Below are 144,179 nucleotides of genomic sequence, written 5' to 3' on the forward strand. Positions count from 1 at the left end.
TAATTGTAAAATTATTGCAGTCGATCCTTAATTATCTTGCGGTGCATGACAAAATAGGCCCAAGCCAGCATGGTTTCATGAAGGGAAGATACCGCCTCACCAACCTATTGGAACTTTTTGAGGTAATCTTGAATAAGATTGACAAGGGAGAGGCTGTGGATGTTGTGTATTTGGATTTTCAAAAAGCCTTTGATAAGGTGCCACATAAGAGGCTGCTTAATAAGATGAGAGCCCATGGAATCACAGGAAGGATATTGGAATGGGTGGAGCATTGGCTGATAGGTAGAAAGCAAAGAGTGGGAATACAGGGATCCTTTTCTGGTTGGCTGCTGTGGTGTTCCACAGGGGTTGGTGTTGGGGCCTCTTCTTTTCACACTGTATATCGATGATTTAGATTATGGATTAAATGGTTTTGTGGCTAAGTTTGCAGATGACACCAAGATAGGTGGAGGAGCAGGAAGTGTTGAAGAAATGGAAAGGTTGCAGAGAGACTTGGTCAGTTTAGGAGAGTGGGCAAAGAAATGGCAGATGAGATACAATGTTGAGAAATGTACAGTAGTATATATTGGAAGAAAAAACAATCGGGCAGATTATTATTTAGATGGGGAGAAAATTCAAAAATTGGAAGTGCAAAGCGACTTGGGGGTCCTAGTGCAGGATACACTAAAGGTTAACTACCAGATTGGATCGGCAGTAAGGAAAGCGAATGCTATGTTGGCATTCATTTCAAGAGGAACAATGTATAAGAGTAAGGAGGTGTTGATGAGGCTCTATGGGGCACGGGTGAGACCCCATTTGGAATACTGTGTGCACTTTTGGGCCCCCTATCATAGAAAGGATGTGCTGATGTTGGAGAGAGTTCAGAGAAGATTCACGAGGATGATTCCTGGAATGCAGGGACTAACATATGAGGAGCGTTTATCGGCTCTTGGATTGTATTCATTAGAGTATAGAAGAATGAGAGGGGATCTCATAGAAACATTTCGAATGTTGAAAGGGTTGGACAGAGTAGATGTGGAAAGGCTATTTCCCTTGGTGGGTGAGTCCAGGACAAGAGGTCACAGTCTTAGAATTAGTGGGTACCCATTTAAAACAGAGATGAGGAGAAATATTTTTAGCCAGAGGGTTATGGATTTATGGAATTCGTTGCCACATACAGCTGTGGAGGCCCAATCATTGAGGGTTTTTAAGGAGGAGATTGAAAGGTATCTACTTAGTCAGGGTATCAAGGGATATGGGAAAAAAGCCGGAAATTGGAACTAGACGGGAGAATGGTTTAGCTCATGGTGGAGTGGCAGAGCAGACTCGATGGGCCGAACAGCCTACTTCTGCTCCTTTGTCATCTTGTGATTGTTCCTGTCGCAGTGTGACTAAACCTGAGCATAGTATTCCAAATCTGGCCTCACCAACATCTTGTACAATGTCAGAACATAGAAATAGGAGCAAGAGAAGACTCACAGACACGAGACAATCTGCAGATGCTGGAAATCCAAAGCAACACACACAAAATGCTGGAGGAACTCAGCAGGTCAGGCAGCATCTGTGGAAAAGAGTGAACAGTCGACATTTCAGGCTGAGTCCCTTCATCAGGACTAAAAAAAAACGAGAAAACCGATTAAGAAGGTGGGGGGAGTGGAGGAGGAAGTACAAGGTGGTGGGTGATAGGTGAAACCGGGAGAGGGGGAGGAGGTGAAGTAAAGAACGGGGAAGTTTGATGAAAGAGTGAAAGGGCTAGAGAAGGGGGAATCTGATAGAGGGTAGAAGACCATTGAGAAAGGGAAGGGTAGGAGCACCTGAGGCAGGTGATGGGCAGGTAAGGAGATGAGGTGAAAGGGGGAAAAGGGAATAGGGAATGGTGAAGGGGGTGGGGGCAATTACCAGAAGCTCAAGAAATCGATGTTTATGCCAACTGGTTGGATGCTCCCCAGACAGAATATAAAGTGTTGCTCCCCCAACCTGAGTGTGGCCTCATCGTGACAGTGGAGACCATGGACAGACATGTTGGAATGGGAATGGGAAGCAGAATTGAAATAGGTGGCCACTGCAAAACCCTGATTTTTTCCGGCAGTTGGAGCGTAGGTGCTCAGCGAAGTGACCGGATACAGTAGATGGCCCCAACAGACTCACAGGTGAAGTGTCAGCTCACCTGGAAGGACTGTTTGGGGCTCTGAATGGTGGTGAGGGAGGAGGTGTAGGGACAGTTGTGACTCTTGTTCCGCTTGCAAGGATAAATACCAGTAGGAGATCAGTGGGGAGGGACGAGTGGACAGGGAGTTGTATTGGGAGCAATCCCTGTGGAAAGTCGGGGGGGGAGTACAGGGGATGGAATGATTTGCTTGGTGGTGGGGTCACGTTGGAGCTGGCGGAAGTTATGTAGAATTATGTGCTGTACGTGAAAGCAGGTGGGGTGGTAGTTGAGGAAAAAAGGAACTCTATCCCTGGTGTGGCAGCGGGAGGATGGGGTGAGGGCAGATGTGTGTGAAATGGAAGAGATGTGGGTGAGGGCAGTGTTGATGGAGGAGGAAGGGAATCCCTTTTCTTTGAAGGAGGAAGACATCTCAGTAGTTCTGGAATGAAGGGTGATGGCATTTTTACAAGTGACAGGGTGGGACGAGGTATAGTCCAGGTAGCTGTGAGAATCAATGGGTTTATAAAAGATATCAGTAGATAGACTGTCTCTGGAGATGGAAACAGAGATTGAGAAAGGGGAGGCAGGTGTGAGAAATGAACCGGGTAGATTTTAAGGGCAGGGTGGAAGTTGGAAGCAAAGTTGACGAGTTCAGCATGGGTGCAGGATTCAGCACCAATGCAGTCAGCGATGTAGCGTAGGAACAGTTGGGGAGCAATACTTGTGTACGCTTTGAACAGGAATGTTAAATGTAGCCAACGAAAAGAGAGGTACAGCTGGACCCATGTGAGTGCCCATGGCCACACTTTTGGTTTGAAGGTGGTGGGAGGAACCGAAGGAGAAATTATTGAGGATGAGGACCAGTTCCACCAGACGGAGGAGAGTGGTGGTAGACGGGAACTGGTTGACTCTGTTGTTCTGAAGGAAGCGGAGAGCTTTAATGCCCACCTGATGGGGAATGGAAGTGTATCGGGTCTGGACATCCACTGTGAAAATGAGATGATCGGGACCAGGGAGAAGGGGTCATCAGTGCAGGCTGGAGAGTCCATGCTGAAGAAGTAGGCCCGGAGATGGAGACGACGGAAGAAGAGCTTAACGCCACAGTGGGCACGAAACTCACTGAGATGTGGGTGCAGGGGACAAAAGTGAGGCCCTTACTGAGGACAGAATGTTCTGCCTCAGAGAGGGGAAGGTCAGAGGGAATTCTGAAGATCTCGCAAGGATGAGAGCTGTGATCAGAGTGGGGAAGAGGGTTGGTAGTGTCTGAGGAGTGAGGAGGGTCAGGGTATCCAGGGAAGGTGGTGTTGGAGGACGATGGAGGCTCCATGGACCCAAGAGCTGACGGTGGGGCCTGAGAGACCTGGGATTGCAGAGTGGTGGTGGGGGAAGGGGAGACTGGGTTTCCAGTGGCAGCGTGTAAAGTCTCGGCCTGGAGGTGACGTTGTCAGTGTCCAGACTGGAGTCGGAGTTCGAGGTTCTGCAATTAGCAGTTTGAAGGTGTCCAGCGTCATTGGAACCAGCATTGACAGCAGTGGAAACCGGGTTCTGAATCCACTCGGGATCTTTGGAACTGGAGTTGGCGATATTAGTGTCACCGGTACGGAGATGTCCAAAGCTTTCGGGGCTGGGGATGAATTTGGAGAGATTCGTAATCTAGGGGCATCCGATGATATTGAGGTCCAAGCGGGTGGCAGCAGGAACTGTGGTCTCGGGGTGTCCAGGGCCACCAATGTTAGAGACGGTGGGTCTGTGGTCTGCAGATAGGCCATCGTCTGATCCTTACTGGTTGTGAGGAAGGTGAAGAACCAGTGATTGAAAGTGAGGATCCAGCTGAGGATCAAGTATCGGAGAGGCCCATTGCATGCAGAGGAGAGAGAATCCTGGAGCTGTGGCAGAGACTCTGTCAGGGTCACCAGGTATCTCCGCATGGTGGAAAGGGTGGAGCATAGAATACGTAGGGAGAAGCAGCAAGAGAAGCAGTCAATTGAACGTGGGGCTGGGGAACGGCTTTAAATGCTCCTGGTATGTCAGTATAAACCAGGTCCAGTGTATTTTCACCTCTTGTTCCAAAACCAACATGCTGGTGAAATTTAGGCAGATGACAGGTCAAAATTGCAATCAGTGGGATAGGGTGAAGTTTGTCTTTAAACTAAATAATAGGTTCAACATTTCAACAGTTTGGAAAGTGAGGATGAAGTAAAAGGGAAGGAGAGTGCAGGAGAGGTTACAAAAGTCTCCAGAAAGGGATATAAATTTAACTTCTGGTAACATGGGGGTAAAATTGAAAAGGGTGATGGACACAGCACTGAAAGTGTTATCTTTTAATGCTCAGGTATGACATTGTGGGCATCACTGAGTCGTGGTTGGGAGTTTAACATACACATTGTATCGAATGGATAGGAGGGTAAGCAGAAGGGTTGGGGTGGAAATTGAATTCTGAGAGAGAGTTGGCATAGGATTGAGAATATGTAGAATCCTTGTGGGTAAAATTCAGAATCTACAATGGTAAAAAGACCCTGATGAGAGTTGTATCACACTGACACAGTGGTGTCAAGAAAACAACCTCTCCCTCAGTGTCACAAAAACAAAGGAGCTGGTTATGGACTACAGGAGGAATGGAGACAGGCTAGCCCCTATTGACATCAATAGATCTGGGGTTCAGAGGGTGAACAATTTTAAATTCCTTGGCATAAACATCACAGAGTATCTCACATGGTCTGTACATACCAGCTGTGTGTATGTACACAACAGCACCTCTTTCACCCCAGACGGTTGAAGAAGTTTGGTATGGACCCACAAATCCTACGAACTTTCTACAGGGGCACAATTGAGAGCATCCTGACTGGCTGCATCACTGCCTGGTATGGGAACTGTACTTCCCTCAATCGCAGGACTCTGCAGAGAGTGGTGCGGACAGCCCAGTGCATCTGTAAATGTGAACTTCCCAATATTCAGGACATTTACAGTGACAGGTGTGTAAAAAGGGCCCGAAGGATCATTGGGGACCCGAGTCACCACAACTACAAACTGTTCCAGCTACTACCATCCGGGAAATGGTACTACAGCATAAAAGCCAGGACCAACAGGCTCCGGGACAGCTTCTTCCACCAGGCCGTCAGACTGATTAATTCACACTGATACAACTGTATTTCTATGTTATATTGACTGTCCTGGTGTACATAATATTTATTATAAATTAGTATAAATTGCACATTTAGATTGAGACGTAACATAAGTGTAGCATCTGTGCCCCCAATTTACCCCCGTTCGCCTAGGGTGAACCGCCGTCGCCCCGCCAATAGTGCAATACTTCGGTGTAAATACGGTGTAATGCCCCCCCCCCCAGTACACACCCGCAACACAAATATCAGACAATACACCAAAGGCGAGTAAATAATTACAACTTTATAGTTATTTCCTAGTGATGGGTTAGTAGAAACAGATAACCTAAAAACACCAAATCAGTAAGTTCATCAGTTTGTGCACATAATATTTTAATACGTTGGAGCTCACACCTCCGGTTCCATCCACAACGACCTTCCGAGCCTTCGGGCACAGTCCGAACCTCCGACGTCCAGTATCCGCTGCCCTGGAACCGCTGTCCGCTCCTCACACGTCATCCTCCTCGCTCGCCTCCAGAGAAAAGACCGTGAACTCCTGCTCAGCTCACAGATACAAGATAGCATAACAATTCTCCATTGGCTAGTTCCCCCCTTAGCTACAGTTATAACCCAAACATTCCAGATACAGAAACCCATTACAGCATTAAGTAACATTACAGAGAAGCCATTTCATTATAACAATACAAAGAAGCCAGTTTGTTAGCCTGAACAGTTAACACCACAGTTACTGGTACTGAGAGCCCTACATAAGACTTTTACTCCTGTATATGAAGGTTGTAAGTTGTAAGGTCAATTCCAATTCAGTTTACACAGGCCTCAGAACAGTAACTAGGATGTAGACTACAAATTGCAACAGGAGATAGGAAGGGTATGTAAAAAGGACAATGTAATGATAACCATGGGGATTTCAATTTGCAGGTAGATTGGGAAAATCATGCTGGTGTTGGATCCCAAAAGAAGGAATTTGTAGAATGCCTACGAGATGGCTTTTTAAAGCAGCTCGTGGTTGAACCCACCAGGGAAAAGACGCCTGGATTTGGTGTTGTGTAATGACGCAGTGATCATGATATGATAGAATTCACCCTGCAGTTTCAGAGGGAGAAGCTAAAATCAAATGTATCAGTATTACAGTGGGGTAAAGGGAACTACAGAGGCATGAGAGAGGAGCTGGCCAAAGTTGATTGGAAGCGGACATTAGTAGGGATGATGGCAGAGCAGCAATGGCTGGAGTTTCTGGGAGTAATTTGGAAATGCAGGATAGATAAATACCAAAGAAGAAGAAATATTGCAAAGGGAAGATGAGGCAACTGTGGCTGTAAAGAGAAGTCAATGACAGCATAAGATCGAAAGCAAGGGCATTCAGTAAATCAATAATTAGTGGGAACCTGGAGGGTTTTAAAAACTAAATGAAGGCAATAAAAAAGCAATAATGAGAAAAGATGAAATGTGAAGGTTAATTAGCCAGTAATTTAAAAGAAGAAAACAAAAGGTTTTTCAGGTATGCAAAAAGTAAAATAGAGACAAGTGGAAAATGACACTGGAGAGGTCATAATGCAGTATTAAGAAAGGTGGACAAACTTAATAAGTATTTTGTATTTGCCTTCACTGTGAAAGACACCATCAGTCTGCCAGAAATTCGATTGTCAGGGTGCAGAAGTCAGTGTAGTTGCTATTACTAAGGAGAAGGTGCTTGGGTTGGTGAAAGGTCTGAAAGTCGATAAGTCACCTGGACCAGACGGACTACACCCCAGGGTTCTGAAAGAGGTGGCTGAAATGATTGTGGAGGCATTAGTAGTGATCTTTCAACAATCACTAGATTCTGGGATGGTTTGGGAGGAATGGGAAATTGTTAAAGTCACTCTACTCTTTAAGAAGGGTGGGAGGCAAACAACAGGAAATCAAAGGCATCAAAAAACACACAGATTGAGAACAATGGACTGTTCATTTCACACACGCAGGTGTCACGTGTTGAAAGCCACAGATGCAAATTCACCCACTAACAGAACTGAGAGGAGTTCCTAGCTGCTGAGCTGATTCGGAGAGTGAGACAGAAAGGTGGGGGTGGGGGGGGGGTGAGGTGAGAGAGGGTCAGAGAGATGCCATGTAGTTTGTGGGGCTGAATATTCAGTTTCTCTGCAAAATATTCCAAATTATTCACTCTGCTTCTGTGGCCATTACAGTTCCAACAGGAACATCCCTCTGGTTAATTCTGCACTGTTCGGTTCTCCTGTTTGCCACCGGATGTGAACAGACTGAGAACAGAGGGGTTTTCACATCATAGACACAGGTCACATTTGGTGAAAGGTCACAGGTTGAAGCAAGAGGCATTGGCACAATGTGAGGTGTTGGGGGTGGGGAAAGCGGAGAGGAAGAAAGTGAAAGACAGTTGAGGTGAGGGGGGGAGAGAGAGAGAGTGTGAGTCACAGAGTCAGACAACACAGAAACAGGCCTCCCCACCATTGAGCACATCTAGAAGGTCATTGACACAAGAAAGCTGCATCCATCATCAATGACCCCCATCCAGTCCGTGCTCTCTTCTCACTGCTTCCATTGGGCAGGAGGTACAGGAGCCTTGGGTCTCACTCCACCAGGTCAAGCACAGTTATTACCCTTCAATCATTAGGCTGCTGATCCAGTGAGGATAACTTCACTCACCTCAAACTAATCTGATCCCAACACCTTGTTCACCTTAATGTGTATTGCAACCAGGGATACTGATTAATTTAACTGAAAATTTTTATTTGTGAATCACGTGCTCCTTTTTTCACCATGGAGCCAAAAAAACAAAGGGAAATTTGAAGTATGGTGAAACTAAAAATTCAAAAACTGAAACATCATTAGTCTAAATGTTCATCACTTTTGCTCAGTACTTAACTGAACCACCTCTCACAGCTATTGCAACCAATAGTCTTTTTTAGATAAGTCTTTATTCGCTTTGCACAATGTAGTGGAACGAGATTTGCCCATTAACCCCTGCAAATTTGCTGAAACTGTGCCAGATTAGTTGGGGAGTGGCGGTAGACAGCTTTATTGTCGTCTTGCCAGAGATGTTCGATTGAGTGAAGGTCAGGACTCTAACTGGGCCACTCAAGGACACAGACGTAAAACAGAACAATAAAGCACAGGAACAGCTCCTTCAGCCCATAATGTTGTGCTGATCCGGCTAAAAGCAAATCAGACAGACTAATCCCTCCAACCTACAGAATGTCCATATCCCAACATCTTCCACACATCCATGTGTCTATCTAAACATCTCTTAAAAGCCTCTCGTGTACTTGACTCTACCACCTCACCAGGCATCCATCACTCTCTGAGTAAAAAAACTTACCCCTCACATCCCCTTTGAACCTAACCCCTCTCACCTTCAATGCATACCTGTATTAGACATTTAAACCCTGGGAAACAGATACTCTCTGCCACTCTATCTCTGCCTCTCATAATATTATAAACCTCTATCAGATGTCCCCTCAGCCTCCTCCGCTCCAGAGACGAAAACCGAAGTTTATCCAACCTCTCGTGCCCTCTGAACCGGGGAGCATCCTGGCAAACCTCTTCTGTACCCTCTCCAAAGCCTCAACATCTGTCCTGTAGTGATGTGACCAGAACGGTTTGCAACAGTCCAGATGTGGCCCAACCAGAGTTTTATAAAGTTGCAACATAACCTCTTGACTTTGGAACTCAATGCCTCGACTAATAAGAGCAAGCATTCCATAAGCCTTCTTAACCACCTCATTGAACTGTGTAGCCACTTTCAAGGAGCTGTGAACTTGAGTCCAAAGATCTCTCTACTCAGCAACACTGCTAATCATGTTGCCCTTAGCAATGAACTGTCTCCTTGCATTTTCCCTGTCAAGGTGCAACACCTCACATTTTCTTTCTTTCTTTTCAAATCTTTTTATTAATTTTTTAAGAAAAGCATAAGAAAATATTAGTACAAAACATTTGAGAGTACATAATAGATTAATTAACAATCAAATATGTATTAATCAATACACAGAGTCTCTCAAACTCATAGTATAATGTAAAGGAATTAAGAAAAAAAAAGAACCCCCCCCCAAAAAAAAAACAACTAAAAAAAAAACTAACCAACATGGGCAATCGCATAATGTTAGATACATACAGTAGTGCCAATGACTCCCAACCTCCATCCACACAATTCAGGATAGTAACAATAAGGTTCAGGATCAGACCATTTAATTCATATGAAAATGTTGAATAAATGGTCTCCAAGTTTCCTCAAATTTAACTGAAGAGTCAAAAACCACACTTCTAATTTTTTCTAAGCTCAAACAGGAAATAGTTTGAGAAAACCACTGAAATACAGTTGGAGGGTTAATTTCTTTCCAATTCAGTAAAATAGATCTTCTAGCCATTAGTGTAACAAATGCAATCATTCGTTGGGATGAAGCGGATAAACGCTTATTATCTATCATTGGTAGACCAAAAATTGCGGTAAAAGGATGTGGTTGGAGATTAATATTTAAGACTCTTGAAATAATATTAAAAATATCTTTCTAATAGTTTTGTAAACAAGGACAAGACCAAAACATATGGGTCAATGAAGCAACATCAGAATGACATCTATCACAGGTTGGATTAACATAAGAATAAAATCGAGCAAGTTTATCTTTAGACATGTGAGCTCTATGTACAACCTTAAATTGTATTAGAGCATGTTTAGCACAGATAGAGGATGAGTTTACCAATAATAAAATTTTTTCCCATTGCTCAATATATATAGGGCAATGCAATTCTTCCTGCCATTCCTTCTTAATTTTTTCTGATATATCTGGTTGTACATTCATAATCATATTATAAATGATAGCTACTAAGCCCTTTTGACAAGGATTAAGAGCTAAAATTCTTTCTGTAATGTCCAATGGACATTCTTTCGAAAAAGACTTTAGTTCATTATATAAAAAATTTCTAACTTGTAGATATCTAAAAAAATGGGTTTTAGATAAATTATATTTATTAGATAACTGTTCAAAGGACATAATGTTATCATCCAAAAACAGATCACGAAAACATGTTATACCTTTTGTTTTCCATAAAAGAAAAGCTTGATCTATAGATGATGGTTGGAAAAAGTAGTTAGATATTATAGGACTTGACAGCATAAACTTATTCAAACCAAAAAATTTACGAAATTGAAACCAGATTCGTAATGTATACTTGACCATAGGATTAGTTATCTGTTTATTCATTTTGAATAACGAAAAAGGAAGTGAAGATCCTAAGATTGAGATCAATGAGAAATCTTGCACAGATTTACATTCCAAATTTACCCATTGTGGGCCAGCAACTGTAGTCGATTCTTGTGTCCAAAATATCAAATACCATATATTAACTGCCCAATAGTAAAATCTTAAGTTTGGTAGAGCCAAACCGCCCTCCTTCTTAGGCTTCTGTAAATATTTTTTACCTAGCCTAGGATTTTTGTTCTGCCACAAATACGAAGATATTTTAGAATCAACTATATCAAAAAAAGATTTAGGAATAAAAATTGGTAATGCTTGAAATAGATATAGAAATTTAGGTCGTATCATCATCTTAATGGCATTAATTCTACCTACCAAAGACAAAGATAGTGGGGACCACCTATTAGCAAGTTGCTTAATTTGATCTATTAAAGGCAAAAAATTAGTTTTAAATAAATCTTTATGTTTTTTAGTAATTTTAATACCTAAATAAGTAAAATAGTCTGTAACAATTCTATATGGTACCTGATTATAAATTGAAGTATGCATATTTAATGGAAAAAGTTCACTCTTATTAAAATTCAATTTATATCCAGAAAAATTACTAAATTGAGCAAGCAAAGAAGAAATAGCAGGAATAGATCTTTCAGGGTCAGATATATATAATAACAAATCATCCGCATATAATGATACCTTATACATCGTCTCCCCACGGGTAATACCTGAAATATTGGGTGATTCACGAATAGCTATAGCCAAGGGTTCCAAAGCAATGTCAAATAATAAAGGGCTTAAAGGACAACCTTGCCTTGTGCCCCGAGATAACTGAAAAAAAGGGGATCTTTGATTATTAGTGAAGACCGAAGCTAAAGGTTTCTGATGTATTAATTTAATCCATGATATAAATTTTGAACTAAAATTAAAATGTTGCAAAGTATTAAATAAATATGACCATTCGACTCTATCAAATGCTTTTTCGGCATCTAAGGAAATGACACATTCTGGGATTTTAGATGAAGAGGTATAAACAATATTAATTAATTTTCTAATGTTAAAAGATGAATAGCGATTTTTAATAAATCCAGTCTGATCCTCAGAAATAATCCGAGGCAATATATTTTCTAATCTAATAGCCAAAATTTTACTAAAAATCTTAAAATCCGTATTCAGCAAAGATATAGGCCGATAGGATGCACATTCAGTGGGGTCTTTATCTTTTTTAAGAATTAAGGAAATAGAAGCTTTATAAAAAGATTGTGGTAGTTTACCTATACTTAATGCATCTTTAAAAATTTTACAAAGCCAAGGAGAAAGTATAGAAGAAAAGGATTTTAAAAATTCTGCAGAAAAACCATCTGGACCCGAAGCTTTACCCGAGTTCATTGAGAAAATAGCCTTTTCTATTTCAGACTCCGTAATAGGTGTGTCCAAAAATACACTATCCTCAACAGTTACTTTTGGAATATTCAATTTCCTTAAGAATTCACTCATTATAGAAGAGTTCTTAGTACATTCTGATTGATATAAAGAATTATAAAAATCTTGGAAGGCTTTATTTATCTCTTTATGATCAATCGTCAAAGTACCATCTTGTTTGCGAATCTTAGTAATTTGTCGCTTATCCGAAACAATTTTCAATTGGTTAGCTAGTAGTTTACCAGACTTATCTCCATATGTATAGAATTGAGCTTTCGATTTAATTAACTGACTTTCAATCGAGGAGGATAATAATAAACTATGCTCCATTTGAAGTTCCACCCTTTCTTTATAAAGTTCTTTACTAGGGGTCAATGAGTAGATCTTGTCAATTGCCTTAATTTTATCAACTAATGTTAATATTTTAGAATTAGTTCGTTTCCTAACTCCGGCAGAATATGAAATAATCTGTCCACGAATATATGCCTTAAAAGTATCCCACAAAATTCCACTAGAGATGTCTGCTGTAGAATTTATTGAAAAAAACAAATCAATTTGCTGTTTAATAAAGTTAACAAAGTCAGAGTCCTGCAGTAAAACAGGATTAAACCTCCAACCTTTAGTACTAATATATGAATCCGTCACCTTAATAGATAACTTCAAAGGTGCATGATCAGATATAGCAATAGAGTCATATTTGCAATCCATAACATCTATAAGTAAATGCTGATCAATGAAAAAGTAATCAATTCTTGAGTAATTATGATGCACATGGGAAAAGTATGAGAACTCTTTGTCATTAGGGTGTAGAAAATGCCAAATTTCACAAATAGCTGAATCAATCATAAAAGAATTAATAAGAGAAGCCGATTTGTTCGGAAAAGTTTGGGCTTGGATCTATCCATCAAAGGGTTTAGACAACAATTAAAATCCCCGCCCATTATCAATCTATATTGATTCAGATTAGGAAAGGATGTAAATAAGCATTTAAAAAATTCAGGACAGTCAGTATTTGGAGCATAAACATTAACTAAAACAACTTTTTGATTAAAAAGTAAACCAGTAATAAGCAAAAATCTACCTTGTGGATCTGAAATTGTTTCATGATGTATAAAAGCAGTTGATGAGTCTATAAAAATAGAAACACCTCTCACTTTGGCTTGCGAATTTGAGTGATACTGTTGGCCCTTCCAAAATCCAAACAACCGCTGACTATCCACCTTCCTTACATGAGTCTCTTGTACAAAAATAACATTAGCATTCATTCTATGGAATACTTTGAATACTTTTTTCCGTTTGATCGGATGATTTAAACCATTAGTATTCCAAGAAACAAAGTTAATAGTCTTATCCATATTGACAATATATATTACAGTTAACATATAGGTTTGAAAGAAAAGTGAACTCATGAACCCGGAAGAGGGAAGTAAGTTCAAAGGGAAACCGGAAGTCACAGCACTGCAGCCATTTTTGTAGTTTCATATAAGCCCATGAAATAAAACTAAGCAAAAAGCAAGCAAAAAAAAGAAAAAAAAGAAAAATCCCCCTCCCACCACCCTCAAAACCCCAGGAAAAAAGCCAAACAGAGGCAAGCGAGCGATCTAATACTAAAATTACCCCCTTGTCTCAAGACGGCAACTCAAACGTAACAAAGTTAAAAAAATACAAACAACCCACATTATAAAAAAGGGTTGATAAAGCAAAAGTTAAAATATAAAATTAATGTTATAAATGTATATAAACAAAAGGGTTAAAAAAAATTAAAACAATAAATGAAAGTTTAAAACTTTCAAACACATCAAAACAGTTATGATGCTGCAAACACTGGAGTCTGTCGGGAAGAAGAAACGCCATTTTATTTTTTCCCAATCTTAATATTCAAATGTTAAAAGTGTAAAAAAAGAGCGTATATCGATTTAAAAAAAAGAAAAACAAAAAAGAAAAAAATAACCCTAATAGGTCATTTTCAACGCTAATAGATTAATAATATAAAAAGATATAAAATCAGAGTAAGCCCAGTAAAAAAAAGAGAGCTTTAACCGTATGTAAGAAATACCTGTGAACCGTATATAAAAAAAACCCCAAACGTCAATCTCTAACAGATCCAAATCTATAGGCTAAATTACATTGGTCAGCCCGATCAAATGTCATTGTTCCAGGAAACCTTGAGCATCCGCTGGCGATTTAAACAGCCGAAAAGATCCATCTTGAAGGGTGACTCTCAGGTGTGCTGGAAACAGCAACGCTTGCTTGTAGCCTTTCTGGTGAAAATTCGACATAACCGATCTAAAAGCCAGCCTAGCCCGTAATACCTCCGGGCTATAGTCCTCCAGAATGCGAAAATTGAAGTTTTGATAGGTTATCATACCTTTTTTACGAGCCGCACGAATCAGACGTTCTTTGATATGAGGATAATGGATTCTAAGAATTACGTGTCGCGGTTTCAGACTTGAATCTGCCTGAAATCTGGACACCCGATGTGCCCGATCGATTATCGGAGGGTTATCCAGGACCTCTGCGCCCAGGACATCCACTAGAAATTTAGAGAAGAAAACGGTCAGATCACCGCTTTCAAATTTTTCCGGGATCCCAATTAACCAAAGATTTTGTCTTCGAGAACGATTTTCCAAATCAGTAATTTTAACTTTATAACGATCCATCTGTTGGATCGTCGAAGTTTGCTCTTCTTGTATTTTTTCGATTATACGATCCTTCTTACGAGCGGCTTCTTCAAGAACCAAAATGCTTGCTTGTTGTTCTTTTGATTCCCGTGAAAGGGTCAGGAACTTTTCTTCGAGTGATTTCAAACATTCGTCATACTGTGTAAATCTTCCAAGTAATTTTCTCTCCAGATTTTCAAATTTAGCTTCTATAAACTTCACAACTACTTCTAAAGTTAACGGTTCTTTCGTCTGTTTCGGTTCTTTTGCTTTAGACATTTCAGCAAGTTGAGAATAATTCAAATAGTTTACGAAGAAAAATTCTATATGTTTAGACCCCTTTAAAATAAGTTTAAGGGGTGTTTGTAGGTTAAAAAAAACGTAAAATGTTTGGAGCAAAGCCTAGATGCGGTTTACTCCATGAGCGTCATCTTGAGACCTCACCTCACATTTATCTGGGTTAAGCTCCATCTGCCACTTCTCAGCCCATATCTGTAACTGATCTATATCACACTGTATTCTCTGCACGTCTTCCACACTATCCACAATTTCACCAGTCTTGGTATCATCCACAAACCGGGCTGGTGCTGCCAAGCTCCAGTGGGTCATCCCCCCAGCAGTATCCAAAGAGGTGCACGTGTTACTGAGGGGAATGGGCACAGGGGAACCCTTCCTAATCCCCTTACCTCCCCTTCAGACTGGGGTTGTTGTTCTCACACCAGTCCACCACCCTCTCCACTTCCTCTCTGTACTCCAACTGGTCATCGTTGTTGATGAGCCACAACCGCTGTTGACAGGGTTTGAGCTGAATCCCGTGACACAGTCATGTGTCAGCAGCGGGCTGAGCATACAGACCTGGGGAGCACCAGTGCTCAGTGTAATGGGACTGGAGACTTTACTGTCCACACAGACTGACTGTGACCTCTCATTCAGAGACCAGGATCCAGTTACAGAGGGAGGTGTTGACACCCAGAGAGGGCAGTTTCTAGGGTACGATGGTGTTAAATGCCAAACTGGTGTATAAATGTGAGACCCCATTTTCCAGGTGGGACAGGACAGAGTGGATGGCAGAGACTAATGCATCATCATTGGATCAATTCAATCCGAACCAGAAAGTGAACCGGAAAGGGGGCAATGTAGGCGGGAGAGAGGCTTTAATGTGCTCCATGACCAGCCGGTCAAAGCATTTCATAATGGCTGATGTTAATGCCACCAGATGATAGTAATTTAGACAGGTTACTGTCACCTTCTTTGGCCCTGGAATGGTGGTTGCCATCTTGAAAACTGAGGGGCAATGGACTGCTCCAGAGAGATGTGGAATATATCCGTCAGCACCTCAGTTAGCTGGGATGCACAGTCATTCAGAACCCGGCCTGGTATATTATCAGCTTTGTGTGGGTTAACACTGGCCAGGGTCTTCCTCACCTCAGCTTCAGCCAGATGGAGGGTCTCCTTCCCTGGGTGTCTCTCTCACCAGCACTTTGTTCTGTGCATCAAACCGGGCGTAAAAGACATTCAGCCTGTCGGGGAGTGAGGCATCCTGGTCCCCCCGATCTAAAGACAGCATCACGATCCCTCAGCCGTGCATGGCCCTCTGCAGTGAGCCATGGATTCTGACTGGCCCCACACGGATGTGTTTTGTGATGGTAACAGTCTCAGTACACTTCTCTGTGTAGCTGGTCACAGAATCCACACATTCCTCGATGTTACGTGGTTGACATAGGTAGCAGCCTTTCTGAACATTCTCCAGTTTGTGTTTCAAAGCAGTCCTGCAATGCTGAGAGTGCTCCCTCAGAACTGGTTTGGCCAGTTTGATCAGTGGTTTGTATGCTGGAATTAGCATAACAGACAAGTGATCTGAGAGCCCAGTGTGGGGCGGGGGAACAGCTTTATATGCCCCTGGTATGTTAGTGTAAACCAGGTCTAGTGTACAGTCGGCTAATTCTGCCCTGTTCTGTTCTCCTGTTTGCCACCGGATGTGAACAGACTGAGAACAGAGGGGTTTTCACATCATAGACACAGGTCACATTTGGTGAAAGGTCACAGGTCAAAAACAGTTCATTGGGGGAGGGGATTGGGAGAGAGAGAAAGTGAAAGACAGCAGAGGTGAGGGAGGAAGGGAGAGAGAGAGTCACAGTCACACAACACAGAAACAGGCTCTTTGGCCCACTGGGTACGTGCTGACCATCAAACACCATTGACACTGATCCTACGCTAATCACACGTTATTGTCTCCACATTCCCCCAGTGGCAGTTTTCTGTGGCCATTTAATCTACTGATCAGTGCATGGAATCAAACCAGGACTCTGCTCCAGAGTTCCCTCCTGAGTCCCCTCATCTCATTATGCAAGAAGACAACACACCAGGAGCAGAAGATGTCCCGGCCCCTCAGGACTGATTTGTCCCAGTCCCACACCAGTACACAAGAAAGGAGAAGACTGTTAAAAGTGGTGGGGTCAGCATCTATGATCAAGGACTCCTACCACCCAGACTATCGTCTCTTCCCACTGCTTCTATTGGGCAGGAGATACAGGATTCTTGCATCTCACATCACTAGTTCAAGAACAGTTGTTACCCTTCAACCATCAGGCTGCTGAATCAGAGTGGATGACTTCACTAGCCTCCATTCCAGAATCCAGTGTTGTTGAAATATCCCTACTAACGCCTTCATCTCTTGCAAACCCCTGGGGTGTAGTCCATCTGGTCCAGGTGACTTAAGCACCTTCTCCTTAGTATTAGCAAGTACACTCACTTCTACCCTGAGGCACTCTCCAATTTCAGATGTACAGCTGGTTTCTTCCATCGTAAAGACTGACACAAGAACGATTAGGATGGGAAACAACTTCTTTCCCCAGGCTGTCAGACACTGAACTCCCAGCCTCCTGCCAGGTCACATCACACTTGAAGCATGATGCTGTCTACTTTTTAACTTGTGTCACAAATGCACCTTAATATTTATGAATTTACAAGTGGTGATATTAACTTGTGTGTGTGTTATGTGTATTTACAGCATCATTTTGCATTGGTCTGATATCCACTCTCTACCCTTGATTTGTCTAAAAAATCTTTTTGTGTGCTCTTTTTTATTATTGGCTAACTTACTTCCATATTGCATCTTTTTTCTTTTTTTTCAGTTACCTTCTATTGGCTTTTAAAAGCTTCTGAATCCTCGAACCTCCAACTAATTCTTGCTCTATTCTCTGCCCTTTCTTTTGCTTTTATGCTGACTTTGACTTCCCTTGTCATCATGGTTGCATCATCCTCCATTTAAGACTTTGTTTTCTTTGGGATTTATCTATCCTGCACCTTCCGAATTGCTCCAGAAATTCCAGCCTTTGCTGTTCTACTGTCATCACTGCAAGTATTCCCTTTCAATCAACTTTGGCGAGCTCCACTCTCATGCCTTCTCTTGGAATCCAGCCCCAATCTGATTTTCCTAATCTGCTGCATATTGAAATCCCCCATGACTATCGTAACTTTGCTCTTTTTTCCTGTCTTTTCTATCTCCCGTTGTAAGTTCTACCCCACATCCTGGCTACTGTTGAGAGTCCTGTATATAACCCCCAACAGGGTCTTGTTATCCTTGCATTTTCTTAACTCAACCCCCAAGGATTCAACATCTTCCAATATTATTCACCTGTTTCTAAGGATTTGATTTTATTTTTTACCAAGAGAGCCACCCCACTTCCTCTGCCTACGAGCATGTCCTTCTGAATGATGGAGGAGGTTGGGGATGAGCAAATGGGGGAATTGGGAAGGAGTCTGTGTGTGGAGTGTGTCAGAGTGATGGAACTGAGCCTGGTGGAGATACTGGAGGAGTGTGGTGGAAGAACAGAACTGGCTGGTGTGTGGACGTTGCAGGAAGAATCAGTCTCAGCCCTGGACCAATCCTCCAAACTCCATTTCTCACCTGGACCTTCTCTCGTCCCAGATCCAGGTAGGAGGACAAGCCCCCATGCCGGGCAGGAGAAGCTGACGGACGCCATATGCAGAGCCTCTGAGATGATCCCAGGTAACCACTGAGTTCTGATAGGGGACCGTCAGGTTCTCCTGATCACAGGGACCCTTTCTGATGCATCTGGCCTTCGGGTGGTTGGGGTCTGCATGGAGCATCTCCCCAAACAGCGACTGGCATTCCCTCTCCCCCAAACTCCACAACTTACAGCCCAGGGGGTGGGGGGAGGCCTTGCTCTGACTGGCCCGTGGAACTGGCATGCAGATGTTTCAGAGATGTGCAGGATGGGTGGAATTCTTCCGCAAGCAAGACATGGATATGGAGAAAAGGGTTTCTGATTATACAAAAATTTGTGCTGATGTAGGAGAAATTGCTCATAATTGATTTGGCGTTGAGAAGTTCTGACAATGTCAAGTTGCACTCAGGGGAGACATAATGCAAGGGTCAGACATTGGGTGGAACCCAGGGTAGGAAGGGTGCAATCACACTGATGGGATTGAACAACACACCCCCAGTAGTCACCGGGACATTGAATAGATATGTAATCAGGTTCAGGAAATGTGTAAAAATAATGGAGTTGTTGTCATGGTGGGTTTCAACTTCCCTCATGTAAACTGGGACCACCTTAGTGCAAGGGGTGTGGATGGGGCAGAAAACTTGGGTTATTTTCTTTGGAACAGTGGAGGCTGAGGGAAGATCTGATTGAGGTTTTTATGATTATGAAAGGCTGAGATAGAGCAGATAAGGAGGGTCTGTTTCCCAGGGTTGAAGTGTCCAACTCCAAAGGGCAGGTATTGAAGGTGAGAGAGGGGTAGGTTCAAGGGGGATGTGAGGGGTGTTTTTTACTCACAGAATGGTGGATGCCTGGAAATCGCTGCCTGGTATGATGGTAGAGGCAAATACATTAGGGGCTTTTAAAGGACGTTTAGATTAACAGATGGATGTGAGGAAGATGGAGGGATTTGGACATTGTGTGGGAAGAAGGGATTGGATTTTGGATGTTTTTGATTTACTTTTTAGCTGGTCCAGTACAACATTGTGGGCCGAATGGCCTGTTCCTGTGCTGTACTGATCTCTGTTCTGTATGAGACCAAGGTAAACTGACTCGGCCAGTGTGTGGAAGACACCAACACTGGGGCATAGTGGGCGTGAGGAAGGCTATCAATATCTGCAGCAGGATCTGGATGAGCTGGGGAAATGGCAGATGGAATTTAATGCAGACAAGCATGATCGCACTTTGGGAATGTAAAGCAGGTTCAGACTCACACAGGGAACGGTGCGGTAGAACAGAGGAATCTGGGAATACAGATCCATAACACTTTGAAAGTGGTGCCACAGGTAGATAGGGTTGTAAAGCGAGCTTTTGGCACATTGGCCTTCATAAATAAAAGTACTGACTGCAAGTGTTGAGATGCTATGCTGAAGTTGTACAAGACATTGGTGAGGATTAATTTGGAGATTGTATGCAGTTCTGGTCACCTACCTACAGGAAAGATATCAATGAGATTGAAAGAGAGCAGAGAAAATTTACAAGGATGTAGCCAGAACTTGAGGACTTGAGTTTTGGGAAAAGGTTGGATAGGTTAGGAGTTTATTCCCGGGGATGTAGGGGACAGAGGGGAGATTTGATAGAGGTACACAAAATTGTGAGGGGTACAGACAGGGTAAATGCAAGCGGTCTTTTCCCACTGAGGTTGGGGGGGTCTGCAACGAGAGTTCATGGGTTAAGGGTGAAAGGTGAAATATTTGAGGGAAGCCTGAGTGGGAACTTCTTCACTTGGAGGGTAGTGAGAGTGTACAACGAGCTGCCAGCAGAAGTGGTGGATCTGGGTTTGATTTCAACATGTAACACAAGTTTGGATAAGTACATGGATGGGAGGGATTTGGAGGGACACAGTCCCAGTGCGGGTAGATGGGACAATGCAAAATAATAGTTTGGCAAGGACTAGATGGGCTGAAGGGCCTGTTTCTGTACTGTAGTGCTGTATCACCCAAAGATCTCGATCCCTCTCTAGGTGTCATTACTCTCCCTCTGAGAGCCAAAGCCCCCCCACAATATCCAACTTTCAACAAGGACTTGGAGTCAAATTTCTCTTCAATCCACATTCCATTGGATAGGGTTAGATATTCCCCCTTCAGTTCTATACGTCCTGCGATGCTTTGAAAAACTTGTTCTTCTTTGTATTATTGACCATATCAATCTTTACTGGCTTCAGCTAACATACACACTTCCCTTACTGAAATAAAATCTAGCCAGGGAAAGCAAAGTGAATTTAAACGTTGCACAGAGAGGCTGGTGGTGGATGGGGGAGGGACTGGTTACTGGAACGATGGGCAGGAGGGGAACCTGGGGTCAGCCTGGGTCCCTGTGCTTACCATCACCAACGCTCCAGTCCAACCACCCATCACACCGTGTGAGTCTGCTGTCTCTGGATCTGCTCTGACTGAACACTTCTCTCAATCTTCCAGTGAACGGGCTCCTGTCAGATGAGGAGTGTGAGGAGATGATCAGCAGTGTCCAAGTGCTGTACCTTGGGCAGAACAACCTGGGAGACCCCCAGGAGTGAGAGGCCTACCTCAATCAAGTGAGAGAAGTTGTCCACATTCATTCCCAGTGGTGGAGATTCTGATTCATGTGCCTTTGGTCAATCCAGGTCAATAATCAGTGACTCTCCCTTCCCGATGAACGGTGAAACACCCAACCCTGAAATGATTACATCTGGGTCACCAGAGACTCCCCGTCCTCAGTCACCACCAAATGCAGGATATAAGAACAGAATTAGGCCATTGGGCCCATCAAGCCTGCTCCATGAATGTGTTTTACCATGGCACTTCCTCCCTGTAAGCCAAACCCTCTTTCCGATCAGTCTCTGCCCTAAATACACCCAGTGGGAATGGGGACTGCCCCACCACCTGATAAACACCATCTCCCCGTCTCCCCACCTCCAGCCCATTATACACGACTTCCAAAGACAAACTATTTACAGTGATCATTGTCTCCTCGTTGTCCCACCATTCCTCTAAATCCCTTATTCCTGTGTACATTGTGTGCACGTACGGGCACATACGTAGCCTTGGACAGTCAGCTCCCAGCCTGCCTTCCTCCTCCACTGGTAACGTAATCCCACCAACCGACCATCTCCACTCATATCCCTTCAGCTTTGCATCTCCCCCGTGGTCTCAGCGATCACTTTGTGACTTTCCTGCTCGGGGTTCCCCGTCGTTAGCAGAGCAGAGGTTCCTCTGGTTTGGGGAAACATTTTCCTCTGGTGCCCGTTTTATAGGAACGTTTATCTCCCATTCTGTGAATTGTCTGGTGTTTATGGGATATGCTGATTTACAGGTTTAGAGGACGTGATTCCATTCGTTAGGGAGTTAATGTTTCATCTCGGAGACCCTTGGTCAGAACTGTCTGGGAAAGGGGGAAATACGTGTTATCTCAGTTTGGGAGACAGCAATACACTGCACTGGGGAATCGGTTTCATAGGTCTGTGAGGAGGTGGGTTTCCGTGTGGTAGGGAAAGGAACTTGCCTGGTTTTGGGAGCTGGTGAGTGAAACTCCCAGTCTGAGGGGTTGAGGGGAATATCCTGGTCTGGAGAGGGGAAATCCCAGAATCCGAGTGGGGAAATCCCCTGGTCTGATGAAGGGGGGATCCCCCTTATCTTCAGGGTGAGGAAAATCTCCTGGTCTTCGGGGTTGACGAGAATCCCTTGGCCCAAGGTGGGGGTGTGGTAGAAATCCCCTGTCTCGGGGGATGAGAGGTGTTCTTTGGTCCAAGGGGAATGAGAGGCATTCTCTGCCCTCAGGGTAAGGAGATCCCCTAGTCCGAGGAGGGTGGAAATTTCCTGGACGGTGGGAGGAGAGGTGGGAATCCCTGGTCTCAGTTGGTGAGGAAAATTCCCTGGTATGAGGGTGAGAGGGAGTTGAATGCCATTCTCTGGCCTCAGCGGGTGAGAACAATCCCCTGATCCGAGAGGGGTGAGAGGCACTTCCTGGTCTCAGTAGGTGAGGACAATCCCCTGATCCGAGAGGGCTGAGAGATATTCTCTGGCCTCGGGTTGAGGAGTATTCCCTGATCCGGGGATGAGGACAATCCCCTGTTGGAGGGGGTAAGGGGCATTCTGTGAGAGGGGAGGGTTTTTCTCAGGTCTGAAGGAAAAGCTGATTCCATTTTCCGGGAAACTCTATCCCCAGTTTGGAGCACGGGAATTTCTCTGATCCCGAGAGAAGGTGGATCCTTGTTGTGGGATGTTTGGAGGAGCAGATTTTCCTGGTGAAGGGATGGGGTTTGGGGAGGGGTTGATGGTGATTTCTGAGGAATTGAATTTTCCTGCGTTACGTAACCCCGTAACCAGGTAACTTACCAGCAAAGATAGATGGATCAGCTGAGTCGGATGCTACTATTTTCAAACGTTTTATTCGAAAAGGGCACAAACGTATGGATAATACAAAACATTCAGATCATATACATCGTCAAACTCAATCTAAAACACCGGTGTAACCATAATCAATCAGAAATAAGCTCTACAGTTGTCTAGGGGTTAATACAGAGTCCAATTGAGATATAAAGAGTCACTCAGAAGTTTGCAGGCTTTTCCCTTTTGGGAACCGCTGGGGTTTTCACGTTGGAGAGAGAGAAAGATGATTTGGAAAAGATAAACACTTGCCCGTCGTCTTGGCAGAGCAAATCCTTGGAATCAGGGGAGCAGACTTCCCCGTTGTTAGCCAAAAGCAGTCTTTCATTGGTTCTAGCCACAAATTCAAAAGTTGGAATCTAACGCACGTGGCTTCCTTCAACAGGGCTTCCCGTTCCCACGGGAATCGATATCGTGCTTCCTTCGTCTCCTGGGTGCGTCTGAGGGTTCCCCCCCCCCCCCCCCCAGACCCTCCTTTATACTTCTTCACGGGATCGCAGGTGTCAATCAGGTTGCAGGTGATGCGATCTCTCTCTCAACCAGCCCACTTTGCCCGAGGGCTTTTCACGTGGTCTCCATGAGACAATAGTCAAGGTCACCTTTATTCTGCTTCTTGGGAGAACGTGGTCTCTCTCTCTCTCTCTCTCTCCCATTTCCCTGGGTCTATTCAGCACGTCCCTTCCTCTTTTGGGTCAGCTGACCCCCCTCTTGACTAGGGTTCTTGAGATTCTCACAAAGGAGGGGGCCGGCGGCATAACACCTCCCCCCATAACGGGTTTTTAACCACCGGTTAAAAGCAGGTTGGCACAGGAATTATTTATTTATTTATTTATTTATTTTGAACTCTACATACCACACAAGCTTTTCTCTTCACAGAGTACTACTGTTATACATTCAAGTCAGTATCTAAACAGGTAACAAGTACAGGGCCCCTTTTCTTTAATACCTTACCCTCACGTGCCATACTAACGCCTGGTAGCATCAGACTTCAGCTCAATGAGTCTTATAGGGTTTTTTTTCTAATACAACCCGCAAGCTTTTCGTTTGAACTACAGAGCCATACATCTTACATTTAATTCAGCACCTGGATAAACAATCCGCTAGCACATTATCACTCCCCTTTATGTGCTGGATCTTAATATCGAATTCCTGCAGCATCAGACTCCAGCTTAATAACCTTCTGTTTTTATTTTTCATATTGTCCAAGAATACCAGCGGGTTGTGATCGGTATAGACCACTAGGGGTCTTTGCGCCGGACAAATGTACACTTCGAAATGTTGTATCGCTAACACAAGCGCTAACAATTCCTTTTCCACGGTAGAGTAATTCCTCTGGTGTCTATTGAACTTCCGAGAGAAATATGCTACCGGGTGCTCCACTCCATCCCCCTGCTTGCTGCAATAGGACTGCTCCTGCCGCCTCATCGCTGGCGTCCGTGGCCAAGGAGAAGGGGGTTAACAGATCGGGCGCTTTTAACACAGGGTCATGGCACAATATGGCTTTTAACTTTTCAAAGGCATTCTGACAAGAATGACCCCACTCAAATTTTTCCTCCTAATTTCCGATAGTATCCCACCATGCCCAGAAACCTCCTCAGGGCCCTTTTATTGTAGGGTACAGGGACCTCGGAAATAGCCCGGACCTTCGCCTGCACAGGGGCCAACTGCCCGTCACCCACCACATACCCCAGATAGGTGATCGTGGCATGACCAAATTCACTCTTGGCGAGGTTTACTGTAAGGTGGGCTGCCGACATTCGGGTAAACAAACTTTCTACAGCCCCCAGATGCTCCTCCCAGGTGTCATTCCAAACTACCACATCGTCAAGATAAGCCTTGGTGTGGGTTAACCCCTTTATCACAGCGTCTATCATCCGCTGAAATGTCCCTGGGGCATTTCTCATCCCAAACGGCATAACGTTGTACTCGTACAACCCGGACGGGGTGACAAAGGCTGAAATCTCTCGAGCCCTGTCCGTTAACGGAACGCACCAGTACTCCTTTAACAAGTCAATTTTTGTAATGTACCTTGCCTTCCCCAGTTGATCAATGCAATCATCCACCCGGGGAAGAGGGTAAGCATCGGTCTGGGTAACCGCGTTGACCTCCCGATAATCGGTACAGAATCTTATGGTCCCGTCCGGCTTTGGGACAACCACGCAAGGAGAAGCCCACGCGGAAGAGGATTCGCGGATTATCCCAGCAGCTAGCATATGTTCAATCTCCTTCTCTACTAGCTGGCTCTTTTCAGAATTCATCCGATAAGGGCTTGTTTAATAGGTCGGGTTGAGGTAACTATCACATCATGTTTCGTCCCACTACACCTTCGGGGAACATCTGGGCATAAGTCTGCATGCCGGTTAATGAGCTGTATTACCTGCTCCCGCTGTTCAGGCTTTAAGTGGCCAACTTTACCCGCAAGGTTCGCCAATACGACAGAGTTCTCCAATCTGGTAGGGACTATATCTATCTTGTCAAACCGTTCTGGTCCCTCCTTACCATCCCCCTCTACCTCATCGGCTGTCATGGCCGCGCCAACAACCGTGGGGGTGGGTTCGTGATACCCTTTTATCATGTTCACGTGAACTAACTGGGTCGGCTTTCGCCGGTCGGGGGTTTCGATCACGTAATTCAGTGAGTCTATTTTTTTACGCACTGTATATGGTCCTTGAAACCTCGCCCCCAAGGGGTGAGTAGCCACTGGGAATAAGACCAAGACCCGGTCGTCCACATGAAACTCTCGTTCCCTCGCTCTCCGGTTATACCACTGACCCATTTTTTCCTGAGAGGCTTTAAGGTTTTCGTTTGCCAAGGCGCATACTTTACGCAGCCTTTCCCGGAATTTCAGCACATAGTCGATCACACTGATTTGGGCGGTCGGGTTAGACCACTTTTCTTTCAGTAGGGTTAGGGGTCCCCTAGGCCTGTGACCGAAAACCAGCTCGAATGGACTGAACCCCAGGGAGCACTGGACTGTATCTCGTACGGCAAATAACAAAAGGGGTAAAGCCTCATCCCAGTCTCGAACGTTCTCCTGACAATAAGCTTTAAGCATGGTCTTTAGGGTAGCGTGGAACCTTTCCAATGCTCCCTGTGACTCCGGGTGGTACGCAGAGGCCATAATCTGCTTTACCCCTAGCTGGGTCATCATCTGCCGAAATGTGCTCGACGTGAATGTACTTCCCTGGTCTGATTGGATCTCCTTGGGCAGCCCCACGGTGGTAAAGAATTTGATAAGGGCCTTCACCACCGCAGAGGTCCTAATACTACCCAGAGGCACGGCCTCGGGAAATCGTGTAGCGGCACACATCAGGGACATTATATACTGCCGCCCACTCGCAGTTTTAGGTAAGGGTCCCACAAAATCCACAATGACTCGGGAGAAAGGCTCCTCACGTGCGGGGATAGGTCGGAGGGGGGCCTTAGGGATAACTTGATTCGGCTTACCCACCACCTGGCATGTATGACATCTTTTACAATACTCAGTAACATCTTTTCTCAGGTTGGGCCAATAGAACTCTCTCTGAACCCGCTCCACGGTCTTCTTTATTCCTAAATGCCCACCTAAAGGTCCCTTATGGGCTAAGTCAAGAATTTCGTCCCGATATACTGCCGGGACTACTATCTGATGTAGCACCGCCCAGTCCTCATCGGCCTGCACCGCAGGGGGTCTCCACTTCCTCATCAACACCCCCTCCTGGAGATAATAACCCTCTGGCTCTGCCTCCAGTTCAGTCTCAGAGAGAACCGACTCTCTCAAGGCTACCAGCTCCTCGTCACCGTTCTGTTCCCGTACAAACTCTCTTCTGGCTAAGGACCGGTCTACCTCTTCCCGATTTCCCACTCATTCCTCCCTACTCTCCGGTTTCCCTTCCTCGGACTCTCGCTGGTACAGAGTCGGTAAAAAAGTTTCGGCCAAATCAAAACTGGCCAGATTCCACCCGCTTTCGGTCTCAGCTGCCCTTTTCGACCTGCTGCGAGTGACCGCACATGCGGGATAGATTTTTTTGTCTGAGGGAGGGTCTTCAACTCTCACGGGCTGGGTGGTCAGCTTCACGGCGGCACCCATCTTCCCACCCGCTAGGTCGTTACCCAGAAGGACGTCCACTCCTTCCCCCGGCAACTCCGGCAGGACCCCCAGATCTACTGGTCCCGACATCAACTCACAATCTAGAAGGACCCTATGCAAAGGCACGACCTCGGTTCGGTTCCCTATACCTCTCAGGGCTACCTCCCCCGTGCGAGGGCCGAATTTTAACACATTACGGCTAATTAACGATAGTTCCGCCCCCGTGTCTCTCCAAATTCGTACGGGAATTGGGGGGTCCCCTTCCTTCAAAGCCACGGTTCCTTCGGACCTAAATGTCTCCCGCCCCTCCTGTATTCCATCTGTCTGGGGCCTGCCTGTCGATTTTCGGATCGACACAACACAGCCTATGGGAATAGCTGCTTTCCCTCGTTCCGACTCCTTCCTCGGAGCAGGGCATTTTGATGCAATATGTCCCACCTTTCCACAATTAAAACAGGTTAAACCAGGAGATCTCCAGGTTTCCTGTCTGTTATCCTCACTTTTTGTGCTAGCTCCCGGCGGAGTTTCTCCCTTAGCCGGCGGACTTTCCCTACCATTCCGACGGTCTCTCGGGTGACATTTTGGCGAGGAAAACTTTGTCTTGTGGGTTAGGGCATATTCATCTGCGACCCTAGCCATCTCTGAGATGGACTGATTCGTCCTCTCATTTAAATACATTCAGATCTCTTCCGGAACGCAACTTTTAAATTCCTCAATCAAAACTAACACCCTGAGACGCCCATAGTTCTCGGCCACCTTTTCAGCGGTGCACCAACGGTCCAAGAGCACACCCTTCTCATGGGCTAGCTCGGTATATGTTTGATTCCACCCTCTTCTTAAATTTCGGAACCTTTGTCTATATGCCTCAGGTACTAACTCGTAACCTCGGAGAATGGCCTCCTTTACTTGATCATAATTCCCGTCCCTTTCTGGGGGCAGCGCGGCATATACCCGCTGTGCTTTTCCTCGTAACACACTTTGTAACAACGCCACCCACTGCTGTCTGGGCCACTGCTGATTCACTGCCACCTTTTCAAAAAGCAAGAAATAACTATCAACATCCGTCTCCTCGAACGGGGGGACCAACCTCAACGCCCGACTAACATCAAACCCCTCCTCTCTCTCTTCCCCTTGAGCTCTTCGCTCCTGCCTTCGCCTGTTCAGCTCCAATTCATGGCTCCTTTGTTTCTCTTTCTCTTCTGCTTCTACTTCTAGCTGCTTTAGTTTGAACACATGCTCTCTTTCCGCAGCCTTTTCAGCTCTCTCTGCATCCTTTTCCCTCGCAGCTCTCTCTGCATCCTTTTCCCTCGCAGCTCTCTCCGCAGCCTTCTCAGCTGCTTCTACTTCTAGCTGCTTTACTTTAAGCTCATGGGCCAGCCTTGCTTTCTCCAACTCTGCCTGATCTGTCCCACTCGCTAATCTCCTTTCGGGAATATTTTTCAAATCCTCAGCTGCAAACACCTTCTTCCCAACGTAATGCTGTTGTATGACCCTTTGCACTTCCTGCTTTTTCATTGCTGGCTTCACCGCTGTGAGGTCTAACGCCTGCGCCAAATTTACCAAGTCTGATTTTGTAGCCTTCTCTAGCGCCTCTACCGTCGGGTTTCTCATAAATTCACCCACATCCATCTTTGCTGGTTTCCCGTCTGGCTACCTGCGTAACCAGATTTAAGTTTGGACTTACAGCCCGATTCACTGACCCTCCCGTTTGGTTTCAAATCCGGGACGAGAACCCCACTTGTTACGTAACCCCGTAACCAGGTAACTTACCAGCAAAGATAGATGGATCAGCTGAGTCGGATGCTACTATTTTCAAACGTTTTATTCGAAAAGGGCACAAACGTATGGATAATACAAAACATTCAGATCATATACATCGTCAAACTCAATCTAAAACACCGGTGTAACCATAATCAATCAGAAATAAGCTCTACAGTTGTCTAGGGGTTAATACAGAGTCCAATTGAGATATAAAGAGTCACTCAGAAGTTTGCAGGCTTTTCCCTTTTGGGAACCGCTGGGGTTTTCACGTTGGAGAGAGAGAAAGATGATTTGGAAAAGATAAACACTTGCCCGTCGTCTTGGCAGAGCAAATCCTTGGAATCAGGGGAGCAGACTTCCCCGTTGTTAGCTAAAAGCAGTCTTTCGTTGGTTCTAGCCACAAATTCAAAAGTTGGAATCTAACGCACGTGGCTTCCTTCAACAGGGCTTCCCGTTCCCACGGGAATCGATATCGTGCTTCCTTTGTCTCCTGGGTGCGTCTGAGGGTTCCCCCCCCCCCCCAGACCCTCCTTCATACTTCTTCACGGGATCGCAGGTGTCAATCAGGTTGCAGGTGATGCGATCTCTCTCTCAACCAGCCCACTTTGCCCGAGGGCTTTTCACGTGGTCTCCATGAGACAATAGTCAAGGTCACCTTTATTCTGCTTCTTGGGAGAACGTGGTCTCTCTCTCTCTCTCCCATTTCCCTGGGTCTATTCAGCACGTCCCTTCCTCTTTTGGGTCAGCTGACCCCCCTCTTGACTAGGGTTCTTGAGATTCTCACAAAGGAGGGGGCCGGCGGCATAACACCTGGTGTATAGGGAATGTAGTTCTTGGTGTGAAGAAGGGAATCTCCTGTTGGTAAGTGATGGATTTTGTGGGTGATGAGAGGAGGGTCTCTCTGCTGTCCTGATCCCCCACACAGTGCGGTCTAACCGTGTTTCTTCACCTGTCACTCACCATCAACATCCCTGGTCCACAGATACGTGAGATACTGAGGGAACAGCTCCCCTGCAAGCACATCCTGTCCAAGAGCAAATATGACAAGGGAAATAACTGAGAGGGAAGATCTCCGATCGTGTTCGCCCAACGTATCACAGGGTGATGGACGATGTGTGAAGTGTTCATGGGTTGTGGTGGGGAGTGTGAGGTTTCAGTGGGTTGTGTGATGGTGGTGGGGAATCCAATATCAGTGAAATATTATTAGCATCAATTAGACTGTGTATCTGTCATTGAGAATCAGGTTTATTATCAGTAACATATTACTCTTTCACCTTTCATTATTTCTCAGCGATTGAATGTAATAATGGGTTTAATCCAAGCAATAAAAGACACATTCAGATTCCTGGGAAGTGTCTCTGTAATTGTTTCTGTATTTCCAATAATCCACGGTTACTTTAATTAAGAATGTATTTCTGTTTTCCTTCAGTTGTGATGTTACATTCATTTATGACTGTTATTAAAAGTAATATCATAAAGACACAAAATAAATGAACATTGCCAAACAGCTTGCGGAGAAGGGAGACCGTTTCTGCACAATGGATCTTCCTTTGCACGTCGGCTGTTTGTCGGTCTTTATTTAAGAGTAGATTTTCATAAATTGTATCATGCTTTATTTTCACGTGAATGCTTGTAAGAAAATTAGTCTCAGGGTAGTATATGGTGATGTATACATACTTTGTTACTAAATTTACTTTGAACTTTGATTGCAAAGCTATTCTTTTCAGTATCTGAATCAGGTTTAATAACACTGACATATGTCATGAAATTTGTTGTTTTGTGTCAGCAGTACAGTGTAAGACAGAAAATACTATAAATTACAATAAGAAATGTACAGAATATAAAAATAAGTCGTATAAAAATACAGCAAGAATATCTTCAAGCTGATTATCTTGCCTGCAATTTCCATTAAGCACTGAAGACTGGTTCTGGATTGAATTAATATCTGCTACACTCACGTAATTCCACAATTCCTGAATCATTCCGAATAGAACCTATCAAATACCTGGAAGAGGCCTGAACTGCTACAGCACAAGAGGCTATGGATCAACAGCAGGTAAGAGGGATGAGTGGAGATGGATACCTGCTGTGTTTAGTAACTACAAAACATTAAACTAATAAAAAGAATGACACGGGAGCGGGAATGTGAGTCTAACTTTGTTTTTTTTACTTTAAGCGAGGCACACACGTATCATGAGGTAGCTTCATGACGCATGCACTGCGTTAATTTTTACAGGTAATCCATAATGAATTATTTAAACAAACAATGTTTAATCAACAATATAATTACAATATTACTGAAATATTAAATACATACTATTCCCAGCTGCTTAGCTATAAACTCCAATTCTATGGAGAATGCATCTCAACTATATCTACACAGGACACTATACAATACAACTACTATAGACAGACATCATGCAGAGTCAATTTCAAATTGTCCCATTCGGGTGAAAGATTGAATCACTATGGATGGAGGTTTTCTTACTCTGATGGGATAATGTCTTTCCTGACTGAGGGATCACTACACTTGGCAAGTGTGACTTTTGAAACATTGAACCTCACCCACATTAGCACTGGTTAAAACATTTTACACCCCAAAGCAGACTCGAGGCCTTTCTGTCGATCTGTGCGTGTTGTTTGTCACTGCAGCATGAAGGCAACGTGATGCAGAGGCTGTGGGGTGTTCACGTCCATCACCCGGAACTTGTGACATGACTGCACCTGTACCATAAGGCGAGGTGTCACGGGCAAGCTTCACTAGACAGTGTGGATCACGATGTGTGAGTGCAGTGTGTGTTGTCACCATTTCCTTTACCTTTTGTCCATTTCCATCTCTTCCCCATCTGTGATAACGGGTGAAAGGAGTGGAGGACAGTAGCCAGGTTTGGCAGGAATTAACAAATCCTAAAAAGCACCACAACTCTGACATGTCCTGTGGGCTCGGGGCATCCACCACTGCTTGAATTTTCTCAGCACACTTGTGTAATTCTTGTGCGTCAATGATGTGACCACAGTAAGTGATGTTTGGTTTAAAGAAGTTACAGTTGTTGTGTCATGTTCTGGGCCATAATCTTTTAATCTTTTAAACTCTGTCTTGAGGTTTTAGAGATCATCCTTACCGGTCATCTCAGTAACACTGAGTGGCTGGACAGCAGGTGCAGATGCTCCTCCAAAAATAAGCAGAAAACCCCTTTGTGAGTGTTTATGGTGAGAAACACTATGGACTCTTCTTTCATCTCCCTCTGTAGGTGAGCCTCAGCTAAGTCCACTTTGCTCAAGTGTTTTCCTCCAGAAAAGTTTGCAGAGGTCCCCTCCATCCCAGGCAGAAGGTATTGATCTACTTTCGGTACTGGGTTGATGGTGATCTGAAAATCACCACAGATCTGGACAGACCCATTCTTCTCGGCTACTGGGACCACTGGCATTGCTCACGGGTTCCACTCGAGCTTGGACAGAATTTCCTGAGCCTCCATGTGATCCAGCTCACTGGCTACTTTATCATGGATAGTCTAAGGAACTGGTCGGGCTTTGCTAAACTTGGGTGTGGGATGTTCGTTCAACACAGTTTTACCCGTGATATGTTTGAGTTTTCCAATGGCATCCCTGAACACTGCTGTGGCATCATCCATGACCTTGCTTAATTCGCTTTCAGTTGACTCTTACAGGGGATGTGGCACGCAAATGGTGGCTGGATCTCCAGTCAGACTGTAGTTGTCTCAGCGAACCCATCCCCACAACACTGGCCCTCTTGCTTTTACCACATACACGTCCAAAGTGGCTGTTGCATTTCATTGTTACGTATGTTATTCCCACTGGAGTGATCTGTTCTCCAGTATAAGTTCTCAGTTGGATATCTACAGGCTTCAGTTTAATATCTTTGAAATGGCGTTCAATCTGATTTTGTGGAATGACTGAAACAGCTGAGCCGGTGTCCAATTCTATTTTAATTAATTTGCCGTTCACTTCTGGTGTAAGCCACATTGCTTGTCTATTATTGGTTTTCAAATTGTAACTCTTAAGAGTTCCCGGTCTTGTGTCAGTCTTCCCGAGAACATCTTCTAATGCTGGAAATCCAGAGCAACACACACAAAATGCTGGAAGAACAGTATCTATGGAAAAGAGTTAACACTCCACGTTTCAGGCCAAGACCCTGCATCAGGACTGAATCCTCGACTGATGGTGCTTTTCCACAGATGCTGCCTGACCTGCTGAGTTTCTCCGGCATTTTGTGTGTGTTCCTGTGTCACTCTTATGACGCAGATTTTCATCATGCAGATTAATGCTCTTTTTGTAACTACAACTGGATATTTATATTTTGTACTTCCCTGTGCAGTCCATTTCTTTTTTTCTGTCTAGCATTATGGGAGTTGATATCTGTTATTTGTTAAGCAGGGTGCTGTGCACAATCCTAATCTGATGAAAAATGGATGTGGGAGCACAGAGGAACATCTGAAAATCTCCAGGAAGGCTTTCTTTGTTGCTGCTGCTGTTGTGAGGTCCAGGTCTCTGCTGAGAAGACCAGGCCCCCAGTCCTCGGGGTCGCTTAGTGCCGATGGCCGTTGGCCGTGCGCTCGACAGAGGATGATGCTCAGAGAGGCTGTGCCGGAGGGGATGGTCGGAGGCTCGGAGGTTCGACGGACTCGGAGTCTGCTGCGGTCAGGGCGCTTTCACTGTGTGCTGCGTCTGTGAGGCTGGGTCCGATGGAGCTTTCATTCTGTGCTGCGTCTGCGAGGCTGAGTCCGGTGGCGCCTTGGAAGTCCATAGCGGGGGTATTCCCTTCTGCCGCCTGCGTGGGATGGTGAGTCTGTCGGGACCCTGAGGACTTGTGGAAACTGTGGTGGTTTCTTTCCAACTTATAGCCTTTTAACATCTTTGGACTATTTTTACTGTGCCCATGGTCTGTTTTTTTTTTTATCAATTACGGTATTGTCTGCACTGTTGTAACTATATGTTAACTATAACTATATGTAACTATGTGTTTTTGTGTAGGTCTTGTAGCTTTAGTTTTTGGTTTGTTGGGTGGTAGAGTTGGTCTCCTGACTTGGTGTGTCTGGATAGTTGTTTTATCTGGTGGGTTTGGAGCTCCTTTCCCGGGAACACACTAAAATGGTAGCACGATATTAATACGCAGCAGCCTCTCCGGACTCTGGATTTGGGGATTACCAAATGTTATGTGGATTTTCTGGTGTAGTCTGTTTTGTCATGTGCTTTTGTGATATCATTCTGGAGGAACATAGTCTCATTTTTTAACTGCATTGCATTCGTGGTTTCTAAATGACAATAAACTGAACTGATCTATGTATGGGCAGAATTTGTTAGGTATATTTGGAGGGATTCTTTAATCAATATGTGGACAATCCATCGAGAGGAGGGGCTGTACTGGACGTGGTGTTGGGTAATGAGCCCAACCAGGTGACCGACCTTTCAGTGAGTGAACAGTTAGGGAACAGTGACCACAACTCTTTAACTGTCAGGATAGCGATAGATAAGGTCCCATATAGGAGATTGGTGGGTAAAATCAGAGCTCATGGCATTGGGGGGAAGATATTGACAAGGATAGAAAACTGGTTGGCAGATAGAAAGCAAAGGGTAACTGTGAATGGGTGTTTCTCAGAATGGCAGGTGGTGACTAGTGGGGTGCCACAGGGCTCGGTATTGGGACCACAGCTGTTTACGATTTACATCAACGATTTAGATGAAGGCATTGAGAGTAACATCAGCAAGTTTGCTGATGATACTAAGCTGGGTGGCAGTGTGACATGTGAAGAGGATGTTAGTAGAATTCATGGTGACTTGGATAGGCTGAGTGAGTGGGCAGATACTTGGCAGATGACGTTTAATGTGAATAAGTGTGAGGTTATCCACTTTGGGAGTAAGAACAGGAAGGCAGATTATTATCTGAATGGTGTAAAGTTAGGTAAGGGAGAAATACAAAGAGATCTAGGAGTCCTTGTTCATCAGTCACTGAAGGTGAATGAGCAAGTGCAGCAGGCAGTGAAGAAGGCTAATGGAATGTTGGCCTTTATTACAAAGGGAATTGAGTACAAGAGCAAGGAAATCCTCTTGCATTTGTACAGGGCCCTGGTGAGACCACACCTGGAGTATTGTGTACAGTTTTGGTCTCCAGGGTTAAGGAAGGACATTCTGGCTGTAGAGGAAGTGCAGCGTAGATTCACACGGTTAATTCCTGTGATGTCCAGACTGTCTTACGCAGAGAGGTTAGAGAGACTGGGCTTGTACACACTGGAATTAAGGAGATTGAGAGGGGATCTGATTGCAACATATAAGATTATTAAGGGATTGGACAAGATAGAGGCAGGAAATATGTTCCAGCTGCTGGGAGAGTCCAGTACCCAGAGGGCATGGTTTGAGAATAAGGGGTAGGTCATTTAGGACAGAGTTAAGGAAAAACTTCTTCTCCCAGAGAGTTGTGGGGGTCTGGAATGCACTGCCTCGGAAGGTAGTGGAGGCCAATTCTCTGGATGCTTTCAAGAAGGAGCTAGATAGGTATCTTATGGATAGGGGAATTAAGGGATATGGGGACAAGGCATGATCTCAGAATGGCGGTGCAGGCTCGAAGGGCCGAATGGTCTACTTCTGCACCTATTGTCTATTGTCTATAAGGATTGGTATGGATCTTGTGGGAGAGTTTTAAATTGGAGTAGGGCAAATTACGAAGGGATGAGGCAGGAACACAGAAGGGTTAATTGGGAACACCTTTTTTCTGGCAAGTCCACATCAGACTAGTAGAGGGTGTTTAAAGGTCAATTACACAGAGTACAGGAAAGGTGTGTTCCTGTTCGAAAGGACAGGAATGGAAGGAGAAGAGAGCCTTGGATATGCAGAGAGGTGATGTATTCAGTCAAGGTGAAAAAGGAAAAGTATGTAAACCTTCGGAAGACAGGATGAAGTAAAGCACATGAGGAGGCCATGAAAAGTCATTAGAAAATAGCATTCCAAGGGATCCTACAGTATACATACATCGAGCAAGAGGATAACTAAGGAGAGGCGGACCACTACCGGATAAAGGGGGAACATTTGTTTGGGTGTGGACAATGTGAATGAGGTATTAGTGAGTACAGTACATTGCTCAAGTGATTACCAAGGAAAAGGACATGGAGGACCAGGAGATCAATGCCGTGTGTATAAAGTCTGGTTCGGCCTCACCTGGAGTACTGTGTAAGGTTCTAGTCAACCCAACAAAGGAAGGATGTTGAGGTTTTGGACAGGTCACACAAAAGGTTTACCAGGATGCTGTCTGGTTTAGAGAGAATGTGCTAACATGAGAGGCTGGATAAAGCTGAGTTGTTTTCTCCAGAGCGTCGGAGACTGAGGGGAGATCAGATAGAGGTTTATATGACTATGAGAGGCAGAGATAGAGGAGACAGGGAGTATCTGTTTCCCAGGGTTGAAATGTCTAATGCCAGAGGGCAGACATTGAAGGTGACGGGGGGTAGGTTCAGAGGAAATGTGAGGGGTAAGATGGAGGGATATAGACATTGTGTAAGTAGGATGGATTAGCTTTCGGGTGTTTTTGATTTAGTTTTCAACTGGTTCGACAGAACATTGAGGACAGAAGGGCATATTACCCTGCTGTACAGTCCTATGATCGATGCACTTCTTTGTATTTCTGCAACTTTCATCTTTAAACCTCCATTGGTCTGGTCTATGTGAGTCCTTGCCACACCAGTAATTCAATTTTGTTTAGACAGTCCAGTTCCGATTCGTCATTGCAATGTAGTTCACACTCATTTGCATTTCCGACTACAACACAATTGTGTCTACGTTGGACACTGGGCTGAATTCACAGAAATATAATGGACAGAGAGGGTGAGAGAGGGACAGTTCACAGGATAAATCCCCCCACACCAGCAATGTGTAAGTGCTGGACACTGGGCTGAGTTTACAGCAATATAATGGACAGAGAGGGTGAGAGGGGGACAGTTCACGGGATAAATCCCCCCCACACCAGCAATGTGTCAGTGTTGGACACTGGGCTGAATATACAGGAATATAATGGACAGAGAGGGTGAGAGAGGGACAGTTCGCAGGATAAATTCCCCCACACCAGCAATGTGTCAGTGTTGGATACTGAGCTGAGTTCACAGGTCAGTTAATCTACCTGTCGCGCGAGCCACACCTTCCGCCCTGTCATTGGTCAATTCACCCGCTTGCGCACTTCGCCTGATGTCACTGCTCAGGTAACTCCTCCCACCCCCGAGCTCTGTCTTTGTTCAGGTAAACCGTAGTCTCGCGAGCTCCTCCCTCCGTCCCTGGTCGATTCATTTGCCTGCAGCGCGAGCCCCACCTTCCTCGCTTCTTTATTGGTCGGTCAGTCCGCCAATCCTTCTAGCCCCACCTCCGTCCCTCAGTCATTGGTCAATTCATCTACCCGAGGCTCGAGCTCTGCCTGAGTCTGTGAGTGTGAGGTGGGTCTCGGTGAGGGAGGGTCTGACGTTGAGGGGGGTCTCGCTGACTGAGGCTGAGGAAGGTCTCAGTGAGGGAGGGTCTGACGGTAAGAGGTTCATTGAGGGAGGGTCTGAAGGTGAGGACAGTCTCGTTGAGGGATGGTCTGAGGTTGAGCAGTGTCTCGCTGGCTGAGGAGGGTCTCAGTGAGGGAGGGTCCAACGGTGATATGGGTTTCATTTAGGGTGGAATGAGAGTGAGGAACTTCTTGCTGAGAGAATGTCTGAGGATAAGCGAGGGTCTGAGAGTGTCAGTGAGGGGGGATGAGGAGGGTGAGGAGGATCTCAGTGAGGGAGGGTCTGATGATAAGGGTTTCAGTGAGGAAGGGAATGAAGATGAGCAGGGTCTGAGGGTGAGCGAGGGTCTCAGTGAGAGGGTCTGAGGTTGAGCAGTGTATTGATGAAGAAGGTGTTGGTGAGGGGTGTCTGAGGGTGAGGAGGGTTTTGGTGAGGGAGTGTTTGAGGCTGAGGGAGGAGCTGAAGTTGAGGTGGGTCTCGGTCCATGGGACCTCTTACATTGAGTGATGTTCTGAGTAGTTCCTGAGGTAGAGATGGGTCTGATGTGAGGGAACACTCTAGGGTGAGGGATGGACTGAGGGAACTCGTGCGGTTAGCGGACAGTGTCAGCTGAATCAGCTCCAGAGATGGGCTGAAGGATCTCCTCAGGTAGTGGGATGGATTGAGGTGAGGGGGCTCCCTAGGGTGAGGGATGAATCAGAGGGTTCCTGAGGTCAAGGGACCATCCAACGAGGGATATCCCTAGGGTGAGAGATGGCTGGGTTTGAGGGACACACTTGAGGGAGCTTCTGAGGTACTGGTACTGTCTGATGTGACGGAGCTCCCTGCGGTGAGCGACAGACCTGAGGGAGCTACTGAGGAAGAGGGGTAGGTGGTGTGAGGGGGCTCTTGGGGCTAAGGGACAGTGAGTTGAGTGGGACCTCCTCAGGGTGAGGAACAGACCGGAGGTAGCAGGATGGTCTGGTGCAAGGAGGCTCCCCTGGGTGAGGGATAGTGTGTTGAGAGGGAGCTCCTGAGAGTGAGGGACGGTGTGTTGAGAGGGAGCTCCTGAGAGTGAGGGACGGTGTGTTGAGAGGGAGCTCCCGAGGGTGAGGGACAGTGTGTTGAGAGGGAGCTCCCGAGGGTGAGGGACGAGTCTGAGGTGGGCAGAGTCCCAATGGTCAGAGTTCACTGATGACGGGTCTGTTACAGGAAGGTGTCAGACTGAGAGCGATGGACTCTCCGTGTCAGAGACAGAGGCAACGTCTGGTGAGGAGCCACAGGGGAACATTGAACAACAGATGGAAACCAGGCTGAGGTGAGAGATGGAGCTGAGACTGGGAGGGTGAACATTTCCTCTGGTCTCACTCCCCACTGAGATATCACCGCTGTCCCATCCCTGCCCCAGCAGCAGGAACTGTGGTCTCGGGGTGTCCAGGGCCACCAATGTTAGAGACAGTGGGTCTGTGGTCTGCAGATAGGCCATCGTCCGATCCTTACTGGGTGTGAGGAAGGCGAAGAACCAGAGATTGAAAGTGAGGATCCAGCTGAGGATCAAGTATCGGAGAGGCCCGTTGCATGCAGAGGAGAGAGAATCCTGGAGCTGTGGCAGAGACTCTGTCAGGGTCACCAGGTATCTCCTCATGGTGGAAAGGGTGGAGCATAGAATACGTAGGGAGAAGCAGCAAGAGAAGCAGTCAATTGAACTTGGGGCTGGGGAATGGCTTTATATGCTCCTGGTATGTTAGTATAAACCAGGTCCAGTGTATTTTCACCTCTGGTACCAAAACCAACATGGTGGTGGAATTTAGGAAGATGACAGGTCAAAATTGCAATCACTGGGATAGGGTGAAGTTTGTCTTTAAACTAAATAATAGGTTCAACATTTCAACAGTTTGGAAAGTGAGGATGAAGTAAAAGGGAAGGAGAGTGCAGGAGGGGTTACAAAAGTCTCCAGAAAGGGATATAAATTTAACTTCTGGTAACATGGGGGTAAAATTGAAAAGGGTGTTGAATACAGCACTTTTAATGCTCGGGTATGACATTGTGGGCATCACTGAGTCATGGTTGGGAGTTTAACATACACATTGTATCGAATGGATAGGAGGGTAAGCAGAACGTTGGGGTAGGAATTGAATTCTGAGAGGGAGTTGGCATAGGATTGAGAATATGTAGAATCCTTGTGAGTAAAATTCAGAATCTGCAAGGCTAAAAAACCCAGATGAGAGTTGTATCACACTGACACAGTGGTGTCAAGAAAACAACCTCTCCCTCAATGTCATTAAAAAACAAAGGAGCTGGTTATGGACTACAGGAGGAATGGAGACAGGCTCGCCCCTATTGACATCAATAGATATGGGGTTGAGAGGGTGAACAGCCTTAAGTTCCTCAGCATAAACATCACTGAGGATCTCACAATGTCTGTATATACCAGCTGTGTGGTGGAAAAGCACAATAGTGCCTCTTTCACCTCAGATGGTTGAAGAAGTTTGGTATGGGCCCCCAAATCCTAAGAACTTTTTACAGGGGCACAATTGAGAGCATCCTGTCTGGCTGCATCACTGCCTGGTATGGGAACTGTGCTTCCCTCAATCGCAGGACTCTGCAGAGTGGTGCGGACAGCCCAGTACATCTGTAGATGTGAACTTCCCACTATTCAGATATTTACAAAGACAGGTGTGTAAAAAGGCCTGAAGGATCATTGGGGACCCGAGTCACCCCAACTACAAACTGTTCCAGCTGCTGCCATCCGGGAAACGGTACCACAGCATAAAAGCCAGGACCAACAGGCTCCGGGACAGCTTCTTCCACCAGGCCATCAGACTGATTAATTCATGCTGATGCAACTGTATTTCTGTGTTATATTGACTGTCCTGGTGTACATAAAATTTATTATAAATTAGTATAAATTGCACATTTAGATAGAGACGTAACATAAGTGTAGCATCTGTGCCCCCAATTTACCCCCGTTCGCCTAGGATGAACCGCCATTGCCCTGCCAATAGTGCAGTACTTAAGTGTAAATACAGTGTAATGCCCCCCCCCCAGTACATGCCCGCAACACAAATATCAGAAAATACATCAAAGGCGAGTAAATAATTACAACTTTATAGTTTTTTCCTAGTGATGGGTTAGTAGAAACAGATAACCTAAAAATGCCAAATCAGTAAGTTTATCAGTTTGTGCACATAATATTTTAATACGTTGGAGCTCACGCCTCCAGTTCCATCCACAACGACCTTCCGAGCCTTCGGCCACCGTCCGAACCGCCGTCGTCCAGTATCCGCTGCCCTGGAACCGCTGTCCACTCCTCACACGTCATCCTCTTCGCTCGCCTCCCGAAAAAAGACTGTGAACTCCTGCTCAGCTCACAGATACAAGATAGCATAACAATTCTCCATTGGCTAGTTCCCCCCTTAGCTACAGTTATAACCCAATCATTCCAGATACAGAAACCCATTACAGCATTAAGTAACATTACAGAGAAGCCATTTCATTATAACAATACAAAGAAGCCATTTTGTTAGCCTGAACAGTTAACACCACAGTTACTGGTACTGAGAGCCCCACATAAGACTTTTACTCGTGTATATGAAGGTTGTAAGTTGTAAGGTCAATTCCAATTCAATTTACACAGGCCTCAGAACAGTAACAAGGATGTAGACTACAAATTGCAACAGGAGATAGGAAGGGCATGTAAAAAGGGACAATGTAATGGTAACCATGGGGAGTTCAATTTGCAGGTAGATTGGGAAAATCATGTTGGTGCTGGATCCCAAAAGAAGGAATTTGTAGAATGCCTTCGAGATGGCTTTTTAAAGCAGCTCGTGGTTGAGCCCACCAGGGAAAAGACGCCTGGATTTGGTGTTGTGTAATGACGCAGAGATCATGATATGATAGAATTCACCCTGCAGTTTGAGAGGCAGAAGCTAAAATCAAATGTATCAGTATTACAGTGGAGTAAAGGGAACTACAGAGGCATGAGAGAGGAGCTGGCCAAAGTTGATTGGAAGCGGACATTAGTAGGGATGATGGCAGAGCAGCAATGGCTGGAGTTTCTGGGAGTAATTTGGAAATGCAGGATAGATAAATACCAAAGAAGAAGAAATATTGCAAAGGGAAGATGAGGCAACTGTGGCTGGAAAGAGAAGTCAATGACAGCATAAGATCGAAAGCAAGGGCATTCAGTAAATCAATAATTAGTGGGAAGCTGGAGGGTTTTAAAAACTAAATGAAGGCAATAAAAAAGCAATAATGAGAAAAGATGAAATGTGAAGGTTAATTAGCCAGTAATTTAAAAGAAGAAAACAAAAGGTTTTTCAGGTATGCAAAAGTAAAATAGAGACAAGTGGAAAATGACACTGGAGAGGTCATAATGCAGTATTAAGAAAGGTGGACAAACTTAATAAGTATATTGTATTTGCCTTCACTGTGAAAGACACCATCAGTCTGCCAGAAATTCAAGTGTCAGGGTGCAGAAGTTAGTGTAGTTGCTATTATGAAGGAGAAGGTGTCTGGGTAGGTGAAAGGTCTGAAAGTCGATAAGTCACCTGGACCAGATGGACTACACCCCAGGGTTCTGAAAGAGGTGGCTGAAATGATTGTGGAGGCATCAGTAGTGATCTTTCAACCATCACTAGATTCTGGGATGGTTTGGGAGGAATTGGAAATTGTTAATGTCACTCTACTCTTTAAGAAGGGTGGGAGGCAAACAACAGGAAATCAAAGGCAACAAAAAACACACAGATTGAGAACAATGGACTGTTCATTTCACTCACGCAGGTATCACGTGTTGAAAGCCACAGATGCAAATTCACCCACTAACAGAACTGAGAGGAGTTCCTGGAATAGGGTGCTGAGCTGATACGGAGAGTGAGACAGAAAGGTGGGGGGTGCGGGGGCTGGTGAGAGAGGGTCAGAGAGATGCCCATGTAGTTTGTGGGGCAGAATATTCAGTTTCTCTGCAAAACATTCCAAATTATTCACTCTTGCTTCTTGGCCATTACAGTTCCAATAGGAACATCCCTCTGGCTAATTCTGCCCTGTTCTGTTCTCCTGTTTGCCACCGGATGCAAACAGTCTGAGAACAGAGGGGTTTTCACATCATAGACACAGGTTACATTTGGTGAAAGGTCACAGGTCAGAAACAATGCATTGAGGTGTTCGAGGGGAGGGGATTTGGAGAGTGAGAATGTGAAAGACAGCAGAGGTGAGAGAGGACGGAGAGATAGTCACAGTCACACAACACAGAAACAGGCTCTTTGGCCCACTGGGTACGTGCTGACTATCAAACACCATTGACACTGATCCTACCCTAATCACACGTTATTGTCTCCACATTCCCAGGGACTGTGGCCGTTTTATCTACTGGTCAGTGTGTGGAATGAAAACAGGACACTCTGCTCCAGAGTTACCTCCTGAGGCCCCTCCATCTCTTTATGCAAGAAGACAACACACTAGGAGCAGAAGATGTCACCAGCCCCTCAAGCCCGGGCCACCACTCACGGGTTGATATGTCCCAGTCTCACTCCAGTGCACAAGAACGGAGAAGCCTATTAAAAGTGGTGGATACAGCCCAGTGCCCAGGAAAAGCTCCCCCACCATTGAGCACATCGACAAGGAGCGTCGGCACAAAAAAAACCCAGCATCCATCACCAGTGACCCCCATCCAGACCGTGCTCTCTTCTCACTGCTTCCATTGGGCAGGAGGTACAGGAGCCTTGGGTCTCACATCACCAGGTCAAGAATAGTTATTACCCTTCAATCATCAGCCTGCTGGTCCAGTGAGGATAACTTCACTCACCTCAATACTAACCTAATTCCACAACCTATGGACTCACTTTCAATGACTCTACATCTCATGTTCTCAGTATTATTTATTTATCTATCTATCTGTCTTTTTACAGTGCCTTGAAAAAGTATTCAGGCCCTGACACCTTGTTCATAAAAATGAGTGTTGCAGCCAGGGATTTTGATCAATTTAACTGAGAATTTTTATTTGTGAATCATGTGCTCCTTGTTTTTGCAGTGGAGCCAGAAAAAAAACACAGGGGAAATTGTAAAGCATGGAAAACTAAGAATTCAAAAACTGAAATATCAGCAGTTCCAGAGTATTCATCCCCCCTCCCCTTTGTTCTGTACAGAAGAGGCCAGGTTGACTCGAGGGATTTGGAGTGAGGTCGAGGCAGTTTTGGGGCGTGCAGAGTGGAGAAAAGTTGGATCGGCAGGCCCAGCATAAATACATCCCAAAGAAGAAGTGTTCAAACTGGAGGCTGAGGCTGACAAGGGAAGTCGAAGATAGCATAAAAGCAAAAGAGAGGGCATGGATCGCAAAATCAGTGTGAGGCTGAAAGATTGGGAAGCCGATGAAAACCAACAGAAGGCAGCTTAAAAAGCAATAAGGAGAGAAATGTGAAATATGAAGGTAAGCTATCCAGTAAAAGTGGATACAAAAGTTTTATCAGATATATAAAGAGTAAAAGAGACGGGAGAGTGGATATTGGACCAGTGGAAAACCGCTGGACAGGTTCTAATGGGAGACAAAAATAGTGGATGAATTTACAAGTATTTGTGTCAGTCTTCACTGTGGAAGACAGGATGCCAGAAATTCAAGAGTGTCAGTGTGCAGAAGTGAGTGTGGGTGCCTCTAATGCCATTCATAAATTTGCCGATTCCACAACTATTGTTGGCAGCGGTTCAGATGGTGATGAGGAGGTGTACAGGAGTGGAATAGATCAGCTGGTTGTGTGGTGTCAAAACAACAACCTTGCACTTAACGTCAGTAACACCAGGGAATTGACTGCGGACTTCAGCAAGGGGAAGTCAAGGGAACACACACCAGTCTTCAATGAGGGATCAGCAGTGGAAAGGGTGAGCAGTTTCAAGTCCCTGTGTGTCAACATCTCTGAAGATCTCTCCTGGGCCCAACATTAATGGAATTACAAAGAATGCACGACAGTGGCTGTATTTAAGAGTTTGAGGAGACTTGATTTGTCACCAAAGACTCACAAATTTCTACAGAGGTACCGCAGAGAGCATTCTAACTGGTTCATCACTCTCTGGAATGGAGGGGATACTGTACAGGATCAGAAAAAGCTACAGAAAGTTGCAAACTCGGACAGTAATTCATAGGCCAGTTCATCTGACTTCAGTGGTTGGTAAGATGTTGGAGTCCATTACTAACCATGAGGTTTTGGGGAACTTGAAGGCACATGAAAAAATAGGCCGTAGTCTGCATGGTTTCCTTAGGGGAAATCTTGCCTGAGAAAGCTCTGAAATTCTTTGAGAAAATAACAGGCAGGAGAGAGAAAAGAGAGTCAGTGGATGTTGTTTACTTGGATTTTCAGTAGGCCTTTGACAAGGTGCTGCACATGAGGCTGTTGAACAAGATAAGAGCCCAGGGAAGATACTAGCATGATGGAGGATGGGCTGACTGGCAGGAGGCAATGAGTGGGAATAAACGGGGCCTTTTCTGGTTGGTTGCTGGTGAGTCGTGATGTTTGGTGTTGGGACTGCTTCTTTTCACATGAAACATCAGTGATTTTGATGACAGAATTGATAGCTTTGTGCAAAGTTTGAGGATGATATGAAGTTAAGTAGAGGGGCAGGTAGTGTTGAGGAAGCAGGGTCTGCAGAAAGACTCAGACAGATTAGGAGAATGGGTAAAGAAGTGGCAGATGGAATACAGTGTAGGGAAGTGTATGGTCATTGACTTTGTCAGAAAGAATAAAAATGTAGAGTAATTTCTAAACGGGGAGAAAACCCAGAAATCAGAGAAGAGTCTCAGAACACCACAACACAGAAACAGGACTTTCTGTCCATCTAGTCCATGCTGAACTATTAACCTGCCTCGTCCAATCGACCTCCACCCAGACCAGAACCCTCTGTACCCCTCCCACCCTCGTACAATCCACATTTCTCTTGAATGTTGAAATCGAACGTGCATCCACCTCTTCTGCTGGCAGCTTGTTCCACGCTCTCGCCTCTCTCAGTGAAGAAGATCCCTCTCGTGTTCCCCTGAAACAGTTCAGGCTCTGTTTACATTTACCCTCTCCATAATATTGTATTGTGAGGGGTATGGATAGGATAAATAAACCTCTGTCACATCTCCCCTCATTCTCCTGCACTCTGGGGAATAAAGTCATAACCTGTTCAACCTTTCACTGTAACTCAGGTCCTCAAGTCCTGGTAATATCCTTGTAAATTCTCTCTGCACTCTTTGAATCTTGTTGATATCGGACCTGTAGGTAGCTGAACAGAACTGTACACAATTCTCTAAATTGGGCCTCACCACATCTTCAACTTCAACAGGACATCCAACTCCTTTACTCAATACAGTGATTTATGAAGGCCAATGTGCCAAAAGCACATTATGACCCTATCTACCAGTGATGTTACTTTCGAGGAATTATGGATTTGTATTCCCGGTTCCCCCTGTTCTACCTCACTCTTCAGTGACCTACTGCTCACTGTGTAAGCCCTACCCTGGAATGTCCTACAAAAGAGCAACACCTCACACTTGTCTGCATTAAATTCCATTTGCCAATTTCAATCCCATTTTTCCAGCTGGTCTCGATCTTGCTGCAAGCTTTAATAGCTTTCCTTATTCTCCACTACAGCCCAAATCTTGGTGTCATTCGCAAATTTGTCGAAATAGGTGACAAACAAGTACAGTCCCAGCTCTGATCCCTGCGACACACACCACTAGTCACGGGCCTCCACTCAGACAGGCGGCCATTTACAAGTACAGACCCAGCTCTGATCCCTGCGGCACACACCACTAGTCACGGGCCCCCACTCAGAGAGGCGGCCATTTACAAGTACAGACCCAGCTCCGATCCCTGCGGCACACACCACTAGTCACAGGCCTCCAGTCAGAGAGGCAGCCGTTTACAAGTACAGACCCAGCTCCGATCCCTGCGGCACACACCACTAGTCACAGGCCTCCAGTCAGAGAGGCAGCCGTTTACAAGTACAGACCCAGCTCCGATCCCTGCGGCACACACCACTAGTCACAGGCCTCCAGTCAGAGAGGCGGCCATTTACAAGTACAGACCCAGCTCCGATCCCTGCGGCACACACCACTAGTCACGGGCCTCCACTCAGAGAGGCAGCCGTTTACAAGTACAGACCCAGCTCCGATCCCTGCGGCACACACCACTAGTCACGGGCCTCCACTCAGAGAGGCAGCCGTTTACAAGTACAGACCCAGCTCCGATCCCTGCGGCACACACCACTAGTCACGGGCCTCCAGTCAGAGAGGCAGCCGTTTACAAGTACAGACCCAGCTCCGATCCCTGCGGCACACACCACTAGTCACAGGCCTCCAGTCAGAGAGGCAGCCATTTACAAGTACAGACCCAGCTCCGATCCCTGCGGCACACACCACTAGTAACAGGCCTCCAGTCAGAGAGGCAGCCATTTACAAGTACAGACCCAGCTCCGATCCCTGCGGCACACACCACTAGTCACAGGCCTCCACTCAGAGAGGCAGCCATTTACAAGTACAGACCCAGCTTTGATCCCTGCGGCACACACCACTAGTCACAGGCCTCCACTCAGAGAGGCAGACATTTACAAGTACAGACCCAGCTCTGATCCCTGCGGCACACACCACTAGTCACAGGCCTCCAGTCAGAGAGGCAGCCACCTTTGGGATCTCCCGTGAAGCCAATGTCTAATCCAATTACCCACCTCATCGTGAAAGCCAAGAGACTGAAACTCCTTGACCAACCTGCGATGTGGGACCTATTTAAAGGCCGTGCTAAAGTCCATGTAGCCGTGCTAAAGTCCACTGGCTTGCCCTCATCAACGTTCCTGGTAACTTCCTTGAAAAACTCTGTGAGATTGGTTAACCACAACCAACCACACACAAAGTAATACTGACCATCCCTAATCAGTCTCAGTCCATCCAAATACCTTCCAATAACTTAACCCACTACTGGTGTCAGGCTCACCGGCTTATAATTTCCTGGTTTATTATTGGAGCCTTTCTTAACGAATGGAACAATATTCCCTATCGTCCAATCCTCCAGCCCTCACCTGTTGCTGAGTGTGTTTTAAATGTTTCTGCTAGGGCCCCGGCAATTACTGCTGCATCATCCCACAAAGTCTACAGGAACTCCTCGTCAGGCCCTGGAGATTTACCCAGACTAATTTGCATTAAGTCAGTAATGTGTGTACAGTCCATAACCTCCCTGCTTTTCCTCACTTCTACAGACTCTATGTCTGTCTCCTAAGTAATGCAAATGCAAAATATCCATCTAAGATCTCCCCCACCTTTTTCAGCTCCATGCACAGAAGATCTTCAACAGGACCAATTTTATCCTTTGCTTACCTATTGCTTTTAATTTCTCTGTAGAAGCCCTTGGGACTCTCCTTCACCCTGTCTGCCAGAGGAACCTCATGACTTCTTTTAGCCCTCCTGATTTCCCCCTTAAGTGTTTTCTTGCATTTCTTATACTCCGCAAGTACCTGATTTGTTCCTTCCTGCTACTCCTCACTTTGCACCCCCGTCTTCTTACTCAGGACCTGAAATATCTCTCGGAAACCAACACTCCCAAAACCTCTTACATTTGCCTATTATTCTGAGAGGAACATGCATCTCAAAATTCTACATATGAAGGCCTCCCACTTACCAAGCATACCTTTGCCGGAGAAAAAAACCCCTGTCCCAATCCACACTTGCCAGACCCTCTCTTGAACTTCGAATGTCAACATGAGGACCAGACCACTACTGCTCTGTAATTGTCTTGAAATTAATGGCATGATTAGCCAGCCGGCAGTGTAGTGACATCTTCACCAGACCTCAAGGCAAGTGGTACCGGGTTCAAATTGGGCCAGCTCCTTGCACGCTTTCCATGCATACTAGGTTAAAAGATAGTAATGAAGCTGATTTCAAAGTAATGTAGAAAGTTATCAATTATCTTGAAAGAATGCAGGGAAAATTTACAAGGATGTTGCCAGGAATTGAGGACGGGAGTTACAGGGAGAGTTTGAATCCATTAGGAATTTATTCATTAGTGTGTTTAGTGGGAACGATGAAATATTTTAGTGGAATCAGAGGGCAATCTTCACTCAGAGGGTGGTGTGAGTGGAACAAGCTGCCAATGGAAGTGGTAGATACAAATTCCATTGTAACATTTAGGAAAAGTTTGGACAGGTAGATGAGGTGAGAGAGGTATGGAAGATTATGGACTGGGTGCAGGGAGATAGGGCGAGGCAGAGGAGCAGGATGGCATTGGACTAGATGGGCCAAAATTCCTGTTTCTATGCTGTAGTACTCCATGACTCTGACCAACACCCCTCCATACAATAATCGTCGATGTGCCATTTGCCCTCCTAACTACTGTTGCCCCTTCCTGCAGTCTGAGATAAACACCCGATGGTGGACCAGTGTGACTACACACTTGCATCTGTGTATAAACATCTTTGCATCTTTCATAAAATTCCCTCTAAATTCCTTCTCCATTACCGACCCTGTATACGGTCCACTCCCCGTTACTGACACATTGCCAACCTGACCGGGGGTTTATCCTGTGTCCACTCCCCCTCTAATGTCTTCTGTCCATTACAGACGATCTACACCTTCCACTCCACAATACTGACCCATTATAAACCTGGCAACAGTAATCCTGTGACTATTTCCTCTCTAGCACCTGTGTCCATTCCTGTCCCTCTGCTCAATACTACCCATCACTGTGGTTGTTAGAGGAAGCTCTCTGACTGGGAACAATAGGCTCTTCATTTCAGAGCCTCAGGCTAGATGATGTTTGTTTGCTTTGCATACTTTTTCCAATCATACATCAACTGATCCACTGCCCTGCGCTGGCTTCATTGCTTCGAGAAGCCGGTGCGGAAAGTAGTCGTTGACCTGTCGCTGTGTCTGACGCCACTCACAGCAGAGAGTGAGGAGGTTGTAGGTGGTCCCATCTCCCTCCAGTTCACACAGCAACACCTCATCGGGAGTCACACGTGAGTAGACATCCCCAAGACTGATCGAACATGGAAATTTGTCTTGTGTTCTGTGTTTGTGTGTGGGTGTTGCAGAGAGAGAGAGAGAGAGAGAGAGAGAGAGGGAGTGTGTAAATAAATGAAGGTAGATGGAGCTCCTCTGTCTCATCCATCTGTGAGGTTTCAGAAAGGGATTTCTCAGCTCTGTCCGGGGTCTCAGTCACGGAGATCTCATGTGGGGACAGTGAGGGAGAGAGGGAGATCTCACCTCCTGTGGGGATTCTGGGGTATCTCACCTCTGTGGGTTCTCACTGAGGGAGGTTTCATCTCTGTCTTTGCTGTCTCAGTACGGGAGTGAGTGAAGTCTCACTGAGTGAGATCTCATCTGTGCCTGTGGGGTCTCAGTGAGGGAGTGATGAATCTATCCCACTGGAGGTGGATATCCCTTTCGATCCTCAGTTCCCATCCCCATTTACACCTTGTCCTCAGCCCCAGTGTGTCATTTCTCACTGAGTTAATTCCAGTCTTTCATTTCCAGAATGTCACCGGCTGAACTGAGGGTTGTGCTGCTGATCCTGGGTTTTCTGGGTGAGTAATGTCTTGTAGGGACAAACTGCATGCTGTGTACAGTAAGAGGAAGTAGATGTTATTTATTGTTTCTGTAGACGAGCAGAGACAGCCTGTATTTAATGGGGGAAAAGTACTGAAGGGACCTCGGGAACATTATGAATCCAATTTGACACCGGGACACACGGCATTAGAGCTGGTGATCAGAAACGTCCAGATACCCGGTTTGGTAAAACAACAGTAGGGAGTGGAGGGAGATGGGGAGGCAGAGAGGTGTCAGCAGAGAATTTCAGGCTTGAAGACTGAGGAGAAGGCACGGCTGGAAATGCAGTGATTACACTTCGAGAGGCTGGGACTGGAGGGAGTGTTAAGAGACTGGAGGAGATTACACTGGAAGGGAGTGCTGAGGCTATGTTGGGATGTGAAAGCAAAGTTGGGTTGTATGTTACTTAACCAGATTAGTGAATCGTGGTGGGTGAAGGGGTTCGGGACAATTTCAGGCACAGCCAGCAGAGTGTGTGGAGAGCAGAGTGCAGGAGTGGGAGGTGGCTGACGGTGTGAACGAGAGACAGACTGGGTCAGGGGCGGAGCTAGGTGACGTTACCGAGGCAAGCATCACAGTGGGGCTGTGGTGCCTTTTAAATTTCATTACCATACCTGTCTCAATGACTTCCAGTGGCAGCTCATTCTGCATACGTACCACCCTCTGTGGGTTTCCTCTGGGTGATCCGGTTTCCTCCCACAGTCCAAAGATGTACTGGTTAGTCAGTTAATTGGTCTTTATAAATTGCCCCGTGAATAGCAACAGGCAGAAAATGCTGGAGGAACTCAGCAGGCCAGGCAACATCTATGCAGAAGAGTAAACAGTCAATATTTCGGACCAAGTTTCTTCATTAGGACTGGAAAGCAAGAGGATCAGTCCATCATTTTTTTCCCCAGTCCTTCTTTCCAGTCGTGATGAAGATTTTCAGCCTGAAATGTTGACTGTTTATTCTTTTCCGTCTATGCTGCCTGACCTGCTGAGTTCATCCAGCATTTTGTGTGTGTTGCTCTTGGAATCAGTGTCACTGTGTGCCCTCAGTGACCACTTTATTATGTGCAGAGTGTAATTGGCTAATTAGATATTTGTATTAATGGACAAGTGTGCAGGTGTACCTAGTAAAGTGGCCATTGAGTGTATCCCCAATGACGTGACCCCACAGTCGTCTGTGGTAATGAATTTCACTGATTCACCACCCTCTGGCTAAAGAAATTCCTGCTTCTCTCTGTTCTAAAGGGATGTCATTGTATTCTGAGTCTGTGCCCTCTGGTCCGAGACTCCTCCACTCTCGGACACGTCTCTGTGTCCACTCTCTCCAGCCTTTCGATATTTGATAGGGCATGTAAGGAAACTCATAGATAGGCACATGGATGGTAGAGGAATGGAGAGCTGGGTAGGAGGAAAGGGTTCAATTGATCAGAATCAGGTCTGATATCACTGGTATATGTCATGTAATTTGTTGTTTTATGGCAGTACACTACAACACAATATAAAAACTATTATATTACAATAAGAAATATATTTAAATAAAAAATAAGTTGAGCAAAGAGAGAGCAATAAAGTTTTTACAGTGATGTAAATGGGTTAATTGTCGATTCAGAGATCTGATGGCGGAGAGGAAGAAGCTGTTCCTGAAGCGTTGAGTGTGTGTTTTCAAGCTCCTGTACCACCTCCCTGACAGTAGCAAGGAGAAAAAGGCATGTCCTGGGTGATGGGGGTCTTTAATGGTGGATGCTGCCATTTTGAGGTGTTACTTTTGAAGATGTCCTCGATGCTGGGGAGGCTTGTGTCCATGATGGAGCTGGTTGAGTTTACAGTATTCTGCACCTTTTTCTGTTTCTGTGCTGTGACCCTCCATACCAGATGGTGATACAACCAGTTAGAATGCTCTGCACTGTACATCTGTAGAGATTTGTGAGTGTATTTGGAGTCAGACCAAGTCCTTCAAACTCCTGATGAAATGCAGCCACTGTTGGGCCTTCTTTATAATTGGCTCAATATGTTGGTCTGAGGATCGGTCTTCAGAGATGTTGACACTCAGTAACTTGAAACTGCTCACCCTTTCCACTGCTGATCCCTCGATGAGGACTGGTGTGTATTCCCTTGACTTCCCCTTTCTGAAGTCCACAATCATTTTCTTGGTCTTACTGACGTTGAGTGCAAGGTTGTTGTTACGACACCACTCAACCAGCTGATCCACTCACTCCTGTATGCCTTCTCGTCACCATCTCAAATTCTGCCAGCAATAGTTGGGTTATCTGCAAATTTATAGATGGTGATTGAGCTGTGCCGAGCCACACAGTTGTTGGTGTGGACAGAGAATAGAGCAGTGGGCTGAGTTTGCATCCTTGAGGTGAGCCAGTGTTGATTGTCAGTGAGCAGGTAATGTTATTTTCCATCTGCACTGACTGAGGTCTCCTGATGAAGAAGTCAAGGATCCAGTTACAGAGGGAGGTTTTGGAGGTTGTTGATTGTTACTGAGGCTATGATGGTGTTGATCACTGAGCTGTAATCAATAAACAGCAGCCTGACAGAGGTATCGCTATTGTCCAGATACCAACCCGGTCGAAAGAAATTTCTCACATCCTTCCTGAACTTGGCTTGACTCCCCCTCCTTTAGCAGCATTTCAGCTGGCTTAATACATGCAGTTGGGGTTGCTGCCTTTCCCTTTCCTTTATCTCTTTTGGGAGCAAAACACTTAGGCGCTATGTGACCAGCTTTCCCACAATTATAACACGTAAAACTGGGGAACTTCCCTCCAGACTGCTTCTCATCCTCCTTACCCTTTCTGCTCGTCCCCTGCTTACTCTCTGACTTAGCCGGAGGGCTCTCTCTAACATCCCTACTACCCCTCTAGCTCTTACTTGGAGAAAATTTTCCCTTGTGAGTTAAAGCGTACTCATCTGTTGACTTGGCAGTTGCGGCCAGGGTTTCTGCCTCTTTCTCATCTTGATAGGTCCTCATACCCTCAGGGACGCAGCTTTTAAACTGCTCAATCAGCATCAGCTGTTTCAGTTTGTCAAAATCCCCATTGACCCCTTTCGAGGTGCACCAGTGATCACAGCATCTCACGGACAAACTCTAGATACGTGTGGTCCCATGGTTTCCTGAAATTCCGAAACCTTTGCCGAAATGCCTCCGGAACCAACTCATAAATCCTCAGTATATCCCCTTTTACTTCGTAATTCTTTGCCTCATCTGTGGACAACGCCGAATAGGCTTGCTGGGCCTTCCTCTTAAGTACACTCTGCAGTAAAACAGCCCACTTCTCCTTCGGCCAGTCCTGATTCACAGCGACTTTCTCAAAATGTAGGAAATACCTATCGACATCCATCTCCTCAAATGGGGGAACCAACTTAACCTCCTGACTAACCTTGAACCCCTTGACTAGGTCTGGCACTCATCCCCCCATCCTGCATTGCCTTTAACTTTGCCAGCTCAAACTGCTTCTCTTTTTCCCTTTCCTCTTTCTGTCGTTCTGCCTCTTCCCTCTGTCTTTCCACTTCCACTCTCTGTCTTTCTACCTCTGCTTCCAGCTGTTTTATTCGGAACTCATGTTCGTACTTCATTTTATCTCCCTGAAGCTGAACCTCAGCCTCAGTAAGTGCTTTACCCTCAACAAACATCTCCAATGCCTCCTCCTCGAATTTCCCCTCGGCTACGTAATGATGTGCTATTAACAGCTGTACCTGAGCCTTCTTCATTTCAGTGGTCACCTTAATCTTTAACTTACGAGCAATTCCCACCAGTACATCCCACTTAGCCTCGTCCAGCCCCTCAGGGGTTGGATCTGCCACAAACTTATTAACCTCAGACTCCATTTCTGCTGTTTTTCCACACCAAATTAAATAAGGGAATTTACCCAATCAATTCAACAGCCCCCCAATTTGACGTTCAAATTCCCGGAAGGAGGCCACAGTTTGTCACGTACCCTGTGACCGGGTTACCAAACCAGCAGAAATGGAGTACACGTTGGAGTCTGGTATTACTGTAACTAATAGTGTTTATTAGTAAACTAAGTAATACAGTACTGTAAGATGAAAATATATATAAAACAGATTAGCAATGATAAATACAGAAGTGTGGAAATAGGAATCAAAGCCAAGCTCTTTCAAAGTCTAGGGGTAAATGAATAGTCTTACGATGATGAAGAGTTCAGTTCAGTTTAGTTTAGGTCGAGGTAGTTCTGGTGTAACGTTGGAGAGACAGAGCGAGAAAGAGCGAGAGGTGTTGCCATTGCCGTCGATCTTCCTGTTGTCTTCCTGTTGCAGTCACCAACTGTGACCATACCAGGCACAACCTTTCTTCAGTGGTAAGCCTGTCAACCAGGCGAGGCTGGACACACACACAAGCCCCCACTAGCTGCACCTTCACACACCGTGAGCCTCTGATCGATTCCCCCGAATCGATCCTCCAAACCCCCACCTTCACGTGGGTGCCCAACGCTCTTTCAGTGTCCCGTGGTGTGTCTGCTGGTATCTTCGCAGACCTGCTTTTTATCTCCCCTTGCGGGGTACCGGCTGACCATCACCTGGTGCCGCCTTGCTGTCTCAGCAAGAATCTTACAAGCAGGCAAAGAGAGTGTCTTTGGAGCAAAGGTAAACAATCAGCTAAAGCCATAATATTAAATCATGTCTCTCTCCCTCTCTCATCTGCAGCAGGATGCCTCCCCCCCCTTCTTCTTTTCCTTCTTCTTCTCCTTCTCCTTCTTCCCAAAATAGACCTTCAGTGATGTTGACAGCTTCTCTCCACCCATCACCTCCCAACCCGTTCCACACTATTTACGTCCACTGACCAATTGAAGATGATACCCAGCTGGTGTTGTACAATCGATGGTCAAGATGGTGTCTGGGGAGTGTTGTACAATCAATGGTCAAGATGGTGTCTGGGGAGTGCTGTACAATCGATGGTCAAGATGGTGTCTGGGGAGTGTTGTGGAATCGATGGTCAAGATGGTGTCTGGGGAGTGTTGAACAATAGATGGTCAAGATGGTGTCTGGGGAGTGTTGTACAATCAATGGTCAAGATGGTGTCTGGGGAGTGTTGTGCTATCAATAGTCAAGATGGTGTCTGGGGAGTGTTGTACAATCGATGGTCAAGATGGTGTCAGGGGAGTGTTGTACAATAGATGGTCAAGATGGTGTCTGGGGAGTGTTGTACAATCAATGGTCAAGATGGTGTCTGGGGAGTGCTGTACAATCGATGGTCAAGATGGTGTCTGGGGAGTGTTGTGGAATCGATGGTCAAGATGGTGTCTGGGGAGTGTTGAACAATAGATGGTCAAGATGGTGTCTGGGGAGTGTTGTACAATCAATGGTCAAGATGGTGTCTGGGGAGTGTTGTGCTATCAATAGTCAAGATGGTGTCTGGGGAGTGTTGTACAATCGATGGTCAAGATGGTGTCAGGGGAGTGTTGTACAATAGATGGTCAAGATGGTGTCTGGGGAGTGTTGTACAATCAATGGTCAAGATGGTGTCTGGGGAGTGTTGTACAATAGATGGTCAAGATAGTGTCTGGGGAGTGTTGTACAATAGATGGTCGAGATGGTGTCTGGGGAGTGTTGTACAATAGATGGTCAAGATGGTGTCGGGGGAGTGTTGTACAATAGATGGTCGAGATGGTGTCTGGGGAGTGTTGTACAATAGATGGTCAAGATGGTGTCGGGGGAGTGTTGTACAATAGATGGTCAAGATGGCGTCTGGGTCGTGTTGTACAATAGATGGTCGAGATGGTGTCTGGGGAGTGTTGTACAATAGATGGTCAAGATGGCGTCTGGGTCGTGTTGTACAATAGATGGTCGAGATGGTGTCTGGGGAGTGTTGTACAATAGATGGTCGAGATGGTGTCTGGGGAGTGTTGTACAATAGATGGTCAAGATGGTGTCGGGGGAGTGTTGTACAATAGATGGTCAAGATGGCGTCTGGGTCGTGTTGTACAATAGATGGTCGAGATGGTGTCTGGGGAGTGTTGTACAATAGATGGTCGAGAGGGTGTCTGGGGAGTGTTGTACAATAGATGGTCAAGATGGCGTCTGGGGAGTGTTGTACAATAGATGGTCGAGATGGTGTCTGGGGAGTGTTGTACAATAGATGGTCAAGATGGCGTCTGGGGAGTGTTGTAGAATCAATGGTCAAGATGGTGTCTGGGGAGTGTTGTACAATAGATGGTCAAGATGGTGTCTGGGGAGTGTTGTACAATAGGTGGTCAAGATGGCACCCTGTTGTGCTTGCCGTCTAGAGTGTGCCTCAGATTTAGTTGTTTTTATGAGTTCATAGTGCTGGTTTTGCAGACAGAGTGAGACGTTGGAGGTCTGATTAGAGTTCAGTAACGTGGATATGGACGAGTTAGAGTTCAGGCCTCTGCAGAATATTCGAAGACCAGAGATTGTTGAAGGACATGAGGAGACCTGGCCTTTTGAAGATGCCCTCGATGGTGGGGAGGCCATTGACCATGATGGAGCTGGTTGAGTTTACAACCCTCAGTAGCTTTTTTCCATCTTGTGCTTTGGTATCTCCATATCAGACAGTAATGCAACCAGTTACAATGCTCTCCACAGTACATCTATAAAAATCCACTGTGTCTTCAGTTATAATTTATTATTATAAACTGATTATTATTAGATCATTAAAACGCAAATTATTAGAATATTAGAAATAGAGACAGACATTGTTTACCCTTCTTGCTGCCTCAGTAAAGCAGCCAGCGTAATCAAATACCCCACCCTGGACATTCTCTCATCTCCCCTCCCATCGGGCAGTAGATACAAAAGTCTGAAAGCACGTACCACCAGGCTCAAGGACAGCTTCCACCCCCACTGTCATCAGACTCTTGAACAGACATCTTGTACGATAAGAGGATCTGTCCTGGGACCAGTATGTAAGTGTCATTACAAAGAAGGCATGGCAGCTCCTCTACTTTCTGAGAAGTTTGCACAGATTCAGTCCGTCACCTGTTTTGAGCACACTGACGGGCACGTGTTCAGAGAGGCTGCAACCGATGGCAAATCTACCAACTTAGAGGAGTACACAGCATCAGTGACCAGCTACATCAGCAAGACCATCACTATACGTGCTAACCAGAAGCCATGGATGACCGCGGAGGTGCGCGTGCTGCTGAGGACCCGTGACTTCGCCTTCAGCGCAGGCGACAAGGCAGCCCTAACAAAAGCAAGGGCCATACTGTCCCAGGCCATCAGAGGGGCAATGTGTGCACATGCCCACAGAATCCACAGCCACTTCCAGGACTGTGCGGGTGATGCCTCCCTCCCAGATGTGCTGAATAACTTCTACGCACGTTTGAGGCAGAAAATGACGTGGCAGCGAGGAAGTCCTACAAATGACCAGGTGCTGTGTCTCCCCGTGGCTGATGTGAGAAGCACCCTGTGCAGGGTCAACCCACGGAAGGCTGCCTGACCAGACAACATCCCTGGTAGAGTGCTCAGAGGATGTGCAGACCAGCTAGCAGATGTTCTCACTGACATCTTCAACATCTCCCTGAGCAGTGCCACCATTCCAATGTAATTCAAGGCCGCCACCATCGTCCCCGTGCTGAAGAAGTCTTCAGTTTCCTGCCTAAATGACTACCGTCCCGTTGCACTCACATCCATCATCATGAAGTGTTTCGAGAGGTTCGTCATGAGGCATATCAAGACCCTGCTGCCCCCCTCACTGGACCTCCTGCAGTTTGCGTACCGTCCCAACCGCTCAACAGACGACGCCATTGCCATCGACCTCCACCTGGCCCTAACCCACCTGGACAAAAAAGACACATACGTTCAAATGCTGTTCATAGACTTCAGTTCAGCATTCAACACAATCATCCCTCAGAAACTGATTGGAAAGCTGAGCCTACTGGGCCTGAACACCTCCCTCTGCAACTGGATCCTAGACTTCCTGACTGGGAGACCTCAGTCAGTCCGGATCGGGAGCTGCATCTCCAACACCATCACACTGAGCACGGGGTCTCCCCAGGGCTGTGTGCTCAGTCCACTGCTGTTCACTCTGCTGACCCACGACTGTGCTGCAACACACAGCTCGAACCACATCATCAAGTTCGCCGATGACATGACCGTGGTGGGTCTCATCAGCAAGAATGACGAGTCAGCTTACAGAGAGGAGGTGCAGTGGCTAATGGACTGGTGCAAAGCCAACAACCTGTCTCTGAATGTGAACAAATCAAAAGAGATGATTGTTGACTTCAGGAGGGCACGGAGCGACCACTCCCTGCTGAACATTGACGGCTCCTCAGTAGAGATTGTTAAGAGCACCAAATTTCTTGGTGTTCACCTGGCAGAGAATCTCACCTGGTCCCTCAACACCAGCTCCATAGCAAAGAAAGCCCAGCAGCGTCTCTACTTTCTGCGAAGGCTGAGGAAAGTCCATCTCCCACCCCCCATCCTCATCACATTCTACAGGGGTTGTATTGAGAGCATCCTGAGCAGCTGCATCACTGCCTGGTTCAGAAATTGCACCATCTCGGATCGCAAGACCCTGCAGCGGATAGTGAAGTCAGCTGAGAAGATCATCGGAGTCTCTCTTCCCGCCATCACGGACATTTACACCACCTGCTGCATCCGCAAAGCAAACAGCATTATGAAGGACCCCACACACCCCTCATACAAACTCTTCTTCCTCCTGCCGTCTGGGAAAAGGCACCGAAGCATTCGGGCTCTCACGACCAGACTATGTAACAGTTTCTTCCCCCAAACTATAAGACTCCTCAATACCCAGAGCCTGGGCTGACACCTTGCCCTACTGTCCTGTTTGTTATTTATTGTAAGGCCTACACTGTTTTGTGCACTTTATGCAGTCCTGGGTAGGTCTGTAGTCTAGTGTAGTTTTTTTTTCGTGTTGTTTTTTACGCAGTTCAGTCTAGTTTTTGTACTGTGTCATGTAACACCATGGTCCTGAAAAACATTGTTTCATTTTTACTATGCACTGTACCAGCAGTTATGGTCAAAATGACAATAAAAAATTACTTGACTTGACTAAAGTTTTGACCAACTTCTATAGATGCACAGTGGGGAGTATTTCTGACTGGTTGTATCACAGCCTGGATTGGAAAGACGAATGACCAAGATCAGAAAAGTAGTGGATCCAGCCCAGTCCATCACAGGAAAAGCCCTCCCCACCATTAAACACATCTACAAGCAGCATCCATCATCAAGGACCCCACCATCCAGTCCATGCTCTCTTCTCACTGCTGCCATCGGGAAGGAGGTACAAGAGCTTTGGGTCCCACACTACCCTTCAAACCATCAGGTTCCTGAACCAGTGTGGATAACGTCAATTCCTATCTCAGTGTCTCTTAAATAACCCTGTTATACCTGACTCTACTACCACCACCCCTGATAGGGTGTTTCACACACCCACCATTCCCTGTGTAAAGAACTGACCTCTGACATCCAGTCTATACTTTCCTCTAATCCTCTTAAAATTATGCCCTTTGCAATTAACTATTTACTTATTCATTGGGATACAGCGTGGAACAGATCCTTCTTGCCCCTCCAACAATTCCTTGATTTCATTGTAGGCAAATCACAGGACAATTTACAATGCTCCCCGCTATGAGGCACCTCCACCCTGGGAAAAAGTCTCTGGTTCTCGACTCAATCGGTGCCTCTTACCATCCGGCATTGTTCCAATGAGAAAAGCCTGAGCTCACCCAGTTGATTATCAGAAGACATTAATCCAGGCAGCACCCTGGTATATCTCCTCTGCACCCTCTCTAAAGCTTCCACATCCTTTCAATAATGAGGTGACCAGAACCACCCAACCCGGTCCCTCCTGCCACACGTGGGGAGCACATGAAAATTGTAAAGGGGGTTGGCAGCAGGAAGGAATGGGGAAGAGTGAAGGAGAATGGAGGAGTAGGAGGGGATAGACTGGGATAGATGGAAGAGGAAAAGGGGAGAGTAGGCAACGGGGAAGGGGCAGATAGATCTGGAGTGTGGGATGAAGAGAGGGGACTGGAGGGGAGGAGAGATGCTGACAGGCAGCCATAATTACGGGGTGGGGAAGTTTCCCTCCGAGCCACCCACTGCTGTGACTTGGAGATACATCGCTGGTCCGAGAACGAGGTAACCAGAACCATCCCAACATCTGCTGTGCCACACATGGGGACCACGGGAAGATTGTAAAGGGTCGGTGGAGGGAATGGGAAAGAGTGGAGGATAATGGAGGGGTAGGAGGGGCAAAACTTGGATGCAGGGAAGTGGGAAAGGAGAGAGGAGTGGGTGTGGAGAAGAAACGACAGGGGGAGCGGAGGCAGACAAAAGGTGGGGAGGGGATAAGGTCTTGGGAGTGGGATGAAGAGAGGAGACTGGAGGAATGCTGCAAGGGAGCCATAGTTGTGGGGATGACGGCTTCTGGAAGTTTCTCTCTAAGCCACACACTTGGACATACATTGCTGTTCCTTCAGTGTCACTGAGTCAAAATGCTGGAGCTCCCAAACATCATTGTGGGTGTCTCCACACATCAACTGCAGCAGTTCAAGAAGTCAGCTCACCACCACCACCACCTTCTCAAGGGCACCTCTGGTGGGGAAGTTAAATACTGGCTCAACCTCTGAAACTCACATCCCCTTGGGGAATAAAATAATTATTGATGCCCTGGGGTTGCTGAGGGTGGAAGTGCAGATGGGGGTTGTGGTTGGCAGAGGAAGAGGATGGGGAACGTGAGCTGTACATTAACACTGAACATTGTTCTGTCCCTCAGTCACAGACTCTGCACTCAGTGATCCATGTGTAAACCACACCGTCCTGGATCAGCCCTGGAGGAGCACAGATTGTGCCAAAACTGAGTGTACTGGTGGACAACGGATGGATGATGGAAATCTTGAAGTGGGATGGTACAGATTTCACAGGTAAAGTGAGGAGATAATCACTGAGAAACTGGACATAGAAGGGGAATGTAAACAGGGGAACAAGGGGGTGTGTGAATGGGAAATGCAGGGAGACCGGGATCATTAGTGACCACACTGAGACGGGGAGTAAATACAGGGAGAGGGGAGATCCCACATTCTCAGGGTAGAGACAAGGGGGAGGTACAACAGAGAGGGAATTCCCAGGATTGTGGGGGTGTTATTGACCAGAGACAGGGTACGGACAGGGTGAGTGTAATTTCCCATGTCCCTCTGAGTGAATAAACTCCCTCTGATCAGGGACTGTCTCTCTGATTGTTGTTTCAGTTCCGGAGGATGGAAGATTCCCGAGATGGTCGTTCCACAGGAACATTGCTCTGGGAAGTACCCAGGCTGGTTAAACGGTAGGGTCAAAATTGACATCAGTGGGGCTCAGTTATTTTTGCAGAGGATCAGACTGATGACCCTGATTCCTTCAGATACGAACACAGAACTCAGTTTCACTGAGAGGACTTCCCACAGTCACCCAGACCACACTCCAGTCTCTGTGGAGGAGTTCCAGCTTCCTGGAGTTCCCTAGGAGTTCGGCTGTGGTTCCATGAGTCAGAGCTGGTGAATTCACTGAATGTCGGTGAAATTTTTACTGTGGCCGAATCTGGGCTTTGCAGCTGATCCTGAGTTTGGGAACATCAGGGGTGGGGCTTCACCGAATGTTAGTCATATAAGCACTGTGGCTTCACCTGGTTTTACAGTATCTGTGTGGAGCTTCAACAAATGTCAATTACACCAGGGGCGGGGCTTTTCCTTCTGCCAATCACACTGTCAGGACCTCACTTGCTGTCAGTCACACCATTAATATATTTTTGTGACCAGACTAAACTCCTGGGACCCACAGGACCTCCCCAACATGAGCTGGTCTTGGGGTCCAGGTTCTTCCCCAGGGAGCGTCTTCCTCATGTGAAGGCAGCAGATCATTAATGACTGAAACTGTGGGTTGTGAACCACTGATTTACAGTGGGTCCTGATTCACATTCCTCGCTGTACTGTGGGACCGGGTACATTTTACAGTGTTTATAAATCTCATTCCAGGTCCCCATCCCAACGTGGGAGAGGGGGAGGTGACCAGGACCGTCTGCTTCAGCAAGGATAAAAAACCCTGTGACAAGAAACAGGAGATCAGGGTGAAAAACTGCTCCGGTTACTTTGTGTATCGGCTGCAACCAACACCATTGGGTGATGCTTTGTACTGTACAGGTAGGTCACAGATCCCCAGTGACACTAGAGTGTGTAGGGGGGGGGGGTGTTAGGAGAAAGAGTGAAAATCTAATGTATCTGACTCTATACCACCCCAGGAAGGGCAGAGCCACTTCCACCCTGGGAAAACAGTCTCTGGTTGTTTACTCAATTTGTGCCTCTTAACTGTATGTACATCTCTATCAAGTCACCTCTCATCCTTCTTTGTTCCACATAGAAAAGCCCGAGCTCACTCAGTCGATTATCATTCATCCAGGCAGAATCTCCTCCACACACTCTCTAAAACTTCCACATCCTTCCTAGAATGAGGTGACCAGAAACACCTCCACATTTGCCCTGCCACACATGGGGACCACATGAATTTTGTAAGGGGTCAAGGGAGGGAATAGGAAAGAGTGGAGGACAATGTAGCGGTAGGAGGGGAAAGACTGGCATGGAGGGAAGTGTAAAGAGGAGAGGAGGGGGTGTGGAGAGGAGGCGACAGAGGAAGGGGTAGTAGAGGCTGGTCAAAGGTGGGGAGGGGATAAGGTCTGGGAGTGGGATGAAGAGAGGAGACTGGAGGGATGCTGAGAGGGAGCCATAGTTGTGGGGATGACGGCTTCTAGAAGTTTCTCTCTAAGCCACACACTTGGAAATACATTGCTGTTCCTTCAGTGTCACTGAGTCAAAATGCTGGAGCTCCCAAACATCATTGTGGGTGTCCCCACACATCAAGGACTGCAGCAGTTCAAGAAGTCAGCTCACCACCACCACCACCTTCTCAAGGGCACCTCTAGTGGGGCAGTTAAACACTGGCTCAGACTCTGAAACTCATGTCCCTTCGATGGATAAAAATAATTATTGGTGCCCAGGGGTTGCTGAGGGTGGAAGTGCAGATGGGGGTTGTGGTTGGCAGAGAAAGAGGATGGGGAACGTTAGCTGTACATTAACATTGAACATCGTTCTGTCCCTCAGCCGCAGACTCCGCACTCGGTGATCCGTGTGTAAACCACATCGTCCTGGATCAGCCCTGGAGGAGCACCGATTGTTCCAACACTAAGTGTACCGATGGACAATGGATGGATGATGGAAATCTTGAAGTGGGATGGTACAGATTTAACAGGTAAAGTGAGGAAATAATCACTGAGAAACTGGACACAGAAAGAAAATGTAAACAGGGGAACAAAGGTGTGTGAATGGGAAATACAGGGAGACCGGGATATTCAGTGACTACACTGAGATGGAGAGTAAATACAGGGAGAGGGGAGGTCCCACATTCTCGGGGTAGAGACAACAAAGAGAGAATTCCCAGGATAGGTTTCAATAGGGTACATTTAATGTCTGAGAAATTAGACAATATACATACTGAAATTCTTTTTCTTTGCAACCATCCACAAAAACAGAGAAGGGCCCCAAAGAATGAATGATAGTTAAAACGTTAGAACCCCAAAGCCCCCCTGGCTTCCCCCTTCCATGCACAAGCAGCAGGAAGACAACAACCCCACAAATCCCCAACCAGCTAAAAAACATCGGCGTCCCCCTCACCAAGCACTCGAGTGGGCAGCAAAGCCTCAATAAAGACACAGACTTGCAGTACCCCAAAGACTACTCGTTCACCAGGTGTTCAACATACCACTGGCTCTGTCTCTCCCACTAATAAGGGAAAAAGAGGTGTCGCCATTTCACAGTGAGAGGGGAGACATAATTAAAAAACTTGCTGATTCACGATGTTAAAAGTCTGTTGTGTTGCTTTTTCCGAGCTTTGTGCCCAAAGGGTGGGCACCGAGAAGGCACAGCTAACCCACTGCTTTTGATGTTCCATGTTCTCCTGCAATTTTTCAGTCAGGGGCACCGGCCTAGAATCAGCACGTCTCCAGAGCCATGAAAATCCAGAACCCTGAAGGCACATTTGCCTTCCAGTCTGCGTTCTTGAGGTATCAAAAGGCAGCTGGGCGTGAGACCCTCAGAGCGGGTCCCACTCCTGCAAAGAACAGGTCTGTGTGTAACTCCTGGTCAGGGTCTTCAAAAGAACCTTGAAAGGAAAGAAGAGATGTTAAAAATAGAAATAGAGTTGTTTCCAAAGATGCAAGCAAAGGAGTCGGTGTTTAGTGCCATTTTGATGTCACACAGGATTGGGGGGATTATTGACCAGAGCCAGGATGAGTGCACTTTTCCATGTCTCTCTGAGTGACTAAACTCCCTCAGATCAGGGACTGACTCTCTGATTGTTGTTTCAGTTCCGGAGGATGGAAGATTCCCGAGACGGTCGTTCCACAGGAACATTGCTCTGGGAAGAAACCAGGCTGGTTAAACGGTAGGGTCAGAGTTGACATCAGTGGGGCTCGGTTATTTTTGCAGAGGGTCAGACTGATGACCCTGATTCCTTCAGATACGAACACAGAACTCAGGTTCCCTGAGAGGACTTCCCACAGTTACCCAGACCACACTCCAGTCTCTGATCCTCGTGGAGTCCAGTGGAGGAGTTCCAGCTTCCTGGAGTTCCCTAGGAGTTCGGCTGTGGTTCCATGAGTCAGAGCTGGTGAATTCTCTGAATGTCGGTGAAATTTTTACTGTGGCCGAATCTGGGCTTTGCAGCTGATCCTGAGTTTGGGAACATCAGGGGTGGGGCTTCACCGAATGTTAGTCATATAAGCGGTGTGGCTTCACCTGGTTTTACAGTATCTGTGTGGAGCTTCAACAAATGTCAATTACACCAGGGGCGGGGCTTTTCCTTCTGCCAATCACACTGTCAGGACCTCACTTTCTGTCAGTCACACCATTAATATATTTTTGTGACCAGACTAAACTCCTGGGACCCACAGGACCTCCCCAACATGATCAGGTTCTGCCACAGGGAAGGTGGGGTGGGAATTCTGAAGACAGCAGATCACCGCTGACTGAGACAGTGGGTTGTGAACCACTGATTTACAGTGGGTCCTGATTCACATTCCCCGCTGTACTGTGGGACCGGGTACATTTTACAGTGTTTATAAATCTCATTCCAGGTCCCCATCCCAACGTGGGAGAGGGGGAGGTGACCAGGACCGTCTGCTTCAGCAAGGGTAATAAACTCTGTGACAAGCAACAACAGATCAGGGTGAAGAACTGCTCCGGTTACTTTGTGTATTGGCTGAAACCAACACCATTGGGTGATGCTGTGTACTGTACAGGTAGGTCACAGATCCCCAGTGACACTGGAGTGTGGGAGGGGGGAGGATGTTGGGGGAAAGAGTGAAAGTCTAATGTATTTGACTCTACCATCACCCTGGGAAAGGCATTTCATGCACTGACCACCCTTCTTCTGTGCAAAGAAATTACCTCTGACATCCACACTATACCTGCCTCCAATTTCCTTAAAATTATGCCCCCTGGTATGAGCCACTTCCAACCTAGGAAAACGGCCTCTGGTTGTTTACTCAATTTGTGCTTCTTACTGTATGTACATCTCTATCAAGTCACCTCTCATCCTTCTTTGTTCCACATAGAAAAGCCCGAGCTCACTCAGTCGATTATCATTCATCCAGGCAGAATCTCCTCCACACACTCTCTAAAACTTCCACATCCTTCCTAGAATGAGGTGACCAGAAACACCTCCACATTTGCCCTGCCACACATGGGGACCACATGAATTTTGTAAGGGGTCTGGGGAGGGAATGCGAAGGAGTGGAGGACAATGGAGGGGTAGGAGGGGAAAAACTGGATGGACAGAGGAGGAGAGGAGGGGCTGTGGAGAGGAGGTGACAGGGGAAGGGGCAGTGAAGGGAGACCAAAGGTGGGGAGGGGAGAAAGGTCTTGGGAGTGTGATGAAGAGAGGGGAGTGGAGGGGCGGAGGGATGCTGAGAGGGAGCCATAGTTGTGGGGTTGAAGACTTCTAGAAGTTTCTCTCTAAGCCAAACATTTGGAAATATATTGCTGTTCTCTCTGTGTCATTGGGTCAAAACCCTTGAACTCCCTAACATCATTGTGGGTGTCCCCACACATCAAGGATTGCAACAGGCCAAGGACAGGCCACCACCACCACCTTCTCAAGGGAACCTCTGGATGGGCAGTTATACACTGGCTCAGCCTCTGAAACTCACGTCTCTTTGATGGATAAAATTAATTATTGGTGCCCAGGGGTTGCTGAGGGTGGAAGTGCAGATGGGGGTTGTGGTTGGCAGAGAAAGAGGATGGGGAACGTGAGCTGTACATTAACTCTGAACATCGTTCTGTCCCTCAGTCACAGACTCCACACTCGGTGATCCGTGTGTAACCCACATCGTCCTGGATCAGCCCTGGAGGAGCACGAATTGTTCCAACACTGAGTGTACCGGTGGACAATGGATGGGTGATCGAAATCTTGAAGTGGGATGGTACAGATTTAACAGGTAAACTGAGGAGATAATCACTGAGAAACTGGACACCGAAGGGGAATGTAAACAGGAGAACAAGGGGTGTGTGAATGGGAAATGCAGGGAGACCAGGATCATCAGTGACTACACTGAGATGGGGAGTAAATACAGGGGGAGGGGAGATCCCACATTCACGGTGTAGAGAGAAGGGGAGGTAATACAGAGAGGGAATTCCCAGGATTGTGGGGGGTTATTGACCAAAGACAGGGTACGGACAGGGTGAGTGTAATTTCCCATGTCTCTCTGAGTGAATAAACTCCCTCAGATCAGGGATTGACTCTCTGATTGTTGTTTCAGTTCCGGAGGATGGAAGATTCCCGAGACGGTCATTCCACAGGGTTGCTGCTGCGGGAAGAACTCAGGCTGGTTAAACGGTAGGGTCAGAGCCTGGCTCAGTTATTTCCAGAGAGGGTCTGACTGATGACCCAGATCCCTTCACATACAAACACAGAACTCAAACTGCCTGAGAGGGCTTCCCACAGTTACCCAGACCACACTCTGGCCCTGGATCCTCATGGAGTCCAGTGGAGGAGTTCCAGCTTCCTGGAGTTTCCCTGGAGTTGGGCTGTGGTTCCATGGATTCAGAGCAGGTGAATTCTCTGAATGTCGGTGAAATTTTTACAGTGGCTCAGTCTGGGCTTTGCATCTGAACCTGAGGTCGGGAATATTAGGGATAGCGCTTCACCAGATGTCAGTCATATCAGGGGTGGGACTTCTCAGTCTACCACACTGTGTCAGAGACTCACCTGCTGTCAGTCACAATATGAGAGGAAGGTTTTTTACCAGACTAAACCCCTGGAAACCCCAGGAGCTCCCCAACAGGAGCCGGTCTCGAAGACCAGGTTCTGCCACAGGGCGGGTGGGGTGGGGAGTGTGAAAATAGCAGATCATTGCGGACTGAAACCGTGGGATGTGAACCACTGATTTACAGTGGGTCCTGATTCACATTCCCCGCTGTACTGTGGGACCGGGTACATTTTACAGTGTTTATAAATCTCATTCCAGGTCCCCATCCCAACGTGGGAGAGGGGGAGGTGACCAGGACTGTCTGCTTCAGCAAGGATAAAAAACCCTGTGACAAGAAACAGGAGATCAGGGTGAAAAACTGCTCCGGTTACTTTGTGTATCGGCTGTGGCCGACACCCCATCATGGTAAACTTGTGTACTGTACAGGTAGGTCACCGTTCCCCAGTGACACTGGAGTATGGGGGGGGGGAGGGTTGGGTGAAAGAGTGTAAGTCTAATGTATCTGACTCTATACCACCCCGGGAAGGGCATTTCATGCAACCACTACCCTTCTGTGCAAAGAAAATACCTCTGACATCGACCCCATACATTCCTCCATTCACCTGTAAAGTTATGCCCTTTATTATTAGCCACTTCTGCCCTGGGAAAAAGTCTCTGGCTGTCTACTCAATCTGCGCCTATTACTGTCTTGTACACCTCTTTGTCACCTCTCAACCTCCTTCACTCCAAAGAGAAAAGCCTGAACTCAATCAGTCGATTATCATAAGACTGAACTCACTCAGTCGATTATCATAAGACTGAACTCACTCTAGACGATTATCATAAGACTGAACTCACTCAGTCGATTATCATAAGACTGAACTCACTCTAGACGATTATCATAAGACTGAACTCACTCTGGACGATTATCATAAGACTGAACTCACTCAGTCGATTATCATAAGACTGAACTCACTCTGGACGATTATCATAAGACTGAACTCACTCTAGACGATTATCATAAGACTGAACTCACGCAGTCGATTATCATAAGACTGAACTCACTCAGTCGATTATCATAAGACTGAACTCACTCTAGACGATTATCATAAGACTGAACTCACTCCAGACGATTATCATAAGACTGAACTCACTCCAGACGATTATCATAAGACTGAACTCACTCAGTCGATTATCATAAGACTGAACTCACTCTAGACGATTATCATAAGACTGAACTCACTCAGTCGATTATCATAAGACTGAACTCACTCTAGACGATTATCATAAGACTGAACTCACGCAGTCGATTATCATAAGACTGAACTCACTCTAGACGATTATCATAAGACTGAACTCACGCAGTCGATTATCATAAGACTGAACTCACGCAGTCGATTATCATAAGACTGAACTCACGCAGTCGATTATCATAAGACTGAACTCACTCTAGACGATTATCATAAGACTGAACTCACTCAGTCGATTATCATAAGACTGAACTCACTCTAGACGATTATCATAAGACTGAACTCACGCAGTCGATTATCATAAGACTGAACTCACTCTAGACGATTATCATAAGACTGAACTCACTCTGGACGATTATCATAAGACTGAACTCACGCAGTCGATTATCATAAGACTGAACTCACGCAGTCGATTATCATAAGACTGAACTCACGCAGTCGATTATCATAAGACTGAACTCACTCTAGACGATTATCATAAGACTGAACTCACTCAGTTGATTATCATAAGACTGAACTCACTCAGTCGATTATCATAAGACTGAAATCACTCCAGACGATTATCATAAGACTGAACTCACTCAGTCGATTATCATAAGACTGAACTCACTCCAGCCGATTATCATAAGACTGAACTCACTCAGTCGATTATCATAAGACTGAACTCACTCAGTCGATTATCATAAGACTGAACTCACGCAGTCGATTATCATAAGACTGAACTCACTCTAGACGATTATCATAAGACTGAACTCACTCAGTCGATTATCATAAGACTGAACTCACTCCAGTCGATTATTATAAGACTGAACTCACTCAGCTGATTATCATAAGATATTAATCCAGACAGCATCCTGGTAGATCACCTCCACATGCTCCCGAAAGCTTCCACATCCTTCCTATAATGAGCTGACCAGAAGCACGTCCATGGTCTGCCCTGCCACACATGGGGACCACGTGAAGATTGTAAAGGGGGGAGTGGAAGGAATGGGAAAGAGTGAAGGTGAATTGAGAGGTAGGAGAGGAATGACTCAGGAACAGTTAGAAAGAAGGGAAGTTGTAAAGGGGAGAGGAGCAAGAGTGGGGAGGAAGTGACAGAGACAGGGGCAGCAGAAGGACATCAGATGTGAGTTTGGGAGGGAAGGTATGGGGTGTGGGATGAAGAGAGGGGCTCGACCAGAGGGATGCTGAGGGGAAGCCATAGTTGGGGGATGGCGAAGTTACTGGATGTTTCCCTCTAAGTCACTCACTGTCGTGCCTTGGAAATATATTTCTTTTTCAATTTTTTTATTGTTATCAAATTAATGGATATACATAGTGTTGGTGCATTATTGTTAAAATTACATTGCTAACAGAAAACATATATAATTACATATTCAGTTAGTGCAAAGGAAATAAACCTCCCATGGATGTTCAAAATGCAAGTGTAAAGTTAACAAAAAAAAAATTGAGTTAACCAAAATGACAAAAAATAGAGAAAAAAACCAAAAAAGAAAGAAAACAAAAACATATACCCCCCCAAAAAAAACTAACCTAACCAATATTAACTAAGTTAAAACGAAAAAAAAAACAGAAATAAGAAAAAGAAACATAGGCTGTTTATAACATCGAAAAATAAACAGGATCATTAGTGTCGCCAGCTCCGAACCTCCCTATGCCTTGGAAATACATTGCTGCTCCTTCAGTGTCACTGGGTCAAAACCCTGGAACTCCGGATCATCATTGTGGGTGTCCCCACACATCAAGGACTGCGGCAGTTCAAGAAGTCAGCTCACCAACACCACCACCTTCCCTTCAAGGAATAATAATGAATATTGTTGCCCAGGGGTTGCTGAGGGTGGAAGTGCAGATGGGGGTTGTGATTGGCAGAGAAAGAGGATGGGAGATCAGGGTGAAAAACTGCTCCGGTTACTTTGTGTATCGGCTGTGGCCGACACCCCATCATGGTAAACTTGTGTACTGTACAGGTAGGTCACCGTTCCCCAGTGACACTGGAGTATGGGGGGGGGAGGGTTGGGTGAAAGAGTGTAAGTCTAATGTATCTGACTCTATACCACCCCGGGAAGGGCATTTCATGCAACCACTACCCTTCTGTGCAAAGAAAATACCTCTGACATCGACCCCATACATTCCTCCATTCACCTGTAAAGTTATGCCCTTTATTATTAGCCACTTCTGCCCTGGGAAAAAGTCTCTGGCTGTCTACTCAATCTGCGCCTATTACTGTCTTGTACACCTCTTTGTCACCTCTCAACCTCCTTCACTCCAAAGAGAAAAGCCTGAACTCACTCAGTCGATTATCATAAGACTGAACTCACTCTAGACGATTATCATAAGACTGAACTCACTCAGTTGATTATCATAAGACTGAACTCACTCTAGACGATTATCATAAGACTGAACTCACTCAGTCGATTATCATAAGACTGAACTCACTCTAGGTGATTATCATAAGACTGAACTCATTCAGTCGATTATCATAAGACTGAACTCACTCTAGAAGATTATCATAAGAATGAACTCACTCTAGAAGATTATCATAAGACTGAACTCACTCAGTCGATTATCATAAGACTGAACTCATTCAGTCGATTATCATAAGACTGAACTCACTCTAGGTGATTATCATAAGACTGAACTCATTCAGTCGATTATCATAAGACTGAACTCACTCTAGACGATTATCATAAGACTGAACTCACTCTAGACGAATATCATAAGACTGAACTCACTTAGTCGATTATCATATGACTGAACTCACTCTAGACGATTATCATAAGACTGAACTCACTCTAGACGATTATCATAAGACTGAACTCACTCAGTCGATTATCATAAGACTGAACTCACTCTAGACGATTATCATAAGACTGAACTCACTCAGTCGATTATCATAAGACTGAACTCACTCTAGACGATTATCCTAAGATATTAATCCAGACAGCATCCTGGTAGATCACCTCCACATGCTCCCGAAAGCTTCCACATCCTTCCTATAATGAGCTGACCAGAAGCACGTCCATGGTCTGCCCTGCCACACATGGGGACCACGTGAAGATTGTAAAGGGGGGAGTGGAAGGAATGGGAAAGAGTGAAGGTGAATTGAGAGGTAGGAGAGGAAAGACTCAGGAACAGTTAGAAAGAAGGGAAGTGGGAAGGGAGAGAGGAGCAAGAGTGGGGAGGAAGTGACAGAGACGGGGGCAGCAGAAGGACATCAGATGTGAGTTTGGGAGGGAAGGTATGGGGTGTGGGATGAAGAGAGGGGCTCGACCAGAGGGATGCTGAGGGGAAGCCATAGTTGGGGGATGGCAAAGTGACTGGAAGTTTCCCTCTAAGTCACACACTGTCGTGCCTGGAAGTACATTGCTGTTCCTTCAGTGTCACTGGGTCAAAACCCTGGAACTCCGGATCATCATTGTGGGTGTCCCCACACATCAAGGACTGCAGTTGTTCAAGAAGTCAGCTCACCAACACCATCACCTTCCCTTTGATGAATAAAAATAATTATTGGTGCCCAGGGGTTGCTGAGGGTGGAAGTGCAGATGGGGGCTGTGGTTGGCAGAGAAAGAGGATGGGGAACGTGAGCTGTACATTAACACTGAACATCGTTCTGTTCCTCAGTCACAGACTCCACACTCGGTGATCCATGTGTAAACCACACCATCCTGGATCAGCCCTGGAGGAGCACGAATTATTCCAACACTGAGTGTACCGGTGGACAATGGATGGGTGATCGTAATCTTGATGTGGGATGGTACAGATTTAACAGGTAAAGTGAGGAGATAATCACTGAGGAACTGGACACAGAAGGGGAATGTAAACAGGGGAACAAGGGGCGTGTGAATGGGAAATGCAGGGAGACCGGGATCATCAGTGACTACACTGAGATGGGGAGTAAATACAGGGAGAGGAGAGATCACACATTCTCGGGGTAGAGACAAGGGGGAGGTAAAACAGAGAGGAAATTCCCAGGATTGGGGGGGTTATTGACCAGAGACAGGGTATGGACAGGGTGAGTGTAATTTCCTATGTCTCTCTGAGTGAATAAACTCCCTCAGATCAGGGACTGACTCTCTGATTGTTGTTTCAGTTCCGGAGGATGGAAGATTCCCGAGACGGTCGTTCCAGAGGGTCGATGTTCCTGGCTGTACTCAGGCTGGTTACACGGTAGGGTCAGAGTTTCAATCAGTGTGGCTCGGTTATTTTCGGAGAGGGTCAGACTGATGACCCTGATCCCTTCAGATAGAAACACAGAACTCAGTCTCCCTGAGAGGACTTCCCACAGTTACCCAGACCGCACTCCGGCCCTGGATCCTTGTGGAGTCAATGCAGGAGCTCGAGTTTTCTGGAATTTCCCAGGAGTTGGCCTGTGGTTCCATGGATTCAGTGCTGGTGAATTCTCTGAGTATTGGTGAAATTTTTACAGTGGCTCAGTCTGGGCTTTGCTTCTGAACTTGAGTTTGGGAACATCAGGGGTGGGGCTTCACCAGTTGTCAGTCATATCAGGAGTGGGACAGCAGCATCTGCCAGCCACAGCTGGACCTGGATCTCTTCAGAGGGCCCCAGCATGGACACAGAACCCCATCTCCCTGAGAGGTCTCCCCACAGTCACTCAGACCGCTCTACGGTCCTGTATCATCATGGAGTCCGGTGGAGGAGTTACAACTTCCTGGAGTTGGGTTACAGAACTGAACTGCCCACTGACCCCATTCTGGATACGACCCGGAGGGGTTTCAATGACCCCAGAATCATTTCAGTGGTGGGGCAATCTCCAGGGAGTCTGCAGACATCATCGTTCACCAATTAGTGGGATAGATTAATGGTTGCCATAGTAACGTAGTGGTTAGCGCGTCATTATTACAGCTCGGGGTGTCGGAGTTCAGAGTTCAATTCCAGTGTCATCTGTAAGGAGTCTCTGCCCGTCCTCCCCATGGAATGCATGGGTTTTCCCCGGGTTCTCCGGTTTCCTCCCACTGTCCACAGACGTACCGGGTTGTTAATTCAGGAGGAGAAGAAGATGGCGGCTCAATGCAGCGCACACGACCTCTCTAGAGAATGGATATCTGTAAGTAGGGATCCGTGCACAATCCTGATTTGATGGAGAGCGTGGAGGAACATCTGGAGAAACTTCTGAAATGCCCGCTTCGCTGCCGCTGTTACTGTGCGGTCCGGAATCTCCGGAGGAAAAGGCCTCCGAGACCTCGGCTTTGCTCGTTTCGGCGGCCGGGACGAGGTAGAAGGCATTGTCCGAGGATGCCGCTTGGGGGGCTGTATCGGAGGGGCTGGTCGAAGGCTCAAAGTTTTCGGACGGACTCAGACTCTGCTGTCATCGGGTACTTCCGAGGCATTCTGAGTGCCTGGAAATTTACGGCAGGGAGAGTTTCTCCCTTTGCTCCCTGATTGGACTCTTGGAGTCGAACGGGACTTTGAGACTTTTTAAACCGCGCCCATGGTTTGCGTCTATCGAATTACGGTATTGCTTTGCACTGCTGTAACTATATGCTATAATTATGTGGTTTGTCAGTGTGGGTCTTGGTTTATCTTTTTTTTATTTTGTAATATCACTCTGGAGGAACATTGTATCATTTCTTAATGCATGAATGCATTTCTAAATGACAATAAATGAGGACTGAGTGTCCTCATAATCTAATTGGTCTTTGTAAATTGTCCCGTGATGAGGATAGGATTAATAGGTGTTGTTGAGGGTTACAGGGATGATGTGTCTCGAAGGGCTGGAAGGTTCTGCTCTGTGCTTTATCGCCAAATAAATACATTAATGTGAAGAAAATGTCAGGAAATAGGAATAATCCTAGAAGCTATAGAACAATAAGTCTCACATCAGTGGTAGGGAAGCTAGTTGAGCGGATTCTTATGGATAGGGCTTATGATCATTTGGAAGACAGTAGGTGAATGAGGGACAGTCAGCCTTTCTGCAGGGCAATTCGTGACTTATGGACGCTTGAGTTTGTTGAGGGGTTGACAGAGGTGATTGATGAAGATAGAGCTGTGGATGTTATCCTCAAAGAATTTAGACCATATGTTCATCAGACAGAGGAGTAGAATCAGGCCACTTAGCCGATTGAGTCTGCTCTGCCATTCCATCATGGCTGATTTATTACCCCTCTCAACCCCATTCTCATGCTTTCTCCCCGTAACCTTTGATACCCTCACAAATCGTATACCTCTGCACCTCTGCTTTAAAGATTCCCAATGAGTTGGCCTCTGTGGCTGTCTTCAGCAATGAATTCTAGAGATTCACCACTGTCTGGCTCAGGAAATTCCTCCTCCTCTCTGTTCTAAAGGGAGGTTCTTGTGTTGTGAGGCTGTGCCCTCTGGTCCCAGACTCCCCCACTATAGGAAACATCCTCTCCATGTCCACTCTATCCAGGCCTTTCAATATTCGATAGGTTTCAGTGAGATCCCCCAGAAGATGAAGGTACTGCTGCGGGGAGGGTGGGGTGGAGAGGGAGAGGGCAGCAGCTCAGTGCTGACTGAGGTCGGACCGGACTGTGGTTGTGAACCACTGATTTACAGTGGGTCCTGATTCACATTCTCCGTTGTACTGTGGGACCGGGTACATTTTACAGTGTTTATAAATCTCATTCCAGGTCCCCATCCCAACGTGGGAGAGGGGGAGGTGACCAGGACCGTCTGCTTCACCCGGGGTGAAAACACCTGTTCCTGGAGCCAGGAGATCAGGGTGAAAAACTGCTCCGGTTACTTTGTGTATCGGCTGTGGCCGACACCCTGGAGTAACGTTGTATACTGTACAGGTAGGTCACCGTTCCCCAGTGACACCACAGTGTGGTAGTTGTGGGGAAATTCTAGGACGTCCTGAGTCACCAACACACACCACGGGCTGAGTTTTCCAGTCGGCTGCCCTGCCCGTGGTCTGTGATCACCTTTCCCGTTTCCCCCTTCACACCGGGGTCAGAATGAAACTGCCCAGTCTGACCTGTGACAGAGATCATAGAACACAGAACAGTACAGCACAGCACAGGCCCTTCGGCCCACAATGCTGTGTCAGCTGCCGGGAGAGAGTCTACCCATTCCCTGGAGTGAGGGAGGGTGAGGCTGACAGGAAATGGAGGGAGCAGTGGTGAGAGTGAGGGGAGGGCGGTGAATGACTTACCAAGAGGAGAGGGAGAGACCAAAGAGACGGACGTAGGAATAGACCGGGGAGAGGGAGATAGGACGAGACCGTGGGGAGAGAAAAAGGGGAGAGGATGCGAGGGAGAGGCTGAGTGAACTGGGTAGGTGGGAGAGTTTGAGGGGAGCAGGATTTATGAGGGGGAGAGGGAGGTTAAGGAGTGACAGAGGAAGGTAGGTGGGGACCAATGGGAGCTGGAGTTAGGTGGAGACCAAAGGGAGAGGGAGGGAGAGAGAAAGAAGGGAATGGAATGTAAGGAGAAACCGAGGGGAGAAGGATGTAGGGAGAGATGAGGGGACAGGGAGGGAGAGAGTGAAAGAGGGGATAGGTAGGTACGGAGAGACCCAAGGAAAAGGTTGGTAGGGAGAGACTGAAAGGGAGGGGGAGTGGGTCAGTGTGGAGAGAGGGGGAGGGGGAGGGGTGAGAGTCTGAGGGGCAATGGGAAGGGGTAGGTGGGGATAGACCGAAGGGAGGGGCAGGGGGTCGGTGGGGAGAGTCTGAGGGGGAGGAGGTTGGGGGTACAGACCAAGGGGGTGGGGGAAGGGGTAGAGACCGAGGTGGAGGGGGTCGGCAGCGACAGACCGAGGGGGAGACGGAGGGGTCGGTTGGGGTAGACCGATGGGAGTGGGAAGAGTCAGCGGGAAGAGACTAAGGGGGAGATGGAGGGGTCAGCGGGGAAAGCGTGGTGGAGGGGGAATGGTGAGAGACCGAGGAGGAGGGGGTGGGGTGACAGACCGAGGGGGAAGGGGAATGGGTCGGTGGGGCTAGACCGAGGGAGAGGGGGAGGGGGTTGTTGGGGAGAGACCGAGGGGAGGGAGGGAAACACCGAGCCGAAGGGAGAGGGAGATTTGGGTGAGACTGAGGGGATAAAGAGGTATTAGTCTGAGGGGAGAGGGATTTAGGGAGAGACCAAAGGGAGAGTGAGTCAGGGGAAGACAGAGCGGAGAGGAAGGGAGGGAGTGACTGAGGGGAGAGGAAGATAGGGAGATACGGTGGGAAGAGAGGGAGGAAGACACTGGGGGGAGAGGGTGAGGGTGAGAATGAGGGAAGGGGGAGGTTGAGAGAGACTGAGGGGGAAGGAAGCATAAAGAGGGGAGACGAAGGGAGGGAGAGACCGAGTGGACTGGGATGTAGGAAGAGGCCGTGTGGAGCGAAAGGCAGAGACAGACTGAGGGGGGAGTAAGGTAGGGAGAGACCGAGGAGGTAGGGAGGGAGTGAGACACTAAGGGGAGAGGGTGGAAGGGAGAATAAGGGAGAGAATGGGGGGAGAGGGAGATGGGGAGAGGGAGTTAAGGAACAGTGTGAAGGGGGAGGGAGTTAGGGAGAGACTGAAAGGAGCAGGAGGTAGGGAGAGCCTGAGAGGAGGGGGAGGGAGAGAAAGAGGGGTGAGGAAGGTAGGGTGAGAATAAAGGAGTTAGGGAAAGAACGAGGGGTTGGAGTTAGTGAGAGACCGAGCAGAGAGTGAGATTGGGAGAGTCCAAGCTAGGAGGTAAGTGGGAGAGACCGAGGAGAGGGGGAGTTAGGGGGAGAACGAAAGAGAGGTAGAGAGAGAACGAGGGTATAGGGAGGTTGGGTAGACCAAGGGTATGGGGAGGTACACAGAGACTTCAGGTGAGAATGAGAGCAGTGGGTGGCAGTGAGCGACCGAGTTGGGAGGGAGGTTGGGCGAGACTGAGGGAGAGGGAGGTACGGTGACTATGAGTGGACAGGGAGAGACTGAGGGGAGACGAAGGTAGCGAGTGACCTGGGGTGAGGGAGGGAGGGAGTGAGTCAGGGGATACGGAGTTGGGGTGAGACCAAGGTCAAAGGGAGATAGTTAGAGACTGAGTGGACAGGGAGGTAGGGAGGCACCGAGGACGTGTGAGTTTGGGAGGGAGCAAGGAGGGAGGGAGATAGGGAGAGACCGCGGGGTGAGTGGGTTAGGAGAAACCAAGGGGAGGGGGAGGTTGGGAGAGACCAAGGGGAGGGGTAGTTAGGGAGAGACCAAGGGGAGGGGGAGGTTGGGAGAGACCAAGGGGAGGGGGAGTTAGGGAGAGACCAAGGGGAGAGAGAGGTAGGGAGAGACCAAGGGGAGGGGGAGGTAGGGAGAGACCAAGGGGAGGGGGAGTTAGGGAGAAACCAAGGGGAGGGGGAGGTTGGGAGAGACCAAGGGGAGGGGGAGGTTGGGAGAGACCAAGGGGAGGGGGAGTTAGGGAGAGACCAAGGGGAGAGAGAGGTAGGGAGAGACCAAGGGGAGGGGGAGGTAGGGAGAGACCAAGGGGAGGGGGAGTTAGGGAGAAACCAAGGGGAGGGGGAGGTTGGGAGAGACCAAGGGGAGGGGGAGGTAGGGAGAGACCAAGGGGAGAGAGAGGTAGGGAGTGACCAAGGGGTGAGGGAGGTTGGGAGAGACCAAGGGGAGGGGGAGGTTGGGAGAGACCAAGGGGTGAGGGAGGTTGGGAGAGACCGAGGGGTGAGGGAGTTTGGGAGAGACCGAGGGGAGGGGGAGGTAGGGAGAGACCGAGGGGTGAGGGAGGTTGGGAGAGACCAAGGGGAGGGGGAGGTAGGGAGAGACCAAGGGGAGAGGGAGATAGAGAGAGACCAAGGGGAAAGAGAGGTAGGGAGAGACCGAGGGGTGAGGGAGGTTGGGAGAGACCGAGGGGAGAGGGAGATAGAGAGAGACCAAGGGGAGGGGTTGGTAGGGAGAGACCAAGGGGTGAGGGAGGTTGGGAGAGACCAAGGGGAGGGGGAGGTAGGGAGAGACCAAGGGGTGAGGGAGGTTGGGAGAGACCAAGAGGAGGGGGAGGTAGGGAGAGACCGAGGGGTGAGGGAGGTTGGGAGAGACCGAGGGGAGAGGGAGATAGAGAGAGACCAAGGGGAGAGAGAGGTAGGGAGAGACCAAGGGGTGAGGGAGGTTGGGAGAGACCGAGGGGAGAGGGAGATAGAGAGAGACCAAAGGGAGGGGGAGGTAGGGAGAGACCGAGGGGTGAGGGAGGTTGGGAGAGACCAAGGGGAGGGGGAGGTAGGGAGAGACCGAGGGGTGAGGGAGGTTGGGAGAGACCGAGGGGTGAGGGAGGTTGGGAGAGACCAAGGGGAGGGGGAGGTAGGGAGAGACCAAGGGGTGAGGGAGGTTGGGAGAGACCAAGGGGAGGGGGAGGTAGGGAGAGACCAAGGGGTGAGGGAGGTTGGGAGAGACCAAGGGGAGGGGGAGGTAGGGAGAGACCGAGGGGTGGGGGAGGTTGGGAGAGACCGAGGGGTGGGGGAGGTTGGGAGAGACCAAGGGGTGAGGGAGGTTGGGAGAGACCAAGGGGAGGGGGAGGTTGGGAGAGACCAAGGGGAGGGGGAGGTAGGGAGAGACCAAGGGGAGGGGGAGGTTGGGAGAGACCAAGAGGAGGGGGAGGTAGGGAGAGACCGAGGGGTGAGGGAGGTTGGGAGAGACCAAGGGGAGGGGGAGGTAGGGAGAGACCGAGGGGTGGGGGAGGTTGGGAGAGACCGAGGGGAGGGGGAGGTTGGGAGAGACCGAGGGGAGGGAGAGGTAGGGAGAGACCGAGGGGTGAGGGAGGTTGGGAGAGACCGAGGGGAGGGGGAGGTTGGGAGAGACCGAGGGGTGAGGGAGGTTGGGAGAGACCAAGGGGAGTGGGAGGTAGGGAGAGACCGAGGGGAGAGAGAGGTAGGGAGAGACCAAGGGGAGGGGGAGGTTGGGAGAGACCGAGGGGAGAGAGAGGTAGGGAGAGACCGAGGGGAGGGGGAGGTTGGGTGAGACCAAGGGGAGAGAGAGGTAGGGAGAGACCGAGGGGTGAGGGAGGTTGGGAGAGACCAAGGGGAGAGGGAGTTAGTGTGCTCGGGGAAAAAAGGAGAGGAGAGAGTGTTTGGCCACATTTGGAGTCCTGCAGACATTCTGGTCACCCCACTATAGGAAGGATGTTGAGGCTTTGGAGAGAGTGCAGAAGAGGTTTACCAGGATACTGTCTGGTTTAGAGGGCATGTGCTATCATGAGAGGCAGGATAAACTTGGGCTGTTTTCTCTGGAGTGGTGGAAGCGGAGGGGAGATCTGATCGAGGTTTATAAGATTATGAGAGGCTCAGATAGAGTAGACAGGGAGTATCTATTACCCAGGGTTGAAATGTCTAATACCAGAGAGCAGGCTTTGAAGGTAAGAGGGGGTAGTTTCAAAGAGTGATGTGAGGGTAAGTTTTTTTTACTCAGTGTGGTAGATACCTGGAATGCACTGCCTGGTATGATGGTAGAGGCAAATACATTAGAGGCTTTTATGAAATACTTTGATAGGCACATAGATGTGAGGAAGATGGAGGGATAGGGTCATTGTGTAGGTAGGAGGAAAATGTTTAAAGTAAAGCAAAAGTAAATTTTATTATCAGAGTACATATTTCACCACATGCAACCCTGAGATTCATTTTCCTGTGGGCATTTGCAGCAAATAAATACATAATGTAGAATGAGAGCAAAAATAGGTAATGTTCTCTGTTCAGAAATCCGATGGCAGAGTGGAAGAAGCTGATCCTGAAACGCTGTGTGTGTGCCTTCAGGCTCCTGTCCCTCCTCTCTGATGGTGGTAATAGGAAGAGGGCATGTCCTGGGTGGTGGGGTCCTGACTGATGGATACTGTCTTTGTTGATTTCTATTGCACATTTGTTGCTTGTCAGTCTTTGTTTGTGTGTAGTTTTTCATTGATTCTATTGTATTTCTTTGTTCCACTGTGAATGCTGGGAAGAAACTGAATCTCAGGGTATTATATAGTAATATGTAGCAACACACACACACAATGCTGGGGAAACTCAGCAGGTCAGGCAGCATCTATGGAAATGAATAGTCAGTTGACAGTTTGGGCCAAGATCCCTCTTTAGGACTGAGAGGGCAGGCGGAAGATGCCAGAACAAAGGTTGGAGGGGCAGAGTGGTTAGCTGGAAGGTGACAGGTGAAGCCAGGTGGGTGGGAAGATCAAGGGCTGGAGAAGAAAGAAACTGATAGGAGAGGAGAGTGAATACAATTGGAGAAACGGAAAGAGGAGGAGACCCAGGGGGAAGTTTAAAGCAGGTGAGAAGTAAAAGATCAGAATGGGAATATAGGAAGGGAGTGGAGTAAATTTTGTTCACCGGACAGTGAAATCGATATTCATACCGTCAGGTTGGAGGGTACCCAGATGGAATATGAGGTGTTGCTCCTCCACCTCGAGGGTGGCCTCATCTTGGCACAAGATGTGCCTCCACCACGTCTGTTCTCAGGATGTGGTTTCCATTCCAGGGTATCAGAGATGTCCTCCTGCTTTAAAGAATGGGGTTTCCCTCCCTCTACTAATGATGTTTCCCTCACCTGCGTCTCCATCATTTCCCGTACATCTGCGCTCATACAATTTTCCCACCATTATAATCATGATTGAGTTCCCCTTCTCCTCACCGACCACCTCGTCAGCCTTCGGATCAAACATGTTATCCTCCGCAACTACCACCATCTTCAGAGGGACCCTGCCACTAAACATGTCTTTCCCTCTCCCCAACCCCTGCTTGCTGCAGGGATTGTTCCCTCCACGACTCCCTTGTCCATTCGTCCCACCCCACTAATCTCCCTCCCAGAACCTCCCTGTAAGTGTCCCAAGTGCTCCACCTGCCCCTACACCTCTTCCCTCACTACCATTCAGGTCCCCATGCAGTCCTTCCAGGTGAGGCAACAATTCATCTGTGAATCTGCTGGGGTTATCTATTGTGTCTGGTGTTCTCAGTGTGGCCTTGTCTACAATGGTGAGACCTGTCGTAAGCTGGGGGAACAGCTTCTTGAGTACCTCCGCACTATCCACCGTAAGCGGGATTTCCTGACGGCCAAACATTTTCATGACTATTCCCATTACTGTTCCGACATGTCAATCCACAACCTCCTCTTGTGCCAAGATGAGGCCACCCTCAAGGTGGAGGAGCAACACCTTATATTCTTTCTGTGTACCCTCCAACCTCATGGTATGAATATCGATTTCTCCTTCTGCTGAACAAAATTCCCTCCTCCTCCTACTTCCTCTATTCTCTAATCTGACCTTTTACTTCTTCTTCTTACTAACTATTACTAACCCCTGGGTCACATCCTCCTCTCCTTTCTCCTATTGTCCACTCTGGTCTCCTATCAGATTCTTTCTTCTCCAGCCCTTGACCTTTTCCACTCGCCTGGCTTCACCTGCCACCTTCCAGCCAACCTCTCTCCCCTACCCCCACCTTTTAATTCAGGCATCTTCCCCCTACCCTCTCAGTCCTGAAGAAGAGTCTTGGTCTGAATCATTGAGAGTTTACTCTTTTCCTGAGGAGTGTTGTACAATCGATGGTCAAGATGGTGTCTGGGGAGTGTTGTGGAATCGATGGTCAAGATGGTGTCTGGGGAGTGTTGTACAATAGATGGTCAAGATGGTGTCTGGGGAGTGTTGTACAATAGATGGTCAAGATGGTGTCTGGGGAGTGTTGTACAATCGATGGTCAAGATGGTGTCTGGGGAGTGTTGTACAATCGATGGTCAAGATGGTGTCTGGGGAGTGTTGAACAATAGATGGTCAAGATGGAGTCTGGGGAGTGTAGTACAATCAATGGTCAAGATGGTGTCTGGGGAGTGTTGTACAATCGATGGTCAGGATGGTGTCTGGGGAGTGTTGAACAATAAATGGTCAAGATGGTGTCTGGGGAGTGTTGTACAATCGATGGTCAAGATGGTGTCTGAGGAGTGTTGGACAGTATATGGTCAAGATGGTGCCCAGCTGCCCATTCCATCAAGATTGTGCGTCAGATTTAGTTGTTTTTCTAAGTTCGTAGAGATGGTATTGGGGACAGAGTGGGAAGTTAGTCATCAGGTTAGAGTTTAGGGAGAGGGATGTGGAGGAGACCAGGGCTTTTGAAGATGTCATCGATGGTGGGGAGTCCAGTGACCATGATGGAGCTGGTTGAGTTTACAACCCTCAGTAGCTTTTTCCCATCTTGTGCTTTGGTATCTCCATATCAGACAGTAATACAACCAGTTACAATGCTCTCAATAGAAATCTGCTGTGTCTTCAGTTTTAATTTACTATTATAAACTGATTATTATTAGATCATCAAAACACAAATTATTAGAATATTAGAATTACTATGGCAAGAAGTACAGACAGACATTGTTTACCCTTCTTGCTGCCTCAGTAAAGCAGCCAGCGTAATCAAATACCCCACCCCGGACATTCTCTCATCTCCCCCTCCCATCGGGCAGTAGATACAGAAGTCTGAAAGCACGTACCACCAGGCTCAAGGACAGCTTCTACCCCCACTGTCATCAGACTCTTGAACAGACATCTTGTACGATAAGAGGATCTGTCCTGGGACCAGTATGTAAGTGTCATTACAAAGAAGGCATGGCAGCTCCTCTACTTTCTGAGAAGTTTGCACAGATTCAGTCTGTCACCTAAAGCTTTGACCCACTTCTATAGATGTGTGGTGGAGAGTATTTCTGACTGGTTGCATGACAACCTGGTATGGAAACACCAAAGCCCAAGATCAGAACAGTAGTGGATGCAGCCCAGTCCATCACAGGAAAAGCCCTCCCCACCATTAAACACATCTACAAGCAGCATCCATCATCAAGGACCCCACCATCCAGTCCATGCTGTCTCTCACTGCTGCCATCGGGAAGGAGGTACAGGAGCCTTAGCTCCCACACTACCCCTCAAACCATCAGGCTCCTGAACCAGTGTGGATAATCTCAATATTTATCTCAGTGTTTCTTAAATACCCCTAATATATCTGAATCTACCACCACCCCTGGCAGGACGTCCATGCACCCATCACTCTCTGTGTGTAAAAAATATAAAGAAAAAACCTTAGCTTTGAAAATTATGACCCTTGGTATTAGCCACATTCGTCCTGGGGAAAAAATATAGCTGGCTGTCCATTCGATCCATTCCTCTTCCCATCCTTTACACCTTTATCAAGTCCCCTCTCATCCTCCTTCACTCCAGTGATAAAAGCCTGAGCACACTCTCGAAAGCTTCCACATCCTTCCCATAATGAGGTGAGCAGAACCACCCAACCCAGTCTGCCCTGACACACATGGGGAGCAGGGAAACATTGTAAAGGCCACGGTGGGGAGGAAGGGAATGGGGAAGAGTGAAGGAGAATGGAGGAGTAGGAGGGGAAAGACTGGGGTGGAGGGAAGACCAAGGGAAGAGGAAGAAGGGTGGGGAGGAGACATCAGGGGAAGGGAAAGTGGAGGGAGACCGGAGGTGGGGGATGGGATTAATGTCTGGTGTGTGGGATGAAGCGAGCTGATTAGAGGTATGGGGGGGAAGTCATTCCCTTCTTACCCCTCCCTTCTTTTCAATGTCCCCTCCTCTCTTCCCTTTACGATCTTCACATGCTCATTATGTGTGAGAGGGTGACAGGTCACCTCATTGTAGGAAGGATGTGGAAGCTTCAGAGAGAGTGCAAGGGGAGGTGGTACAGACAGAACCCCGAATGTATCCGTCTATACCGCAGGGTGTTCCACACACCCACCCCTCTCCATGTAAAGAACTTTACCTCTGACATCCACCCTCTACTTTCCTCCAGTCACTTTAATATTACACCCCCTGGTATTAGTCACTTCTTTCCTGGGATAAAGTTTGGTTGTCTGCTCGATCTATGCCTTGTACCATCTTGTACACCTCCATCACGTCACCTCTCATCCTCCTTCACTCCAAAGGGAAAAGTCCTCACTCACTCAACCTCTCCTGACAAGACCTGCTCTCTAATCCAGACATCGTCCTGGTAAATCTATTCTGCACTCTCTCTAAAGCTTCCACATCCTTGCTACAATGAGGTGACTTGAGTCCCTGTATCCCCCCCCCCCCCCCCCCGGCTGAACATCGCAAGGGAGGGGGGTGGACATTGAGGAGAATGGAGGGGTGAGAGGAGAATGACTGGGGTGGAGGGAAGTGGGAAAGTGGAGAGGAGGGAGAGTGATGGGTAGAGAAAGGGGAGAGAGGAGGAGGGAGGAAAATGAGGACAACAAAGGGAGATTGTAGGTCGGGATGGGAGAGAGGTCTGGGGTACAAGATGGAGACTGGAGGGAGGAGGGATGCTGAGAGGGAGCTGTAGACAGTTGTGGGGGTGGAGGGTGGAGAAACAATGGATGCCGGATGGTCCACAGCTGAGGAATTGGTGGTGGGATCATCTAAGGGAACGCTGATCCCCATGGTCAGTCCCAGAATTTCATCCCGACCCGTAGCGATGAAGGAGGAGACAGGCGTTCGAACATTCCAGAGGTCTGATCAGCGTAGGGAGCAGAGCACTGCAAATTAAATAAAAGTACAGAAGGGGCAAACGGGGCGGCCATTGTTGGGAAGTAGGTCAGTGATGAGGGTAGGAGTTGTCAGGCTTTGATAAGAAGAGGCTGAGGCCAAAGAAACAGGTTAAAAGATCTGGTCTTTGTTACCCATCGTACAGTGCAGGCAGGGTGGCAGATATGATAGTGGAATAGAAAGATAGAAATATAGAAATCCTGCAGCACAATACAGGCCCTTTGCCTACAAAGCTGTGCCGAACATGTCCTTACCTTAGAACTACCTAGGATTACCCATAGCCTCTATTTTTCTGAGATCAATGTACCTATCTAGGAGTCTCTTAAAATACCCTATCGTATCCGCCTCCACCACCATTGCCGGCAGCCCATTCCAAGCTCTCACCACTCTCTACGTAAAAAACTTACCCCTGACATCTCCTTTGTACCTACTTCCACGCACCTTAAAACTATGCCCTCTCGTGCTAGTCATTTCAGCCCTGGGAAAAACCCTCTGACTATCCACATGATCAATGCCTCTCATCATCTTACACACCTTTATCAGGTCACCACTCATCCTCCGTCACTCCAAGGAGAAAAGGCCGAGTTCACTCAACCTATTCTCATAAGGCCTGCTCCCCAATCCAGGCAACATCTTTGTAAATCTCCTCTGCACCCTTTCTATGGCTTCCACATCCTCCCTGTAGTGAGGTGACCAGAATTGAGCACAGTACTCTAAATGGGGTCGAGCAGGGTCCTATATAGCTGCAACATTACGTCTCGGCTTGTAAATTCAATTCCACGATTGATGAAGCCTTCTTAACCACAGAGTCAACCCGCGCAGCTGATTTGAGCATCCTGCGGACTCGGACGGCAAGATCCCTCTAATCCTGCACACTGCCAAGAGTCTTACCATTAATAACATATTCTGCCATCATATTTTACCTACCGAAATGAACAACTTCACACTTATCTGGGTTGAACTCCATCTGCCACTTCTCAGCCCAGTTTGGCATCATGTCCCGCTGTAACCTCTGACAGTCCTCCACCCTATCCACAACACCTCCACCCTTTGTGGCATCAGCAAATTTACTAACCCATCCCTCCACTTCCCCATCCAGGACATTTATAAAAATCACAAAGTGTAAGGGTCTCAGAACAGATCCCTGAGGCACATCACTGGTCACCGAACTCCATGCAGAATATGACCCGTCTACAACCACTCTTTGCCTTCTTTTAGCAAAGTAGTTCTGGATCCACATAGCAATGTCCACTTGGATCCCATACCTCCTTTCGTTCTCAGTAAGCCTTTTTAAAAAAATTTTTTAATGCATTTTCGACAACACTACAGGTAAGAAAAACCCCAAACCAAAATGAAGAAAATTAATAGTGCAAAAATAAACATACAATAATAATAAAATACAAAAAAGATAATCGAAAAACCACCCAAATTGAAGTCATGTAAAGTTAGTATCCTCCCCAAGCCCCACAACAAAAAAAAACTCCAGACCAACCACAACACAATATAGAGCATATAAATCAGGACATTCAAACCCCCAAAACTGTAAATACACTTGAAAACAGAAGATAATAATGCCTACTACCAAAAAAGAGAGCTGAAAGCAAGGGACCGAAAAAAAAAACCTTAATTAAGAGGAAGGTTATGAAAGTACTCAATAAAAGGTCCCCAGACCTTATGGAACTTTATATCCAAATTAAGAACTGAATAATGAATTTTTTCAAGGTCTAAGCAGGACATAATATCATTAAGCCATTGAGCATGCGTGGGCGGGGCAACATCTCTCCATCTAAGGAGGATTAAACGTCTAGCCAGGAGAGAAGCAAAAGATAATATTCGACACTTAGTCGAACTCAAACGTATTACTGTCTCACCCAAAAAACCAAACAGAGCAATTAAAGGGTTAGGTTCTAAATGGTGATTCAGAATATAGGATAAAGTTATGAAGACATCTTTCCAAAATTTCTCTAAGCTAGGACAGGACGAGTACATATGAATAAGAGAGGCCTCGCCCCTTTTGCATTTATCACAAAGAGGACTAATATTAGGGTAAAATCAAGATAATTTAGATTTGGACATATGGACTCTATGAACAATCTTAAACTGTAAAAGGCAATGGCGAGCACAGAGAGAGGTTGAATTAACCGATTTGAGAATCGAGTCCCAAATCTCATCAGATAAAGAGATGTTTATATCATGCTCCCAAGCCATTCTAATTTTATCCACAGGGGCACGCCGTAAGAATGCTAATTTATCACGAATTAATGATATTAAACCTTTACCCAGATTAATAGAAATAAATAAATCCATAACATTTTTCTCAGGCATTTCAGGGAAGTTAGGAATTAAAGGATTAATAAAGTGTCTAATTTGGAGATATCTAAAAAAAAATGGGCATTAGGCAGATTGAACTTAGCAGACAGCTGTTGAAAAGATGCGAAGCGATTATCGATAAAAAGATCTTCAAAATGTCTAATGCCCTTCCTATACCAATCTTGGAATGTTGAATCATACATAGTAGGTAAAAAAAGGTGATTATGTAAGATAGGACTGGAATAGGAAAAACCATAGAAACCATAAAATTTCCTAAACTGAGCCCATATTCGCAAAGTGTGTCTAACAAGAGATTAACAATTAGTCTAGACAAACTACTAGGGAGTACAGAGCCAAGAAGTGCAGAAATAGATAAATCTATTGGCAATAGAGTTGAGTTCCGTAAGCCTTGCCTGGGGTACCTTATCAAATGCCTTGCTAAAATCCATATACTCCACATCTACAGCTCTACCTTCATCAATGTGTTTAGTCACATCTTAGTAAAGTTCAATCAGCTCGTAAGGCACAACCTACCTTTGACAAAGCCATGCTGACTATTCATAATCATATAATGTCTCTCCAAATGTTCATAAATCCTTCCTCTCAGGATCTTCTCTATCAAATAACCAACCACTGAAGTAAGACTCACTGTTCTATAATTTCCTGGGCTATTGCTACTCCCTTTCTTGAATAAGGGAGCAACATCCGCAACCCTCCCATCTTCTGGAACCTCTCTTGTCCTCATTGATGATGCAAAGATCATTGCCAGAGGCCCAGCAATCTCCTCCCTTGTTTCCCACGGTAGCCTCGGGTACATCCCGTCTGGTCCCAGTGACCTAACCAACGTGATGCTTTCCAAAGCCTTCAGCACATCCTCGTCCTTAGTATCTACATGCTCAAGCTTTTCAGTCCACTGCAAATCATCCCTACAGTCACCAAGATCCTCTTCCATAGTGAATACTGCAGCTAAGTATTCATTAATACCCTGCCATCTCCTCCGGTTCCATATACACTTTCCCACTGTCACACTTGATTTGTCCTATTCTCTCATGTCTTATCCTCTTGGTCTTCACATACTTGTAGAATGCCTTGGGGTTTTCCTTACTCCTATTGGCCAAGACCTTCTCATGGCCCCTTCTGGCTCTCCTAATTTCATTCTTAAACTCCTCCCTGCTAGCCTTATGATCTTCTAGATCTCTATCATTACCTAGTTTTTTGAACGCTTCATAAACTCTTCTTCTTGACTAGATTTACATCAGCCTTTGTACACCATGGTTCCTGTACCCTACCATCCTTTCCCTGTCTCAATGGAATGTACCTCTGCAGAATTCCACACAAATATCCCCTGAATGTTTGCCACATTTCTGCTGTATATTTCCCTGAGAACATCTGTTCCCAATTTATGCTTCCAAGTCCTTCCGGAGAGCCTCATATTTCCCTGTACTCCAATTAAACACTTTCCTAACTTGTTTGTTCTTATCCCTCTCCAGTGCTATGGTAAAGGAGATAGAATTGTGATAACTATCTCCAAAATGCTTCCCCAGTGAGAGACCTGACACCTGATCAGGTTCATTTCCCAATACCAGATCAAGTACTCTTGTAGGCTTATCTACATATTGTGTCAAGAAACCTGCCTAAAAACAGATAACAAACTCTATCCCATCTAAACCATTCACTCCAGGGAGATGCCAATCAATATTTGGGAAATTGAAATCTCCCGCCACAACAACCTGTCTCTGTATCTGCTCCTCGATGTTCCTTTTTACTATTGGATGGTCTTTAAAAAGCACCCAGTAGAGCAATTGACCCCTTCCTCTCCCTAACTTCTACCCACAGAAACTCCATAGACAATCCCTCCATGACTTCCTCCCTTTCTGCAGCCGTGACACTATCTCTGATCAACAGTGCCACATCCCCACCTCTTTTTCTTCCCTCCCTGTCCTTTCGGAAACCTCTAAAGCCTGGCACTTGAAGTAGCCATTCCTACCCCTGCACCATCCAAGTCTCTGTAATGGCCACAACATCATAGCTCCAAGTACTGATCCACGCTCTAAGCTCATCCACTTTATTCATAATACTCCTCGCATTAAAATAGACACATCTCAAACCATCGGTCTGAGCGCGTCCCTTCTCTATCACCTGCCTATCCTCCCTTTCACACTGTATCCAAACCTTCTCTATTTGTGACCCAACCTCCCTTTCCTCCGTCACTTCAGTTTTGTTCCCACACCCCGGCAATTCTATTTTAAGCTCTCCCCCGCAGAGCCTTTGCAAACCCACCTGCCAGGATATTTGTCCCCGTCAGATTCAAGTGCAACCCGTCCTTTTTATACAGGTCACACCTGCCCCAAAAGAGGTCCCAATGATCCAGAAATCTGAATCCTTGCCCCCTGCTCCAAACTCTCAGCCACACATTTATCCTCCACCTCATTCTATTCCTATACTCACTGTCACGTGGCACAGACAGTAATCCGGAGATTACTACCTTTGAGGTCCTGCTTCTCAACTTCCTTCCTAACTCCCTGTAGTCTGTTTTCAGGACCTTCTCCCTTTTCCTGCCTATATCACCGGTACCAATATGGACCACAACCTCTGGCTGTTCTCCTTCCCACTTAAAGATATAGTGGACGCAATCAGAAACATCCCGGATCCTGGCACCTGGGAGGCAAACTACCATCCGCATTTCTTTTCTGCGTGCACAGAATCGCCTGTGTGACCCCCTAACTATAGAGTCCCCTATCACTGCCGCCATCCTCTTCTTTTCCCTACCCTTCTGAGCCACAGAGCCAAACACTGCACCAGAGGCGTGACCACTGTTGCCTCCTCCAGGTAGGCCGTCTCCTCCAGCAGTACTCAAACAGGAGTACTTATTCTTAAGGGGGAAGCACCACAGGGGTACTCTCTAGCATCTGCCTCTTGCCCTTCCCTCTCCCTACTGTTACCCACTTCTCTGTCTTCCGAGGCCCTGGAGTGACTACCTGCCTATAGCTCCTCTCTATGGTCCCCCTGTAGGATGTGGGAATTCCTGGAAACTGATAGTCTCCCTGATGACTGCACCTGCGGGAGGTGCAGCCGATTCCAGCTGATGAAAGACCCCATAAAGGAGCTGGAGCTGGAGATGGATGAACTTAGGAGTATCCAGCAGGCAGAACAATTGATAGATACGACTTTTGAACAGGTGTTAGATCCAGAGTGCAGAATTCGGGGAGCAGATGGGTGAACACCGAGAGAGGTAAAGGGAGAAGGTAGTCAGTGTAGAGTGCCCCTGTGGCCATTCCCCTCAGCAACAGGTAGGATACTGCTGAGGGGGGTGACCTATCTGGGCAAGGCAGCAGCAGCCAGATCAACAACACTGTGGTCAGCTCTTAACTTCAGAAGGAGAGGGTGAAGTCAGGCAGAGCAATAGTCACAGTGGACTCGATAGTTCGGGGGACAGGCAGGAGATTCTGTGGCAGGAAAAGAGACGCCAGGATAGTGTGTTGCTTCCTGGGTGCTGGGGTCCAGGATGTCTCTGAGCGATTGCAGAATATTCTTGAAGGGGAGGGTGAGCAGCTGGAGGTCGTGGTACATGTTGGTACCAATGAGACAGGAGAGGGATAGAGGTCATGCACAGTAAGTTTAGGGAGTTAGGAAGGAGGCTGAAAAGCAGGACCTCCACGGTGGTAATCTCCGGATTACTCCTGTTGCCACAAGCTCGTGAAGGTCAGAACAGGAAGATAGTGCAGATGGCTGAGGAGATGGTGTAGGAGGCAGGGTTTCAAGTTCTTGGATCTTTGGAACCTTTTCTGGGGAAGGGGTGACCTGTACAAGTGGGACAGGTTGCAATTAAACTGGAGGGGAACCAGTATCCTGGGAGGGAGGTTTGCTAATGCTGTTGGGGAGGGTTTAAACTAGTGAAGAGGCAGAGGATGGGGTGGTTGGCGCACAAGTAGTGACAGATTGTTGGGAATTATGAGGCAGGATAGGCAGATGATAGAGCAAAGAAGTACTCGGCCAGATGGTTTGAAATGTGTCCATTTTAATGCAAGGAGTATCATAAGCAAGGCGGATGAACTTAGAGCGTGGATCAATACATGGAACTATGATTTTGTTGCCATTACAGAGTCTTGGATGTCTCAGGGGCAGGAATGGCTGCTGAGTGTGCTGGGCTTTAGATGTGTGAAAAGGACAGGGAGAGAGGCAAACGAGGTGGGGGAGTGGCACAACTATTCAGGGATAGTATCATGTTTGCAGAAAAGGAGGAAGTCATGGAGGGATTGAGCAGATAGTGAGGCAGATTCTGGAATGGTGCAATAATAAGAGGGATGTTGTGATGGATGATTTTAACTTTCCTAACATTGACTGGCATCTCCTTAGAGCAAGGGGTTTGGATGGGGTGGAGTTTGTTAGGTGTGTTCAGCAAGGTTTCCTGATGTAGATAAGCCAACTGTGGGAGAGGCTGTGGTTGATCTGGTATTAGGAAATGAACCTGGTCAGCTGTCAGGTCTCTTGGTGGGAGAGCATTTTGGAGATAGTGATCACAACTCTATCTCCTTCACCATGGCGCTGGAGAGGGATAGGAGCAGACAATTTGGGAAAATATTTAATTGTGGTGGTGGGGAGAATATGCTATTAGGCAGGAACTTGGGACATTAAATTGGGAGCAGATGTTCTCAGGGAAAAGCATGGCAGAAATATGGCAAATGTTCAGGGAACATTTGCATGGTGTTCTGCAAGGTTTGTTCCATTGAAGGACAGAAAGGATGGTAGGGTAAAGAAACCATGCTGGACAAAGAATGTAGAAAATCTAGATAAGAGAAAATAAAAGTGTTAAGAGAAAGGTTCAAGAAACTAGCTACTGTTAGAGCTCTAAAAAATTACAAGGGTGCCAGGAAGGAGCTCAGGATTGAAATTAGGAGAGCTAGAAGGGGCCATGAGAAGGCCTTGGTGAGCAGGATTCAGGAGAACCCCAAGGCATTCTACAAGAATGTGAAGAGCAAGAGGATGAGCCGTGTGAGAATAGGACCAGTCAGGAGCGATAGTGGAAATGTGCATGGAGCCAGAGTAAGTAGCGGAGGTACTTAATGAATTCTTTACTTCAGCAGTCATTACTGAAAAGGACCTTGGCATTTGTGGGAATGACTTACAGTGGACTGAAATACTTGAGTATATAGACATTAAGAAAGAGGCTGTGCTGGAACATTTGAGAAATATTAATTTAGGTAAGTCGCTGGGATCAGATGAGATATACCCCAGGCTACAGAGGGAAGTGAGGGAAGAGAGTGCAGAGCTTCTGGCGATGATCTTAGCATCATCAATGGGGAGAGGTGAAGTACCAGAGGATTGGAAGGTTGCAAATACTGTTCTGTTGTTCAAGAAAGGGAGTAGAGATAATCCAGGAAATTATTGACCAGTGAGTCTGACTTCTGTGATGGGCAAGTTGTTGGAGAAGATCCTGAGAGGCAGGATTTATGAGCATGTGGAGAAACATAATCTGATTCGGGATAGTCAGCATGGCTTTGTCATGGGCAGGTCATGCCTTACGAAACTGATTGAATTATTTGAGGATGTAACAAAACACATTGATGAAGGTAGAGCAGTGGATGCAGTGTATATGGATTTTAGTAAGGCATTTGATAATGCTAGGCTCATTCAGAAAGTAATGAGACATGGGATCCAAGTAGATCTTGCTTTGTGGATCCAGAATCAGCTTGCCCACAGAAGGCAAATGGTGGTTGTAGATGGTTTGTATTCTGCATGGAGGACAGTGACCAGTGGTGTTCCACAGGGATCTGTTCTGGGACCCCTCCTCTTTGTGATTGTTATAAATGACCTGGCTGAGGAAGTAGGAGGGGGGGTTGGTAAGTTTGCTGATGACACAGAAGTTGGGGATGTTGTGGATAGTCTGGAGCATTGTCAGAGGTTACAGTGCGACATTGATAGGATGCAGGACTGCTCTGAGAAGTGGCAGATGGAGTTCAACTCAGATAAGTGTGAGGTGCTTCATTTCTGTAGGTCAAATTTGAAGACAATATAATATTAATGGTAAGACTAGTGGCAGTGTGGAGCATCTGAGAGATCTTGGGGTCCATGTCCATAGGACACTCAAAGCCGCTGCACAATTTGACAGTGTTGTTACAGCTATACAAGACCTTGGTCAGACCCCAATTGGAGTCCAGTGTTCACTTTTGGTCACCTCGCTACGGGAAGGAATGGGGATACTATAGAGAGAGTGCAGAGGAGATTTACAAGGATATTACCTAGATTGGGGAGCATGCCTTATGGAATAGGTTGAGTGAACTTGGCCTTTTCTTCTTGGAGCAATGGAGGATGAGGTGTGACCTGGTAGAGGGGTATAGGATGATGAGAGGCATTGATCCTGTGAATAGCCAGAGGCTTTTCCCAGTTCTGAAATGGCTAACACGAGGGGGCATAGGTTTAAGGTGCTTGGAAGTAGGTACAAGGGGGATGTCAGGGCTAAGTTTTTCACGTAGAGAGTGGTGGGTGCGTGGAATGCACTGCCGGTGACGGTGGTAGAGGCAGATACAATAGGGTCTTTTAAGAGGCTCTTAGGTAGGTACTTAGAGCTAGAAACATAGAGGGCTATGTAGTAGGGAAATTCCAGACGGTTTCTAGAGGCTGTTTACATCAGCCTTTGTACACCACGGTTACTGTGGAGAAGGGCCTGTAATGTGCTGTAGATTTCTATGTTCGATGTTGTCTTTGCATTGTTGCCATCAGGAAGAAGTTACAGGAGCCTCAGGACACACACCACCAGGTTCAGAAAAAGTTATTACCCCCTAGACATTAGGCTGCTGAACCAGAGGGGTAAAACTTCACTCACCACTCATCCCACTCATAAACTGTTCCCACAACCTATGGACTCACTCTCAAGAACTCTTCATCTCCTGTTCACAATGTTTATTGCTTATTTATTATTATTATTATTATTATTTGTATTTTCACTGTGATGATCTTACAGTCTGCTGCATCACTTTTTATTCTGAGATTCTCCGACTCGAGAATCGGCAGAAAACTCCCGCAGTGTTGAGAGAGACAGGGAGAGGGAGAGGGGGAGAGATAGAGAGAGAGGTCGACCACAGAGATTTCCATCCATACATCTGCCACAGTGAAATCCTGATGTTCCTTCTCCCATTGTAGTTGAGAGGGGAGGATGGTCACAGAGAGGAGGGAGGAATGACTGTGAGGAGTTACACGGTGACTGATGAGACATAGAAACGACCGGAATGGGATTTGAGTAATTCAGTACGTGGACAGAAGGAAATGGTTGAAAACACACTGGAGAGAGGGATGGAGAGAGACGTGGGATGGTGGAGTGGGAGGAATGAGGTGAGTGAGGAGAGAGTGATGACTGTGTGAGGAGAGTCAGACAGAGAGATCAGTGAGAGTGACACTCCAACTGGAGGGAGGGAAGGAGAGACTGACAAGAGAGTGAATGCCGAGAGGGAGATGTGAGGAGAGATTTGGGAGACGAGGGTAGAGGTAGTCAGATTTGACCTGGACTTGAGCCTCCCATTCCTGCCATTGAGATCCTTCCTTATCGAACGTAAGACCTGTTCACTACTTTACTCTTCCTTTGTATATCTTCTTATTGCAGATTCTCAGTCAGACACAACTCGGGAACCCCAGGGATCTGTGACTGCAGAACTTGGCCTGGGTTTGACCACCACCACACCAGGGTCTTCAAGCTCACGTACAGATACCCAGTCAGACGTAACTCCGGAACCACAGGGCTCGATGACAGGTGAACCTGTTCCGGGTTTGACCACCACACCAGCTGGGTCTGTGAGCTCAGGTAAAGATCCCTATTTCAATTCAACGTCCCATTCCCAGTTGTCTATCCAAGGCCTCCTCTACTGACATGATGAGGCCAAACTCAGATTGGAGGGCCAACAACTCATATTCCAACTGGGTAGCCTGCAAACTAATAGCATGAACATTGATTTCTCTAACTTCCAGTAATTTCTCTCCCCTACCACTTCTCTCTAATTCCATTTTTACTCTGGCTCCCCTCTTAACCCCTCTGTTCTCCTCAGCTGCCCATCACCTCCCTCTGGTTCCTCCCCCCCATCTCTTATTCTGTTCACTGCGATTCGATTGCTCCGCCTTCAGCCCTTTACCTCTTCCACATAACACCTCCCAGCTTCTCAAATCAACCCCTCCCTCACCCACCCACCTTCCCACTCACCTGGTTTCACCTGTCACCTGCCAGCTGTACTCCTCCCCACCTCTTCATTCTGGCTTCTTCCCCCTTCCTCTCCAGTGCTGATGAAGGGTCTCACCTGAAAACATTCACTGTTTATTCCCCTCCAGAGATGCAGCCTGACCTGCTGAGTTCTTCCAGCATTTTGTGTGTGTTGCTCTGGATTTTCAGTATCTTTCGTCTTTGTGAATTATTGTCCCTGTTGTGTTGTTTAAGCTCTGCGTTGCTTTGTTCCAGACATGAAGGTTTCCACATTGGACCAGTCTAAAGGATCGTCTACTAGAGAAGAGACTCAGAATCCGACCTCTATCCCAGCGGGAGACACATCCTCAGGTACCAAGTCTCATGTCCGTCTGTGTTCATTCAGTCTCTGTCACTCTGTGAGGTTGAACCTCCCATGGACCAGTTCACCTACTGGATGTACAGTGCATTGTGGGTAGGGGAGTGATTGATGGAGTCAGTGGATCCTCTCTCCTGTCTGTTGGGTTGTGTTTGGTGAGTCGTGAGGGATGAGGCTCTGTTGGGGGTTGGAGAGAGTGGGGTGGGAGGAATGAAAAGAAAGCGGTGGAGAGACTGAGAGTGACACAAGAGGGAGGTTTCAAATGGCTCCATTTATTATCAGAGAATGTATGCTGTGTAGAACCTGAAGTACTTGATCTTTGCAGAAATCCATGCTGGAGTGGGAGGAAAGAGAGAGTGATGACTTTGTGCAGAGAGTCAGACAGAGAGATCAGTGAGAGTGACACTCCAACTAGAGGGAGGGAAGGAGAGTCTGAAAAGCGAGTGATGCAGACAGAGTGAATTATGAGAGAGGGAGATGTGTGGAGAGGGATTTGTGAGACAAGGGTAGAGGAATTAAAGAGCAAAGAAGAGTGAAGTGTATGTATTTCAGAGGACAGATTTGACCTGGACTTGAACCTCCTGTCACTGCCATTGAGTTTCTTCCTGATTAAATTTAAAACTTGTTTACTACTTTCCCCATCCTTTGTATATCTTCTTATTACAGATTCCCAGTCAGACACAACTCATGAACCCCAGCGATCTGTAACGGGAGACCCTGGTCTGGGTTTGACCACCACCCCAGCAGGGTCTGCAAATGCAGGTATGTGTGGTGAGGTCACTGAAGGGAGCAATCGTTCTCTTCTTCAGCCCCAAATATTCATCTGGGCTCTGACTGAGAGTAGTGACTGGTCACAGACATTCACGAGGGAGAGTTGCTGAACAGGGACTGGATGGTTTTGGTATCTCTTCAGATCAGAGAGCTCCTTTTCAAATTGTTGTCCCAGTGGCTACCCATTTCAATTCAACTTCCCATTCCCGTTTCCACGTGTCTGTCCAAGGACTCCGCCACTGACATGATGAGGTCAAACTTTGATTGGAGGGGCAACACCTCATACTGTGTCTGGGTCGTGTCCAAACTGACAGCATGAACATTGATTTCTCTAACTTCCAGTAATTTATACCCCTACCAATTCTCTCTCCTTCCACCTCTTTTTGGCTCACTATTTAGCCCTTCTGTTCTGCTCACCTGCCCATCATCTCCCTCTGGACACTCTCTTCACTTCCTTTACTCTATGGTCCATTGTCCTCTCTGATTGGATTAGTCCTCCTTCAGCCCTTGTTCTATGTATCACCTCCAAGCTTCTCAAATCATCTCCTCCCTCACCCACCCACCTTCCCACTCACCTGGCTTCACCTGTCACCTGCCAGCTGTACTCCTCCCCACCTCTTTATTCTGGCTTCTTCCCCCCTTCCTCTCTAGTGCTGATGAAGGGTCTCAGCCCAAAACATTCACTGTTTATTCCCCTCCAGAGATGCAGCCTGACCTGCTGAGTTCTTCCAGCATTTTGTGTGTGTTGCTCTGGATTTTCAGCATCTGCAGAATCTCTCATCTTTATGAATTATTGTCCCTGTTTAATCTCTACCACTCTCCCATGTCTCTGTTACTTTGTTCCAGACCTGGAGGCTTCCACAAAGGATCAGTCCGATGGATCATCTACAGGACAACCCACCCCATCACCATCCTCTGTCTCAGCAGGACAGACAACTTCAGGTATTAGTTCTTTTGCCATCGGGGTCTCTCAGTCTCTCTCTGTGATGTCGAACTTCTCACAGACCAATTCAGCTGTTGGATGTGCGTCGTAACGGGCTGCCAATGAGTGTTCAGTTATTCATCCCACCTGTCTGTGTGAAATTTCTGCGAAGTTCAAGAGAGCTCACATTTGGTGAAGGCATTTGCTTCGTCATTAGCCACTGGTGACTCAAAGGGAAGGAGGGATAGTTGGGAAGGTAGGAGAGAGGGCAGGAGAGAGCACCAGCTAGGGAATGGAGGGGAATGTATAAGATAGAGTAGTGGAGGGAGGATGGTGACTGGATGGATGGAAATGGGGCGAGTGAATGGAGGAGTGAGTAGAAAGGAGGGCTAATTGGAGGGGAAAGACAGACAAGGAGGGAATGAGGTACGAGAAGGTGTCATAGAGTTGGGGGAGGAGTTCGGGAAGAGGTGGCTGGAGATGAAGTGATGCTGAAGATTCACAGGTCCACATCTGGACAGTGCAGATCAGGATCAATGCTGGGGATCATTGAAGGAAACTCTGGGAATATTTGTTTCATCGCTCACCGCTGGTGCCTGGAATGTGGTGAATGTTGTTTCAGTGTTTAAAGAGGGCAACAAGGATGGGACATGGATATCGACGGGACTCGGGTTCACTGGCAGATGCTGGGCTATCAGATGGGTTGAGTCGGGATGGGATGGCCGAGGGATTGGAGATTGGTCATCATGTTGGGATCGGAGGAGATGCCTGGAGAATTGTAGCCCCTGTGGTGGGTGGGAATACACAGGACACCTGCTGAATAGTGGACGTTATATGGAGGTTGGGCAGGACTATGGTGCATCAGGGTATTGGGTGGTTTTTGAAGTGTTTGGGAATCAGAGGGCATTAGGGGACTTGGTGGACACAGTGAGAGGGATGATTGAGCTGAGAGTGATGGAGTAAGTGTCAAAGGGATGTTCTGAGAGGTCAGAGAGAAAGACTGACAGATCAGAGGGAAGAAACTAGTGAGAAATGAGAGAAGGGGAGATAGGAACTGTGACAGGATGGAGAGGGAAGGTATGTTGGACCACAGTTGTTGGACAGAGTAATAGAGGAAAGTGGGATGTATTGGGTGAGTAGCAGACAAACTGAGGAGACAGTGTGGTGGTGTCTGGGAGAGGGAGGGATGGAGTGTCTAACAGGAGAAAGATGGAGTGAATTGCGAGGGTTGTGTTTGTGGAGTGGGGGAGAACTAAGGGGAGGGATTTCAGTGTCTCAGATAGGAAGGATGGATGGTTATGAGAGAAGAATGGGGTGTGAGATTAAAGAAGAGGGTTGACTGAAGAGGGAGGTGTGAATGGCCCGGGGGGGGGGGTGGTGGGGAGAATAGTGTGGAGTTTAAGGTTTAACCCATTTGATTTTAGTTGATAGTTTCTTCCTGTGTTGTTACCTCTCATCTCCCCAGTGGTGTTCCCCCACACCACAGTTAGTTCTCTGACTGGTTCACATTCGTAGTGAACTGGTGGGAACCCAGGAAGCAATGACTGAGAACCTGGGCTGGGTTTGTCCACCACCAGATCTGGTGTCAGAGGAGAAGATCACTGAGGGGAATGTTCAATGTTCCCTGTTCAATCTGGGAATAGAGATTCATAATTGGAAGTGGCATCACAGGTAGATCGGGTCGTGAAGAGCGCGTTTAGCAGTTTGGCCTTCATAAATCAAAGTATTCGGTCGTGATGTTTTGGTGAAGTTGTATAAAGCATTGGCAGGGCCTGATTTGGAATATTGTCAGCTGCTGGCAGGAAAGACGTCAATAAGATTTGACAGAGTTCGGGGAAAATTTACACGGATATTGCTGGGACTTGAGGACCTGGGTTATAGTGAAAGGTTCAATAGGTTTGGGCTTCATTCCCTGGAATGAAGGAGAATGAGGGGAGATTAGATGGAGGTATATATAATGATGAGGGTACAGGTCGTGTCAATACAAGCTTTTCCACTGACATTACAGAGGTCATGGGTTAAGGGTGAAAGGTGAAATAGTTAAGGGGGAACCTGACAATAGACAATAGATAATAGATCTAAAGTACTCATTAAATTCTTCTGCCATTTCTCTGTTTCCCATAACAATTTCACCTAATTCAGTCTTCAAGGGCCCAACATTGTTCTTAACTATCTTCTTTCTCTTCACATACCTAAAAAAGCTTTTGCTATCTTCCTTTATATTCCTGGCTAGCTTGCGTTCGTACCTCATTTTTTCTCCCCATATTGTCTTTTTGGTTAAGTTCTGTTGTTCCTTAAAAACTTCCCAATCATCTGTCCTCCCACTCACCTTAGCTCTGTCATACTTCCTTTTTTTTAATGCTATGTAATCTCTGACTTCCTTTGTCAACCACTGTGGCCCCTTTCCCCCCTTTGAATCCTTCCTTCTCTGGGGGATGAACTGATTTTGCACCTTGTGCATTATTCCCAAGAATACCTGCCATTGCTGTTCCACTGTCTTTTCTGCTAGGCTATCCGTCCAGTCAACTTTGGCCAGCTCCTCCCTCATGGCTCCATAGTTTCCCCTGTTCAACTGCAACACTGACACCTCCGAGCTGCCCTTATCCTTCTCAAATTGCAGATAAAAACTTACCATATTATGGTCACTACCTCCTAATGGCTCCCTGACTGCAAGATCGCTTATCAAATCCTGTTCATTACATAACACTAAATCCAGAATAGTCTTGTCCCTGGTCGGCTCTCGTACAAGCTGTTCCAAGAATGCATCCCGTAGGCACTCTACAAACTCCCTATCCTGGGATCCAGCACCAACCTGTTTCTCCTAGTTCACCTGCATGTTGAAATCCCCCATAACTACTGCGACATTACCTTTGCCACATGCCAATTTTAACTCCCTGTTCAACTTGCACCCAATATCCATGCTACTGTTTGGTGGCCTGTAGACAACACCCATTTGGGTCCTTTTGCCCTTACTGTTCCTCAGTTCTATCCACACAGACTGTACTTCTCCTGACCCTATGTCCCCCCTTGCAAAGGACTGAATCTCATTCCTCACCAACAGAGCCACCCCACCCCCTCTGCCCACATTTCTGTCCCTACGATAGCACGTATACCCTTGTACATTCATTTCCCAGGTCTGATCTCCCCGCAGCCATGTCTCCGTTATCCCAACAACATCATAGTTACCCATTCGCACCTGGGCTTCAAGCTCATCTGCCTTATTCCTGACACTTCGTGCATTCAGATATAGAATTTTAACCCATTTCTCCTCTCTCTGTTTGAATCGCTGCCTATTGTGCTTAACCCAGCTCCCTGAACTCCCATCAGGCTATACGCCCCTAGAATTTTGTTATCCTTCCTAAATTTACTTATTCTTTCAGCACATTTAACTCCATGTTCTGTCAGACCATCCCTCTGTACATGTGTCCTCCTTATCACTTGTTCCGCCTCACCTTCCTCTACTACACACTTAATATTCCGGAACCGTGTAGTCCCCCCCATGTCCTTTATTCTTCATCTCGCTATCCTCTCTCACATTCTGGATCCCCGCCCCCCGCAAATTTAGTTTAAACCCCCCCAAGAAGCACTAGCAAACTTCCCTGCAAGAATGTTAGTACCGCTCCAGTTCAGGTGTAAACCGTCCCTTCGGAACAGATCTCACCTTCCCTGGAACAAAGCCCAATTATCTACAAACCTGAAGCCCTCCCTCCTGCACCATCCTCTCAGCCACGTATTAATCTTTATAATCCTTCTGTTCCTTGCCTCACTCGCACGTAGCACAGGTAGCAATCCAGAGATTGTTACCCTGGGGGTCCTTCTCTTCAGCTGCGCACCTAACTCCCTGAACTCCCTACCCAGGACCCCCTCACTCATCTGACCCACGTCATTGGTCCCTACATGGACCACAACATCTGGATTCTTGCCCTCCCTCTCGAGAATAACCTGCACCCGATTTGAGATGTCTCGGACCCCGGCAGCAGGGAAGCAACATACCATCCGAGACTCCCGATCTTCCCCACAAAATCTCCTATCCGCCCCCCTGACTATAGAATCCCCTATCAATACCGCTCTCTTCTCTTCCCTCCTCCCCTTCCTAGTCAAGGGTCCAACCTCAGTGCCAGAGACAGGACCACTGCAGCTTGTTCCTGGTAGGTCATCCCCACCAACAGTATCCAAAACGGTATACTTATTTTTGATGGGAACGGCCACAGGGGTGTTCTTCTCTCTCTGTCTGCTCCCCCTGCCTCTCTTGACTGTCACCCATTTGCCTACCTCCTGTCTTTTCGGTGTGACTACCTCCCGATAACTCTTATCTATCTCTGCCTCTGCCTCCCGAATGATCCGTAGTTCATCCAGCTCCTGCTCCAATTCCCTAACTCGGTCTGATAGGAGCTGCAGCTGGATGCACCTATTGCAGGTGTGGACATCAGGAACAACGGTGTTGACCCTGACCTCCCACATACTGCATACGGAGCACACCACTGCTCTAACCGTCTCCCCCATTACCTGATCCCAGATTAGTCAGAATAAATGAAAAACAGGCTTCTTGTCGAAGTCCTCTTGCGCCGAAGCCCAGCACTCTGCTCCTGCGCACTCCGCTGCCTGCTCCTGAAAGTGGGTCGCTTTTTAAAGCCCGCGCTCACCGCTGACATCACCCGCGCTTGCACAGCTTTACCTTCCTGCTCAGGTATTCTCCAGGTAGGTCCGAGGGTCTCGGCCTACCTACAACGGCTGATCCTCCGATCCTCCAATCTCCAGTCGTCTGTCGATCACGAGCACTCCTTACTCCCACTCCGCTGCCCGCACCGATGCTGCCCGCTCCTGAAAATGGGTCGCTTTTTAAAGCCCGCGCTCGCCTCTGACGTCACCCGCACTTGCACAGCTTTACCTTCCTCCTCAGGTATTCTCCAGGTAGGTCTGAGGGTCTCGGACCTGAGGGTCAACCTCTTCACTCAGAGGGTACTGAGAGTGTGGAATGAGCTGTCAGTGAAGTGGTGGATGTGGGTTTGAATGCAGCACTGAGGAGACGTTTGGATAAGTACAAGGATGGGAACAGTATGGGGGACTATGGTCCAAGTGTGGGTCAATGAGAATAGGCAGAATAGCAGGTTGCACAGACTAGACCCTGTTGACCCTGTAGCTCAACACTCTGTGTCGGACTGGGGAATACACGAACAACGGAAACCCATTAAAGTCCTTGTGATGTCTGATACACATCTCCACAGATCTGGGTGTTTAGTTTGTGTGTGATGGAGATGAGTGGAGGAGGGGTCAGAGGATTAGAGAGTGTGGAGGGGAGGGATGAGAGAGAGCAGAGGAGATTAGGGACAGGGTAGGAGAGGAGGTGAGAGAGAGGAAGTGAGTGAGGGAGAGTGGAAGGAAGGGACAGCATAGGGGAGGAGGGAGAAGATGAACAGTGTAGGTCAGGAGAGAATTGAATGGGGGGGAAGAAGGGCTATGGATGACGGAGGTTGAGAGAGAGTCTGTGGGGTGAAGGGTATGCAGGTAGGTGCTGAAGGAGTAGTGGAGGACTGACAGTGGGGGAGGAAAAGGAGGGAGGGGAGTGCAGGAGAGCGGAATGAATGGAGGGGAGAGTGGAGAATTGTGGATGGAACTGGTGAGTAGTCTGTAGGGGAGTGAGGATAGTGAATGCAGAGAGGAGTGAGGGGGAGTGAAGTAAGAGGGTGGAAGGAAGGAGGGTTGGATGGAGTGAATGACAGATTGGAGGGAAAATTCGGATCTACGAAGGGGCAATTGAGTGGACAGGGTAAGAGGTGGCTGGAGAGGAAGTGACACTGGAAGTATACAGACCCACAGCTGGACAGTGCAGGTCAGGAATCAGTGGTGGGGATCATTGAAGGAAACTCTGATCCCCATGTTGATCCCTGAACTTCGTCCCGACTCCCACTGAAGGGAATGATCAGGGGTGACAGGGAATTGGGAGAGACAGTGGAGAGACCCTGTGTGATGTTGGTTTCTACACACACCTATTCCTCTGTTCCTCTGACTCATGATGATTGCTTCAGTGTCTCCACTCTCTCACTCTCTCAGTTCCTCTATTCCACACACAGGTAGTTCCACAGGGAAACAGACCGATGGGTCAGTGTCTGGAGAACACACCCAGAAATCATCCTCTGTCCCAGCAGGAGACACGAGCCCAGGTGTGAATTCTTCTGTCTGTATGGATTCACTCTCACACTGTAAAATACAGCGTCTCAGAGATCAGTTTACCTGCTGGATGCAGGGGATGGGGTGTGAATGATGGAGTGAGAGGTTCCTCTCTCCTCCCTGTGACAAATTTCAACACTATCCAGGATCACTACAGGGGAGAGTGTTGTACAATTATAACGTGGGCAGTAATGACCTTGATCTGAGTTTAGTTCATGGGCCGGGTGAGGTGGGTTGGTGACCAGAGCAAGAGGACTCAGCTAGGGTAGTGTTAGGATGGGATGGATGAGGGATCGGATAATGATCATTGTGTGTTGGGGTGGTGGGAAACGCCGAGAGGGTCAAGGCCCCAGTGGCCGGGTGGGAACTGACTGGATACCTGGTGAGTCCATGGAGTTAGTGATATTGGGGAGTTTTTGAAGAGTCTTGGGACTGTTGGAGACATTTGATCATTTCCACTCCTCCACTCCCCTCTCCCCCTCTCCCCCATTGCCCCAGTCCCCCACTCCCCCACTCCTGGGCCCATTCACCTGCTCGACCTGCAGTGCAGGGCACATGAATGACGGTGTCAGGGGAGATGATGGACCGAGGGGCCAGTAGATGGCTGGAGAGGGTAAGGGTGGAGACCAGGGAGAGGGTCAGAGTAACCGGGAGAAAGGGTGTGTGGGGGTGTTATGACAGCAATGCGATGGGGAGATGGAATAGGATTCATCATTAAAGAAACCCATCACTCTGGAATCCCTCTTCACATTGCTATCACAAAGGAGGAGGAACAGGAGTCTGAAGACACTCAATCAGCATTTCACGAACAGATTCTTCCCTCCGTCATCAGATTTCTGAATGGACAATGAATCCATGATCACTACTTCCATTACTTTGTCCTCTCTTTGTGCACTGCTGGTTTGTAAATGTATGTTTATGTGGGAGGCGATTATGCCGGTGACATTAAACCTGATTCTGAATAGAGAGACCTGATGTCACTGAGGAAGGGAATGACTGGATGTGATGGGAGGGATGTGTGGGTGAGGAGAGATGGTCGGAGTGATTGAGGAGGGAGAGGGTGACTGAGGGGTGGTGAGGGGGAATGGAGAGACCTGATGTCACTGAGGAAGGGAATGACTGGATGTGATGGGAGGGATGTGTGGGTGAGGAGAGATGGTCGGGGTGATTGAGGAGGGAGTGGGTGACTGAGGAGTGAAGGGGGAATATAGAGACCTGATGTCACTGAGGAAGGGAATGACTGGATGTGGTGGGAGGGATGTGTGGGTGAGGAGAGATGGTCAGAGTGATTGAGGAGGGAGATGGTGACTGAGGAGTGAAGAGGGAATAGAGAGACCTGATGTCACTGAGGAAGGGAATGACTGGATGTGGTGGGAGGGATGTGTGGGTGAGGAGAGATGGTTGGAGTGATTGAGGAGGGAGAGGGTGACTGAGGAGTGGAGGGGGAATAGAGAGACCTGATGTCACTGAGGAAGGGAATGACTGGATGTGGTTGGGAGGGATGTGTGGGTGAGGAGAGATGGTCGGAGTGATTGAGGAGAGAGAAGGTGACTGAGGAGTGGAGGGGGAATAGAGGGACCTGATGTCACTGAGGACGGGAATGACTGGATGGGATGGGAGGGATGTGTGGGTGAGGAGAGATGGTCGGAGTGATTGAGGAGGGAGAGGGTGACTGAGGGGTGGTGAGGGAATAGAGAGATCTGATGTCACTGAGGAAGGGAATTACTGGATGTGATGGGAGGGATGTGTGGGTGAGGAGAGATGGTCGGAGTGATTGAGGAGGGAGAGGGTGACTGAGGAGTGAAGGGGAATGGAGAGACATGATGTCACTGAGGAAGGGAATGACTGGATGTGATGGGAGGGATGTGTGGGTGAGGAGAGATGGTTGGAGTGATTGAGGAGGGAGAGGGTGACTGAGGGGTGGTGAGGGGGAATAGAGAGACCTGATGTCACTGAGGAAGGGAATGACTGGATGTGGTGTGAGCGATGTGTGGGTGAGGAGAGATGGTCGGAGTGATTGAAGAGGGAGATGGTGACTGAGGAGTGGAGGGGGAATAGAGAGACCTGATGTCACTGAGGAAGGGAATGACTGATGGGATGGGAGCGATGTGTGGGTGAGGAGAGATGGTCGGAGTGATTGAGGAGGGAGAGGGTGACTGAGGGGTGGTGAGGGGGAATAGAGAGACCTGATGTCACTGAGGAAGGGAATGACTGGATGTGATGGGAGGGATGTGTGGGTGAGGAGAGATGGTCGGAGTGATTGAGGAGGGAGAGGGTGACTGAGGAGTGGAGGGGGAATAGAGAGACCTGATGTCACTGAGGAAGGGAATGACTGGATGTGATGGGAGGGATGTGTGGGTGAGGAGAGATGGTCAGAGTGATTGAGGAGGGAGATGGTGACTGAGGGGTGGTGAGGGGGAATGGAGAGACCTGATGTCACTGAGGAAGGGAATGATTGGATGTGATGGGAGGGATGTGTGGGTGAGGAGAGATGGTCGGAGTGATTGAGGAGGGAGAGGGTGACTGAGGGGTGAAGGGGGAATAGAGAGACCTGATGTCACTGAGGAAGGGAATGACTGGATGTGGTGGGAGGGATGTGTGGGTGAGGAGAGATGGTTGGAGTGATTGAGGAGGGAGAGGGTGACTGAGGAGTGGAGGGGGAATAGAGAGACCTGATGTCACTGAGGAAGGGAATGACTGGATGTGGTGTGAGGGATGTGTGGGTGAGGAGAGATGGTTGGAGTGATTGAGGAGGGAGAGGGTGACTGAGGGGTGGTGAGGGGGAATAGAGAGACCTGATGTCACTGAGGAAGGGAATGACTGGATGTGGTGGGAGGGATGTGTGGGTGAGGAGAGATGGTTGGAGTGATTGAGGAGGGAGAGGGTGACTGAGGAGTGGAGGGGGAATAGAGAGACCTGATGTCACTGAGGAAGGGAATGACTGGATGTGGTTGGGAGGGATGTGTGGGTGAGGAGAGATGGTCGGAGTGATTGAGGAGGGAGAGGGTGACTGAGGGGTGGTGAGGGAATAGAGAGATCTGATGTCACTGAGGAAGGGAATGACTGGATGTGATGGGAGGGATGTGTGGGTGAGGAGAGATGGTCGGAGTGATTGAGGAGGGAGAGGGTGACTGAGGAGTGAAGGGGAATGGAGAGACATGATGTCACTGAGGAAGGGAATGACTGGATGTGATGGGAGGGATGTGTGGGTGAGGAGAGATGGTTGGAGTGATTGAGGAGGGAGAGGGTGACTGAGGGGTGGTGAGGGGGAATAGAGAGACCTGATGTCACTGAGGAAGGGAATGACTGGATGTGGTGTGAGCGATGTGTGGGTGAGGAGAGATGGTCGGAGTGATTGAAGAGGGAGATGGTGACTGAGGAGTGGAGGGGGAATAGAGAGACCTGATGTCACTGAGGAAGGGAATGACTGGATGGGATGGGAGGGATGTGTGGGTGAGGAGAGATGGTCGGAGTGATTGAGGAGGGAGAGGGTGACTGAGGGGTGGTGAGGGGGAATAGAGAGACCTGATGTCACTGAGGAAGGGAATGACTGGATGTGATGGGAGGGATGTGTGGGTGAGGAGAGATGGTCGGGGTGATTGAGGAGGGAGTGGGTGACTGAGGAGTGAAGGGGGAATATAGAGACCTGATGTCACTGAGGAAGGGAATGACTGGATGTGGTGGGAGGGATGTGTGGGTGAGGAGAGATGGTCCGAGTGATTGAGGAGGGAGAGGGTGACTGAGGAGTGAAGAGGGAATAGAGAGACCTGATGTCACTGAGGAAGGGAATGACTGGATGTGGTGGGAGGGATGTGTGGGTGAGGAGAGATGGTTGGAGTGATTGAGGAGGGAGAGGGTGACTGAGGAGTGGAGGGGGAATAGAGAGACCTGATGTCACTGAGGAAGGGAATGACTGGATGTGGTTGGGAGGGATGTGTGGGTGAGGAGAGATGGTCGGAGTGATTGAGGAGAGAGAAGGTGACTGAGGAGTGGAGGGGGAATAGAGGGACCTGATGTCACTGAGGAAGGGAATGACTGATGGGATGGGAGGGATGTGTGGGTGAGGAGAGATGGTCGGAGTGATTGAGGAGGGAGAGGGTGACTGAGGGGTGGTGAGGGAATAGAGAGATCTGATGTCACTGAGGAAGGGAATGACTGGATGTGATGGGAGGGATGTGTGGGTGAGGAGAGATGGTCGGAGTGATTGAGGAGGGAGAGGGTGACTGAGGAGTGAAGGGGAATGGAGAGACATGATGTCACTGAGGAAGGGAATGACTGGATGTGATGGGAGGGATGTGTGGGTGAGGAGAGATGGTTGGAGTGATTGAGGAGGGAGAGGGTGACTGAGGGGTGGTGAGGGGGAATAGAGAGACCTGATGTCACTGAGGAAGGGAATGACTGGATGTGGTTGGGAGGGATGTGTGGGTGAGGAGAGATGGTCGGAGTGATTGAAGAGGGAGATGGTGACTGAGGAGTGGAGGGGGAATAGAGAGACCTGATGTCACTGAGGAAGGGAATGACTGGATGGGATGGGAGGGATGTGTGGGTGAGGAGAGATGGTCGGAGTGATTGAGGAGGGAGAGGGTGACTGAGGGGTGGTGAGGGGGAATAGAGAGACCTGATGTCACTGAGGAAGGGAATGACTGGATGTGATGGGAGGGATGTGTGGGTGAGGAGAGATGGTCGGAGTGATTGAGGAGGGAGAGGGTGACTGAGGGGTGGTGAGGGGGAATAGAGAGACCTGATGTCACTGAGGAAGGGAATGACTGGATGTGATGGGAGGGATGTGTGGGTGAGGAGAGATGGTCGGAGTGATTGGGGAGGGAGAGGGTGACTGAGGAGTGAAGGGGGAATAGAGAGACCTGATGTCACTGAGGAAGGGAATGACTGGATGTGATGGGAGGGATGTGTGGGTGAGGAGAGATGGTTGGAGTGATTGGGGAGGGAGAGGGTGACTGAGGAGTGAAGGGGGAATAGAGAGACCTGATGTCACTGATGAAGGGAATGACTGGATGTGGTGGGAGGGATGTGTGGGTGAGTAGAGATGGTCGGAGTGATTGAGGAGGGAGAGGGTGACTGAGTGGTGGTGAGGGCGAGTGGGAGCTCACTGATATCTGGAATGGCCTGAATACAGAGGGATGGTGAGTGAATGAGGGAGGTTTATTGCCAGTTTCCATGACGTGTTCCTCCAAGAGTCGGTTCTCCGTGCGATCATAAGTCTTCACTCCTCGTTAACACACTACATCCAATACCAGGGGCTCTAATCTTCTGCACCGATGACCGTGTACTGCTCTAATCTTACATGTGGATGTAACTAACATCATTTCCCATGTCCATAAAACTGACCAATGCAGGTAATTGGGAAATCCCACATTCCATGTCTCTGTCTCTCTCTTTGGATTCATCCATCTTTCTCTTTCTTTTCTCACTACCACTTTCCACCCCCTCACTGTCTGCCCCTCCCTCGTTCTCTGCCTCTCTTCACTACCTGTGCACACTCTCTCCCTGACCCCACCCCTGCCCTTTTCTCACACTCTCCTTGTCCCTGTCTATACGTATATTGACATAGATATTTGATGAGGATGTGGGGAGGAATCAAACTGTTGGGGTGGGGGAGATGAGATTGCACGATCGAAGGGACAAAGATGAGGGAGCACATCCTGTGAGCAGCGCTTGACCTGACAGTGACACCATGTTGACACTGGGCTGTTTTGTTCAGGAGAAGAGGACGGGTGGATTGACGTGCAGGTGACAGCGAGCGGAGACATGAGTGAGGAAGAAGTGCGGGAAGCCATTCGAAACAAGGTGAGAGAGTGAGCTGAAAGGGATGGGGTGGAGGGAGGGCGGAACACGGGGACAAATATCCTCTCCTTCCTTTCCCCTCTCCTCCTCCCATTCCCTCCCAGTCCCTCATTTCTCTATCACCTTCTCAATTTTCTCTCCTCTCATCCTTCTCTTTCCTCTTAGCTCCCTCCCTCTCTGTCACACCTCTGCCTCCTGTCTTAATGCTCCTCTCCTCCTATCTCTCCATCAACTTCTCCTTCCTCGACGATCATTCATCTTTCCTCCTCTGTGGCCGCAGCTCCGGGAGATGTTCGATGATCCGGATCCTCAGATCGAGCTTGTGCAGTGCACGTCGGAGCCTCCAGAGGAGTGAGGGAGTGATCCATCAACAAGTGAAGGAGTCTGCAGTTCCATCTCCCTGACGCTTTACACCCTCTCCCTTACTCCAGCCTGCCTTTCGACAAGTATACGGCTCACAGAGGGTTAATCCTAGGAGAGCCCAAAGATGTTGCTACACTCTGCTGATTCCCCAGTGTGACGCAGCCTGCGTGCTTTTAACCGTATAACCATATAACAATTATAGTATGGAAACAGGCCATTTCAGCCCTTCTAGTCCGTGACGAACGCTTACTCTCACCTAGTCCCACTGACCCGCACTCAGCCCATAAACCTCCATTCCTTTCCTGTCCATATACCTATCCAATTTTACTTTAAATGACAATACCGAACCTGCCTCTACCACTTTTACTGGAATCTCGTTCCACACAGCTACCACTCTCTGAGGAAAGAAGTTCACCCTTGTGTTACCCCTAAACTTTTGCCCCATAACTCTCAACTCATGTCCTCTTGTTTGAATCTTGCCTACTCTCAATGCTGAAAGCCTATCCACGTCAACTCGATCTATCCCCCTCATTATTTTAAATACCACTATCAAGTACCCCCTCAACCTTCTATGCTCCAAAGAATAAAGACCTTACTTGTACACCCTTTCCCTGTAACCTAGGTGCTGAAACCCAGGTAACGTTCTAATAAATCTTCTCTGTACTCTCTCTATTTTGTTGATATCTTTCCTATAATTCGGTGACCAGAACTGTACACAATATTCCAAATTCGGCCTTACCAATGCCTTGTACAATTTTAACTTTACATCCCAACTCCGATATTCAATGCTCTGATTTACAAAGGCCAGCATACCAAAAGCTTTCTTCACCACCCTATCCACATGAGATTCTACCTTCAAGGAACTATACACCATTATTCCTAGATCACTCTGTTCTATTGCATTCTTCAATGCCCTACCATTTACCATGTATGTCCTATTTGGATTATTCCTACCAAAGTGTAGCACCATTAAACTCAGCATTAATCAGCATTAAACTCCATCTGCCATCGTTCAGCCCACTCTTCTAACTGGCCTAAATCTCTCTGCAAGCTTTGAAAACCTACTTCATTTTTCCACAATGTCACCTAACTTAGTATCATCTGCATAGTTACTAATCCAATTTACCACCCCATCATCCAGATCATTAATGTATAGGACAAACAACGTTGGACCCAATACAGATCCCTGAGGCACACCACTAGTCACCGGCCTCCAACCTGACAAACAGTTATCCACCACTACTCTCTGGCATCTCCCATCCAGCCACTGTTGAATCAATTTTACTACTTCAATATTAATAGCTAACGATTGAACCTTCCTAACTAACCTTCCATGTGGAACCTTGTCAAAGGCCTTACTGAAGTCCATATAGACAACATCCACTGCTTTACCCTCGTCAACTTTCCTAGTAACCTCTTCAAAAAATTCAGTAAGATTTGTCAAACATGACCTTCCACATACAAATCCATGCAGACTATTCCTAATCAGACCCTGTCTATCCAGATAATTATATATACCATCTCTAACTTTCCATTAAGTTTCCCACCACTGACGTCAAACTGACAGGCCTATAATTGCTAGGTTTACTCTTAGAACCCTTTTTAAACAATGGAACCACATGAGCAATATGCCAATCCTCCGGCACCATCCCCGTTTCTAATTACATTTGAAATATTTCTGTCAGAGTCCCTGCTATTTTTACACCAACTTCCCTCAAGTTCCTAGGGAATATCCTGTCAGGACCTGGAGATTTATCCACTTTTAGATTCCTTAGAAGTGCCAGTACTTCCTCATCTTTAATTGTCATAGTTTCCATAACTTCCCAACTTGTTTCCCTTACCTTACACAATTCAATATCCTTCTCTTTAGTGAATACCAAAGAAAAGAAATTGTTTAAAATCTCCCCATCTCTTTCGGCTCCACACATAACTGTCCACTCTGATTCTCTAAGGCACCAATGTTATCCCTTACTATCCTTTTGCTATTAATATAACTGTGGTAACCCTTTGGATTTATTTTCACCTTACTTGCCAAAACAACTTCATATCTTTTAGCTTTTCTAATTTCTTTCTTAAGATTATTTTTACATTCGTTATCTTCCTCGAGCACCTCATTTACTCCATGCTTCCTATATTTATTTTAGATATCTCTCTTTTTCCGAACCAAGTTTCCAATATCCCTTGAAAATCATGGCTCTCTCAAACTTTTAACCTTTCCTTTCAACCTAACAGGAACATAAAGAGTCTGTACCCTCAAAATTTCACCTTTAAATGACCTCCATTTCTCTATTACATCCTTCCCATAAAACAAATTGTCCCAATCCACTCCTTCTAAATCCTTTCACATCTCATCAAAGTTAGCCCTTCTCTAATTAAAAATCTCAACCCTGGGTCCAGTCCTGTCCTTCTCCATAATTATATTCAAACTAATAACATTGTGATCACTGGACCTGAAGTGCTCCCTAACACATACCTCCGTCACCTGACCTATCTCATTTCCTAACAGGAGATCAAACACTACCCCTTCTCTAGTTGATGCCTCCATGTATTGCTGCAAAAAAATATCTTGCACATATTTTACGAACTCCAAACCATCCAGTCCTTTTACAGTATGGGCTTCCCAATCTATGTGTGGAAAATTTAAATCTCCCCCAGTCACAACCCTGTGCTTACTACAAATATCTGCTATCTCCTTACAAATTTGCTCCTCCAATTCTCGCTCCCCATTAGCTGGTCTATAATACACCCCTGTAAGTGTTACAACACCTTTCCCATTCCTCAATTCCACCCAAATAGTCTCTCTAGACGAGCCCTCTAATCTATCCTGCCAGAGCACCGCTGTAATATTTTCTCTTACAAGCAATGCAACACCTCCCCCTTTTGTCCCTCGGATTCTATCACACCTGAAGCAACGAAATCCAGGGATATTCAGTTGTCAATCACACCCCTCCTGCAACAATGTTTCACTGATAACTACATTTCCAGGTAACAATCCATGCTCTAAGCTCATCCACCTTTCTTACAATGCTCCTAGCATTAAAATAAATGCATTTAGGAAATTCTCCATCTCTTCCTCTCTGTTTATCTCTAACGGTGCAAACAACTTTACTATCTTCTTTTTCTTCCTTTTCCCACACATCTCTTCCTACACTCTGGTTCCCTTCCCCCCTCGTATCTAGTTTAAATCCACTGGAGCTTCTCTCGCAAACTTACTTGCAATAATATTGGTGCCCCACCAGTTCAGATGTAAACCATCCCGCCGGAACAGGTCCCACCTTCTCCGGAAAACTACCCAATTATCTACAAATCTGAAGCCCTCGCTCCTTTACCATGTCTTCATCCACGTGTTGATCAGATTATGAAGTACGATCCACTTGAGTAGTGACGCCACTCAAATCTAGAAGCCTAGAACTGAGAGTGAGCACACAGACTCAGCCTGTTTCAGGAGGAGCCGATCTCCCGAATGATGAGATTAATCACAGAACACACTGGGTACGGTCCCCGTAAACACCGACACCCCTCACTACAGGACCGGGTCAGTGTGAGACGTCACACACCTTCCACAGTGTACGGTCTGTAAACACCAACACCCCTCAGTACAGGACTGGGTCAGTGTGAGACGTCACACACCTTCCACAGTGTACGGTCTGTAAACACCAACACCCCTCAGTACAGGACTGGGTCAGTGTGAGACGTCACACACCTTCCACAGTGTACGGTCCCCGTAAACACCGACACCCCTCACTACAGGACCGGGTCAGTGTGAGACATCACACACCTTCCACAGTGTACGGTCTGTAAACACCGACACCCCTCACTACAGGACCGGGTCAGTGTGAGACGTCACACACCTTCCACAGTGTACAGTCTGTAAACACCAACACCCCTCAGTACAGGACTGGGTCAGTGTGAGACGTCACACACCTTCCACAGTGTACGGTCACTGTAAACACCGACACCCCTCACTACAGGACTGGGTCAGTGTGAGACATCACACACCTTCCACAGTGTACAGTCCCTGTAAACACCGACACCCCTCACTACAGGACGGGGTCAGTGTGAGACATCACACACCTTCCACAGTGTACGGTCTGTAAACACCGACACCCCTCACTACAGGACCGGGTCAGTGTGAGACGTCACACACCTTCCACAGTGTACGGTCTGTAAACACCGACACCCCTCACTACAGGACCGGGTCAGTGTGAGACGTCACACACCTTCCACAGTGTACGGTCTGTAAACACCGACACCCCTCTCTACAGGACCGGGTCAGTGTGAGACGTCACACACCTTCCACAGTGTATGGTCTGTAAACACCAACTCCCCTCACTACAGGGCTGGGTCAGTGTGACGCACACATCTGGGTTTGCAACAAAATGGGAAAATTAACTGATGCTTGGCTTCATTGCATTAATATATTATCAATAATTTGCTGTAACTGATTGAACTGAAATTTTGTGTGAAATAATGAATCGCTTTTTGATAAAAACACAGAACCGTGAAGACATCACTATCTGTGGAAGTAGTGAGGAAGATCCCTGATCTCCAGAGGTACTGAGGAAAGTATCCTGTGCACCTTTGCAGACATCTGTGTACACTCGCAGAGCACAGGACAATCCTGCACATACCCTCCCAATCAGCACGACACCCGACACATCCGTCTGACACAGTATCGATCTCCATCTCTCACTCTGACACTCTCATTCTCCATCTCTCCAGATAACACACAGTTTTACTCCATCTCGCTCTCTCTGATACACTCTCATTTCCATCTGTTTCTCTCTCCGATACACTCTCATTTCCATCTGTTTCTCTCTCTGATACACTCTCATTTCCATCTGTTTCTATCTCTGATACACTCTCATTTCCATCTGATTCTCTCTGACACTCTCATTTCCATCTGTTTCTCTCTCTGATACACTCTCATTTCCCTGTCTCTCACTCTGATACACTCTCATTTCCATCCGTTTCTCTGATACACTCTCATTTCCATCTGTTTCTCTCTCTGATACACTCTCATTTCCATCTGATTCTCTGATACACTCTCATTTCCATCTGTTTCTCTCTCTGATACACTCTCATTTCCATCTATTTCTCTCCCTGATACTCTCATTTCCATCTGTTTCTCTCTCTGATACACTCTCATTTCCATCTGTTTCTATCTCTGATACACTCTCATTTCCATCTGATTCTCTCTGACACTCTCATTTCCATCTGTTTCTCTCTCTGATACACTCTCATTTCCCTGTCTCTCACTCTGATACACTCTCATTTCCATCCGTTTCTCTGATACACTCTCATTTCCATCTGTTTCTCTCTCTGATACACTCTCATTTCCATCTGATTCTCTGATACACTCTCATTTCCATCTGTTTCTCTCTCTGATACACTCTCATTTCCATCTATTTCTCTCCCTGATACTCTCATTTCCATCTGTTTCTCTCTCTGATACACTCTCATTTCCATCTGTTTCTCTCTCTGATACACTCTCATTTCCATCTGTTTCTTTCTCTGATACACTCCCATTTCCATCTGTTTCTTTCTCTGATACACTCTCATATCCATCTGTTTCTCTCTCTGACACACTCTCATTTCCATCTGATTCTCTCTGACACTCCCATTTCCATCTGTTTCTCTCTCTGATACACTCTCATATCCATCTGTTTCTCTCTCTGACACACTCTCATTTCCATCTGATTCTCTCTCTGATACACTCTCATTTCCTTCCGTTTCTCTGATACACTCTCATTTCCATCTATTTCTCTCTCTGATACACTCATTTCCATCTGTTTCTCTCTCTCTGATACACTCTCATTTCCATCTGATTCTCTGATACACTCTCATTTCCATCTGTTTCTCTCTCTCTGATACACTCTCATTTCCATCTGTTTCTCTCTCTGATTCACTCTCATTTCCATCTGTTTCTCTCTTTCTGATACACTCTCATTTCCATCTGTTTCTCTCTCTCTGATACACTCCAATTTCCATCTGTTTCTCTCTCTCTGATACACTCTCATTTCCATCTGTTTCTCTCTCTGACACACTCATTTCCATCTGTTTCTCTCTCTGATACACTCTCATTTCCATCTGTTTCTCTCTCTGATACACTCTCATTTCCATCTGTTTCTCTCTCTGATACACTCTCATTTCCATCTGTTTCTCTCTCTGATACACTCTCATTTCCATCTGTTTCTCTCTCTCTGATACACTCATTTCCATCTGTTTCTCACTCTCTGATACACTCTCATTTCCATCTGTTTCTCTGATACACTCTCATTTCCATCTGTTTCTCTCTCTGATACACTCTCATTTCCATCTGTTTCTCTCTCTGATACACTCTCATTTCCATCTGTTTCTCTCTCTGATACACTCTCATTTCCATCTGTTTCTCTCGCTGATACACTCTCATTTCCATCTGTTTCTCTCTCTCTGATACACTCATTTCCATCTGTTTCTCTCTCTCTGATACACTCTCATTTCCATCTGTTTCTCTCTCTGATACACTCTCATTTCCATCTGTTTCTCTCTCTGATACACTCTCATTTCCATCTGTTTCTCTCTCTGATACACTCTCATTTCCATCTGTTTCTCTCTCTGATACACTCTCATTTCCATCTGTTTCTCTCTCTGATACACTCTCATTTCCATCTGTTTCTCTCTCTCTGATACACTCATTTCCATCTGTTTCTCTCTCTCTGATACACTCTCATTTCCATCTGTTTCTCTCTGATACACTCTCATTTCCATCTGTTTCTCTCTCTGATACACTCTCATTTCCATCTGTTTCTCTCTCTGATACACTCTCATTTCCATCTGTTTCTCTCTCTCTGATACACTCATTTCCATCTGTTTCTCTCTCTGATACACTCTCATTTCCATCTGTTTCTCTCTCTGATACACTCTCATTTCCATCTGTTTCTCTCTCTCTGATACACTCTCATTTCCATCTGTTTCTCTCTCTGATACACTCTCATTTCCATCTGTTTCTCTCTCTCTGATACACTCATTTCCATCTGTTTCTCTCTCTCTGATACACTCTCATTTCCATCTGTTTCTCTCTCTGATACACTCTCATTTCCATCTGTTTCTCTCTCTCTGATACACTCTCATTTCCATCTGTTTCTCTCTCTGATACACTCTCATTTCCATCGGTTTCTCTCTGACACAGTCTCATTTCCATTTCTCACACCGAGCAAGTCAGTCGATCTCTAACCACAGATTCCCACAAATGGAGAGAGAGAGATTGGGACAGGGCGTCGGAGAACAGAGTGCAGAGACGGTATAATGTGTCCTCAGTCTGCAAGGGTTTGAAGGGTTGAAATCCAAGGGATCTTTGACATACCTGAATATTATGTGGAAGTGAAGCTGATGATTTGCATTGCTATTGCTTGTTGTGCTGCTCAATAAACATGGAACTGTCCGAACGCGAGGTTCTGAGAGATGTGTTCCTTTTATATCATCTGTAATTGCGGGTCAATGTGGAGAGCTGAGCATTGGCGCCCTCTGCTGGGGAGAGTGGGCAGGGCTGAATCAGTGGGTGGCGGGAGCTCAGGCAGTGTGTGTACAGGTCGTTCGGGTGGGTGGCTGGGGTGGGGAGAGCACAAGACCCTTTCTGGACCTGGGGGAATTTGCTGCGTCTTTCCTGACGGAGTGGGGGGGGGTGGATTGAGTAATAATGAGGAGGTGGAGAAAGAAATTGGACCCCTACTCTCTCAGGTGCCTAATTTGTTCTCCCTTCCTGTAAGCTCATTCTGTCCTTCCCTCTCCCCCCCCCCCCCCATGGCACCATATCCCTGTATAGGGAAGAGTACGTATATCTGCACACTGTCTGCCTTCATCCTTTCCTCCCGTTTCCCTTCTCTCCTCCAATGTTCTCTCAACCCTTCCCACTCTCTCTCATTCTCCCTCACATACATTCACCCCATCCCTCCCTATCATTTTATCTCTCTTTATCCCATTCTCTTTCACTTCTTAATCTCCCATCCATCTTTCATTCCATTTTCTCTTTCATTGCATCTATTTCTCGTTCTCTCACTCCGTCGCTCTCTGAAGACCCCGTTCGATCCCTGTCCCCGTGCTGTGTCTGTGAAGTGTGCATTCTCTCCTCTCACCCTCCCTCCATCCCTCAGACCAGGTGTGGAGGGAACAAATCCTCTCTCACCTCCTTGGTAAATGTGCGCCCTTTAGTCTGACCTTGTCCTCTGATACGAGGTTCCCATTTCCTCCTTCCACCTTTCCCACCCTCTCATCCTACCTCACTATATATTTCTCTCATTTTCTCAATCACTCTATCCTTTCTCATAACGTTGTTCCTCTCCCATTCATACACCGTCCTCCCTCCTCCTCATTCCTCTATCTTCACTTTATCTTATTCTCCCATCCTTTTGTCTCCAGATCCCATCCTCACTCCATCTTTCCCTTTCCCATTATCTCACTCCCTCTCTCTCCAGCTTCTCTCTATCTTTTCACCTCCCCACTCCATCTCTCCATCCTCCTCCCCTGTTCTTCTCCCGTCCTCTCCACCTCTCCCTCTCTCCACCAGCCGTGCTTTCTCCAGGGGAGCCCGCAGTGAGCATCAGCACCCCCTCTAACTCGGTACAACCCCGGTTCAGGGCAGGATCCAGTCTCCCCCGCAGGGGTCGGGCCTGGATGTCGCCGGTGATCCTGGATCCTCACCTACTTCCGCTGGGCTTTGATGATCTCCGGGAACTCGGGTTTGAGTCCTCTCCCTCCCCTCCTCCCACCCAACCTGGAATCCGTCCAAATCTGGCATCACGGCCAATTCCCTACACGGGGCCGCTGAGAGAGGGTTAATTACTCGGTCTGGGAGAGGAGGCGTTAATTTAAAAAGCAGGGTGTTAATAACCGGGGCCACAAGAGGAGGGTGTTAATGTGCGGGGACAATGGAGCAGGGTGTTAATGTACGGGGATGAAAGAGGAGGGTGTTAATGTACGGGGACGAAAGAGGAGGGTGTTAATGTACGGGGACGAAAGAGGAGGGTGTTAATGTACGGGACAAAAGAGGAGGGTGTTAATGTACGGGGACGAAAGAGGAGGGTGTTAATGTACGGGACAAAAGAGGAGGGTGTTAATGTACGGGACAAAAGAGGAGGGTGTTAATGTACGGGACAAAAGAGGAGGGTGTTAATGTACGGGGATGAAAGAGGAGGGTGTTAATGTACGGGGACAAAGGAGCAGGGTGTTAATACACGGGGACGAAAGAGGAGGGTGTTAATGTACGGGACAAAAGAGGAGGGTGTTAATGTACGGGACAAAAGAGGAGGGTGTTAATGTACGGGATGAAAGAGGAGGGTGTTAATGTACGGGACAAAAGAGGAGGGTGTTAAAGTACGGGAACGAAAGAGGAGGGTGTTAATGTACGGGGATGAAAGAGGAGGGTGTTAATGTCTGGGGACGAAAGAGGAGGGTGTTAATTTACGGGACAAAAGAGGAGGGTGTTAATGTACGGGGACGAAAGAGGAGGGTGTTAATGTACGGGGATGAAAGAGGAGGGTGTTAATATCCGGGGACGAAAGAGGAGGGTGTTAATGTCTGGGGACGAAAGAGGAGGGTGTTAATGACCGGGGACGAAAGAGGAGGGTGGTAATGTACGGGAACGAAAGAGGAGGGTGTTAATGTCTGGGGACGAAAGAGGAGGGTGTTAATGTCTGGGGACGAAAGAGGAGGGTGTTAATGTACGGGACAAAAGAGGAGGGTGTTAATGTCCGGGAACGAAAGAGGAGGGTGTTAATGTACGGGGACGAAAGAGGAGGGTGTTAATGTACGGGGACGAAAGAGGAGGGTGTTAATGTACGGGGACGAAAGAGGAGGGTGTTAATCTCCGGGAACGAAAGAGGAGGGTGTTAATGTACGGGGACGAAAGAGGAGGGTGTTAATGTCCGGGAACGAAAGAGGAGGGTGTTCATATACGGGGACGAAAGAGGAGGGTGTTAATGTACGGGGACGAAAGAGGAGGGTGTTAATGTCTGGGGACGAAAGAGGAGGGTGTTAATGACCGGGGACGAAAGAGGAGGGTGTTAATGTCTGAGGATGAAAGAGGAGGGTGGTAATGTACGGGAACGAAAGAGGAGGGTGTTAATGTACGGGGACGAAAGAGGAGGGTGTTAATGACCGGGGATGAAAGAGGAGGGTGTTAATGTACGGGAACGAAAGAGGAGGGTGGTAATGTCTGGGGACGAAGGAGGAGGGTGTTAATGTCCGGGAACGAAAGAGGAGGGTGTTAATGTACGGGGACGAAAGAGGAGGGTGTTAATGTACGGGACAAAAGAGGAGGGTGTTAATGTCCGGGGACGAAAGAGGAGGGTGTTAATGTCCGGGAACGAAAGAGGAGGGTGTTCATATACGGGGACGAAAGAGGAGGGTGTTAATGTACGGGGACGAAAGAGGAGGGTGTTAATGTCCGGGAACGAAAGAGGAGGGTGTTAATGTCTGGGGACGAAAGAGGAGGGTGTTCATATACGGGGACGAAAGAGGAGGGTGTTAATGTACGGGGACGAAAGAGGAGGGTGTTAATGTCCGGGGACGAAAGAGGAGGGTGTTAATGTACGGGGACGGAAGAGGAGGGTGTTAATGTCCGGGGATGAAAGAGGAGGGTGTTAATGTACGGGGACGAATGAGGAGGGTGTTAATGTCCGGGGCCGAAAGAGGAGGGTGGTAATGTCCGGGGACGAAAGAGGAGGGTGTTAATGTACGGGGACGGAAGAGGAGGGTGTTAATGTACGGGGACGAAAGAGGAGGGTGTTAATGTACGGGGACGAAAGAGGAGGGTGTTAATGTCTGGGGACGAAAGAGGAGGGTCTCAGTGTACTAGGCCAAAGGAGGGGGAGGAGGTTAATCCACCAGGCTGGGAGAGGTGGGGGAATATTGGGAATTAAGAGGTAAGAGTGGAAAATAGGCGAAGGGCGTGGGGTGGGGGGTGAATTTGTTCACCGGAAGGAGAAATCAATATTCATGCCTTCAGGTTCGAGGCTAACCAGACGGAATATACGTTGTTGTTCCTTTACCCTGAGGGCAGCCTCATCTTGGCACAAGAGGAGGCCAAGGACTGACACATCGGAATGGGAATGGGAAACGGAATTAAATTGTTTGGCCACCGGGAAGTCCCGCTTGCGGCAGATGGTGCGGAGGTGCTCGATGAGGCTGTCCCACAATTCAGACCGGGCCTCACCAATGTAGAGGAGGCCGCACCGGGAGCACCGGACACAATAGAAGCTGATACTCAGGTGAAGTGTTACCTCACCTGGAAGGACTGTCTGAGGCCCTGAATGGATGTGACGGAGGAGGTGTGTGGGCAGGTGTAGAACTCAGGCCATTTGCAAGGATAATGAGGGAGGGAGATGAGTGGGGAGGGATGAATGGATAAGGGGATCGTGGAGAAAGAGATCCCAGTGAAAGGCAGAGATGGTGAGGTTGGGGGGGGGGGGGGATTTGTCCTGTGATACGATCCCGTTGGAGACTGTGGAAGTTGCAGAGGAGAACGTATTGGGTGCAGAGACTGGTGGGGTGGTCGGTCAGGATAAGAACTCTATCACTATTAAGGTGGCGAGAAGATGGGGTGAGTGCAGATGTAGGGAAAATGGAGGAGATGTGTGTGAGGGCAGCATCAATAGCAGAGGGAGGGAAACCCAATTCTTTAAAGAAGGAGGACGCCTCTGATGTCCTGGAATGGAAAACCACGTCCTGGGAACAGATGCGGTGAAAACGAGGAAACTGAGGAAAGGGAATAGCATTTTTACATGAGACAGGGTGGGAAGAGGTATTGTTGAGACAACTGTGGGAATCAGAGGGTTATAAAAGATCTCGGTTGACAGTTAGTTTTCAGAGATGGAGTCAGAGAGATGGAGAATGGAGAGGGAGGTGTCAGAGATGAACCTAGTGAATTTACGGGCAGGGTGGAAGTTAGCAGCAAAGTTGATAAAATTGACGAGCTCAGCACGGGTACATGAAGCAGCGCCAATGCAGTGGTCAATGTAGCGGAGGAGGAGTGGGGGAGTGTAACCGGGGATGGTTTCAAACATGGATTGTTGTCCATAGCCAGTGAAGAGGCAGGCCTAGCTGGGACCCATGCGAGTGCCCATGGCCTCGTCTCGAGTTTGGAGAAAGCGGGAGGTGAATGAAAAATTGTTCCTGGGGAGGACCAGCGCTGCCAGACGGAGGAGGGTGGTGGTGGAGGGGGATTACTTGGTTCTTCTGTCAAGAAGGAAACAGAGAGTTTTGAGGCCTTCTTGATGTGGGATAGAAGTGTTCAGGGCCTGAACATCCATAGTGATGATGAGGCGGTCAGGGCCAGGGAATTGAAAGTTACTGAGGGGATCGATTTCACCTTTCACCCTGAACCCATCACCTCTCGTTGTAATCTCACCCAACCTCAGTGGAAGAGTATGTTTGCATCTATACGCCTCAATTTTACACACAGTAGGAGTGGGATCCGTTGCCATTGGAGGCCCCAGTGAGCCTCAGCAACACCCTCTCCCCCGCTTGTCACTCTCTGCAAACTTTGATAATCTTCCTCGCTGTCCACTACACTCCCAAACTTGGTGTCATCCGGAAGTTTTCTGATTTAGTAAACCATGTTATCACGCAGATCATTGATATAGATGACCAACCATGGATCCAGCACCGATCCACTCGTCACAGGCCTCCAGTCAGAGAGGCGACCATCCACTGCCACTCTCTGTCTCCTCCCACAAAGCCAATGTCTCATCAAATTTACTCTCTAACGTCAAATGCCGAGCGATTGAACCTTATTGGCCAACCTCCCATGCCGTACTTTGTCAAATGCCTTGCTAAAGTCCGCATAGACAACATCCAATATCTTGTCTTCATCAACTTTCCTGGTAATTTTCTTGAAAAACTCTATCGAACCTACCAAGCACAGAGCCATGCTGACCATTCCGAATCAGTCCATGTCTATCCCAATACTCATGTACCCGGTCCCTTAGAATACTTTCCAATAAACTTCCCATCACTGATGGCATGTTTACCTGCCTGTAATTTCCTTGTTTCCATGGTGAATTTTCTGTTTGGATTCAGAACTGGATTCTCCATTGAAGACCCGGTTGTTCTAGATATTCTCGCTCGAGGTTTGTGATTCCTGAAGTTCCACTGGGATCTGTACAAGGAAGGTATGATGAAGATTTATTAAACTTTCAGTAGGCCGCGTCTGGAGTATTGTATACAGTCCTGGGCGCCACATTATTGGAAAGATGCCGAGGCTTTGGAGAGAGTGCAGAAGAGGTTGACCAGGATATTGCCTGGATTGGAGGGCATGTACTATTACAAGAGGCTGAGCAAAGTGGGGTTGTTTTCTCTGGAATGAAGAGGCAGAAGGGAGATCTGATTGAGGTTAATAAGATTTTGAGAGGCATAGACAGGGCAGACGCAGAAACCCTTTCCCGAGGGTTGAAACGTCTAACAGCAGAGGGCATACACTTAAGGTGAGAAGGGGTCATTTCACAGGAAAGGTGTGGAGTAAGTTTTTTTGCTCAGAGAGTGATGGGTGTCTGGAATGTTCTATGGTAGTGGAGGCAGAAACATTAGAGACTTTTAAGAGATGTTTAGATAGGCACATGAATGTGAGGAAAATGGAAGATATGTACATTGTGCAGGCTGAAGGGATCAGTTGGGTTGGCATTTGATTACTAATTAACTTGGTCCGGCATGACATTGAGGGGCCGAAAGGCCTGTTTCTGTGCTGTACTGTTCTATGATTGAAGACATCCCTGACCCTGACACCAGGGAGGTGATGAACCTTGCTGTCAGCTACAGAATTACTCACTTTTCCTGTCACTGATGATTCCCCACAGTCCCTGCTCACCGTGGACTTTGCCCTCCCCTGCTCAGCATCAGAGACAACCTGGGTATCGGAAGGGAAAAGATGAAATATGAGAACAGGCTAACTAATAATATAAAGCAGGATACCAAAAGTTATTTTCAGTTATATAAAGAGTTAAAGGGAAGTGAGAGTTGATATTAGACAACTGGAAAATGATGCTGGTGAGGTAGTAATGGGGGACAAAGTAATGGCAGATGAAATTAATGGGTACTTTGTATCTGTCTTCACTGAGGAAGACACTAGCAGTGTGTCAGTGGTCTGTGAGAGTCAGGGAGCAGGAGTGAGTGCCATTGCTATTACAAAGGGAAAGTGCTAGGCAAACCCAAAGGTCCTAAGGTTGGTAAGTCACCTGGACCAGATGGACTACATCCCAGAGTCCGGAGAGAAGTTGCTGAAGAGACAATGGATGCATTGGTCAAGATCTTTCAATAATCACTTGATTCTGGCATGGTCCTGGAATACTGTCAGTTCACTCTTTAAGAAAGGAGGAAGGCAAAAGAAAGGAAATTATAGGCCAGTTAGCCTCACCTCAGTGTTTGGGAAAATGTTGGTGTCTACTATTAAGGATGAGGTTTGGCGATACTTGGCAGCTAATGATAAAGTAAGTCAAAGTCAGCATGGCTTCTGTTAAGGGAAATCTTGCCTGACAAATCTGTTAGAGTTTCGTCATATAAAGTACTTTTAATGGATCTAGGTCTTTATTCACTGTAATTCGGAAGAATGAGGGGTGAACTCGTTGAAACCTATCCAATAGCGAAAGGCCTTGATAGAGTGCATGTGGAGAGGATGTTTCAACTCTAAGAAGCGTCTAAGATGAGAGGAGACAGCCTCAGAATAGAGGGGTGTCCCTTCAGAACGGAATTGTGGAAAATTTTCTTTAGCCTGAGAGTGGTGGATTTCTATGCCACAGGTAGATATGTATAATTAATGTGGAGGTTAATAGATTTCTGATTGGTCAGGCTATGAAAGGTTATGGGGAGAAGGCAGGAAACTGGGGCTGAGAGGGAAAATAGATCACCCATGATGAAATGGTGGAACAAACTCGATGGGCCCAATGGCCTGATTCTACTTCTATATCTTATAATCTTATGGTAATCTACCATAGCCCTCTTCACTATGAACAAGACTTCATGCTTTTGTGTCATCCGTAGATGTACTGATCCTGTAACGAGAGACCTTGAAGAAGGATGGTTTGGACACAAATATTGGAGTATCCGACGCCAGGATTGAGACGTGGTCTGAAATTGGAACCTCATGGGCCTCCAGTCCGAGAAAAACACATTCAACCTTCACCCTGTGTGTCCGAGCATCGAGCCAGTTATGCATCCACCAAGCCACCTCTCCCTGGATCCCATTCGATCCAAACTCCCAGACGAGCCCTGTATGTGGGACCGCCTCTGTCCTCATATCCTCTTGATCAAAAAAAAAAGTTCCAGTAGATTTTGTTTTTCAGAAATGGTTTTTCATGTGTAGAACCATCTAAAGGAAATGCTGGTAGATTCTATACCTCAGATACCCCATCCAGTACAACACGGTAGAAATACAATTGAACAGGTCGTTAACCAGGGCATTACAAGGTGAAGCACAGTTTCTGTAAGGGTTTACTCGATTTCTTCCTTACTTTTCCACACGATCCGAAGGTAAACTTGCTGTGGCCCTGGGGATTTTATCCACCTCAGGCTAACCATACCTCGTGGTAACCGGTGAAAATCACTGACGGCCCCTGGTGTTGGCACGGTACATAGCAGTTAGTGTAACTTTTTACAGCACTAGTGACCCGGGTTCAATTCCGCTGTCTGTAAGTTTGTACGTTCCGAACGTGGGTTTCCTCAAGGTGCCCCGGTTTCCTCCCACATCCCAGAGACGTGCGGGTCCGTAGGGTAACTGGTCACATGGGTGTAATTGGCCGGTGCGAGCTCATTGGCTGTTACCGTGCTGTATCTCTGAATAAATAAATCAGTCAATAGAGATGGAAATGAAGCTGACGTCAATACAAGTGGGAGATGCGGTGAAAGTGAGATTGTACGTCTCTTGAAAGTAGAATGTTAAGTGCTGTCAGCATCTTACCCAGAACGTCAGCTTAAAGTAATATGTATTCAAGAGTCAATATTGCATTCAGAGAAAAGAAAAAAAATAGCTGCATCTCAGTCTGAGTGTACAGAAGGACCAAATGCGTGGTTTATAGCATCAATACCTGGATATAACAACAAGCACCACAGCAGTGAGAATGCAGAACCGAGCTATATCTTTCACGTGTAATACCACGCTCTGCCTCTGGGCGGCGATGTTGTCCCGGCAGAGCCGATGGAAATGATCTCACGGAAGTGTGGGAAGCAAAGAGCCATATTTACTGATGAACTGGAGAGAAGGAAACGTCCCCAAACGTCAGCGGTTTCCAGTGAGACCGTCATTAATTACAGTCACTGAACAAACACACTCATTTAACCGTTTCCAGCCCAGAACATCTCCCGCAATATCAGATGAAACAAACGTTATCTTAAACACATACATTTCTCAAAGCTGCAGAATAATTTTAGGTTATCACCGAGAGCTGGGACGTAGCTGTATTTGTGGCATATAATGGAGGGGTCAGACAGAGCATGGAGAAGGGAATAGAAGAATTGAAAATACGCGGCCGAACAGGAAAAAGTTATACATACAAGTGCGCGCGAGCATATACAGTACTGTGCAAATGTCTGAGACACAGACAGATATACAAGTGCCTAAGAGTTCTGCCCAGTACTGTATTTGTCAACATGCAGTGTAGAACGGGTTGGTAGATTTGGCGGGAGCAGAGGGTCTTGGGAATGGTGAAGATGGAGCGCCGCGGGAGGGAGTGTTGGACGGGTGGTAGAGAAGGAGCTCTGGGGTCAGAGTGACGTAGGTGCAGGCACTCAGCACTGAGGCAGCAGGCAAGGTCGTCTGATTCCAAGCAGTCGGTTTATTGATCATCACCGACTGCAGGTTTATTGCAGGTAGCGGCAAGGAGAGTGGAGGAAAATTTAGGGACGATGTCAGAGATAAGTTGATTATACAGAGTATGGTGGGTTTTTGGAACAGTGTGGCAGAGGTGTGTGTAACTGCGAATTTTAAAAGACACCTACGTAGACAGGTGAGCGTTAAATTGTCGGTTTATGGCCTGTGTAGGAGGGAAGAGTTATAGTTACGGGAAAGTAGGTTTACATAGGTGGAGAAAACATGGTGGTCTGAAGGGCCCCGAGTGTACTGAACAAGGTCTTTGTTCTTTGTTCTACTTTGGTCCTGTCTTCCAAGGTCAGACATAAAATATCTCCCAGATATGTTGAGGAAGGAGATTGAGAACGTGAAAGGTGTCAGTTTTATGTTCAGAAGCATTGAATGGGCTCGTTGGTCTAGTAGTATGATACTCGCTTAGGGCCTGAGTTTGAGAGCATGCGAGAGGTCCCGGGTTCAAATCCCGGACGAGCCCCTCTGAATAATACGTTTTAGGACTTCATTCAGTGAAGCACAGGAGAATGAGGCGAGATGTTTAGTGGTAAACAAAATTATGAGGGATATAGATAACGTCAACGTCAGCAGGGTTTCCCCCTCAGATTGACAACTCGAAGTCACAGGTTGAATATGAAAAGTTATATATTCAAGCGGAATCTTTGGGGGAACGTCTTCGCTCAGAGGATATCGCGAGAGTGGAACGAGATGCAGGTTGAATTGTAACAATTAAGAGAAGTTTGAATGCGAGGGATTTGGAAGGCTATGTTCTTGGAGCGGATGGATGGAACTGGTCAGACGGTTGGTATGGACGAGATGGGCCGAAGGGCCCGCTTCTGTTCTGCAGTGCTCTTTGACTCTATAATCCATTGCGGGATTTGGGTCAGGATATAAATGGAGTGGGTGGGAAGTGTTGGGAAGCTGGTGGCCGACTCCTGCCCCATATTCTTTTGTTTATGTGTTACTGAAATTCAGGTCAAATACTAACAAATGTTAGCAGTCATGCTCTCTACATTGGAACGAAATAAAGATAGTGAGCATGGAAAATAGTATTTCAGTGGATGACCGTCTTCCAAAATTTCTCTGACGTCTGGGGACCATCCCAGCCGAGCAGAGTGTGGCTAACGTAACCTCGTTGTTTGATAAAGGAACTGTGAACCCAGGGAATAAGAGTAAACCAGGTTGTACATAATTATGAGGGGTATAGACAGGGTTAATGCAAGCAGGTTTTTTCACTGAGGTTGGAACTAGAGGTCACAGGTTAAGGGCAATTCTTGAGCGATCATTACTACCGTCTCCACAATCCCTCCAGCTACCTCTTTCAGAAATCTGGGTGCATTCCATCGGGTCCGGGTGACTTGTCTAATTTCGGAACCTTCAGCTTCCCAAGCAGCTCCTCCTTAGTAATGGAAACCTCATTCACTTCTGACCCCAAACTCTCTCGGATTTCTGGAATACTGCTAGTCTCTTCCACCGGGAGGCCTGGTGCAGGACAGTTATTAAGTTCGTCCGCCATTTCATTGTTTCCCCATTTCTAACTCTCCAGTGTCACTTTACAGTGGTCCGATATACACTCTCACCTCTCTGTAACTTTGTTTATATCTGAAAATAAAACACATTCGGTATCATCTTTGATATTATCAGCCGGCTGACCTTCGTATTTCATCTTTTATCTCTTTAGCTGCTTTCTGTTGGTTTTTAACAGCTTCCCAATCCTCTATCTTCCCACTAATAGTTGCTATATGATATGTGACAAATGACGCTAATGTTTATCTTTAAGCGCAAATGCCTTGAAGAGTCAATAAAAGACCATTTTGCGACCAGTGACCATAATTCCACCAGGCTGAAAATAGTTCTGCAGAAAGTTAGGGCTTTTCCACAAGTTAAGGTGTTAATTTCATGGGGGGTCAATTTGAGAGCGATTAACCGGGGGTTTGCCGAGGTTTAGGGTTGAGAACAGGCTGATTTTATTTTCTGGTAAATAGACATCTGGTTTCCAATCAGGAAAGGCAGAGGGGAATCCTCCGGGATTATATAAATATATTGTAAAAAGAGGACACGTCACCGATCAATCAGGAAAGGCAGAGGAGAATCCTCCGTGATTGTATAAATATATTGTAAAAAGAGGGCACGTCACCGATCAATCAGGAAAGGCAGAGGAGAATCCTCTGGGATTGTATAAATATATTGCGGAAAATGCATGATCAAAGAGTGAATGGATCTGTCCGGCCGTCTGTGTGGAGCCCGAAGGAATGGGCGAGGTGTCAGATGAATACTTCCCAGCTGAATTTAGCATGGAGGGTATATGGAAGCAAGGAAATTCAGGGAAGAAGACGGTGCTGCCTTGAACCATACGCCCGTTGCAAAAGATGAGGTGCTGGCCGCCTTACAATGCAGAGTAAATGGATACTGTATATCTCGACCCCCCCCCCCCAACGCTGACCATTCTCCATTAACCATTCCCTTCTCTCCAGTTCGCCAGCTGTTAGTTTTTTCCGTTTGCTTTAAAGGAACTGTGCACTCTTCGAAACTCCCGCTGGATAGAGAAGAAGGGAATAATTAACCGTTGATTCTCACCAGTAATTGGGACAACTATAATTGACACCCAAACAACACTAGACCCATGTTACACATTCGGCGCAGGTTGAGAGGATGGTTCTGAAGTCACGTGGTGCGCTAACCTTCATTGGTCAGAGATTGAGGTCAAGTACCGCGAGGTAACGTAACTCTGTCAGACTCCAGTTAGAACGCACTTGAGTATTGTGTTCAGTGCAGCTCGTCCCGTTATAGGAAACGTCAGTGATCAGGGATTAGGGATCAGTGTTTTCCCCGATACATTTCCGTGTATTCGTAAGCTGACATGGTGTGTTGGGATGGCATGCAACAAAAACAACATTTACCGGTGATAAAGCGTAAACAATTATATAAATAACGTTCGAGATTACAGTACGGATTGAGAACAGAATGTGCATAAATAACAAAGACACCAGCGTGTATTTACAATGTAAACAACTTCATAGAAATGTGGTTTACGGTATTTACATTGTGGTGCAGTGACTGGGGTGAAAGATAGAGGGCGCTTCGGGGAGCGGTGGTGGTTCTACATAGAACGGTTGAGCGGAATAACTGTCTGTGGGGAGGTGTGGGAAAAACGTTTAAAAATACTTTAGAGAAGGTGCAGAGGACGCTCAGCGGGATGTTCCCTGGATTCGAGCACGTCTTGTGAGGGAAGGCTGAACGAGCTGGAGCATTTCTCTTCAAAGCTACAGAGCGTGATGCCGGTGTATAAGATTACAGGAGACACAGGGTGGACAACAACACCTTTCTCATCAGGGTGACAGCGGCCAATATGAAAGGACACGCGTTGAAGATGTGTGGAGGAAGGTTTAGGTGAGAGGTAAGTTGTTTTTATTTTGAACGATGTGGTGAGTTCTGGGAACGCACTGACGGGATGCTGGTGGCTGACACAATAGGGACATTAAAAAGATACTTGGATAGACAGGTGGATGTCGTGAAAATAGCAGATTGTGGGCTGTGTAGGAGGGAATTGTCATATTGATGGCAGAGTAGGTTTACACAGGTGGGCACAGCATCGTGGGCCGAAGGGCATGTAGCGTGCTGTACTGGTCTTTGCTCTTTGAACTAATTTGGTGGTAAAATTACCACTAGATGCGTTGAGGAAGGAGATTGAGTAAGTGAAGGGCATCAGTTTTATGTCATAAACATAGAACGGGCTCGTTGGTCTAGAGGTATGATTCTCGCTTTGGGTCTGAATTTACAAGCATGCGAGAGGTCCCGGGTTCAAATCCCGGACGAGCCCCCTGAATGATACATTTTAGAACTTCTGTCAGTGGAGCGTAGGAAAATGAGAGGAGATATTTAGATGAATACAAAATTCTGAGGGCGACAGACAGGCGAATTCCTGCAGGCTTTTCCCCTCAGGTTGGGCGAGACGACAACTCGAGATCAAAGCTTTAGAGTGGACGGTGAAATATTCAAGTTTAACGTCTTCATCCAGAGGTTGTGGCGAGCTTGGAACGAGCTGCAGGTAGAATTATAACAATTATAACAATTAAGAGAATTTTGGATAGGTATGTGGATGGAAGAGGTGTGGGAGAGGCTATGTTCCCAGTGCGGGTGGGTGGTACTAGACAGAAGGGCGGCATGGACTAGATGAGCCGAAGGGTCTGTTTCCGTTCTCTAGTGCAACGCCACTCTATAACTCTATGAGGGATGTGGACTGGCGCAGAATTGGAATGGATGGGAATCGTTGTGAAGCTGTGTGGCCAATTCCTGCTCCTGTGTTCTTGTATTACTGAAATTCAGTTCTACCGATAGGAACAGGTGTCCTGAGTGTAATACTCTCTGCATCGAAGCGAGATACAGAACGTGACCATGGGAAATAGTGTTTGAGTGGATGACCATCTTCCAACTTACTCTGACGTCTGGGGACGTTCCTGCCGAGCAGAGTGTGGGAAACGTAACCTCGTAGTTTCACAAAGGAACCGAGAAACCCGGGGAATTAGAGCAACCCAGGTATACAGAATTATGAGTAGTATAGACAGGGTTAGTGGAAGCAGGTCTTTTCCACTGAGGTTGGAGCCAGAGGTCATGGGTTAAGGGTGAAATGTTAAAGGAGAGCCGGTGGTTTAATGCATTTGGACTTTCAAAAAGATTTTGGTAAGTCTCCCTAAAGGAGTCTGGCATGGATTGTGGCATTGAATACGAACCCACACGGGGCATTGTCAGGTGACAGGGCCGAAGCAGGGAAGAGGGGGATGCGGGCCTTTTGCTGGGTGGAAGGAAGTGACAAGTTGGAATTCGCGGGGTTCGGTCCCCAGCCCAGTTGTTCACTGTGTACGGCGATAACTTTGAAGCTTCAGTACAGTATTTAAAGATTAGATTTATTTGTCACGTGTACATCTAAACTTCGGGTGAAATTCGTCATCGGTGTCAAATTGAATCAGTGAATATTGTGCTGGGGACAGCCCGCAAGTGTGCAGCACCAACATAGCGTGCCCGCAACTCATCAACCCGAACCAGTACGTCATTGCAATGTGGGAGGAAACCGGATTACCCGGAGGAATCCCAGGCGGTCGGGGGTAGAACGTACAAACTCCTTTCAGTTAGCAGTGGAAATTGAGTCCCAATCTTACAGCGGCCGCTCGATTAGCCTGACGCAAACCGCTCCACTACCGGGTCATGTTGTGGACACATTGCCTGTCTGCGGACGGCATGAAACTGCACTGTTGCTGGTGGGATAGGGAGCAGTGAGCAGGACGCAAACCGCTCCACTACCGGGTCATGTTGTGGACACATTGCCTGTCTGCGGACGACATGAAACTACACTGCTGCTGGTGGGATGGGGAGCAGTGAGCAGGACGCAAACCGCTCCACTACCGGGTCATGTTGTGGACACATTGCCTGTCTGCGGATGACATGAAACTACACTGTTGCTGGTGGGATGGGGAGCAGTGAGCAGGACGCAAACCGCTCCACTACCGGGTCATGTTGTGGACACATTGCCTGTCTGCGGATGACATGAAACTACACTGTTGCTGGTGGGATGGGGAGCAGTGAGCAGGACGCAAACCGCTCCACTACCGGGTCATGTTGTGGACACATTGCCTGTCTGCGGACGACATGAAACTGCACTGTTGCTGGTGGGATGGGGAGCAGTGAGCAAGACGCAAACCGCTCCACTACCGGGTCATGTTGTGGACACATTGCCTGTCTGCGGACGACATGAAACTACACTGTTGCTGGTGGGATAGGGAGCAGTGAGCAGGACGCAAACCGTCTCCGATACGGTCCATTCAGGACTGGTGAACGGGCAGATGTGTACCAGATGTGGACGGTGATAACTGAGAGGTTGGTCTTCATTCTTACAAACTAGAAACCAGATTATTAATGACGTAAGGGAAATGGGTCACGAAAATGAAATGGGACCGAAGTGTCCGTGTACACGAGGCAGGGACACAAGAGATTCTGCAGATACCGGAAACCCAGAGTAACACGCACTAAATGCTGGCGGATCTCAGCAGGTCGGGCAGCAGCATCTATGGAGAGGAATGAATAGTCATCCCTTCCTAACCAGACCCTTAATCCGGGCTGATAAGGATTCGGTAGCAGCGAGCACTTGGGGAGACATGTGGGAGGCCATGCTTTATTGCAAGAGGGAATGCGTACAGGAAAGTCCCAGCGCAGACCCACAGGGCCTTTGTGAGACCCCACGGTGCGCAGTATCACCGTTTTATCTATGGAGAGGTGTTCGGTTCATGGCGAGGATGCGAGCCGGTCTGTTCGCCAGTTGTCTGTCCGAGCGGAGGATGAGAGACCGGGCCGATCATTCTGTGCTGTATCCACCGTGAGGCGGGATGTCAATGACCCCCTTCAAAGTCCAACGTGCCCCGATACGATGGAAAGTGGTCCCGACTTTCACCGGAGTTTGACAGGTTCCTGATGAGAAAGAGCGTGAACTGAATGAGGAGAATGGGATCGGGATGAATCAGCCACGATGGAATGGCGGAACAGGTCTATTGGGCCGAATGGCCTCATTCTGTTCCTATGTCTTATGGTCTCGGAGTGGACTCCAAACCTAGGGGTCACATCGTCAAGATATTTACAAACATGACGTATTTGACCACAGGAGCACACGACTATAAGGCAAAGGAGCAGAATTAGGCCATTTGGCCCATCGAGTCTGCTCCAACATTCAATCATGGCTGATCCGTTTCCCCCACCTCAGCCACACTTCTCGGCCTTCTCTCTCAGACCATAAAATGGAGATCGGGACTCATCTCCCCACCGAGAGGGCAGCGGATCTAAGAGTTCCGTACGAGATGATGAGGCATAGATCGAGTCGGTGGGTAAGTACACTTTTCCCAGGTGTAAATGGCTTGCAGAAGGGGTATAATTGTAAACTGCTCGATCGGAGGAAAGTTTGGCTGGGGTGGGGGGCGAATGTCAGAAGTGGTTGGTGCGTGCGTACCGGTAGTAGTGGTAGAGGCAGATATATTAGAGGAATTTATGAAACTCACAGCTACATACAGAAATGACAGACAAATACATGTCCAGTCCTGTCGAAGGGTTTCGGCCCGAAGCGTCGGCTGTACTCTTTTCCACAGATGCTGCCTGGCCTGCTGAGTTCCTCCAACATTTTGTGTGTGTTGCTCGGATTTCCAGCGTTTGCAGATTTTCTCATGTTTGTAGCGAGGGAGGGTTAGGTTGGTCTTGGCGTACGTTTAAAGGCCGGCACAACATCGTGTGCCGAGGGGTCTGTGCTGTGCTGTGCTCTCCAGGTATTGCCAAGGGCAGACTGGCCTCCCCGCACTTTGCTGCGGTTGTTTGGTGCGTGGGCCTTCAGAAGCCCGGGGGCCGGGCAGGTGATCCCGGGGTCGCTCAGGTGGCCGAGGCGCCGATGACCCGAAGCAGCGAGGTGACCGGATACACCGCCGCGCTCTTCAGCTGCTCCCGGAACCTGGACTGCGTCGCCGCGTAAATGAACGTGTTGGTGCAGCAGCTGACGGTCCGCAGCATAAACCCGAGCAGCGTAAAGATGAACTGTGAGTTGTTCCTCCCGGCCTCCCGCCGTCCCCGTGATCTGATAGTAGACGAATTCCACGACGTGCGTCAGCCACAGGAGGATGAAGCTGCCGGAGAGGGTGAAGAGTAAAACTATAGACCTCCTCCTGCTCTCCATCTCCGGGTCGCTGCGGTTCTCCCCACTGCTCTGACCCCGCAGCCCCTTCCGGACCCGGCTGGTCACCAAAATGTGCCGGACTGTCAGAGCGTTGAGCAGCAGAATGACAGCGAAAGGGAGGAGCGGGGTTAAAACCGTGTTGAACCAGTCATACCCCATCCAGCCTGGTTCGGTAAAGAAAGCGATCATTGGATAGCAGCCCCGCGGCACATTGTCGATGATCACTCTCGGTACATCCGTGAAGTAGTAGGGGACATTTTTCAGACACAGCAGAACGCCGGTTGTCCCCAGGACCACCGCCGCAGTCTCCCCGGTGCAATATTTTGTTTTCAGCCGCTGGCAACAGATGGCAACAAACCGATCGAGTGTGAAAGTGACGGTGAACCAGACGGAGCAGTCGGCGGCGGAGCGACGCAGCACGGTGATGACACTGCACACCGGGGTTATGTTGAGGAAGCACTCCGGGAAATAATGGAAGTTGATCCGGTACAGAATAACCTCGGTGAGGATCAGCATCAAGTCCGCCGCCGCCATGGCGACCAGGTAGCGAGTGGTGCAGGTGGAGAGACCGCACTTTCCCCGGGACAGGATGGCAATCGCCACCAAATTCACCGGAGGGAGAGAGCAGGGATCAGAACGGGGGAAGTAATGAACTCGTGTTAGAGCACACAACATACACTCGGTGTCCACTCTATTAGGGGCACTGGTACCCCTGTTTATTAACACATATATATTATCAACCAATGACGCGGGAGCCGCTCGGCGTTTAAAAACACGCAGACCTCTCTGATGATAGAAATGAGAACGGGGCTCATTCTGGATGTGGGTGGGGGTTGGACCTTTAATGATGGATGACACTGCAGGTAACCCTTTCCGAATGAAACTTCGAAGCTGCACAATCTCAAATTTTTTATAGCCATTGAGATCTCCAAGGGGACATGGAAGCTTCAACAGTTAAGATATTCATTTTAGAATTGTGTGTTTTAAAAAAAATACATCGGCCGAGCCAATTCCCTGTTGGGATTTTCATTTGTTTGCATTAATTCGAAACTCCAAAGAATGGAAAGTATGACACGTTAATGAGTGAAAATGTGGATCGGCATTCTTCCAGCAATGAGGATATTAGACCATAAGACCAAACGATATAGGAGCAGAATTAGGCTATTTGACCATCGAGTCCACACCGCTATTTCGTCATGGCTGATCCAATTTTCTTCTCAGGCCAGACTGGTCTTAGACTCTCCCACCACAGGAAACAGCCTCACCACATCCACTCCAGCAAAGCCTTTCAGCATTGGATAGGCTTCAGAGATGTCACCATCTGTTCTTTTGAATTCCATCGAGAACAGTCCCAGAGCCATTAAACGCTTTTCATATGACAAGCCATTCAATCCTGGATTCACTTTTGTGAACCTTCGTTGTACCCTCTGCAGTTTCAGATCTAAGGTAAGGTAAGAGACCCAGAACTGCTCACAATACTCCGAGTGAGGCCTGACCAGTGCTTTATAAAGTCTCAGCATTACATCCTGGCTTTTATATTCTAGTTCTCTTGTAATGAATGCGACATTGCATTTGCCTTCCACACCACAGACTCAAGCTGCAAATTAAACTTTAGCAGACCTGCACAAGGACTCTCAAGTCCTGTTGCACCGCAGATTTAATTTGAATTTTCACTCCATTTAGAAAATAGACACTTTTTTCATTTCTTCTACCAAAGGTTATGACCATTCATTTCCCAACACTGTATTGCAGCTGCCATTTCTTTACCCATTCTCCAAATCTGTCTTTCTGCAGAAACATAGAAACCGTACAGCTTTGTGGGCTCTTCAGCCTAAAAAGCTGTGCTGAACATGTCCTACCTTAGAATTTACTAGGATTACCCATAGCCCTCTATTTTTCTAAGCTCCATGTAACTATCCGTCTTCACCACCGTCACTGGCAGCCCATTCCACGCACTGACAACTTTCTGCTTAAAAAATCTACCCCTGACATCTCCTCTGTACCTACTTCCAAACACTTTAAAACTGTGCCCCTGGTGTTAGCCACTCCAGCTCTGGGGGAAAAAAAACCTTTGACTATCCACAAGATTGGTGCCTCTCATAATTTTATACACCTTTATCAGGTCATCTCTCATCCTCCGTCGCTCCAAAGAGAAAAGGCCGAGTTCACTCAACCTATTCTCATAAGACATACCCCCCAATCCAGCCTAGTTTTGTATCCTATCAATGTCCCGCTGTAACCTCTGAAAAACCTCCACACTATCCACAGCACCTCCAACATTTGTGTCATCAGCAAATTTACTAACCCATCCCCCCATTTCCTCATCCAGTTCATTTATAAAAATCACAAAGAGTAAGGGTCCCAGAACAGATCCCCGAGGCACACCACTGGTCACTGACCTCCATGCAGAATATGACCCGTCTACAACCACTCTTTGCCTTCTGTGGGGAAGCCAGTTCTGGATCCACAAAGCAAGGTCCCCTTGGATCCCATGCCTCCTTATTTTCTCAATAAGCCTTGTGTGTTGCCTTTATGGCATTTGTTTAGTTTATAATATTTTCGCTTTAGTAATTCGTTTGTTAGCATTTTTTAGTTAAAGTTAAGATTGTTTAAAGTAAATTCGTTGTCTGTGATATATCGCGGCATGCGATGACGTCACACCCGGTTTCGCCGCGTCTTGTGGGAAAATACCGGTTTGGAGAAACGGGAAGGAGGGGGCTCACATGTGCAGGATCAGCACAGGAAAAGTTTTCTTTCTACGCACTAGAAACATCAGTGAAGCAACGCCGTAAGTTCATGAGATAATCGATGTGTTGAATTAAAAATGTTAACGCCGTTTCTGTTAAAAGTAAAAGGTTTATGTTTTCGTTAGTTAAAGAGTTGCTGATAGTTTGTGTTGAAGTGTATTTAAAGCAGTTATTGACGTAGGTAGATTCTGACTGTATGTTGCACTTTAATGTAATGTAGTTTTTGTAGTTTTACTTTTGCAAGTATTTACGATGTAAATGTGATATCAAGAAGGAAACAAATACTGTAGACATTTTGTATCGTTTTATCAACTGTTTTCACCATACGTTAATGTGGAAGAGTGAACAGTAAACGGTTAATCTTACTGCGATCCTGTCTTCATTGACTACGGTTTACCTCGATGTTTAGTTCAGAGTTCTCTTACTCCTGAGCGAGAACACTACACCTTGCATTGGGTATCTTATCAAATGCCTTACTGAAATCCATATGCACTACATCTACTGCTCTACCTTCATCAATGTGTTTAGTTACTTCCTCACAAAATTCAATCAGGCTGGTAAGGCACGACCTGCCTTTCGCAAAGCCATGCTGACTATCCCTAATCATATTATGCCCAGCCAAATGTTCAAAAGTCCTGCTTCTCAGCATCTTCTCCATCAACTTGCCAACCGCTGACGTAAGACTCACTGGTCTATAACTTCCTGGGCTATTTCTATTCCCATTCTTGAATAATGAAACAACATCCGCAACCCTCCAATCCTCCGGAACCTCTCCCGCCCCCACTGGTGATTCAAAGATCATCGACAGAGGCTCAGTAATCTTCATCCTCGCCTCCCACAGTAGCTTGTGGTACATCTCGTCCGGTCCCGATGATTTATCCAATTCGATGCTTTCCAAAAGCTGCAGTACATCCGATCTCTTAATATTTACATTCTCAAGCTTTTCAGTCCGCTGTAAGTCTTTCCTACAAGTGCCAAGATCCTTTTCCGTAGTGAATACTGAAGTAAAGTATTCATTAATTACCTCTGCTATCTCCTCCGGTTCCATACACACTCTTCCACTGTCACACTTGATTGGTCCTATTCTCCCACTTCCTATCCTCCTGCTCTTCACGTACTTGTAGAATGCTTTGGGGTTTCTTTAATCCTGACCGCCAAGGCCTTCTCTTGTCCCACTCTGGGTCTTCTAATTTCTTTCTTAAGCTACTTCCTGCTAGCCTTATAATCTTCTAGACCTCTATCATTCCCTAGCTTTTTGAACCTTTTGTAAGTTCTCTTCTCTTCTTGACTAGATTTGCAACAGCCTTAGTTATGCAAGTTTCCTGTAGCCTATCATCCTTTCCCTGACTTATTGGAGTGTATCTATGCAGAAGTCCACGCAAAATCCCTTGAACATTTGCCACATTTCTTTCGTACGTTTCCCTGAGAATATCTGCTCCCAATTTATGCTTCCAAGGTCCTGCCTGATAGCCTCAAATTTCCAGTTACTCCAATTAAACTCCTTCCTAATTTGTCTGTTCCTAACCCTCTCCAATAGAAGGAAATAGAATTTTGATCATTATCTCCAAAAATGCTCTCCCACTGAGAGATCTGACGCCTGACCTGGTTAATTTCCCAATACCAGATCAAGTACAGCCTCTCCTCTTGTAGGCTTATCTATATACTATCAAACGCCACCCCATCCAAATCCCTCGCTCTATTGACCTGCTCCCTACTTCCTCAAATCTACCTGCCCCTCCATCTATTTTCATATCGTCTGCAAACCTCCACAAGAAAGCCATCAATTTATCATCCAATCAACTGAAATAACGTGAAAAGAATCAGTCCCGACATAGACCCCTGTGGATCACCAATAATCAGCGGCAGCCAGCCAGATAAGGCTGCCTTTATTCCCGCAGTTTTCCTCCAGCTAATCAGCTCGGCTTTATCCATGCTAGACTCTTCCCTGTAACACCATTGGCTTCTTAACTTTTTAAGGAGCCTCGGGTGTGGCATCTTGTCAAGGGCCTTCCGATAATCCAAGTACACAACATCAGCTGCTCTTCCTTTGTCCATGCTGCTTGTTAATTCTTCGAAGAATTCCGGCAGGTTTAACAGCCAAGATTTTCCCTTGAGGAAACCATGATGACCATGGCCTATTTTGTTATGTGACTCCAAGTACCCCGAGACATCATCCTGAATAATTGACTTCCAACATCTTCTCAACAACAGAAGTCAGGCTAACAGCCCCAGAGTTTCCTTTCTTCTGCCTCCCTTGAGGATTCGAGTGACATTTTCAATTTTCCAGTTTTACAGAACCATTCCGAAATCTCGTGGTTCTTGAAGGACCATTACCAATCCCTCACCAGTCTCTTCAGCCATGTGTTTCAGGACCGTGCAGTGTACACCATCTGGTCCAGCTGACTTATCGACCTTCAGATCGTTCAGTTTCCCAAGACCCTTCTCTCTGGTTAAGGTAACTTCACACACTTCGTGCCCCCTGACACCTGCAACTTCCACCATACTGCTAGGGTCTTCCACCGTGAAGACTGATGCACAATAATTACTCAGTTCGTCCGCTATTTACTTGTCCCAATTACTACCTCTCCAGCATCGTTTTACAGCGGTCTGATGTCAGCTGTCAGCTCTATTGTTTGCGGGTCTGTGCTCCGGCTGCTGTTGTTTCCTGAAGTCCTGTGACTACTCCAGCCAGCTTCGCAGAAGCGAGGCGGCTCATCCCCGCTTCCAATTTCCCGTGTTCCTGGGTTCCGGAAATTAAAGTGGATGAACTTCAGTTATTGAGTTTATGCTGCGGATACTAAACAAAGAGTCAAAGTCAAAATAAATTTAAAATCAAAATTCATAAGCGTCACCATACACTATCAGATGTATTTTCTTGCAAGCATTCACAGGAAAACAAAGAAATATAATATAATTAGTCTAAACTCAACATAAAGAAAAGATTTGACAAAAAACGATCTGCAAAAAAGACAGATCGCACAAATAATAATAAAAATGTAAATAAATAAAACTGAGAAAATGATGTTAGAGTCATTGAAAGTGTGTCTATAGGTTGTGCAGGCAGTTCAGATTTGAGGTGAGTGAAGTTATCCACGGTGGATCAGGAGCCGGATGGTTGGACGGTAATGACTGTCTGTGGAAAGTCGTTTATACCTAGACGAGCATCTTCCACAATCCTGTGCAAGCTGGAGATGTTCTTAGGGATTGTGAGGCGATAAAGGCAGCCGCTGAATTTCCAGGAGGAACAGAGAGACGCAGGGAATAAGTTAGCATTGCAATTCCAAACGCCGAGGTTTTCCTCAGGCCACACGGCTGCGAATGGTCGGAGAACCAAACGGTGGTTCAGGACAGAATGAGTGGCCGCTCAACACATTTCGTCCGAGGGGCCTCTGGAGCCGTTTCCAGCCGCCTGAGTTTGGTCAATATCGTTCGCAACCTTTCCGAGACAGGTATCTGTCCCCGGGACCTCGATAGTTGTTTGGAATGGGTGGCGTGGAGTTGTGCCCTTTGACCGGAGAACCAGTTTAACCCATACGTACTGTTCGGGTCAAATGTGACCCGTTTTGACATTCGACAGCAATAAAAACACCCTAAATGCCATTTTGAGCCGAAATTTGATTACTTTTCCTGAAGTGACCCACAATGCGCAAAGATGAAAATATTTAAATGTTTTATACTTTAGTACAGGTGCTACAAATTTTTGTACAGTCAGGCTTTTCTATTGAAATGGATTTTAGGTCTCTGAAATATTAATTAAGGATTAATCACCCATTTATAAATGTCAGATAGGCTACTTATACATTCAAAATAGACCTGTGGTTCAAAATTTGGTATGGACACTTGTAATGAGGGAATTCTTGGGCCGGGTCAGAATTGAGCCGGACCATACTGTGAAGGGAAAGAATATGAACAGGTTGCCTGGGTTAATATATCACGACCATTCAGCGCAGATTAACAAACTGAATAACGACGTCGGCTTATGCAGTGTCCATATACTTCAGTCGGTACTGAACTTCATCGCAGATCAACATTTCAAACGAATGAAGTTCATGCGATATATGGAACGGAATGAGCTGTTGTAAACATTACTCTCACAGATCGCATCATCCCCTCTGAATCGCGTTATCTTCCCATCTGCCTGTTCCGGTACCTGTTATACGGTGCATGACTTGGAGTGAAATGTACACGGGTTGATCAATAAGCTGACAGGTGACGGAATAAAAACACTGGAGTCGTGTATAGAGAAGGAATCTGTCAACAGTCACAGCAGACGGAGGCAGATGAATGTCAGTGTCATGGTCCGGACCGTGACATCCACATTCCGGTTCACGGTCCAGTCCATGTTCCTTATTCCAGGTTTTCCGGGTTTCCACAGTTTCTGTTGAGGCACCTGATTCTTGTTTGGGCTGGCCTCATAAATAGCTTCGGGATTCAGCCTCGGGCTGCTGGATTGTTCCTGTCCAAACACCCTGTCTGTATCCCTTCCCTTCAACGTCCTCCTGGAGACTAGCCTAGCCTAGCCTAGCATAGCCTTGCCTTGCCTCGCCTCGCCTCGCCTGGAGCCTCGCCCTGTTTGGAACTGTTTGTCTGTATCCACGCCTTTGCTAGGTAGGCGATTGCCGTTTTGCCGCTACCTAGCGTTGGGAACTGTCTCGTCGTGTTCAGCGTTCTGAGTAATGAGTCCCGGCCCTTCGTTCTGTACACAAGGAGGGGTCCCGGCTCGGTATTCCATGTTCCTGTTTCTCCCCCGACCAAGGCTCTGTGTTCTCGTCATGCCCATGTGCCTCGCCCAGCACAGGATTACCTTATTCCCTCGGCCTGTGCTGGGGTTCCCTTGTCCAGGAGTCTCACGTCCAGTCCTATTGTCTCTCCCTCGACCAAGGCTCTGGGTTCACGTCATGTCCATGTGCCTCGCCCAGCACAGGATTACCTTGCCCAGCCCGGTGCTGGGATTCCCTCGTCCTGTGCTGGGATTCCCTCGTCCTGTGCTGAGGTTCCCTTGTCCCGTCCAGGAGTCTCACGCCCAGCCCTGTGCCTCTCCTCGTCCTGTAGCCTCGTCTTGTCCTCGCCGGGATCTGGAATCCGATCCTGAGTCAAGACCCAGGTTCTGGGTCCTGGTCCAGTCTCTGGCTCGGAATCCAAGCCCAGGCTCCCTGTCCCCAGTTCCATGTCCTGGTTCCCTATCCTAGTCAGGTCCTAGCTCAGGCCCGGAGTCCTTGTCTCGTCGGGGGCCGGTGTCATGTCCAGCGTCTTTTCTTCCTCCCTTCCGCTGCTTCCTTCTCAGGCCCACTCCTGTTCCTGGCACTTCCGTGTTTGTGTCTTGCCTTTGGGATCACTCAGAACGCCCTCCTTATGACAGTCAGATGATGTTCAACCGGACAAGTGTGAGGGTTTGCACTCTGTGTAGTCGAATGTCAGAGGGTAGGACTCATTAAGTGACATAGGGACCATGTCGTCCTAATCTACAGCACATCTCTCTGAGAGGGGCAACACAATAGACGGGATGGCGAAATCAGTGACCGTTTGCCTTAAGTGTTGAGGGATTGAGTAGAATCGTCAAAAATCACAAACTTGCATAAACCGTGTGTGTGTGTGTGTGTGTGTGTGTGTGTGTGTGTGTGTGTGTGTGTGTGTGTGTGTGTGTGTGTGTGTGTGTGTGTTTCCAGTGTAATTGGTTCCAGGATAACAGAGTCTGGGTAGCTCGTGATAGGCCTTGGATGAAAATGGAGATGGACAGGATAACCTTCACCGCTAGGGAAATTCAATGTAAGAATTGAGAAGTAATGTTGCAACTCTCTGAAATTTTGTTCAGGCCGCACTTGGTGTATTCTGTACATCTCCGAGCGCTGCATTACAGGGAGAGCGTGGTGCCGTTGGTGAGGTTTCAGAAGTGGCTTACCGGGCCAATTCCCTTCCCTCAAATCCCTTTGCTTGCCTTAGTGTGTAATCCTTGCCGTCCTTGTTCTTTAACGCGCTTAGCCACTGAGCCTCCACAGACACAGTTTGTGATGTGGATTCCCAAAATTCGCCACTTCCAGTGAAAACAAATCTCTATTCATAGCGACCGCTCATCTTGAGCCTGTGATCGTTGATTCTGTACGCCCCCCGCAGGCGCAACACCCATCTTACTGCTGGCATAAGAAGACTGGCCGAAATGTTTAGAGTTTTAGAGATAATACAGAGAAGTGCAGAAACTGTTATTGGCCAGTTGAGTAACTGTACCTCAAAAACCGCTTCTTGTCTGGCAGAAGATTGATTCATCGGAAGAACACAGGAATCTGTTGAACAGCATTACATTAAAAGTTAGCATTAGGGATGTTTTTCACTTTATTCCTCCATTTCTAATCAGAGGACCAATGATGGGCACTCGCTTGTGGCTTACCTCCGCCTGTTTATTGGTTGAGTGCGTGAGAATTTCTCGGAACCACACCATCTGTAATACTGCAGCCCAAACTCTTCTCTTAGTGCATCGAGAAACACAGTGACGCCTTCCACTACCCTCGCCAGAACTCATACTACAGCCCAAACTCTTCCCTCACTACATCGAGAAACACAGTGACGCTTTCCACTACCCTCGGCAGAACTCATACTACAGCCCAAACTCTTCTCTTAGTGCATCGAGAAACACAGTGACGCCTTCCACTACCCTCGGCAGAACTCATACTACAGCCGAAACTCTTCCCTCAATACATCGAGAAACACAGTGACGCCTTCCACTACCCTCGGCAGAACTCATACTACAGCCCAAACTCTTCCCTCACTACATCGAGAAACACAGTGACGCTTTCCACTACCCTCGGCAGAACTCGTACTACAGCCCAAACTCTTCTCTTAGTGCATCGAGAAACACAGTGACGCTTTCCACTACCCTCGGCAGAACTCATACTACAGCCCAAACTCTTCCCTCACTACATCGAGAAACACAGTGACGCTTTCCACTACCCTCGGCAGAACTCATACTACAGCAGAAACTCTTCCCTCACTACTTCGAGAAACACAGTGACGCTTTCCACTACCCTCGGCAGAACTCATACTACAGCTCAAACTCTTCCCTCACTACATCGAGAAACACAGTGACGCTTTCCAATACCCTCGGCAGAACTCATACTACAGCCGAAACTCTTCCCTCACTACATCGAGAAACACAGTGACGCTTTCCAATACCCTCGGCAGAACTCATACTACAGCCGAAACTCTTCCCTCACTACATCGAGAAACACAGTGACGCTTTCCACTACCCTCGGCAGAACTCATACTACAGCTCAAACTCTTCCCTCACTACATCGAGAAACACAGTGACGCCTTCCACTACCCTCGGCAGAACTCATACTACAACCGAAACATTTCCCTCACTACATCGAGAAACACAGTGACGCCTTCCACTACCCTC

At 47.2% G+C, this 144,179-nt stretch overlaps 1 protein-coding gene and 2 non-coding genes across 3 annotated transcripts; all 3 read left to right on the forward strand.

The window, feature by feature from the left end:
* Positions 1 to 18,478: 18,478 nt before the first annotated feature.
* Positions 18,479 to 90,166, forward strand: LOC140722209 (pancreatic secretory granule membrane major glycoprotein GP2-like). The gene is made up of 6 exons (XM_073036998.1): positions 18,479 to 18,539; positions 49,684 to 49,733; positions 60,470 to 60,617; positions 64,085 to 64,161; positions 64,853 to 65,006; positions 89,959 to 90,166. Exons 2-6 carry the CDS (start codon positions 49,685 to 49,687, stop codon positions 90,164 to 90,166), a joined length of 636 nt encoding a protein of 211 aa, XP_072893099.1. The 5' UTR covers positions 18,479 to 18,539; position 49,684.
* Positions 90,167 to 126,733: 36,567 nt separating this feature from the next.
* On the forward strand, positions 126,734 to 126,821 carry trnap-agg (transfer RNA proline (anticodon AGG)). Its single transcript is given in 2 exon segments — positions 126,734 to 126,769; positions 126,786 to 126,821. It is a non-coding gene; the product is annotated as a tRNA-Pro (tRNA).
* Positions 126,822 to 130,072: 3,251 nt separating this feature from the next.
* Positions 130,073 to 130,160, forward strand: trnap-ugg (transfer RNA proline (anticodon UGG)). Its single transcript is given in 2 exon segments — positions 130,073 to 130,108; positions 130,125 to 130,160. It is a non-coding gene; the product is annotated as a tRNA-Pro (tRNA).
* The last annotated feature ends 14,019 nt before the right edge of the window (positions 130,161 to 144,179 follow it).

This window comes from Hemitrygon akajei, unplaced genomic scaffold (assembly GCF_048418815.1).
Source record: "Hemitrygon akajei unplaced genomic scaffold, sHemAka1.3 Scf000072, whole genome shotgun sequence".
Taxonomy (NCBI): domain Eukaryota; kingdom Metazoa; phylum Chordata; class Chondrichthyes; order Myliobatiformes; family Dasyatidae; genus Hemitrygon; species Hemitrygon akajei.

Bases quoted from the DNA above. Each gene is read 5' to 3' on its own strand.
- LOC140722209 (XM_073036998.1), top strand. From the start codon at position 49,685: ATGTCACCGGCTGAACTGAGGGTTGTGCTGCTGATCCTGGGTTTTCTG. The intron at 60,618-64,084 runs GTAAAGTGAGGA...TTGTTGTTTCAG, and splicing joins GGATGGTACAGATTTCACAG to TTCCGGAGGATGGAAGATTC. The intron at 65,007-89,958 runs GTACTGTACAGG...GTCCCCCTGTAG, and splicing joins ACACCATTGGGTGATGCTGT to GATGTGGGAATTCCTGGAAA.